Source organism: Hemiscyllium ocellatum, chromosome 10 (assembly GCF_020745735.1).
Source record: "Hemiscyllium ocellatum isolate sHemOce1 chromosome 10, sHemOce1.pat.X.cur, whole genome shotgun sequence".
NCBI lineage: Eukaryota > Metazoa > Chordata > Chondrichthyes > Orectolobiformes > Hemiscylliidae > Hemiscyllium > Hemiscyllium ocellatum.
In genome coordinates this window covers 111071187-111215365 of record NC_083410.1, presented here as the reverse complement: position 1 = coordinate 111215365, position 144179 = coordinate 111071187, and the positions used below count along the sequence as shown (strand labels likewise).

The 144179-nt window shown below is 44.4% G+C and overlaps 1 non-coding gene across 1 annotated transcript; it reads left to right on the top strand.

The window, feature by feature from the left end:
- Positions 1–25995: 25995 nt before the first annotated feature.
- On the top strand, positions 25996–26118 carry LOC132819954 (U6atac minor spliceosomal RNA). Its single transcript, XR_009645168.1, has one exon. It is a non-coding gene; the product is annotated as a U6atac minor spliceosomal RNA (small nuclear RNA).
- Positions 26119–144179: the final 118061 nt, after the last annotated feature.

Here is a 144179-nt window from a genome sequence, read left to right as displayed (position 1 = left end):
TTTGAGCTATAGGGAGAGGCTGAACAGGCTGGGGCTGTTTTCCCTGGAGCGTCAGAGGCTGAGGGGTGACCTTATAGAGGTTTATAACATCATGAGGAACATGGATAGGATAAATAGACAAGGTATTTTCCCTGGGGTGGGGAAGTCTAGAACTAGAGGGCAGAGGTTGAGGGTGAGAGGGGAAAAATTTAAAAGAGACCTAATGGGTAACATTTTCATGCAGAGTGTGGTGCATGTATGGAATGAGCTGCCAGAGGAAGTGGTGGAGACTGGTTTAATTACAACATTTAAAAGGCTTCTGGATTGGTATTACGAATAGGAAGGGTTTAGAGTGACATGGACCAAGTGCTGGCAAATGGGACTAGATTCATTTGCAAAATCTGATCAGTGTGGACAAGTTGGACCATAGGGTCTGTTTACATGCTGTATATCTACAGTCAGGTCTATCAAATCATTGCAGAATAAAGCTGTCATCACTCCTTAAGGACATGTGCCCAAAGCTCAGTCATTACCAAAAGCCAGAATGTGGCATGAATATGTTCTGCACTGGTCTCACAATGTGCTAGGCAGCCAGATAGAGCCAAATCAGACATGGCTTTGGTTCTTGAGAGTACCAGGTTCAGAGCCATCTCACCACGTTTCACACAGGCCCTTGAGAGCTGGATTGAACTCAGACCAAGTGAAGGAACAGCAGCGTGTTGACTCACTGCATTTGCCAGTCTCATGAACCTTTCCAAATAGGCCTTGGACCTTGATTAAACAGGTAGCAAATCAAAAGTTTTCAACTTGGCTAATTTGATCTGTGCTCATCAAAACTGCATGAATGTTCACCAGTTTGCGTGCTTCCCAGCAAATGAGTCAGAACTTGTCAGGAATGAAATGTACCTGGAAGCAATGGAGGAAACTCTCTTACTCCCAGCTCCTACTTGATACATGGTTGGAACAATATCCTTTCATTTCCTTTTATTCATTCACAGGATGTGGGTGTCACTGGCTGGGCCCAGCCTTTATTACCCGTCTCTAGTTGCCCCTTGAGAAGGTGGGGGTGAGCTGTCTTCTTGAACCGCTGCAGTCCATGTGCTGTAGGAAGACTCACAATGCCTTAGGGAGGGAATTCCAGGATTTTGACCCAGTGGCAGGGAAGGAATGGTGATATATTTCCAAGTCAGGATGGTGAGTGGTTTGGAGGGAAACTTGCAGTAGGTGGCGTTCCCATGTATCTGCTGCCCTTGTCCTTCCAGATGGAAGTGGCTGTGGGTTTGGAAGGTGCTGTCTGAAGAGGCTTCAATCCATCTGGAAGATGGTTAACAGTGCTGCCCCTGTATGCCGCAACTTTAACTTAGTGCTAGCCAACACAGAGGATCAGAGTTTTCCCTGAATGTACTGATGAATATTTATCTACCATAGCATCCCTAAAGCTAATAACCTTAACATTATGGGAGCCTGTGGGAGCTTGTAGTACAGAAAGTAGCTATCATGTTTACGATAGCAGTGAATAGACAAAAGAAAATTGGCTTTGAAGTGTTTGGAGACATCCAGGTTCTGTAAGAATACAAGATCTCCTATTCCTTTAGCATAAATGGGAATGGGCTTATTAATATTTGACATTGCACTGTATTCCACAGATTGCTTGTATTTCTAAAGGTGCTCCCATCTTTTGTTTAAAGTTCCAAATTGTTTCCAACCTCACTGAAAGTAGTCACCGTAAGTCAGTGAAGATCTGGGACTAAGCTGGGAATTTCCACACGGCATATAACCAAGGCCACTAGTCTGAAACCTGAAGCTGGCAACAAAGACTTGACAAATTTTAAGTATGTCAGGAGCAGGAAAATCGATGGTACGGGCAAAATCCCTTCTTTCCTGATGAAGGGCTTTTGTCCGAAACATCGATTTTCCTGCTCCCTGGATGCTGCCTGACCTGCTGTGCTTTTCCAGCACCACTCTAATCTGGACTCTGATCTCCAGCATCTGCAGTACCCACTTTCGCCAAATTTTAAGTCTGAGTTTTTAAGTATCCATCCATTTATTCTGCCAGTGTAGTTACTTTTCTTGATGAATTTGGAAATGTTTTGGTTTAGCTTTGCTCTCTTTGTTTCTTTGAATTAGAGTTACTTTTCCCATTTCACACCAGTGCACTGGGCTAGCCCCACACTGACGGCAAGAGCAAACTTGAAAATATGCAAGATAATTATGATTTAACATATCTGGTTTTCTTAACTGGAACTTAGAGGTCCACAAGAGGGGTATGGATAGGGTAAATAGACAAAGTCTTCTCCATGGGGTTGGAGAGTCCAGAACTAGAGGGCATAGGTTTAGGGTGAGAGGGGAAAGATATAAAAGGGACCTAAGGGGCAACTTTTTCACACAGAGGGTGGTATGTGTATGGAATGAGCTGCCAGAGGAAGTGGTGGAGGCTGGTACAATTGTAACATTTAAGAGGCATTTGGAGGGGTATATGTACAGGAAGGGTTTGGAGGGATATGGGCTGGGTGCTGGCAGGTGGGACTAGATTGGGTTGGGAAATCTAGTCGGCATGGACAGGGTTGACCAAAGGGTCTATTTCCATGCTGTACATCTCTGTGATTCTCTGACTATGACATTGTACTGGAAATCATTCCTGTGACAAGAGTGCAAGATTATGGACAAGAGCTCAACTTCAAGCTCTTGTTTCATTACTTTTTAATCTATGTTGTATGCTTTGAGCTAATGTAGTTTTCAGAAAGTGACTAGGATTTGCTTTTCTCTCATGTAACTTTTATAGCAAAACGTTAACCAGCATGTAATCCTCAGCAGTGGGATTTAGATTTCACGAAGTAAGACTGACAACTCTCCAAGACCTATCTGGTAGACTCCAGGAGGCCCAGACAGTTGCAAAATGTCTCAGAAATGTTTCTTTTATTTTATTTTAGGCGAGTGAAAAGCAAGGGTAACACTTTCTATTGTTAATTCATTGCAGTTGGCAGTGACAAGTCCAGGAGATTACAATGCAGATTTAACAAGTGCCTGACGGCAGACAATAGATTCTGTGGGGGAGTAATGTTTTACATTGTGAGGAACAGTCAACATCAGGCCACAACTTTCAATTCTCCACCAAATGAAGTGACTAATGGGTACTGGGACATTAGGATGTAACATCATGGTAAATGCACACACGAGTCTCAGTAAAACTCAGCTTTTCCCTTGAAAATCTTTCAGACAGAGATCAAAATATGCCTTCAAGCATTGAGAACACTGATCCCATGTGCACATTGGGATCTGAACTGACCAGAATGAGGTAATGTTAAGGAAATTTATTTGCTCAAAATCGGAGAATATTTACTGTTCACCTCCAAAGTTCAACCGTCAGGAATACTGTGCCATAATTTGTGTACGGGGACAGCACCGGAGTATTATTATAGACTCATTCAGGGAATATTGGTTTCGCTGGCTGCCCATCCCTAGTTGCCCTTGAGTAGGTGGGGGTGAGCTGCCTTCTTGAACTGCTGCAGCCCATGTGCTGGAGGTAGATGCATGATGCATGAGGTAAAGATCAGCCATGGTCATATTGAATGGCACAGCATCCACAATGGGCTGAATGGCCTACTCCTGCTTCTATTTTTGATAGTCTATTAGAACAAAATGTACCAAGGCACATCACAGAAATATTCCAGGTCAAATATGACACCAAGCTACAGAAAGAGATATTAAGTCAGATAGAGTCAAAGAGTCGTAGAGATGTACAGCAGGGAAACAGACCCTTTGGTCCAACTCATCCATACCGACCAGATATTCTAAATAAACCTAATCTCATTTGTCATCACTTGGCCCATATCCCTCTAAACCCTTCCTATTCATATACCCATCCAGATGCCTTTTAAATGCTGTAATTGTACCAGCCTCCACCACTTCCTCTGGTAGGTCATTCCATACACACACCAGTCTCTGAGTGAAAAAGGTGCTCCTTTCATCTCTTTGATATCTATCCCCTCTCACTCTAAGCCTTTCCCCATTAGTTCTGGACTCCCGCAAACCCAGATAAATACCTGATCTATTTACCCTATCCATGCTCGTCATGATTTTATAAACATCTATAAGGTCAGCCCTCAGCCTCTGACGCTCCGGGGAAAACAGTCCCAGCCTATTTAGCCTCTCCCTATAGTTCAAATCCTACAACCCTGGCAACAACTTTGTAAATCTTTTCTGAACCCTTTCAAGTTTCACAACATCTTTCCAACTGGAGGGAGACCAGAATTACATGTAATATTCCAACAGTGACTGAACCAATGTCCTGCATAGCCGCAACATGACTTCCCAACTCCTGTACTCAATGCTCTTACCAATAAAGGAAGGTATACCAAACGACTTCTCCACTGACCTATCAACCTGCAATTCTATGAACCTGCACTCCAAGGTCTCTTCTCTCATCAACACTCCCCAGGACTTTATTATTAAATGTATAAGTCCTACTAAGATTTGCTTTTCCAAAATGAAGCGCCTCACATTTATCTAATTAAACTCCATCTGCCACTCCTTGGTCTCTTGGCCCATCTGATCAAGATCCTGTTGTAATCTGAGGGAACTTTCTTCGCTGTCCACTATACCTCCAATTTTGATGTCATCTGCAAACTTACTAACTATACCTCCTTTGTTCATATCTAAATCATTTGTATAAATGATGAAAAGTAGTGGACCCAGCACCAATCCTTGTGGCACTCCACTGGTCACAAGCCTCCAGTCTGAAAAACAACCCTCCACCACCACCCTCTGTCTTCTAGTTTTGAGCCAGTTCTATATCCAAATGGCTAGTTCTCCTTGTATTCCATGAGACCTAACCTTGCTAACCAGTGTCCCATGGGGAACCTTGTCAAAGGCCTTTCTGAAGTCCAAATAGAACACGTCCACTACTCTGCCCTCATCAATCCTCTTTGTTATTTCTTCAAAGAACTCAATCAAGTTTGTGAGAGATGATTTCCCATCCACAAAGCCTTGTTGACTATCCCAAATCAGACCTTGCCTTTCCAAATATACATACATCCTGTCCCTCTAGATTCCCTCCAACAACTTGCCAACCACTGACATCAGGCTCACTGGTCTATTGTTCCCTGACTTGTCCTTACCAAGTTTCTTAAACAGTGGCACCACGTTAGCCAATCTCCAGTCTTCCAGCACGTCACCTGTGACTATCGATGATATAAATATCGCAGCAAGGGGCCCAGCAATCACTTCCCTACTTTCCCACAAAGTTCTAGATACACCTCATCAGGTCCTGGGGATTTATCGACTTTTATGCGTTTCAAGATAACCAGCACCTCCTCTTCTGTAATATGGATATTTTTCAAGATGTCACCATCTATTTCCCTACAGTCTATATCTTCCATATCCTTTTCCACAGTAAATACTGATGCAAAATACTCATTTAGTATCTTCCCCATCTCCTGCAGCTCCACACAAAGGCCACCTTGCTGATCTTTGAGGAGCCCTATTCTCTCCCTAGTTACCCTTTTGTCCTTAAAGTATTTATAAAATCCCTTTGGATTCTCCTTAGGCCCTCTTCCAATTTAGAACTTTTACATCTGGTCTATCCTTTTCCATCACAATTTTAAAGCTAAAAGAATTATGGTCACTGGCCCCAAAGTGCTTCCCCACTGACACCTCAGTCACCTTCTCTGTCTTATTCCCAAGAGTAGGTCAAGATTTGTAAGACCAAAAGATTGGTTAAAAGTGTAGCTTTAAGAAGCAACTTAATTGGGCAAATCAAGAGATAGGGTATTGAAGGAAAAGTGTAAGGTCCGGCAATTGAATACCCAGTTGCCAATGATGGTTTAATAATACTCATAGACTATTAATTCAGACATTCTGATGATGTTCTGGAGACACCAGTTCAAGTCTCACCACAGCAGATGGTGGAATTTGAATTCAATTTAAAAAATCTGGAATTAAGAGTTTAATAGTGACTGTGAAACCATTATCAATTGTAGTAAAAATCCATCTGATTCACTAATGTCCTTTAGGGAAGGAATCTGCCATCCTTACCCGCTCTGACCTACATGTGACTCCAGACCCACAGCAATGTGGTGGACTCTGAACTGTCCTCTGGCTGACAAATGCTGGATGAGCCAGTGACACCCACATCCTATAAATGAATAAAAACAAAATATTAAAGAGATTAAAATTAAAGGAATAAAGATGGAATTGGAAGGTTGTGGTGTTGGAGGAGTTCACAGAGATAGCGAGAGGGAGCAATTAGGAATGGGCACTAAATGCTGGCGTGGCCAGAGATGCCCTCACCCCCATGAATGAATTAAATAAAAAAAAACCACAAGGATTGCAGGAGGCGATGTAGGTGAGAGACAGTAGGAGTGATAGTTGAACGAGACTTGATGTGATTTAAAATATGGCCAGCATCAATGAGGGAGTTTACTGGGGGAGGACTGTAGGAAGCCAGCCAAGTGTACAATATGGTATCAGGGCTGGACAAATCAGCATATAAAATACATCAAAACTAGATAATCAGGCTAAAATACATCAAAATTCGAATAATCAGGCCCCTAATGAGATGCCTTTGCTACATTCTGTCCAGCTTGCTCAGCAAATCAAAGACAATACAATCCCCTAATTCAAATGCAAAAGATAAAACTGGATAAAAATACAAATACAGGGCATCTGTAATTTCACACTTCCCAAAGACGTAAATGATATTTGTGTTTGCATAAATGAATAATACATCAAGACTGGTATGCCTTAATTAGACCATCTATAATGGGGCGCATATATTCTGCAGATTACTCAGATTTCATTCTCATTACTTCTCTGTCTCTCAGTCCTTCTGCCTTTGGAATCCGATCAGCACAATGCCCACTGTAAATGGGTAAAGGGATGCTCCTTTTTGATTCGATCCATCAGTCATCAGAACATAAAACTCACATACATGATATTGTCACTCAGGCTTGCCAAGTGAAACGTACGGGTGTGCTGGAAGCTACTCATATTTACACACAGGACCCTCTTCCATGTAGGCAAAAGAATTTGTCTATTTATTACACCTTTTTAATTGAGAAAAGCGTCATCAAGACCACCAATCCCTTCTGCATTCCCCATGGCAACCCACTGACCAATCAGGATCTATCTGCCCAGTCTAAGGTTTTCCAGCCCACTAAAATTGGCAGTTAATGGTTCCTGCTGCCTCTCCATGCCAATTATGGTCCAACCAATCAGCATCCACTTCTCATGCTGGATACATTGGTGTTCCCCTTCTCCTAGTTTAGTTTTCTTGAGTTCCAGTCCTGATGAGGACAAAGCAAGAAACTTTAACTTTGTGTCTCTTTGTAGCAAATTAAGTTACTGAGAAATTTTATTATAGAACATTAGCAACTCAGCCAATCATCTCAGTATTTAGGAGAGTCAATTGAAGCCTTTGTAACTGATACATATTCATCCAGCTGGATGCTGCAGGTATGGAACTTGGAAGGATAAATTAACTAGATTAAGATTATTTTACGAAAGAAGCATGAGGGATGAGAAATTATCAACTTTTGTTCAATGCAAGGAGGATTTGACATTGGAAAAGTTAATCCAATTCATGAAATAGGCAGAAATCAGAACCCAAAATTGGTCATATAGTAGTGGAGATATATAGCATTGAAATTGAACCTTTGGTCCAACTTGTCCATGCCGACCAGATATCCTATGTAAATCTAGTCCCATTTGCCAGCACTTGGCATATATCCCTCTAAATCCTTCCTATTCATATACCCATCCAGATGCCTTTTAAATGTTGTAATCATACCAGCTACCTCCACTTCCTCTGGCAGCTCATTCCATACACGCACCACCTTCTGTGTGAAAAGGTTGCCCCTGAGGTTTCTTTTAAATCTTCCCCCTTCATCCTAAACCTAAGCATTTTAGTTTTGGACTCCCCCACCCCAGGGAAAAGATCTTGACTATTCACCCTATCCATGCCCCTCATGATTTCATAAGCCTCTATAAGGTCACTCTTCAGCCTGTGAAGCTCCAGGGAAAACAGCCGTGGTCTATTCAGCCTCTCCCTATAGCTCAAACCCTCCAAACTTGGTAACATCCTTGTAAATCTTTTTTGAACCCTTTCTAGTTTCTCAACGTCCTTCCAATAGGAGGGAATCCAGAATTGACCGCAGTATTCCTAAAGTGGCTGGACCAACAGTCCGTTCTGTAAAGAGACAGCACTTTCACTTCAGAAAATACTGTAAGTTGACAGCACTTTCATCATTTCGAAAAAAATGGGAAAGTCTCGCAGAAGGAAGAAAAGTCCGTAAAGATGAGAATCATACATTCACAAATTAAAGATGAGACGCAAAAGATGAAGGCACCATTCCTACGTGAGGTCAAAGAGTTTCAAAACAGACACTGTGCCATCAATGTGAAAGTACAAAGGTTTGACCTAGAATTTAAACTCACTGCATGAACAGTGGCAAGCAACTTGCCATGGTTTGTGACATTTGGGTAAAAAGTGAGGTCTGCAGATGCTGGAGATCAGAGCTGAAAATGCGTTGCTGGTCAAAGCACAGCAGGTCAGGCAGCATCCAAGGAACAGGAAATTCGACGTTTCGGGTCTTCCTGATGAAGGGCTCTGGCCCGAAACGTCGAATTTCCTGTTCGTTTGTGACATTTGGACCAACTAACTAAAAATCCCAAGCTCCAGGAGACACAGAGCTTCAGATGTGTGGGCAGCTCACCCAGAAACTTCATTACAGAGGGTAAAATATCAGACAAACGCTATATATGCAAAGAATCAGAATACTTCTTTGCTGGGCAGAAACTGAGTTTTAATATTGATCTCTTGGAGAGCGTAGCTACAATATTCCAAAACAAATATGGGAGAAACAAGCAGCGAGAACTTCCAGCGCTGTTTGAAGGGTTATTCAGATTGAAACACAAGAATCCCATAACCCTGCAAGGTGATGCTCAACCCAGGCATCACCCTCTGACAGGAAAAGTAAAACTTCAATGAGAGAGCATAATAACATAGCAACACAGGAACAGGAGTAAGACATTCAGCCCCTCAGGTCTGTTTTGCCATTCAGTGTGATCATGATTGATCTGAGACCTCACCTCACACACCTCCCTTTAGCCCATGCCCCTTCATCCCTTTGATTAATAGAAGAGTAGAGAGAACTGACAGAATGGTCTCTGGGCTAGTAACGTTCCCAAGATGAAAGAAGAATAAGATTAAGTGCAGATTTCTTATTTAAACAAAAAAAACTTACAAAGAGAAACCCTTCTTATTTCGTCCTTGGATGACAGTTTGGCAGAAATTCCTGAAGAAGGGCTTATGCCTGAAACGTCGAATTTCCTGTTCCTTGGATGCTGCCTGACCTGCTGCGCTTTTCCAGCAACACATTTTCAGCTCTGAAATGACAACAAGCCAGTTCATCACATATCCGAATGCCAACAATGGGTCCTGGTAGATGTTCTTAAACCAAGAGCCAAGATTGCTGACTGCATTTACAACACAGTTTGGGAGTTGGGAGGTGTAATGCTTTGACCATCTACCATTTGGAATCTTCTCTGCACCACAGACTTCTCATAAAACAATGTCCAGGCTGTTGGATGTGAAACAGGGTCCATTTGTCATGTGGGTGATAACATATTACACAGGGCTCCATAAGGCTGTGGTCATACCACATTTGGAATATTGTGAGCAGTTTTGGGCCCTATTTCTCAGGAGAGATGTACTGGCCTTAGAACATGTTCACAGGAGGTTCACAAGAATGGTCCCAGGAATGAAAAGGAATGTACAAGGAACGTTTGAGAACTCTGGTTCTATACCCAATAGAGTTTGGGAGGATGAGGGGGGGATCTAATTGAAACTTACAGAATACTGAATGATCTGGACAGAGTGGATGTTGGGAAGATATTTCCATCGGGAGGAGAGACTAGGACCCGAGGACACAGCCTTAGAGTAAAGGGAAGACCTTTTAGAATGGAGGGAAGGAGAAACGTCTCAGCCAGAGTGGGGAATCTGTGGTATTCACTGCCACAGAAGGCTGTGGAGGCCAGGTCACTGAGTATATTTAAGACTGAGATAGATAGGTTCTTGAATGTCAAGGGGATCAAGGGTTGCAGGGAGAAAAAGGAAGAATGAGGTTGAGAAACTTATCAGCCATGATTGAATGGTGGTGCAGACTCAAGAGGCTGAATGGCCTAATTTCTGCTGCTATGCCTTATGGTGTAAATAAAAGAAGGAATATGATCAGAGAATGAATGAAAATGTTAACAGCTAACATAGGATATAGCACTTCATTTCAAGTCTTGAAGATGGAACATGATCAGTTCAGAAAAATTAGATTCTCAGTTACTTAAACAGAGGAATGGAGGACAATTTTCATCTCTATTCATTAGGGAACAACAGAACAGTATTATTATGAAATAGGAGCACTGCAGTTTCTGCTTTAGAGCTGATGGTGTCCAGGATTTTGACATTCCTGATGAAGGGCTTATGCCTGAAACATCGATTCTCCTGCTCCTCCGATTCTGCCTGACCTGCTGTGCTTTTCCAACGCCACACATTTGGACTCTGACACTCCAACATCTGTCGTCCTCACTTTCTCCTAATCAAGAGATAAACCTGAATGCAAAGTGAAAACAGAAATGAGGATTATTAATTAAAGCATGTTGGGGAAAACAACAGGATATGTAGAGTAGTAGGGTAAGGGGAATGGGTCTAGGTAGGTTACTGTTTGGAGGGTCGATGTAGACTGGGGCTTCAGCCAACCCAGACCCAGGTACAACACCATCATCCTGAGGTTAAAATCAAATTAAACTGACCCAGGATGTCCATCAGAGATCCAGATCCTGCTGATTATGAAATTCAAACTTGAGGAGTTGTGGAGGATGGTAGTAATAGCAATAGCGTTAATAATGATGTGAGGATTACAAATACTAAGCGAATTAAGTAAAAATAAAACATGGAAAGTCCAGGTAGAAAGAAACTGAGGAGGAGCACAATAATTTAGTGTGTGATAATGAGTGAATCTGATATCACTAAGAGATTGAGAGAAGATATTAGGCTCAATTGTGGATGTAAAGTGAAAGGTCTCTGACACTAATTTATAGACCTGGATTGACTAACCAGCAAAGTTAACGCTTTCCTTCATCATTGAATCCTTACTGTATGGAAACAGGCCATTTTGCTCAACAAATCCTTACCAAACCTCCAAAAAATATCCCAAACCCAGACCGGTCTACATTTTACCCCTGACTAATGCACCTAATCTACACATCCCTGAAGGGCGATTTAGCATGGCCAATTCACCTAACCTGCACAGCTTTGGACTGTGGGAGGAAACTGGAGCACAGGAGAACATATAAACTCCACTCAGACAGTCACCTGAGTCAGGAATTGAACCCAGGTCCCTAGTGATGTGAGGCAGCGATGCTAACCACTGAGCCAGCATACTGCCCTGTAAGTGCAGTATGCAAGAGCTTTGCTTTAAGGGTTAACAGCTTCAAGGACAATGTGTATGTATGATTTAGAGATGCCGGTGTTGGACTGGGCTGTACAAAGTTAAAAATCACAAGACACCAGGTTATAGTCCAACAGGTTTAATTGGAAGCACACTAGCTTTCGGAGCGTTGCTCCTTCACCAGGAGGTTGTGAAGGAGCAGTGCTCTGAAAGCTAGTGCTTCCAATTAAACCTGTTGGAATATAACCTGTTGTCGTATGATTTTTAACTTTAAATGTGTGCGTGTAGACACCCACAGCCCCAAGATCCTAAAGACCAGGATTAATTCTGCAGGTAGCAACATTACCTTAAAGCACAAGACAGTGCAGTGCCCTCAGTTTAATGTCTGATCCCAAAGGGAGTCCCTCTGACAGTGGAGTTGTCGACTCATCACTGGGAGTATTAGCAAATCATTTGAGTCTCTGAACCCACTGCCCTCTCATTTTGAGGCAAGAGTACAAGACGGTAAGCCAGGGTTGCTACACAGAGAGCACACTCTCTGGAATTCCATCCTGAAACCTCCCTCACCATGAAGAACCTTTACTAAAAGCAGAACCATTTAACTTATCATTTTAATCGCGCTTCCATGACCCAGCATCTGTTTCCTCAAGGAGCACTTGTGAATCATCTTGAGATTTTTTTTACATTAAATGCTTTATTTAATTGCAAGTTGTTTTTTTCAGCCTCTTGTGTTGATTAAATCTCTTAAAATCTGAGGTTATTTCGAGATGAAAGCATATTGCTTGTGACTAACACTAAAGACCTGGAAAAGAACCCAGCACCTTGAATTATAGAATCTCTCCAGTGCAGAAACAAGCCATTCAGCCCATCGAGTCCACACCCATCCTCCAAACAACATCTCACCCCATCCCTGTAACCCTGCATTCCCCATGGCTAACCTGCACATCCCTAGATAGTATAGATAATTTAACATGGCCAATCCACCCTAACCTGTACATCTCTGAACTGTGGGAGGAAACCGGAGCACCCGGAGGAAACCCACACAGACACAGGAGAATATGTAAACTCCACACAGACAGTCGCCCAAGAAATCAAACCCGTGTCCCTGGTGCTGTAAGGCAGCAGTGCTAACCACTGAGCCACCATGTCACACTGGCATTTAGATATAAGCTCAGTGTTTTGTAAATCCAGGGAACTGAATATCGGTACAGAAATGCACAATGCCACTTAAATGTTTCTTTTAAATAATCAGTGTCTGTCTGTTTCTCTCTTCTGCACTTCCCCTGGATCAGTATAAGGTCAGGCTCAGTCCCACCAAACAATCAGCACTAATTACCTTTGATACTCAACTTCCATTTATGAGATGGTACTGTATAGATTTTTTAAAAAACTATCTTTTCTATATTGCAGAAAAATATATTTGAGTTCGGGAAGTGAGCACAGTTTAAAAATTATTTGGGGAAATAAAGGAAATTAATTACATTTTAAAGGGACTCTTAGAAATGTTTGAAAATGTTTTTATGGCAGGATTCTCTATGCTGATGCAACACGGTGATATACTTAGCACTGCATCATATTCTTGCGATGCCTTGCATCAGCAGCATTAAAGCAAACTTTTCTGTTTGAAGATGGTCGTAGTGCCATAGAGGTATACAGCACGGAAACAGAACCTTCAGTCCAATGCCGACCAAGCTGTGATCTACTGTGTATCCTTCATAATTGCTCCTGACTCCCTACAGCCTGTGCACCATCAGCAAGGCACAAGTCAGGAGTGTGATGGAATAATCTTCGAGTAAAAAATGAGGTCTGCAGATGCTGGAGATCACAGCTGCAAATGTGTTGCTGGTCAAAGCACAGCAGGCCAGGCAGCATCTCAGGAATAGAGAATTCGACGTTTCGAGCATAAGCCCTTCCCACTTGCCTGGATGGATGCAGCTCCAACACTATCTGGGATGCTTGATTGGAACCTTATTGACATTCACCCTCTCCACCACCAACACGGTGACAGTGGTTTGCACCAGCTACAGGATGGTTTGTAACAACTGAAAGCTCCTCTGGCAGCACCTTCCAAACCTGTGGAAATTTGGTGATTGTGTGTAAGGCTATTTTTCGGTCTATAAAAAAACAGAAACACTCTTGTCCCAGTCAATACTAACCCCAAAATAAACTTCTCAATGAAAATGACATCCTGGTTCCTATCACCTTGCCAGTTCTGGGATCTTCCTGTGTACAGATTGTGCTTCAAAGTGTTCTGGTAGCTGCAGTAGGTTTTGTAATGTCCTGAGCTTGTGGCAGAGGTGCTATATAAATGCCAGTCCTTCTCGTTCCTGTGCCAGTCTGATGGACAACCCCACTCCAGTGCACCCTACCCGATTGGTAAGGGGACTTCCCACCCTTGCTTTGCCCCTCTATTATTATCCTTCTTCAAGTTGAGAAAATTGAAGGAAAGTTCCATGAAATTGGAAGATAGTGAATATGATTGTTTTGTTCAAAATTGGAAGGAGACAGAAAGCAGGAAAGGCCACTCAGTTTAATATCTGTTGATGGAAAGGTGTTACAAACTGTTATTAAAGATATTGTAGAAGATTTACTTGGAAAAGTTCAAAGGAATCGGGAAGAGTCATCGTGGTTTTGTGAAAGGGAAGATATGTTTAACCAATTTACTTGAGTTCTTTAAGGAAGTACCAGGTGCCGTGGACGAAGGAGAACTGGTGAACCTGCAGTACTTAGGTTTCTATATGTGTTTGGTAAGTTGTCACTTTAAAGGCTTGTGCAGGAAATAAAAGCTCATGATGTAGCGGGTAAGATATTGGTGTAAAGACCTGTCGATTCTGGCGATCTGAAACAGACAAAAGTAGCAATCGCTGCAGAAACTCAGCAGGTCTGGCAGCAAAAGTGGAGAGAGAACCAGAATTAACGTTTCGAGTCCAGTGATCTTTCTTCAGAATGCTTTAGTTGAAAGCACTTTAAAGCATATATTCACAAATAATATTAATGTATCATGAGTCTTCATCATGGCCTGGATGGGAGATTGCTTAGCTATCAGGAAACAGACAGTGGGAATAAATGGGCCTTTCTTTCGAATTGACGAGGTGTAACAAATAGTGAGCCACAGGATTCAAATGACTTGGATGAAGAGACTGAATGTATGTTTTGCTAAATTTGCTGACCACACAAAAATATGTAGGACAGTAAATTGTGAAGAGGACATAAGAGCCTAAAGATGAAGATAGACAACTAAAGGTAAGGGGCCAAAGATCTGACACATGGAGTAGAACATGGAAAATGTGAAATTGTCAACTTTAGCAGAAAGAATGAAAAAAGAAGCAAAATATATGAATAATGAGTGATTACAGAGCTCTGAGATGCAGGAGAATCTAAGAGTCCATGTGCATGAATCAAACAAGTAACTAGGAAAGCAAATAGGATATAACAAGGGGAAATAAAAACAAAAGATATGCTTCAATTATATAGGTATTGGTGTGATACTTTTTAAACATGTGCAGTATTGGTGGTGGCATGGTGGCTCAGTGGTCTCACAGCACCAGGGATCTGGATTCAATTCCAGTCTCAGGCATCTGTCTGTGTGGAATTTGCACATTCTCCCCGTGTCTGCGTGGGTTTCCTCCGGGTGCTCCAGTTTCCTCCCACAATGATGTGTAGGTTAGGTGAATTGGCCGTAGTGTTCAGGGATGTTTAGTTTAGGTGCATTGGTCTGGGGTAAATAGAGGGGAATGATTCTGTGTGGGTTACTCTTTGAAGGGTCAATGTGAACTTGTTGGACCGAAAGGCCTATTTCCAAACTGGAGGGATTTTATAACAAAAGTGGTCTTATTTAGTGAAGGATGTTAATACATCAGAATAAGTTCAGAGAAGGCTTACAAGACTAATACCTGGAATGGGCACATTGTCTAGTGAGGAAAGTTTGGACAGTAGGCATGTACCTGCTGGTTGTTTAAAAGAGTAAGAAATGATCTGATTGAAACATAAAGTCATGAGGGGACTTGCCTGGGTAGATGTGGAGAGGATGTTATCCCCTGTGGAAGAGTCTGGAACCTGGGGGTGACTGCTTAGAAATGAGAAGTTGTCCATTTGAGGCAGAGATGAGAAACTACTTCCTTTCCTCACAAATGGTCATCAGGCTTTGCAACTCTCTTCCTCAAATGGAGATGGAGAGAATCTTTGAATATTTTTAAGGCATATGTGGGAGATTCTTGTTAAGTTGGGGGGAGATGAAAGGTTATCAGGGTTAGATGAGAATGATCAGCAATCAAACAGGCCATGATCTTACTGAATTGCAGAATGTACTCACGAGGCTGTGTAGCTGACCCTGTTGTTCATAGATTTGCAAAACGCCAGTAGTCGCAAAGGCTCTTTAAGTCCAGCAGTGCACGAGATCCTCCTCAGTCACAGAATTGATAAATCAACTGGCAGTCACTCCGATGGCGAGGCAAGATCATACTTAAAGAGTCTCCTTGACAAGAAACAAAGGGTTAACGGAAGCTGAGTGAAGACATCTAACAGTGGAACATTAGGAGCCATGCACCCTTGTTTTAACTGGTAATTATAGAGAATTTCTCAGTTGGCTACTGATGCCAATTACGATGTTATTGCCTCTTTTTATACCTAGCACAGTAGGGATGCCTTTGGATAATGACTTACATGTCGAGTTAATCACTGTGCTGGCTCTCACGGTGCTCCAAGCAATTGAAACCTTGATTTTCTCGGATAAAAGACTGCAGCTCGAATCATCATTGATGAATATGAAGTGCAGCCCACATGTGGTTTCTCAGTAAATCAAACACCAGTGTTTGATAAATCCAATTACAGCATGTTGCAAATGTTGAGATAATATTTATAACAGATGAGGCCTTTACACATTGAGCATTGTAGTCTCATTTTGAAATGCACAGTCTGCAACAACTGTTTCTACAGGTGGAGACATCGCTTACGCACTCAGCTTTCCACAGTCAGGTCATCCTGACATCTGGTTGACAGGGAAGTGATGTGGGCAGTGTCTATAAAAACTTTAAAGCACAGCAGATGCCACACACGTGCGCACACACATACCTACACACCTACACACATACACACCCACACACACACACCTACACGCACCTACACACACACCTACACACCCATACACACACACACACACCCACACCCACACGCCCACACACACACCTACACACCCACATCCACACACCCACACCCACACACACAATCACACACACACCCACACCCACACAAACACCTACACACCCACACCCACACCCACACACACCCACACCCACACACACACCTACACCCATACAGACCCATACCCACACACACCTACACACATACACACCCCCACACACACCCCCACACACACCAACACACACACCAACACCCACACACACACGCACACACACCCCCACACACCCTCCACACACCCACATACATGCACACACGGCAACACACACAACAACACACATACACACCCACACACAACCACACACACACCCACATACACACACCCACCCACACCCACACACACACTCACACGTACACACAATCTCTCTCCCGTACACACATACACACACACGTGCACGTGCGCATGCACGCACACACGCATACACACAGGCGCGCGCACACACACACACACACACAAAATCTCTCTCTCACACACTCGCACACATTCACACACCCACACACACAATGTGTACACATGGACGATTTGCATAATGTGTTTGCAAATCTAAGTTAGGTCATTTTCATAAGTAAGAGAGTTAAGGACATTGCTCTGACACCCATTTCTGTATGTTCCCTCTGTTGTCTGCTGAGGAATCCATCCTTCAATCACCACACCAGCACTAGTGCCCTAACCCCCCACCATCCTATTCCACATCCACACACTGTCTCACTGCAACATCATCTGTCAATTTCCAAATGTCCACTGACAAAGCCCAGAAGTAGCACATCACCAACTTGGTCAGACTAACTGTTTCACATCCAGGACTAGATTGTCCACAGCACCTTCCCCTCTCCCCCACCCCTCACAATCTCCATTCCTCTTCCTAGCACATGTTTGAGGCTGAACACATCTGTTCACCAGTTTGGTAGCAATGAGCCTGATGAAGTGCTTATGCCCGAAACATGGATTCTCATGCTCCTCGGATGCTGCCTGACCTGCTGTGCTTTTCCAGCACTACTCTCTTGACTCTGGCAGCAATGAGCTTCTGACCATATATCCACAACATTGCAAGGACCCCCAATTTTCATCTCTGCAATGACGCCCAACTCCAGCCTTGACTGAATCCCTGGTCCATATCTTTCCCACCTCTTTTTGGACTATTCCAAGGCTGTCCTTGTGGGTCGCTCACATTCTACCTCCCGTGAGCTTCAGGTCAACCAAAACTCTGCTGCTCATGTGGTACCAAGTGTTATTTATCTTTCAACTCTCTGCTCACTGACCTACCTTGCCTCCTTCATTCATTTTAAAATTCCATCCTTGTTTCTAAACTCTCAATGGTCACACCTCTGCCTGAACTTGCTCCAGCTCCACCACCCTCCAGGTTAGCTGTGCTCTTGGAATTCTAGCTTCAAGTATCCTTGAGTTTAATCATTCTGCTATGGCACAGTGCTGAGAAATTAGATTACTTACAGTGTGGAAACAGGCCCTTCGGCCCAACAAGTCCACACCAACCCGCCGAAGGCAAACCACCCATTCCCCTACATTTACCCCTTTACCTAACACTACAGGCAATTTAGCATGGCCAATTCACCTGACCCGCACATCTTTGGACTGTGGGAGGAAATCGGAGCACCTGGTGGAAACCCACGCAGACACGGGGAGAACGTGCAAACTTTACACAGTCAGCCACCTGAGGCGGGAATTGAACCCAGGTCTCAGGTGCTGGGAGGCGGCAGTGCTAACCACTGTGCCACCGTGCCACCCTAATTCTCTGCCTACACCTCTCCCTGTCTCAGGTTCCTCCTTGAAAATATCCTTTAAATCCAAGACGTGGTCATCTGACTGAACACCTTCAGCTACTTTATCAATGACCTAAGGTCAGAAGCGGGATGGTCACCAATAACTACACAATGTTCAAGACCATTCGCGACTCCTTAGATACTGAAGCAGCCCACAACCAAGTACAACAAGATCAGGACAATATCCAGACTTGGGCTGACAAGCGGCAAGTAACATTCACACGACACAAATGTTAGGCTATGACCATTTCCAGTAAAAAGTGAGGTCTGCAGATGCCGGAGATCAGAGCTGAAAATGTGTTGCTGGTTAAAGCACAGCAGGTCAGGCAGCATCCAAGGAACAGGAAATTCGATGTCTCGGGCCAGAGCCTGATGAAGGGCTCTGGCCCGAAACGTCGAATTTCCTGTTCCTTGGATGCTGCCTAACCTGCTGTGCTATGACCATTTCCAACAAAATAGAACCTAGCAATCATCCCTTGACATTCAATGGTCTTACCATCACTGACTCCCCCATTATCAATATCCTGGGCATTAATATTCACCAGAAACTGAATTAGGCTGGCCATGTAAACAAAGTGGCTACAAAAGTAGGTCAGAGGCTAGGGATACTGCAATGAGTAACTCACCACCTGACTCCCCCCACTCCAAAGAGTCTGTCCACAAGGCACAAGTCAGGAGTGTGATGGAAGACTCCCCACTTGCCTGGATGTATGCAGCTCCAACAACACTGAAGAGGCTCAACACCATCAAGGACAAAGCATCCTGCTTGATTGGCATCACATCCACAAATATCCACCTCCTGTTCAATCGCAGTAATGTGTACCACCTACAAGAAATTCACTAAGCTTTCTTCAACAGTACCTTCCAAACCCATGACCACTTCTATCTAAAAGGATAAGGGCAGCAGCTACATGGGAACCCCACCCCCTGCAAGTTCCCCTCTGAGCCATTCACCCATCCTGCCTTGGAAATATACTGCCATTCCTTCATTGTCACTGGGTCAAAATTCTGGAATTTCCTCCTTAAGGGCATTGTGGGTCAACATGGACTGCAGTGGTTCAAGAAGGCAGCTCACCCCCACCTTCTCAAGGGGCAACTAGGGACGGTAATAAACACTGGGCTCAGACACTGACACTCACATTCCATGAATGAATCTTAAAAACACATTTCATTGGTGTCATATGTTGTTTAATAAGCCTCTTGTGAAACACATTGGGATGGTTTATTGTGGTGAAGACTCTTATAAGTACATGTTGCTGACTTTAAAATCCCTTCATAAGCATCTCATCCTATACAAATGCACTGAGAGGTAATGATGTGGAGGCAGGTGTGAAATTCCAACAGAGCACTGGCAAGTTGGTGGAGTGGGATAGGAGGCAGATGAGGATAGAGTGGTACAGAGATTGAAACCAAGAGTTGTGGGGTTTAGGGATTAGTCAGGTGACAGCATAGTTGTTGATAAAGCGATGGAAAGCGAGGCACTTAAAAAGACCAAAGTAGGAGGAGTGAAGATACTTCAGAAGACATTAAGATGGCGCGGACAATGGCGACCCTTCTCACGCTATTTGTAATACAAGTGACAATAAATAGATCAAATTGAATCGAATATGGCTGGATGATACCACAGAGCTCAGGAGCAGGGAAACTTGGAACTCCAGATTTTAAACGATCAGCACCAATCTGAACTAACCATCCTAACTGTACAGTAATCGGATGTACTTGCTTAGAAAGAATTACACTTTATCTCCCTATTTGCAGAACCTTTGATCAGGCTAACTTTGGCATTGTGGTGCTGAGCACTGGGTTGTTTATTAATGGGTTCCCCACTCTGTTCATGGTGTGAAAGCATTGCTCTGACCCCTGACATTTGCTGTGTCTTTACCTTTAATCAATTGAATTGGACAGACCTCCAGCTAAGGTGAACTTGAACTCAGGCCCTCAGGTGACACGGGAGCAGTGTCACCAGGCTCCTTTGAATATAACGGACAATAGATGCTGGCTGACTCAGCAATGCCCATGTCCCTTGAGTGAATTATAAAAACTGCTCAGAACAACAGTTCATTGTTGCGTGTTCCAAGTCTCCACATCAACTGTTGGAATTTGAAAAGTGTGAGTTCAGTCAGATTGCTTCAGTCAAGAAGGCAACACAAGATAAATAGTAAATTACCATAATGGAAAAAGAAAGGATTTGTATTTTGGCTATGATTGGGTTCAACGTAATAAAACAAACTTTATGAAATAATTTCAGTGATTGTGCACCTCTGGAAACAACTCATTTTCCTCAGGAAATTGGGACGAATGAATTATTATGATTTCCTCAAATTAGTGCCTAGAAATGATTAATTTTCGCCCAATCTTCAGAGCACCGTTTCAGCGTAGACACAAGCTTTCTCAATTTATTTCACTCAGAAGAGAATTGCAAGGGGAAAAAAAACGGATCAAATGTCTTCTCTAAAAGATTCCTCCCCAGAGGATGAAACATTCACAATTGTGGCCCTGTCATAAATTACTCTGTGAAGAAACAAATCAGTTTGCGTTACAGGCAATCGACAGGGATGACTGAGAGCCAATTCCAGGCCCAATGGAAGCCAAATCCGAAACCACTGAAACCATCATTCCTCCCTCCAGCACAAGAGTAAAGTGACACCTTGGCCTATCTTCAACTTTCCAACTCCTCATCATAGGAAGGAAAATCTGGTTTGAACTTCTCAGACTCTGACGCAGTGAAGCTGGTGTTTTGACTCTCCTCCACTAATCCCCCAAAACTCAGACCAATATTTCTTGGTTCTTAGCATGAACCGGTAATTGGGCCTAACAATTGCTTGCATGTACCAGTCATGTTGTTCTTTTTCCTTTCTGAAGCAGTTAGTGTGACTTTGATGTGATAGAAATTTGACAGCGGTCCTCAATGTGGGGGTTGTTAGTTTTACTCTTGTGACGTTTCCTGACCTTGTTAAATTTGGTGTATCTCCCAGTCACATTACACATGTCAACAACAATCTGAAACGTATTTATGAGAAAGCTTAAGATAAAAGTCTTGCAATTACAGACCGTCCAGCTCATGATTTGAAAAGAATGAAATGGGCAGCAGACACGAAAAATAAATCACTCAATTCCATTTGCAAGTGCTGATGGCTTCAGGGATGTTTGTGGTGCTAATATCCTGGCATTATTTTTGATGAGGAAGGGAGAATTTGATGCAATTTCTTGTGCAAACCCTTCATTTGTTCTGGTGACAATAAATAAATCCATTTGCATTCCTATGAGAATTTGTCATTCTGTGGTCAAACAAAGGCTTTTGGCTTAATAAAACTGAGAAAGTTTGATTTAGAAAATTAATTGAACCCAAAGCAAGGCACACTGATGTGGGTTTCATGTTTAATGTTTTAATTTACAATTATAATTTCACAAAATGGCCTGTCCCATACACATCCCCCAATGCCTTCAAGTTCTCCCTTTGTCTGTTTCTTTAGCTGTTCCTTTGCATGTTCCTATGGGGTGACTTGGCTGTTTTCTTAGAGAAAAGATTTCTGCTTTCAGGGACTGCAGCATGCTCTAGAGAAACCCACTGGCTGTCAGATTGTCAAGCTGTTGGCGTGGAGACCCGGAAAGGCTGTTCCCGGGGTCTCTCTTGCTTAGTGAGGGGTTGGCCGATCAAGCCGAGGGGCTGCAGTTGAGCAAGTGTGGAAGAAGAGGGCACTCCCCTGAGCCAGCCAGTTTGGGGGGAAGTGGCCAAGTCAATCAGCCACTGGGTTTCTTCTAAGAGTAGGTAGTAGTATATCTTTGGTAGTACATACTTGATGGGCTGAAGGACCTCTTCTGCACTGTCTTCCCTGAAGACAAGGATACAGGACCCGCAGAGGCTGGGAATGTTGAATGGTGGAACACAATTGACTTGACGCTGCCCTTGACCCAGCACAGCACTCCTCATGTCAATACAGTCGCACTCGTTCCTCTAACTGTGGCCAACACTCATACTCACTCTCAGCCTGTTGCCCTCTGACACCAATGCCTCATCTACAAACGGTCACCCATCAGTCTTTTGCTGTTGTTCTTTCAGAGAACAAGGGTTCACTGACTGGGCCAGTATTTACTGCCCATCTCCAGTTGTGAATGTGGTGGTGAGCTGCCTTCTTCAACCACTCTAAATCCCTTATTGAGGAATGATGTCTTCATATCAGAGACAGGTCAGAGGAGGGTCACTCGATTGACTCCAGAGATGGGGTGGGGGGAGGGGTTATGAGGAGACATTGAGCAGTTTAGGCCGATACTCGCTGAAGTTTAGAAGAATGAGAGGAAATCTAATTGAGGTCTAAGGGGATTGACAAGGTAGACATAGAGAGGATGTTCCCCCTTGTGAGGCAATCTCAAACAAGAGGTCATTGTTTTAGGATGAGGGGTAGCAGGTTTCAAACAGAGATGAGGAGAAATCACTTCCCTTAAAGGATTGTGAATCTGTGGAATTCACTTCCCCAGAGTGGGGTGGATGCCGGGACATTGAGTAAATGTAAGGAGGGGTTAGGCAGATTTTTCATTAGTAATGGGTTAAAGGTTTATGAAAGTGGAATTGAGGCCAAGATGAGAATAGCCTTCATTGTAAGAGATGGTGCAACAGGCACAAGGGGGCTGAATGGCCTTATCTGGTATACACACTGTGTACAAAAGCGTTTCACACCTCCCACCCTTACATCCTTACAGGAGACGCAAGTACATGTTGTAACAAGAAGAAGGAGGCTTGCAGGTAGGGGAGGTGATCGAGGGAGTGGGACTTTAGGGATAGCCACCCAGTCAGTCATGTCCACCTTCTCCTCTGAGAAAGCGATCTGGGCTATTTGGCTGGAGGTATCAGCAGTGACCAGCCAGCTCCTCCCGGTGACCACACATCTCTCCTTGTAGGTCCTCCATTGGAAGGCTCGCCTCCTTTCAGCTGGTTCCTGGTAACCATCCCCTCTCCCCTGTCATGAGACCCTAACCCTCATGCTGCTGTGGCTGTGGTATGTCACTATACTGAGACCCTGCCCTAACCTCACAGCAGAGGTCGAGACTGGAGTGCATGAAATGTTCAAATGTCTGTCAGAAGGGCAGCAGGAAAGGGCACCTGAAATGGTGATGTATTGGTTAGGTGCAGTACCTCCCATATAGCTGATTATGAACAGGAAGTTCCCTCAAAGCACTCCCTCACCTGATCATGTCTGCAGCTCTCCATTGGAATTGATCAGAACCTTCCCAGCTTGTCCATTTCTCTGGGACAGTTCCTCTCACTGTACCCTTTCCTTTTACAACATCCTGTGTTAAACCAGAGCATGTGACTGAAATTCCCCCCAACCCCCCGTAGAGAACAAGGTGATTCTATGTGCAAAATTCCTCCTAATTGCCCAGCTAATGAATTCAGTTGCCATTCCATTCCAGATGCAAGGTTACGTGGCTTTGCACCCAATCTGATTAGATTACTTACAGTGTGGAAACAGGCCCTTCGGCCCAACAAGTCCACATCGACCCGCTGAAGCGCAACCCACCCATCCCCCTACATTTACCCCTTACCTAACACTACGGCCAATTCACCTGACCCGCACATCTTTGGACTGTGGGAAGAAACCGGAGCACCCGGAGGAAACCCACGCAGACACGGGGAGAATGTGCAAACTCCACACAGTCAGTCGCCTGAGGCGGGAATTGAACCCGGGTCTCTGGCGCTGTGAGGCAGCAGTGCTAACCACTGTGCCACCGTGCCGCCCACCATCACCTTGACCTCCCCCATTCACCAGATGGTGGTGGGGCGCATTTTAAAATACAAGGCTATGAAGTATTCTTTGCATTTTTTTCTCTCTCCTCCTCCAACCCCATCTCCAGCAACTGGGAAAATTCACCCCTGGGTATCTGGAGTGGGCCTTACACCAAAAGCCTTTTGACATGAAAGCAATGTGTGCTCCATCAAGCCATCACAGTAAACAGTCTTGCCTGCCATGTAGATTAAGCCCATATAGCTGGACTGTTTTTTTTGTGTCAGTGAGGATGCCATTTCTTTTAGTGGGGATCCTCTAACTGATGGATTGTCAGTGAAGAGAAACTGCACATTGACAATCGAATGTTTCTCTCAAACAGGGGATGCATGCAGGTGACTAGGTTAGTGAAAGTTCCACATTCCACGGTGCTCTCAGTTATTGTCTACCGTTGCAATTATTTTTACCCACCTGGACTGAATACTTGCACATGGGTCCTGTTTCACTTGAAGGTTCTTACCTAATGATATTGGCTGAGACTTTGCCCTGGATAATATGCAGCATCATACTGTCAGTGCTTACTCCCTGGAACCATGGAATTTCGGGATTCTGCACAAGTGCAGACAAAGACAGAATTTGGAAGTTGCTGCAGGTGATTTGATGCTCCCCCACATGGGGCATGCTGCTGGAATCTCTGCAGGTTCCAATCTGTTGGAAGCACTGAACTGATGGGACCTTGCCCCTTGGTGCTGTTAGTTGATGGTGTATGTGCAGTCGATTCCCTCAAACTCAGCACCGCCCTCCTAACCTGCAATCTTCTTCCTGACCTCTCCGCCCCCACCCCACTCCAGCCTATCACCCTCACCTTGACCTCCTTCCACCTATCACATCTCCATCGCCCCTCCCCCAAATCCCTCCTCCCTACCTTTTATCTTGGCCTGCCTGGCAAACTCTCCTCATTCCTGATGAAGGGCTTATGCCCGAAACGTTGATTCTCCTGCTCCTTGGATGCTGCCTGACCTGCTGTGCTTTAACCAGCAACACATTTTCAGCTCTGATCTCCAGCATCTGCAGACCTCACTTTTTACTCGGTGTATGTGCAGGGCCAGCTCACTGCATTGTTTATTCTGTTTTCATGATGTTTGCTGCTATTATCCTCTTCAAGTTTAGATTAGATTAGATTTACAGTGTGGAAACAGGCCCTTACGGCCCAACAAGTCCACACCGACCCGCCGAAGCGCAACCCACCCATACCCCTACACATACCCCTTACCTAACACTACGGGCAATTTAGCATGGCCGATTCACCTGACCGGCACATCTTTGGACGGTGGGAGGAAACCGGAGCACCCGGAGGAAACCCACGCAGACACGGGGAGAACGTGCAAACTCCACACAGTCAGTCGCCTGAGGCGGGATTTGAACCCAGGTCCCTGGCGCTGTGAGGCAGCAGTGCTAACCACTGTGCCACCGTGCCGCCCAAAGTGTAGGAGAAGCTACAGAGTTTGCTTGGTCTAGGGTGACAGAGGAAAACCACTGCCTGGTCTAACTAGAAGAGTTTACAAGGTATGGTTTGTTGTGTGTCAGTAACTGGTTACCTATTATATTGATACAAATAAACATTGTTACAGAGATTTGGAGGAGAACCGAATGTTCGGTCTCACTCCTTCAAGACCCTTAGCCATTCTGTCCATATGTTTATATGACATCATCGTATTAATGGCACTCCTCAAAATTAACCCTTTCAGATCATCTCAGACCCATTGACAACAACTTCAGTGTCAAAGCCCCTGAAAACATGTATTTGAATAAGGTACAATATAGATAATATGGATAACAGTTTACTAATGCCATAAGTGCCCTGTCTTGCACTAAAATGAGTTTTATTTGCACCAAATATATCAGCACTCCCCTTGGTAAGGTTGGAAAGGGTCCTAGTGACCTTACAACACACCAGTGGTTAAGGTATTGCTATTTACTTAGTGCCATCACATCATGTTTGGGGTGCTCTTGTGGGACTGTGTTAGTGTCCCTACCTCTAGACCAGGAGGCCTGAGTTCAAGTGTTACCTGCTCCAGAGGTATTTAGTAGCATCTCTAAACAGGTTGATTAGAAAAAAGATTATATTGCAAAATATCTCATGATAATAAACATCTGCATATTTTTAACCATTGTTTCAGGCAATTTATCTTCAGCCTCGTTGTTTGTGTATCCCTTAACCATTTAGCTTGCTCTCGGTAACATTTAATGTGAGATGATCAGTGTATTTCATTTTGTAATTTGCTGTGAAAATTCTTCAGTGTGTTTGGCTGACTAGCCTGCTAGATGATAACACTTCTGCTTAATGACTATAGATTCTCTTGACTTGCCATCAGATTCAAATTGCAGTTAGGAAAGGGGAAATCTGTGCCCCAGAGATCAACTGATCTTTGTGGGAAGTTTTCTTTGCATCTACAGGGAGCGTCATCGCTTCACCCCCAATCACAAACTTCACCCATTGGTTCCACCGCAGATAATATACGGTAGTATCAAACCACACAATCAAAACTCAGAATCCTTGATAAGTACTAGTAAATGACAAAGCAGCTCACTTGATTGACACCACATCCTCAAATGTTCACTCCCTCCGTCTTTGATGCTCAATAGCAGCAGTGTGTACTATCTACAAGGTACCCTGCATAAATTTGCCTGGGGGGGTCCTCAGACAGCACCTTCCAAACCCACAACCACTTCCATCTAGAAGGACAAAGGCAGCAGCTACATGGGAACACCACCCCCTGCAAATTCCTCTCTAAATCCCTCACCATCCTGATTTGGAAATATACCATCGTGCCTTCAGGCAAAAGTTTGGAACTCCCTTGCTAACAATATTGTGGGTCTACTTACTTCCTATGGACTGAAACGGTTCAAGAAGGCAGCTCAGCACCACCTCAGAGGCAGCTGGGATGGGTGATAAATGTTGGCACCACATCCACAAACGTTCATCCCCCTCCACTATCAATATTCAGTAGCAGCAGTGAGTGACATCCCGTGAGTGAATAAAAATAAAATAAATCAAAGATTCTCACAGCTGATATAGGATTGACAGCACTTTTTTTTTAGAAAACGCTTTAATTAAGTTTTCCAGCCAAACTTTTCTCAATTATTATTCTCGCTGATTAGTTCTGGAAATGTATTTATTTATTGCAACTTGCATCAGCTGCTCACTATTGCAGTGACACACAGCAAACTGTAACATCAACAGCCAAGATTTAATGCCCATATGTAACTACAGTTTTGATAAATCAACATCAATCATAATAAAGGAATACAGATGCATATTAAGTGCAGCCATCTAAAAAAAACTGCTCTCTCTTTCATGTGCACAGGGCATGAAGCTAGCTGCTTATAAGTTACAACTATCAGTGACTGTCTCACAAGCATCATGAAAATGTAGGACAGAAAGCAGTAAATATGATTGTAATAATGTTATGTCTCAACCCTATTCCTGTGATTAGCAAGTCTCACACTGTGTATAAGAATCCAAATCATGTGTATAAGGTAGTTATTGTAACATTCAATATTATTGGGACTGAGTTACCTTGCCGAGTATGAATGTTCCACAGATTTAAACACTGCTCTGGTCCTGTCCCATCTAAATCGGGCTGGATACTCTCTCCAGAATTTTGCCTCCAGCCCTCTCCACAACGTGCCTTGCTGCCAGTTGAAATTTGGAGTTTTGTTCCCTCTGAATAATTCGGTCTGTTTGTCTTCACTTCTCATTCAGTATCAGCTATCTCATGTCTCTGAGTCTACCCTCCCAGCCCTTTGGTCCAATCAGCCATGCAGCATCCACGCTGGCACCTGAAGTTCCTGCCTTCTACCAAGGCAGAGGGAAAGCAAAGACACCACACTGAAGTGTTAAATTTATCCAAATGTTTCATCAGTGTAGTGATATTCTATGTGATAAATGGGTATTAACATTCAATCCTGCCAAGTTGCTGATAGACAATTTTCCATATTACTTTTTATTACTTATCATTAAAAGAAATCATTCAAGTTACTTAACAACTTAAATTGCACATTGCAGTAAGATGATAGCTGAACAAATTCAGTACACTCTCACCCAAACAGAAATGAGCTCCTTGGTCTGTTCGATGGGTTTCCTTACTCTGACAATTTACCAGGAACGATACAGACAAAACAGAACACAACCTGGCACATATTACAGAAAGTGTGTCCCATACTCCAGGGGATGTGCTCGGTTTTCAGAACAGTGTGCATCCAGATAGCAAAACCGCAGTCTCAGGAGCTGAGGGGGGGTCTCAAAGCCACAGTCTCAGTGCCTGAGGGGGGGTCTCAAAGCCGCAGTCTCAGGGGCTGAGAGGGATCTCAAAAGAATCTGCAGCAAAGACTGAAGTGTGTTTGAAAAATAAAGATTTGTATTTATATTGCACCTGGACAGCCACAGGTGATCTCAGAGTACTTTGTATTTAAATAGAGTTCCTGTAGTATTGTAAGAAACATGACAGCCAATTTGTACATAGCAAGCTCCAATAAGTAAGGATATGAAAATCGAATAATCCAATTGTCTGATGTTGATCGAGATATAAATGTTGACCTAGACACTGGGGATAACCTTTCTACTCTTCTTCAAAACAGTGTCATGGGATTCTTTATGTCTGCCTAAGATTGTGTGATTTTGTGTTCATGCATAATCTCACCAAACTCAGACCTGGATTGGTAAATGAATGTAGTTTCTGTTCATTGGAAGACATTGTGTGGGACTGCTTATCCCCCTGATTTAGTACAGAGGCTTCGTGGGTGCTGTTACAGAGAAGTAGCAGCTACCCATCCTGAATGCAGCAAACTGGACTGGCAAAGGCTGCCTGTCACATGTCTGACATCCTTTCATTGGTCAGAGGCATGTTCCCTCTGAAAGGGCCATCAGACTAAGGCTGTATGTTCAGCTGATCATCTCATCTGAAAGACTGCACTGTGAGAATGAAGCATCTCTTCAACACTGTCCCTCAGTGAAATAATAAATGATCAGAGTCCTACCAGAGTGTAGGGCTGCTCTCTCATGAGAGAGAGGTGACTGGTGGTGGTTTAACCTGAGGGTCAGCGCAGTTCATGCAAGGGGAGATGTTGAGAAGGAGAGTCCTTCATGGAAACCTGAGCCAGTGCAGCAATGGAACCTACGTTGCTGATATCACTCTGTACTGCAAACCAGCACAAAAGGTGTGGTGCTGCAAAACCACAGCAGGTCAGACAACATTTGGGTAGCAGGAGAATCAATGGTTCAGGCACAAGCCCTTCGTCAGGAATGTGGAGTGGGAGCGGGGGGGGGGGATTGGTGGAGGGGGCAAGGAGACAAATAAGAGGGTGAGGGTAGGGGTGGAGCTGGGAGTGATGTAGCTGGGAATGCTAAAGGTAGATGCAGGTGGGGAATGATAGTGATAGTTGGGAGGAGAGGGTGGACCAGATAGGTGAGAAGGAAGATGGACAGATAAGACAGATCAAGAGGGCAGTGCCAAGTTGGAGGGTTTGATCTAGGATGAGGTGGCGGGGGGGGAGATGAGAAAATTGGTGAAATTGACATTGATGCAGTGTGGTTGAAGGCTCCCAAGGTAGACGGTGAGGTATTTGTCCTCCACTTGTCAGATGGCTTGGATTTGGTAGTGGACGAGGCCCAGGACCTGCAAGCCAGCTGTCCACGCAATTGAGTCGGAAGTCACATGACACCAGGTTATATGGTCACTTCACCTGACAAAGGAGCAGTGCTCCAAAAGCTTGAGATCTCAAATAAACCTTTCGAACTATAACCTGATGTCATGTGACTTCTGACTTTGCCCATCCCAGTTCAATACCGGCAACTCCACATCAGGCATTTGAGGTAATTGATCACTCTCTACACCCCTTGTACTTTAAAAGAATTCATTCACAGGATGAGTGTGTCACTGGCTGGACCAGCATTTATTTCCCACCTGTCATTGCCCAGAGGGCAGCTAAGTGTCTTAGACTCAGAGAGTCATAGAGATGTACAGCACGCAAACAGACCCTTCGGTCCAACCCGTCCATGCCGGCCAGTTATCCCAACCCAAGCTAATCTCACCTGTCAGTACCTGGCCTATATCCCTCCAAAACCTTCCTATTCATATACCCATCCAAATGCCTCTTAAATGTTGCAATTGTACCAGCCTCCACCACTTCCTCTGGCAACTCATTCCATACACGTACCATCCTCTGAGTGAAATAGTTGCCTCTTATGGGTCTTTTATATCTTTCCCCTCTCACCATAACACTATGCCCTCTAGTTCTGGACTCCCCAACCCCAAGGAAATAAATTTGTCTATTTATTCTATCCATGCCACTCATGATTTTATAAACCTCTATAAGGTCACCCCTCAACCTCCGACGCTCCAGGGAAAACAGCCCCAGCCTGTTCAGCCTTTGCCTGTAGCTCAGATCCTCCAACCCTGGCAACATCCTTGTAAATCTTTTCTGAACCCTTTCAAGTTTCACATCTTTCCAATAGGAAGGAGACCAGAATTGCACGCAATATTCCAACAGTGGCCTAACCAATGTTATGTACAGCCACAAGATGACCTCCCAACTCCTGCACTCAGTACTCTGACCAACAAACAACCACTTTGCTGTGGGTCTGGAGTCACATGTAGGCCAGACCAGGTAAGGATGGCAGATTTCCTTCCCTGATGGACATTAGTGAACCTGACAATTGACAATGATTTCATAGTCACTGTTAGACTCTTAATTCCAGATTGTTATTAGTTTAAGTTCCAGCATCTACCTTGGTTCCCCAGAACAATACCTGAGTCTCCAGCGTTCCCAGAGTGGGGAGCCATAACCTTGTGTGTCAGATACAAGAGAACTTGTCTTTTGTGTTACTTTGGTGGAACGGTGACAGCTGTGGTGTAAATGTTCCTGTGGGTCACCTGCCAATTTTGCCCCAGAACAATTCCCTGCATCTGTGTCCTAAGGCTGTCAGCTGTTCATGGATAGAATCTGTATTTACTCTGTGTGTAAACCTGGCTAAATATAAGGGCATCTTTCACTGTGACAGACTCCTCATTTCTTATATTTTATGCCACATATTTTCAAGCTTTCCTTCTCCGCCCTCAACCTGATGTATTACGCTGTGGACATTAATTCTAAAATAACACTGCACTCAAATTGCCTTTACAAAAGAACAACAGTTAAAATGAAGCATTCCCCTGTGACTGATGGATGATGAGTAGAATTGAAATATTCTGCATGAGATAATTTAAGGTGAAAGCAGATCTCTGTGTCAACTTCAGGTTTATACAACCTCCACATTTTATCTTTTGTGTACATTGACATGTCAAAACAATCCATTGTGTCAGCAATAAAACAGCATCAATAATGTGATCAAGGTAAGGACAGGCATGGCACTTATTCACACTCGCAACATTCTCACTAGAATCCCATTCTGAAAAAAACTTTGCCGATTTGTTTAACTGCACGAGTTGTCAGCTTCCATCGAGTATCAGGACGTGTTATAATATCAGATTTCAATTTGATTTTCCTCTTCATTTTCTGATAAATTGTCTAGTTTCCATTCAATGTGGGACCATCCGCAAGGTTAATCACACCTCATAACACATTGGAGCACATCTGGCTTGAGGCTATTTCTGAAATTATTTGGATCATAGAGTTCGGAACGCCCTTGATGTTATTGATGGGAAGATGATGACCTAATGGTATTAGTGCCCAGTTAGTGAGATCCAGGTAATGCTTTGGGAGGCTGGGTTTGAATCCTGCCATGGCGAATGGAGGAATTTGAATTTAGTGAAGAATCTGGAATTAAGGATCTGATGAATCCGTTGTTGCTTGTCATCAAAGCCCATCTGGTTCACTAATGTTCTTTAGGGAAGGAAATCTGCCATCCTTACACGGTCTGGCCTATACGTGACTCCAGGCCCACAGTAATATGGTTGACCTTTGACTGCCCTCTGGGAAACAAGGAGTGGACAATAGTTCTTGGCCTGGTCAGCAATCCTCACATCCTGTGAATGAATACTTTTTAAAAATGGTTTGGGGCACTTCTGAAAGACACTGACACATTTTGAAAGAGTTCATCAAAAAGCTCAAAGAACAACATGAGCCAAAGAACAACCTTGAGTTAACCAGATTAACACCTTCCTTAAAACATGAGTACTGAGTTAACAATGTGAATCGAGTTTCGAAGGAGGAATATAAAGATGTAGGAATGTATTGGTATGACAGAAGGCTCATACTAACCAAGATGTGTAGACAACCCAAGATAGTGTGAGGTGGAATAGTGGACTATTATTTTAGAATATTTCTTCAGTTTACGATGGAGGAGCTAAGAGAACTACACAGCAACTTTCACATCCCGTTATTAAATGGCATCAACAAAATCCATGGCAATGAATTGGATGTAAAGGACCAAATTGTTGGCATGAATTGCTTTCCTGGCATCCTAAGCTTCCTTGTACTCTCTTGCACGTTGTGTAACAGTGAGCCACAGGCTCTTGTGAGAGTAATGCAGAGCTGTACAAGTTTAAGTAATTGTCCTTAATCAGGAATGACTCCCAGACTGGGATATATATTGTACATAGCATTGCATTTTATATATGTGTATAAGTATTATGTATATGTATCAGAGCTAAGCACTAAAGTTATGCATGAGTGCTGGGAATATTTTCACAGCTGCCCCTTATAAGTATGTACCATGGCATAGTGGTAGTGTCTAAATCTCTGAGTCAGGAGGCCTGGATTCAAGTCTCATCTGCGCCAGAGGCATGTCACAACAAATCTGAGCAGGTTGGTTAGAAATATCTGCAAGACCTGACCTGGAGCCATCTGAACTAGGGACCTCTGCTTTTGCAAGCAGCCTGCAGAATTAATCAAGATAGAATTCTTCTTTCCCCAAGCTCCAAGTGCAAAAACAACAATGAATGCATCAACATATCAGACCACTAGGACAAATAACTTCAAAATATAAAGTTGAGGTAAGGATGGAACTCAGCAGGTGAACAGCTCAACAGCTGTCAGTGAGAAAACCTCACTTGATTTATGATCTATATTGTGTATAGAATTGACCATTGGGCTTTTGACAGATACTCAGGTTATCAGTTCATAGAATTAAGAATTTAAAATTATAATAGACTGCACATTTTAACATGTACAATTGAAATTTATTCCCTCCTCTCCTTTAGTGAAATTATGGAAAGAAGGTAAAATCACCATAGTCCTAACAGATATAGAGCTGCTGTCTGATTAGGAAGAGACAGAGAGAGAGAGAGAGAGAAAACATAGAACATAGAACGGTAAGGACAAGCCAGGGAACTATAGACCGGTGAGCCTGACCTCGATAGTGGGCAAGTTGTTGGAGGGAATCCTGAGGGACAGGATATACATGTATTTGGAAAGGCAAGGACTGATTAGGGATAGTCAACATGACTTTGTGCGTGGGAAACCATGTCTCACAAACTTGATTGAGTTTTTGAAGAAGTAACAAAGAAGATTGATGAGGGCAGAGCAGTAGATGTGATCTATATGAACTTCAGTAAGGCGTTCGACAAGGTTCCCCATGGGAGACTGATTAGCAAGATTAGATCTCATGGAATACAAAGAGAACTAGCCATTTGGATACAGAACTGGCCCAAAGGTAGAAGACAGAGGGTGGTGGTGGTGGAGGGTTGTTTTTCAGACTGGAAGCCTGTGACCAGTGGAGTGCCACAAGGATCGGTGCTGGGTCCACTACTTTTTGTCATTTCCATAAATGATTTGGATGTGAGCATAAGAGGTACAGTTAGTAAGTTTGCAGATGACACCAAAATTGGAGGTGTAGTCGACAGCGAAGAGGGTTACCTTAGATTACAACAGGATCTGGATCAGATGGGCGAATGGGCTGAGAAGTGGCAGATGGAGTTTAATTCAGATAAATGCGAGGAGCTGCATTTTGGGAAAGGAAATCTTAGCAAGACTTACACACTTAATGGTAAGGTCCTAGTGAGTGTTGCTGAACAAAGAGACCTTGGAGTGCAGGTTCATAGCTCCTTGAAAGTGGAATCGCATGTAGATAGGATAGTGAAGAAGGTGTTTGGTATGCTTTCCTTTATTGGTCAGAATATTGAGTACAGGCGTTGGGAGGTGACGTTGCGGCTGTACAGGACATTGGTTAGGACACTGTTGGAATATTGCGTGCAATTCTGTTCTCTTTCCTATCGGAAAGATGTTGTGAAACTTGAAAGGATTCAAAAAAGATTTACAAGGATGTTGCCAGGTTTGGAGGATTTGAGCTACAGGTAGAGGCTGAACAGGCTGGGGCTGTTTTCCCTGGAGTGTCGGAGGCTGAGGGGTGACCTTATAGAGGTTTACAAAATCATGAGGGGCTTGGATAGGGTAAATAGGTAAAGTCTTTTCCCTGGGATCGGGGAGTCCAGAACTAGAGGGCATAGGTTTAGGGTGAGAGGGAAAGATATAAAAGAGACCTGAGGGGCAACGTTTTCATGCAGAGGGTGGTACGTGTATGGAATGAGCTGCCAGAGGATGTGGTGGAGGCTGGTACAATTACAACATTTAAGAGGCATTTGGATGGATATATGAATAGGAAGGGTTTGGAGGGAAATGGGCTGGGTGCTGGCAGGTGAGACTAGATTGAGTTGGGATAACTGGTCGGCATGGATGGGTCTGTTTCCATGCTGTACATCTTTATAACTTTAAGACTCTATTACTGTGCAGTACAGGCCCTTCAGCCCTTGATGTTGCGCCAACCTGTGAAACCAATCTGAAGCCCATCTAACCTACACTATTCCATTATCATCCATATTTTATCCAATGACCATTTAAATGCCCTTAAAGTTGGTGAGTCTACTGTTATTGCTGGCAGGGTGTTCCATGCCCCTACTACTGAGTAAAGAAACTACCTCTGACACCTGTCCTATATCTATCACCCCTCAATTTAAAGCTATATCCCCTACTGCTAGCCATCTCCATCCAAGGAAAAAGGCTCTCACTGTCTACCCTATCTAATCCTCTGATCATCTTGTATGCCTCTGTTAAGTCACCTCTCAACCTGCTTCTCTCTAACGAAAAAAGGCTCAAGTCTCTCAGCCTTTCCTCATAAGACCTTCACTCCATACTGGGCAACATCCTGGTAAATCTCCTCTGCACCCTTTCCAATGTTTCCACATCCTTCCGATAATATGGTGACCAGAACTGTATGCGGCTACACACCAGAGTTTTGTACAGCTGCAGCATGACCTCATGGCTCCAAAACTCAAACCTCAAACAAGTTAACACACCGTACGCCTTCTTAACAACCCTATCAACCTGGTTGGCAACTGTCAGGGATCTATGTACATGGGCACCAACATCTCTCTGGTCATCCAAAATTAAGAATCTTTCCCTTAACCCAATACTCCGCATTCCTGTTACTCCTTCCAAAGTGAATCACCTCACACTTTTTTGCATCAAACGCCATTTGCCTCCTCTCAGCCCAGCTCTGCAACTTATCTATGTCTCTCTGTGACCAACAACGTCCTTCTGCACTGTCCACAACTCCACTGACCTTAGTGCCATCTACAGATTTAATAACCCATCTTTCTACACCCTCATCCAGGTCATTTATAGAAATGACAAACAGCAGTGGCTCCAAAACAGATCCTTGCAGTACACCACTAGTAACTGAACTCCAGGATTAGATTCCCTGCAGTGTGGAAACAGGCCCTTCGGTCCAACAAGTCCACACCGACCTGCTGAAGAGTAACCCACCCAGATCCAATTTCCCTCTGACTAATGCACCTAATACTATGGGCAATTTAGCATGGCCAATGCACCTGACCTGCACATCTTTGTGATTGTGGGAGGAAACCAGAGCAAACGGAGGAAACCCACACAGACACGGGGAGAATCTGCAAACTCCACACAGACAGTCGCCTGAGGCAGGAATCAAACCTGGGACCCTGGTACTGTGAGGCAGCAGTGTTAACTACTGAGCCACCATGCCGCCCAGAAATGGATGAACATTTCCCATCGACCACCACCCTTTGTCTTCTTACAAATAGCTTATTTCTGAACCAAACGCTAAGTCACCCTCGATCCCATGCCTCTGTATTTTGTGCACTAGCCTTCCGTGGGGAACCTTATCAAACGCCTTACTGAAATCCATATACACCACATCAACCACTTTACCCTCATCCACCTGTTTAGTCACCATCTCAAAGAACTCAATAAGCTTTGTGAGGCATTACCTACCCTTCACAAAACCGTGTTGATCATCAAATTATTCCTTTCTAGATGATTATAAATCCTATCTCCTATAATCATTTCCAACACTTTACCCACATCCGAGTAAGGCTCATTGGTCTATAATTACCAGGGTTGGCTTTACTCCCCTTCTTGAACAAGGGAACAACATTTGCTATCCTTCAGTCTTCTGGCACTATTCCTGTGGACAATGGTGACATTAAGATCAAAACCAAAGACTCTGCAATCTCCTCCGTGGCTTCCCACAGAATAAATCCCCTCCGGCCCAGGGGACTTATCTATTTTAACACTTCACAGAATTGCTAACACCTCCTCCTTATGAACCTCAATCCTGTCTAGTTTAATAACCTGTATCTCCGTATTCTCCTTGACAACATTGTCTTTGTCCTGATAGAAAGAGAGTTGATTGGTGGTGCTTTAACCTGATGATCACTACACCCTTAGTGAGAGGAGAGGTTGAGAAGCAGAGTCCTTCATGTTAACGTCAGCTTGTGTAGATGTTGAACCTACCACTAACCAGCCATCCAGCTAACTGAGCTAACCAATCCCTAAAATATGCAGCAGCTCTGGTCACAAGTATGGGAGTGATGGTGTGACAATGGAACCCATTGTATTGGTAAACCAGGTCACTGGCGTACTATATTTGCAGGATTTCCTTCCTGAGGGGGAATTATTCTGAATGGTGTTGTCGATATATGAGTCCCATTCCCAAATGCTTCATATACTGCCACCTTCCTAAGATAAAAAAAAACATGCTAATGTTAGGACCAGGCCCTGGGATAAGTCTTCCAATTTGTTAGGTTCCAGACAGTCTGCCCCAAACAGGTAAGTTAAACTGGTTCCCCTTCTTTATTCACCCAAATCCATGGTTAGTCATGACAAGGTTAATTTAAAAAGAATTCCTTGTCTTGTAAATACCTTTCTCCCAGACTCCAATGAATGTATGTTTCTCAAGGAGCCAATTCAACCAGACTTTCTTGAGTTTCAAATAAAGTCAGTTTATTAACCACTAAACTCAAGGAATTAATAATGAAACACACATACACACAGATTAGGAATAAGAAGCGAGTTCGAAAGAATAAAAGTTAAAAGAAGACATGCATACGGATCAGTCTTTGAATTATTCACGAAAAGAAGATGGTTGAGTGCTGAGGTTGTCACAGTAGAAGTTACTGGTAGCATTTGCATTGAGATTCTTGGTTTTGCAGACTGATTGAAATTGCTTTCTCCTGATTCTATTTTTTTTAACTGTTTTGCAGCACTTGGAGTGTGAGAGGGGCTCCCTTTTGTTATCCCGCTATACAGGATGACTAGGGAACAGCTTTTTCCGACTGTGACCTTCACAATGTACTGTTGCTCAGTTACAGCCCACGACACACCCAAGTGTTCAGTCTCACTAGTCCACTCCAGTAGAGTTGAAGCTGGCTCATTAACCTATGTCCTTGCACATTCTTCAAAGATTAAAAATCACAAAATGGTTCTGCAGTTTGGGACATAAGCTGCATGGGGTATCATTTTGAGAAAAGAGCTGTTAAAATTTTGCAGCTAGGGATGGCATGGTTGCTCAGTGGCTAGCCTTGCTGCTTCACAGCACCGGGGACCTGGGTTTGATTACCGCCTCAGGTCACTGTCTGTGTGGAGCTTGCACATTCTCCCCGTGTCTGTGTGGGTTTCCACCCGCAGTCCAGAGATGTGCAGGTCAGGGCAGGGCAGGCGAATTGCCCACAGTGCTAGCTGCATTAGTCAGGGGTAACTGTCAGGAAATGGGTCTGGGTGGGTTACTGTTCAGAAGGCCAGTGTGGACTTGTTCGGCCAAATGGCCTATTTCTGTGCTGTAGGGAATCTAATCTGATCACAGTTTAGTCTTCTTTGATGCCTTTAGAGTTACTTCCAATTGGAATGTTTTTCACACAAGTTATCTTGTCTCAGTAGCATTCGTCTCTTGAAAGCACAATTTGGAATGAAGAACTGAAGATTTTTGTGGTATTTTGGGGTTCAATCCAACATCATAACATTAAACAAACAATCCTGTTCTATATCTATTGCATTCATATATTACCTTAAAAGTCAAATTAAGATAGCCAGACAAGCTCATGACCTGACTCATTTGCTGGAAGTATCCTTTATTCACTCATGAGACGTGGGAATCGTTGGCTGGCCAGTATCTATTGCCCATCTCTAGTTGCCTTTGAACTGATTGGCTTGCTAGGCCATTTCAGAGACCAGTGAGAGTCAACCATATTATGTTTGTCTGGAGTCACATGTAGGCCAGACCAAATGAGGATGGCAGATTTCCATCCCTCGAGGACATTAGTGAACCAGATAGGTTTTTCCTGACAATCAACGATGATTTCACGATGTTCAGTAGATTCTTAATTGCAGTTTTTATTGAATTCCAATTCCAAGATCTGCCATGGCAGGATTCAAACCCATGTCCCTTCAACATAGCTGAGTTCCTGATTGATAGTCTAGCAATTACATCATGAAGCCATTGCCTCCCTCTATTATGTAGCTATACGATTAACCACTAAACTCAAGAAATTAATAATGCTACACACAGATTAGGAATAAGAGCTGAGGCTTTGTAAACTAAAGGAAAAGGCTCAAGGCTCTTTTGCACTTGCCATGAGTTTGAGGAGTCTATGGTTCCCCGTTGCTTTCTCCATGGCAATGCCTCAGCCAATCAAACTTGACTTGCCAACTAGTCAGCACCCTTTCATCCTGTAGTATAAATTCTTGCAAAAGTTTGAAATTTGGCATTCTTGCATCTGAGCTGATGAGTGCGGGATAAAAACTTCAACAACATATCTCTCTTAACAATAACACACAAGTGCAGTAAAATATGATAAGGTGTTTACAGCATGTTATCAAACAAATGTTTACACTGAGCTGGAACACAGCAACTGACAAACAACTTGATCAAAGTGGTAGGTTTTATGAAGTATCTTAAAGAAGGAGTGAAGGGTTTAGGTAGGGAATTTCAGAACATAAAAAGAAGATACTTGTTGTTGTTGGAGATCAGTCATCTCAGCTCCAGGGCATCTCCGCAGGAGTTCCTCAGGGTAGTGTCCTCGCCCAACCATCTTCAGCTGCTTCATCAATGACCTTCCCTCCATCAGAAGGTCAGAAGTGAGGATGTTCACTGATGACTGCACAATGCTCAACACCATCCACAAATCCTCAGATACTGAAACAGTCCATGTTCTAATACCTATCACCATCAGCCCCCACCCGCAACTACCTTTCACCCTCCAAGTGACCTTCTCCCCAGCTCCACTCCCCCTCCTATTTATCTCTCAGCCACTTCCCACCCCGCCACATTCCTGATGAAGAGCATATGCCTGAAACATCGATTCTGGTGCTCCTTGGATGCTGCCTGACCTGCTGTGCTTTTCCAGCAACACACTTTTCGACCATGTTCTAATGCAGTAAGACCTGGACAAGTCCAGGCTTGTGCTGGCAAATGGCTATTAACATTCATAACTCATAAACGCCAGGCAAGTATCGTTTATGCCACACAAGTTCATTCACAAATGCACACTATCTCCATGAAGGAAGATTATTTGTCTTTGATCATTGTTGAATAAGACCACACAATATAGGAGCAGAATTTGGCCAGTCAGCCCATCGGGTTCACTCTGCCATTCTATCATGACTGATGTGTTTCTCAATTGCATTCTCTTGCCATCTTCCCATAACTCCTCATCTATACTACAATCCCTCAAACTGACCCCTCCACACTGACCCTGCCCCCTCACACTGGCCCCTGACCCCCCCATACTGACCCCCCTTACACTGACCCTGCCCCCTCACACTGACCCCTGACCTCTCATACTGAACCCCCCTCACACTGACCCCGAACCCTCACACTGACCCCCCTCACACTGACTCCCCTCTCACACTGATCCCTGAACCCTCACACTGATCCCCCCACTGACTTCCCCTCACACTGACCCGTGAACCCTCACACTGACCTCCCAACACTGACTTCCCCCTCACACTGACCCCCCTCACATTGACCCCCCCACACTGACTTTCCCCTCACACTGACCCCCCTCACTGACACTGCGCTGACACTGACCTCCTCACACTGATCCCTCTTCCACTGAGCCCTCTCACACTGACCCCTGACCTCTCACACTGACTCCCCTCACACTGACCCCCTCACACTGACCCCTGACCCCTCACACTGACACCCCCCTCACACTGACCTCCCCTCACACTGACCTTCCCCTCACACTGACCCCCCTCACACTGACAGCCCCACACTGGCCCTCCTACACTGACCCTCCCACACTGACCCCTGACCCCTCACACTGACACCCCCCTCACACTGACCCCCTCACACTGACCCCCTCACACTGACCCCTGACCCCTCACACTGACCTCCCCTCGCACTGACCTCCCCCTCACACTGACCCCCCTTCACACTGACAGCCCCACACTGACCCTCCTACATTGACCCTCCCACACTGACCCCACCCCACTCTGACACCCCCCATACTGACCCTCCCACACTGACCCCAGTTGCACTGACCCCCTGAACCCCCTCACACTAACCCCCGCCACATGGACCCACATTTCAAACTGACCCCTCCCCCCACCAACAACCTCCACAAATACTCAATATATCCTGTACCTCTCCCCAAACCTAGTTCAAACACAACCTGACCCCTCTCCAGGCCCATGATGATGTGGTTGAATTTGCACTGCCCTCTGGATAGTTAAATGCCAGCCTAGCCTAAAATGGGCAGATCCAATGGATAATCATTTTAAAAATGGTGAAGGGATGGAAGCCCCTGTCTAATTAGGTTCCAAAGCTCTCAGACAAACAAAATTCCTGTGTTTCTCAGAAGGAAAATCCCTTTCCTTAGATTAGAGATTTCTGGAATGGTGAATGGTAGCTAGTCTAAACTACTGTTTCATTAAAATAATCTCCTTGGGCATAATTATGATAGACCCATGGCATGTAGAACTTCAACTTGGATATTTTGGCCGACAGGTAGAGAACTCTTGGCACGCACTGACGCAGCAGCTGAATCCCCAAAACACTGATGTTCAGCAAGAAATGTTGATAGCTGCTGTTTGGATCCGTTTCAAAACCTTTCACATTCGCCCTGCTGGCGACGTCTCTCTGCTCTGTGCAACAAAATTGGACGGTAATTCCTGAGAAATGTGTTTATGATTTTGCTGTACCTATCTTGGACTGTTCCCATTGGGGTCATTTTCCTTTCGTTCGCCTCGATGCTGATTTTTGCAGAGCTGAAAAATGCAAATCAGGCCCAGGTTTAAACTGCTGTGTGCTGTGAAGGTGAAAATACTTAACAAATGTTCCCCCAAAATAATTTCTCTCTATTTTCCAGCTGTATCCATCCATTTAATATGGAAATACCCTTGGTATCTGCTCTTTAATGTCTCAGTCACCATTATTTAAGATGGGATACCAGACCAAAACAATTATTGGAATGTCTAATGGCAGTTCTAAGGTTGCAGTGAAGTAAAATATCTGCAATGTAAATACCCGTCTCGGTTTTGATTGACCAGACCAGTCTTGTTTGCCTATATGTTTCCCTAGATTTTCAGTCACTTTCACGAACGCACCCCATCATCCTCAAAATCGATCTGAACGTTTATCTGTGTCTGTAACTGGAACACAAAACAAAAGAAAAAAGAGCAGTAGAAGACCACTCAGCCCTATGAGCTATCTCACTAGCCCTTTGAGATAGTCGGTTGAATCTCAGATGGTGACGAAACAGACTACAGACACGAGGTGGGAGACCTGGAAAAATGGTGCACTGAGAACAACCTAGCTCTCAATGCCGGCAAAACCAAGGAACTCATTACTGACTTTTGGCGGGATGTTAGTCATGCCCCCCCCTACACAGTAACAGCACAGAGGTGGAACGAGTGGAGAGTGTCAAGCTCCTGGGAGTGGTCATCCTCAACAAGCTTTCTTGGACTCTTCATGTGGACACACTGGTTACAAAAGCCCAACAATGTCTCTTCTTCCTCAGACAGCTGAGGAAATTTGGCATGACGGCGAATACCCTTGCCAACTTTTATAGGTGCACCATCGAGAACATTCTGTCTGGATATGTCACTACCTGGTATGGCAACTGTACCATTCAAGATCGGAGACGGTTACAGAGAGTGGGGAACTCGGCCCAGACAATCACAAAGGCCAACCTCCCATCTACAGAATCCATCTACCAGGCCCACTGTCAAGGAAAGGCCACCAGCATTCTCAAAGATCCATCCCACCCTGGCAATGCTTTTCTACAACCTCTACCATCGGGGAGAAGGTACAGAAGCCTGAATATACACACCAGCCGGTTTCACAACAGTTTCAACCCTACTGTTGTTAGAATATTGAATGGACTCACAAGCTCCAAACATTTGCCTGTAATCTCGAGATTTTGTTTTTGCTGCTGTTTACCTATTATTTACTTATCTATGTTACTTAACTCTGTGATCTGCCTGTATTGCTCACAACACAAAGCTTTTCACTGTGTCTCGGTACACGGGACAATAAATTCAATTCAATTCAACACTCCCCATCATCCCCAAAACTGATCCGGATTTTTATCAGTGTCTGTCACTGGAACACAAAACAAAAGAAAAAGGAGCAAGAGAAGACCATTCAGCCCTTTGAGCTACCTCCTACATTCAGTGAAATCATGACTGGTCATCGAGAATCATAGGCTCATAGAGATGTACAGCACTGAAAAAGACCCTCCATTTTGCCAGAGTGGTGAGGAGATAAGGAGGAGTGAAGCTAGGGCTGCTGGGAGGGTAAGGGCTTAATTTATATTTGGGCAGTGGCTAAACCCGAGATATTACACGTGTAGTATCTCCCTCCCATACCCCTCCTCTAACTGGAAGAATAAGACTTTTATTTCTTATCTTTCTTTTTCATTTATTTAAGTGCATTGTTTGGTTTCAGTTAGTTGATATAAAGCTAAGCTGACAATGGCAGGGGACCTCAGACCTGTGGCATGCGCCTCTTGCTTGATGTGGGATCTTAGGAACGTGTCTGACGTTCCTGACTGTTACACTCGCAGGAAGTGTGTCCAGCTGCAGTTGTTGTTTAACCGCATGATGGCTCTGGAGCTGTGGATGGACTCACTGTGGGGTAACACCGCAGGTTAAGATTCCTGAGCGAGACAGTGAGCGGGTGACCAAAAGATAGAAAAAGATAAGGCAGGCAGTGCAGGTGTCCCCTGCGGTCATCTCCCTCCAAAACAAGTATACTGTTTTGGATTCTGTTGGGGGAGATGGCTCACCAGGGAAGAACAGCAGTTGTCAAGATCATGGCACAGTGGTGAGCACTGCTGTACAGAAGGGCGGGAAAAAGACTCGTGGGGCCATAGTCATAGAGGATTCTATTGTGAGGCGAGTAGATAGGCGGTTCTGGGGCCGAAAACAGGACTCCCGGATGGTATGTTGTCTCCCAGGTTCTCGGGTCAGGGATGTCACCGATTGGCTGCAGAGCATTCTAAAAGGGGAGGGTGAACAGCCAGTTGTGTTGGTGCACATTGGCACCAACGATATAAGTAGAAAGTGAGATGAGGTCCTGAACGAAGATTTCAGGGAGCTAGGAGAGAAGTTAAAGGGGAGGACCTCAAAGGTAGTGATCTCGGGATTACTACCAGTGCACCGTGCTAGCCAGCTTGGAAATGAAAAATAGGCAGGATGAACACGTGGCTTGAGAGATGGTGTCGGAGGGAGGGGTTCAGATTTGTTGGACATTGGGACCGGTTCTGGGGAAGGTGGGACTATTACAAAAGGGACGGTCTACATCTGAACTAGACCGGAACCAATGTCCTTGGGGGAGTTTTTGCTCCTGCTGTTGGGGAAGTTTTAAACTAATGTGGCAGGGGACTGGGAACCAGAAGAAAAAACAAGTAGGCAGCGAGGTGGAAACTGGAGGCTGTAAGAATTATGAAGATAGCATTAATAATGGGAAGAATAAGCAGAGAGCAGGTGAGCGCGAAAAAACTGGTGGCCTGAAATGCATCTACTTTAATGCAAGAAGTATAGTGTGTAAGGCAGATGAACTTAGGGCTTGGATTGATGCCTGGGAGAATGACATTATTGCCATCACAGAGACTTGGTTGAAGGAAGGGAATGATGATTGATAACTAAATGTTCCAGGATATACACGCTTCAGACAAGACAGGAAGGGAAGTAAAAGGAGGGGGTGGAGTTGCATTGCTGGTCTGGGACGATATCATGGCTGTGCTAAAGGAAGACACTATGGCGGTATTGGGTAGTGAGGCATTATGGGTGGAGCTGAGAAATAAGAAGGGTGCAGTTACATTGTTGGGGCTGTATTACAGACCTCCCAACTATGAGCGTGAGGTAGAAGAACACATAGGTAAACAGATTATGAATAGATGTAGAGGCAGTAGGGTAGTGGTGATGGGAAATTTTAATTTTCCCAACATTGACTGGGATACACTTAGTATCAGAGGTCTGGATGGGGTAGAATTTGTATGAAGCATCCAGGAGAGTTTTCTAGAGCAGTGTGTCAATTGTCCAACGAGGGAAGGGGCCATATTGGACCTGGCACTGGGGAACGAGCCAGGACAAGCGGTGGGGGATTTCTTTGAGAACAGTGACCACAATTCTGTAAGTTTTATAATACTTGTAGATAAAGAAGAGAGTGACCCTCAGGGATGAGTACTAAACTGGGCCAAGGCCAATTACATCAAAATTAGGCAGGAGCTGGGAAATGTGGATTGGACACAGCTATTTGAAGGAAAGTCCACATTTGAGATGTGGGAGTCTTTCAAAGATAGGTTAACGGGAGTGCAGGATAGGCATGTCCTGTTGAAGGCAAGGGATAGGAAGGGCAAGATTCGGGAACAGTGGATGACAGGAGAAATTGTACGACTAGCCAAGAGGAAAAGGGAAGCGTACATAAGGTCTAGGCAGCTAAGAACAGAACGGGACCTGGAGGAATATTGGAAGAGTAGGACAAGTCTTAAACAAGGAATCAAGTGGGCTAAAAGGGGTCATGAAATAGCTTTAGCGAGCAGAATTAAGGTGAATCCCAAAGCCTTTTATTCTTATATAAGAAGCAAGCGGGTAACTAGAGAAAGGATTGGTCCATTAAGAAATAATGAAGGAAGGCTGTGTGCCAAATCTGAGATTCTGAATGATTACTTTGCATCAGTGTTCACTGAGGAGAGGAACATGATGAGATTAGAGATTGAAGTTTGATTAGTCTGAATCATGTTGGTATAAGTAGGGAAGATGTGTTGGATAGGCTAGAGGTTATTAAGGTGGACAAATCCCCAGGACTGGATGGGATCTATCCCAAGTTGCTGAGGGAGGCGAGACAGGAAATAGCTGGGGCCCTGACGGATATCTTTGTAGCATCCTTAAACACAGGTGAGGTGCCAGAGGACAGGAGGGTAGCTTACATTGTCCCCCTATACAAGAAGGGTATCGGGATATTCCGGGTAACTACAGACTAGTGAGCCTGACGTCAGTGGTGGGGAAGTTGCTGGAGAGGGTACTAAGAGATAGGATCTATTTATATTTAGAAAAGAATGAGCTTATCAGTGATAGGCAACATGGTTTTTTGCAGGGGAGATCATGCCTTACCAACTTAATAGAGTTCTTCGAGGAAGTGACCAAGTTGTTAGATGAAGGAAGGGCTGTTGATGTCATATATATGGACTTTACTAAGGTGTTTGATAAGGTTCCCCATTGTAGACTAATGGAGAAAGTGAAGTCACATGGTGTGCAGGGTGTTCTAGCTAGGTGGATAAAGAACTGGTTGGGCAACAGGAGACAGAGAGTAGTAGTTGAAGAGTGTTTCTCGAAATGGAGAAGGGTGACTAGTGATGTTCCACAGGGTAGGGCCATTGTTGTTTGTGATATACATAAATGGTCTAGAAGAGGGTGCTGTTGGTATGATCAGCACGTTTGCAGATGACACAAAGATTGGTGGAGTAGCAGAAAGCATAAGGGGCTGTCAGAGAATACAGGAGGATATAGACAGACTGGAGAGTTGAGTGATAAAGTGACAGATGGCTTTCAATCCAGACAAATGTGAGGTGATGTATTTAGGCAAGACTAATTCTAGAGCGAATTATACAGTGAATGGAAGAGCCTTGGGAAAAGCTGATGAGCAGAGAGACCTGGGAGTGCAGGTCCATTGTACCCTGAAGGTTGCTGCACAGGTGGATAGAGTGGTCAAGAAGGCATATAGTATGCTTGCCTTCATTGGATGGGGTATTGGGTATCAGAGCTGGCAGGTCATGTTAAAAATGTACACGACATTGGTTCAGCCGCATTTAGAAAATTGTGTACAGTTCTGGTCGCCACATTATCAAAAGGATGTGGACGCTTTGGAGAGGGTGCGGAGATGGTTTACGAGGATGTTGCCTGGTATGGAAGGTGCTAGCTATGAAGAGAGGTTGAGTAGGTTAGATTTATTTTCACTAGAAAAAAGGAGATTGAGGGGGGACCTGATTGAGGTTTACAAAACCATGAAGGGTATAGACAGGGTAGATAGAGACAAGCTTTTTCCCAGGGTGAAGGATTCAATAATGAGAGGTCATGCTTTCAAGGTGAGAGGTGGAAAGTTTAAGGGAGATACACACGGCAAATACTTCACACAGAGGGTGGTGGGCGTTTGGAACGTGTTGCCTGCAGAGGTGGTGGAGGCAGGCACGGTAGATTAATTTAAGATGCGTCTAGATAGATGCATGAGTAGGTGGGGAGCAGAGGGATACAGATGCTTAGGAATTGACCGACAGGTTTAAACAGTACATTTGGATAGGCTCAGGCTTAAAGGGCCGAAGAGCCTGTTCGTGGGCTGGAAATTTTCTTTGAATTCTTTGAACTTTGAACCCTTTGCTCCAACTTGTCCATGTCGGCCAGATATCCTAACCTAATCTAGTTTCATTTACCAGCATGTGACCCATATCCCTCTAAACCCTTCCTATTCCTATACCCAGCTTGATGCCTTTTAAATATTGTAATTGTACCAGCCTCCATCGATTCTTCTGGCAGTTCATTCCATACACACACCACCCTCTGCGTGTAAATATTGCCCCTTAGGTCCCTTTTAAATCTTTCCCCTCTCACCTTAAATCTTTGCCATCTAGTTTTAGACTGCCCCACCTCAGAAAAAAGACTTTGGTTATTCACTCTATCCATGCCCCCTCATGATTTATAAACCTCTATAAGGTCACCCTCACCTTCCGATGCTCCAGGGAAAACAGCCCACGCCCATTCAGCCTCTCACTAGAGTGCAAACTCTCTAAACCCTGGCACCATCCTTGTAACTCTTTTCTGAGTCCTTTCAAGTTTCACAACACACTTCTTAATGCAGGGAGACCAGAATTGAATGCAGTATTCTAAAAGTGGTCTAACCAATGTCCTGTACAGTTGCAACATGGCATCCCAACTCCGAGACTCAATGTGCTGCCCAGCAATGTCAAGAACTTCAATACTATTTTCATACACTATTCCATATCACGCAATGCTTTTTAACACATAAACATCTATCAGCTTCTGTCTTGAACAGTCTCAATGATGGAGCCTCTATAGCCCTTTGAGACAGAGAATTCCAAAGATTCAGTGAAGACATTCCTTCTCATCCAAATAACTTCATATTTTTGAATGTGATCGCCTCTCATTTTAATGAGCTCCAGAGAATATAGGCACAGGTTACTTGACCTTCCCTCTCAGAACATTACCCCGATCACATGAATTAGTTTGATGAATGTTTGTTGCATTCTTTCTTGGATGAGTACCATTCCCTGTCGATAAAGGGACCAAACATTCACACTATACTCCCAATGTGCTCTCAACCAGACTCTGCAGTTAGCAGTTAATGCCCTCAGCTTATAATACAGGCCAACATACCTTTTGCCTTCTTAATTGCTTCCTGTGCCTACATATTAACTCTCAGAGATTCATGAACAAGGACACCTAATTCCCTAGAGATTCCCAACCTCTTACTATTTAAGAAATACTCTGTATTTCTGATTTTCCAACCAAAGTGGATAACCTTGCATTTCTCCACATTGTCTTCCATCAACAAAATTTTTGTCCATTCACTTATACTCTCGAAATCACCCTGAAGCGTCTTTGCACCCAGCTCACAACTCACACTTTCACCTAGTTTTGCATCACCAACAAACTTGGAAATGTTACATTGAAGTCATTAGTATGGGTTGTGAACAGTTGTATCCCAGACACTGATCCTTGTGGTACCCCACCAGTCACAGCCTGCCAACCTGAAAGTAACCCATTTATTCTAATTTGCTGTTTATAAACCAGTTCTCAATCCAGGCCACTGCACTGTCCCAATCCCTGATTCTGTTTCCTTACCTCCTGTGTGGACTTTATCAAAAGATTTCTGAAAATCTAAATATACAACATCCAACATTCCCCCTTATTTATTCTACTTGTTGCATCCACAAAAAAAGCAACAGGTGAGTTAGATGTTGCTGTTTCACAAATCCATAGTATTCAATGCTACTTTCTATATTTCGTATTATCATATACTTTATCATGGACTTGAGCCTTTTACAGAAGACTGATGCTAGGCAAACAAGTCTATAGATCATGTTCTCCCCCTTTCTGTTTTCTTAAATAATATCTGCCACCTTCCAGTGTCTGTCCACTGTCATTTTTTATTCACACATGGAATGTGGGTGTCACTGGCTGGGCAACATTTATTGCCTGTCCCTAGTTGCCCCTTGAGAAGCTGGGAGTGAGTTGCCTTCTTGAACCGCTGTTGTAGGGAGACCCACAATTCCCTTGTAGAGGTAATTCCAGGATTTCAATCCAGTGACACTGAATATATTTCCAGGCGATATGTTTCCAGGTCAGGATGGTGAGTGGCTTGGAGGAGAACATGCAGAGGGTGACATTCCCATGTATCTTGTCCTTCTAGATCGACATGGTCATGGATTTGGAAGATCCAGTCTAAGGAATCTTGGTGAATTTGAAAGCTGTCCATTAAAGGATTATCCCTGTGCCAACCTCTTTCTACACTCCAAGTCCTGGGGATTTACTTATTGTAAGTTCTATCAAATTGTCTTGTACATTTTTAAAATGAATATCATTTTCTTAACATTCCTTGTTTACATTAATCTTCAGATTCTCCATTATTTCTGGGAGGAGTTTTAATGTTGTCCTCTGTGAAGTCATGTACAAAGTATTTGTTTAATTCCTTTACCATTTCCTCATGACACATTATGAATTCCTGATCTTTGCTCATAATGGATCCACATTTTTTTTTCTTCTTCTTTTCCTTTTCTCATACCAGTTTTTACAGACTATTTTTCTCTTTAGTTTACTCTTATATCCTATTTCTTCATCTTTTTCCTTTATCTTCCCTTTCAGAATTCTAAAATCCTATCAATCTTTGGGCTTACCTTTTCTTTAGTCTCTTTACTCGTCACTTCCTTTGATTTAATACAATCCTTGATTTCTTTCATTGTCCACAGTTGGAGCACTTTAATGAGTTTTTGTGTATTGAAGGATTATACTTTGGTATATACTACATAGTAGCTCTTTAAATGTTCATTGTTGCCCATCTATCATTGTGGTCTTTCGAAGTAGTCCCTCAATCCACCTTAGCCAATTTTCCCCTAACACTTTCATAGTTTCCTGTGTTTGGATTTAAGACCTCAGGCAGAATTGTATTAGAGGGGGCAGACAATTTTCTTCCACTGGATGGAAAGTGGATTGGAGTCTAATTTGTTCTTCGGAAGCTGACCCCACAGTTATAATCCAATGTAGACAGCTTAAGCTGGCAGACAGTGGGACTTTTGTCTGGGCTCTTGCTGTGCCAGAGCTCAGTAGTGCGTGTTGCTAGTATTGCAGGAGGTTGTTTCTCCGTGTTCTGTTGAGTTGGTCTGTTTTTATTTCAGAATCTATTTCATTCTACCTTAAAGATATTTAATGACCAATTTTTCCAGTGAGACAGAGGGTTCCAAAGACACACAGATAGCTGAGACAAGAGAACTGTCCTCGTCTATGTCATAAAAAGGTGACCCCAATTTTAAAACAATGATTCTTCATTCTGAACGGACCTACAAGAGGAGTCACCATTTCCATGTCCACCTGGTCAAGTTATTTCAGGATTTTATACACTTCAATCAAGTCACACCTCACTCTCTAAACCTCCATGGAAACAAAGCCCAGTCTCTCCAACCTCTCCCCATAAAACAATCCACCCATTTCAGGGATCAATCAGAGAGTTTCCTCTCCAGCCCTGAATAGTGACTTCAGAACCTTGCCAGTTAAGTATTGACTACCTTATTTCCATACATTTGGATCTCATTAAGGCCCTAACTTGTCTTATTTATACATCCTTTCCAATTCTCTTCTTCTTCCTTAAGAATCTAAGTCAGAGCAGGTACCTGGCAGCTGAGCTCAACAAATGCTTGTCCCAGCCTCCAATATAGTTTAACCCTTCCTCAGCAGCATGGACAACCACTGAGTCCCAGTCTCAGCTGTTCTGCTTGGAGAGGCTGATGCTGTGTGGCAGAATTGTAAGTTCTAGAAAATAGCATCTTTGTTGTCTTCTGCTCAGTCATCTTCCTACAAACTGAGAAAGCTACAGACCCAACACAGTAAAGAAACAACCAAAAACTGGCCTCAACAAAATTTTTTGAGGAAATCACAAAGCCAAAGATAAGGCTTATTTGTATCTGGAGAAGATCCCCTTTTTTTAAAAAAAAATCACAATTTTATCTTGATGTAACTTTACCAGCTGTATTTCCACCCCTGGCTCAGTGATTGTTTGGATTTTTGTAGTGCTTTTCACTTACGAGGATTGTATTCCCTAACTTTAGAAGTTTGTAATTTAATTTGATTCAGTTTTCAAGATTTAGTGAGGCAGAGATTTGTCTGAATGATACCTGGACTCCAGGGGTTAAATTCCAGGAACAGAGTACATGAGACTTGCGCTCACTGGAATTTCAAAACCAAAAGGTAATGGTGTGATGGAAGTTTTCAAGGGGAGTAGATCAGGTAGTTAGAGAGAAATTATTTCTGCTGGTCAGAGATTCTCCAACTAAGGGGATTTTTGAGCTAGATTTTTCAGGAGTGAAAGTAAGAAACATTTCTACACAGAACGAATGACAGAAGTGCATCACAGAGCGTGTGGGTGGCATGGTGGCACAGCGGTTAGCGCTGCTGCCTCACAGCGTGAGAGACTTGGGTTCAATTCCCGCCTCAGTCGACTGACTGTGTGGAGTTTGCACGTTCTCCCCGTGTCTGCATGGGTTTCCTCCCACAATCCAAAAATGTGTGGGTCAGGTGAATTGGCCATGCTAAATTGCCTGTAGTGTTAGATAAGGACAAATGTAGGGGTATGGGTGGGCTACAGGTCAGTGTGGACTTGTTAGGCCGAGGGAGAGTTTTGAAGATTGAGGTATGGGGATATGGAGTACAGGCTGATGTATGGAGTCAGGTCACAGATCAGCCATGATGTCATTGAATGATAGAACAGGCTTGAGGGGCTAAATGGACTCCACCTGTTCCTGTCCCAAGACTGGCCAAAATACCTCACAAATGCGTTTTTTTAAATTTGTTTTGTTCTCAGCAATAGGAGGTGAAATAATACAAGGTAAAAACAATGACTGCAGATGCTGGAAACCAGATTCTGGATTAGCGGTGCTGGAAGAGCACAGCAGTTCAGGCAGCATCCAAAGTGCAGCAAAATCGATGTTTCGGGCAAAAGCCCTTCATCAGGAATAAAGGCAGTGAGCCTGAAGCATGGAGAGATAAGCTAGAGGAGGGTGGGGATGGGGAGAAAGTAGCATAGAGTACAATGGGTGAGTGAGGGAGGGGATGAAGGTGATAGGTCAGGGAGGAGAGGGTGGAGTGGATAGGTGCAAAAGGAGATAGGCAGGTAGGGCAAGTCCGGACAAGTCATGGGGACAGTGCTGAGCTGGAAGTTTGGAACTAGGGTGAGGTGGGGAAAGGGAAATGAGGAAACTGTTGAAGTCCACATTGATGCCCTGGGGTTGAAGTGTTCCGAGGCGGAAGATGAGGTGTTCTTCCTCCAGGCGTCTGGTGGTGAGGGAGCGGCTGTGAAGGAGGCCCAGGACCTCCATGTCCTCAGCAGAGTGGGAGGGGGAGTTGAAATGTTGGGCCACAAATACTATCACCCGCTCACCACTTCAAACAAACAGTTAGAAAAGAAATTCTGGGAACTTTCCCCTTCCTGATGTGATGTTAGCAACAATGAGAAAGGTGGGAACATACAGGGAGAGAATGAGAATGAGAAAATCAGATTCTCAACATCGAAAAACATTTTCCTCTCCAGCCCTGAATAGTGACTTCAGAACCCTGCTATTTGAGTATTGACTACCTTACTTCCATACATTTGGATCTCATTAAGGCCCTAACTTATTTTATTTATACATCCTTTCCAATTCTTTTCTTCTTACTTAAGAATCTAAGTTAGAGCAGGTACTGGCAGCTGAGCTCAACAAATGCTTGTCCCAGGCAACATACAACATTCCCGAATATTTGTGGCCACAAGCCTCCTCAACTCCTTGAACACACAGGTTAGCATCAGACACCACTAGCCTCGCCATGTCATTGTGTCTGCTCCAGGACCACCTCAGGCACCACTTCAGTCCTTCAACACTTTACTTCAGAGCTCAGGGATGCCTAAGGCTTGCATATTCCTGGTAGATCACTTTGCTGGATCTGAGTTTGCTCTCTGAGCTGGGAGATCCGGTCTCAGATGTTTCGTCACCATATTAGGTAACATCATCAGTGAACCTCCGTTGAAGCGCTGATGTTATGACCCACTCTCTATTTATGTGTTTAGATTTTTCTGGGTGTTTGGTGATGTCATTTCTGGTTCACCATCACCAAACACCTAAAGAAACCTAAATACATAAGTAGAAAGTGGGACTAACACCAGCATTTCATTAGAGGCTCACTGATGATGTTACCTAGCATGGTGATGAAACATCTGAAACTGAACCTTCCAGCTCAGTGAGCAAACTTATATCCAGAACCTGAACTACAAATCTTTTCAGAAATCGCTAAGATCATGTTGCGTTCAGAGACACATGCATTTGAATAGGATGCATCTTCTGGCTTGGAGCTTGCTCTCTTAGTGCCCACTCCCTTTACTCCTCACTTGATGGCTACCAGTCTGTGGTCTGCATTGTTTTATTTAGGTGAAGAGGGAATTTAAGCAGCTTGTTACTGTGAGAGCACCGCACTGTCAAAGTGGGATGGACATATTGCTGTCATATTACGTAAACATCAACCCTCAGGCATATGTCAACAGTTTACACACCAAACCTGCTGGGTCTGCCTCAACCAAATGGTCATGTGTGAAAATCAAAGGAGGACTGCCTTTATTGGGATGAAGCAGGTACTCCCCTCACAGTCAGTCAAGGGGTTGTCCTATCCCAGTGCAGGGAATTGATCCCAATCAACTTAGAGAGAATTCCAGGTATTCACTAGCCTCGGGGCAGAAATTCCTACGCATCGCTGTATTAAATGAGTGCCCTCTTATTATGTACACACGTCCCCTAGTTTGTGACTCCCCCAGTTGTGGGAATATCTTCTCAACATCTACCCTGTTAAGCTCCTCAGAATTTGTATGTTTCAATAAAATCATTCCTCACTCTTTTAAACTCTGAATGAATAAAGGCCCGACCTGGTTAACTGTTCTCGATAAGTCAACCCTTCATCCCAGCAGAGTGATTCCCTTTGGAACTGTCTTCGATGCTGTAAATCCTTAAATGGACTGAATAACCTCCTTCTGTGGTATATGTTTCCATACATGTTTGATGAATTAGGCTAAATAAAATATGTTTAAAAAAATAACTACTCTATTAATGGTGAAGTAATTGTGACTGACAGAGAGAATGTTTATAAGAGAGGGTCTGCGTGTGTGTGTGTGTGTGTGTGTGTGTGTGTGTGTGTCTGTGGGTGTGTGTAGTGCAGTGGGATCACCTCTAGTGTGACATGAACCCCAAGGTCCCAGTTGAGGTCATCCCCATGGGTACTGAACTTGGCTATCAGCCGCTGCTTGGCCACTTTGCGTTGTTGCCTGTCCCAAAGGCAAATTCGGTACCCATGGGGATGGCCTCAAAGGAGACCTTTGGTTCATGTCACACTACAGGATCCCACTGCACCATACACACACACACACACACACACACACACACACACACACACACACCTTGTTTCCTGATGAAGGGCTTTTGCCCGGAACGTCGAATTTCCTGTTCCTTGGATGCTGCCTGACCTGCTGCGCTTTAACCAGCAACACATTTTCAGCTCTGATCTCCAGCATCTGCAGACCTCACTTTTTACTTAACAAACAATCCAGATCTTCTTGTGTATAATTTCAGTTGCATCACACTGTAAACTTTTGCTATAAATTCTGTGTCTTACAATCTTATACTCCACAACCACCTGATGAAGGAGCAGCGCCCCGAAAGCTTGTGCTTCCAAATAAACCTGTTGGCCTGTAACGTAGGATGTGATTTTTAACTTTGTCCACCCCAGTCCTACACCAGCACCTCCAATTTTTTTTTAAAGATTGTCATCCTAAGGGGAGACTCGTGTTTTGGTTTGTAGAGCAATTCTTGTTTAGCACTTGTCCCTTTGTTGTAGTTTTATCTCATTAATGGCAGGTGTGAGTCTGAGCTGATGTGGAGGAGCTGGTGTTGGACTGGGGTGGACAAAGTTAAAAATCACACAACACCATGAAAGCTAGTGCTTTCAAATAAACCTATTGGGCTATAACTTGATGTTGTGTGATTTTAAAGTCTGAATTGAGTAATGGAATGCTTGAACTATTTGGACTTGAGCTAAAAAAAATATTTTGAGGCATGAAATAAGGTGTTGAAAAGTCAGTATCTATCTAGAGTTTAAGAGAACCTAGAAGGTGGAAGAAAATAGTTGTCCAACCACGTAAAAAAATACCAATAACAAGAGGAGGAATGGCCTGAGAATTCAGGGAGATAGCAACTAAATATTTCAAGATGAAATTGACTTGTAGTCTATAGAAAGATTGGGTATTTTACTTTCAATCAGTTCACTGATCTAGGATAGGTAATTGGTACTCTCTTGTTAAAAATAAATTTAAAATAACTTGTACTTTCTGTTCTGTGGTGTTTGTTTATAGATTTAATACCATGCTCGCTTAAATTAAATCCAACTGACGCTATGCAGTTGTATTTAGAATAGATGGAAAGATTTTTTGTGAAACCAAAACAGAATTAGATACAATTCATAGCACTGAGAAAAGGCCATTCGGCCCAGGATACCCATGTTGGAATGTATGGTCTGCCCAAGCCTTTCTCGCCCCCTCTTCATCTCACCCTATTAACATGTCTTTCACTTCTTTCTCTCACTCCTGTTTTTATTTCATTTCCCTCCCTGCCTGTTTAGTTTCAACGTTTGTGGTAATGAGCATTTTTATTCACATTCCATATGAATGACTGTCTTACATTTGTGGCTTCCTTGCTCTTGTCTTTTATTTTAAATAGCCTTACTTGCTTTACTTTATGGGTGACCTGCTGTAATACCATTGGAGACAGTTGGGGATGGCTACACCAGGTTAATTCCAGAGGTGTAAGAGGAGAGATTGAGCAGTCTAGGCCTTTAGTGTCTGTAGTTTAGAAAAATGAGAGATGATGTGATTGACATATATACAATGCTAAAGGGGATTGGTAATGTGAACACAGAGAGGATGCTTCCTCATGTGGGGCAATTTGGAACGAGAGGTCATTGTTGTAGGATAAGGGAGTGATAGATTTAAAATGGAGCTGGGGAGATATTATTTCTCTAAAGGATCATGAATCTGTTGAATTCATTACCCCAGAGTGTGGTGGATGCTGGGACACTGAGTAAATTTAAGGAGGAGGTAGATTTTTGACAAGTACTAGGTTAAAGGGAGCAGGAAGGGAGGTGGAGTTGGAACCAAGATGAGACCAGCCATGATTGTATTAAATGGCAGGGCAGGCTCAAGGGGCTGAATGGCCTCTTCCTGCTCCTAGCTTTTATGCTCTTACGTTATGCCAATTTATACCCAAATCATGGAGGGTGTGGGGGCAGGATTGTGTGTGCTACACGGTCTGGCATGGGCACCTACATACTGCATGGGGACCCACACATCTCATTGTGACTTACAGAACATAATGAGACTCCCCCACCCAGGAATATTAGGGGCAGAGGATAGTCAAACTGACATCTGAATAGCACTGCCCCTGTCCCTGTGCTAGTGCCAAATTCCTGCCTGGGGGTAGAAACAAAACAATGACATAAACAGTGGCGATATTTGAAGTTAATTACAAGACACCAAGATGCCATTGTACCTGGATAACAGAGGGGCTTGCTTCACAAGAAGATAAAGAGATGCATTTATAGAGACATAGAGTCATAACCCAATCTAGTCCCACCTGCCAGTACCCAGCCCATATCCCTCCAAACCCTTCTTATTCATATACCCATCCAGATGCCTCTTTAATGTTGCAATTGTACCAGCCTCCACCACATCCTCTGGCATGTATATACCACCCTCTGTGTGAAAACGTTACCCCTTAGGTCCCTGTTAAATCTTTCCCCTCTCACCCTAAACCTATGCCCTTTAGTTCTGGACTCCCCCATCCCAGGGAAGAGACCTTGTCTATTTATCCTATTCATGCCCCTCATGATTTTATAAGCCTCTATAAAGTCATCCCTCAGTCTCAGGGAAAACAGCCCCACCTTATTCAGCCTCTCCCTGTAGCTCAAATACTCCATTCCTAACAATTTATGTAGCACTTTTCACAATCAGTAAACACCTCAAAGTTTTTTAAAGCCAAAGAAGAATTTTTAAAAACGTTGCAATGAAGGAAGCACCATTGCTGATGCACAGACAACCAGCAATTTTACAGAAACCAGATCATCTGTGTTCATAATATTGATTGAGGGGTTATCCAGGGCATCAGAGAGAACTCTCCTGCTCTTCCTAGAGAGTGTACCAGGGAAAATCAAGTACATCCACCCAGGTACACATGAAGGCATTTGGTTGAACCTCCCTTTTGAAAGACAGCACCACCAACAGTGCAGCCCTCCTTCAGTACCTCCCTCTGATATCAGCCTTGTTTCACCCTAATGCTAATCCTGACTCTGAAACTGATCCTGACCCTGACCCTGGCCCTGACCTTAACCCTAACTCTAGCCCTAACCCTGACCTTAAACCTAACTGTAGACTTGGACTTGGGCTTGGACCATTTCTTAAAAATTTAAACTCATAGAATATGGGTGTTGTTGGCTAGACCAGCATTGATGACCCATCCTTAACTGCCATTAAGATTTAGCCCCATTACTGTGGGTCAGGAGTCACATGCAGGCCAGACTGGGTAAGGATGGCAGTCGTTGGGCAGCACGGTGGCTCAGTGGTTAGCCCTGATGCCTCACAGTGCCAGGGACCTGGGTTCAATTCCAGCCTCAGGCAACTGTCTGTGTGGAGTTTGCACATTCTCCCCGTGTCTGCATGGGTTTCCTCTGGGTGCTCTGGTTTCCTCCCACAGTCCAAAGATGTGCAGGTTAGGTGAATTGGCCATGCTAAATTGCCCATATTGTTCAGGGATGTGTAGGTTAGGTACATTACTCATGGGAAATGTAGAGTAGTAGGGTAGGGGAATGTGTAATAGGATCTGGGTGGGATACTCTTCTGAGTGTTGGTGTGGACTTGTTGGGCCAAAGGGCCTGTTTCCACTCTGTAAGATTTCCATCCAAAATGAATCAGATGGGTTTTAAACAGCAATTGACAACAGTTACATGCTCACCATTTCCCAGCTCTTTATTTTACTGAATTTAAATTTCCCCATCTGCCACGGTGGGATTTGAACTCATTGTCCTGAGGTTTAACAGAGTGCTGGACCACACCACTACCTCCCCAAACCTGGGACAGTGTGATCCTTGGTTAAGTGTGTCACTGCTTACACACTTGGCAATGGCAGTATTACAATGCTGCCCACCAACATTCATATACTTCAGTAACTGGGCAGCACCTGACCCTCCACTCTCTGTGGACCAGAAAGACTGTTGGAATGCAGTGACGCTAACCTCTCACAGTGCACCTCGTAAAGGTACTGAGCAGGCTTTCACACAATGCTTTCTCATTTTTAGGAAGTCATTTGTATGTGTGTGCTTGCTCTGAGATTAACTAAAGATACCCATAACACCGTAAGGTAAAGCCCATTGTGTCTACTCCACCATTCTATGATTGATGATGTGTCAACCCCATTCTCCTGCCTTCTCCCTTCAATCCCTTGCCAATCAAGAAACTACCAATCTTTGTCTTAAATACACTCAGCACATGAAAATAAAGGTTATTCTATTCTATTCTTATCTGTGACTTGGCCTCCTCAGCGCTCTGCGTCAATGAGTTCCACAGATTCCCCCACCCTCTGGCTGAAGAAATTCCTCCTCATCTCAGTTCTAAAGGGTTGTCCCTTCACTCTGAGGCTGTGCCCTCGGGTCCTAGTCTCTCCTACTCATGGAAACATCTTCTCCACATCCACTCTATCCAGGCCCCTCAGTAGGCCCCTCAGTATGCTGTAAGTTTCAATCAGATTCCCCCTCATCCTTCAAAACTCCATCAAGTACAGACCGAGAGTCCTCAACCGTTCCTCCTTTGACAGGCCGTTGTCACGTACAACAGAAGTAGTTTCAGGTAATACACTGTACAACAAAAAAAGAAAATCTGGATGTTGCAAATCAGAAACAACAACAGAAATTGCTGGGAAAACTCAGCACGTCTGGCAGCATCTGTGGAGAGAAATCAGAGTAAACGTTTTAGGTTGAGTGACCCTTTGGAACATTAGGGTGATCACTGTTGCTGGGTTGCTAAAGGTCTTCTGCTTGTAATGATTAATAATATCTCTCCTGCTGGCCCAGGTCAGCCAGAAGAGGGTATTAAAATCTCCTTTTCCACCTATCCACTCCACCCTCTCCTCCCTGACCTATCACCTTCATCTCCTCCCCCACTCACCCATTGTACTCTGTGCTACTCTCTCCCCACCCCCACCCTCCTCTAGCTTATCTCTCCATGCTTCCAGCTCACTGCCTTTGTTCCTGATGAAGAGCTTTTGCCCGAAACATCGATTTCACTGCTGGTTGGATGCTGCCTGAACTGCTGTGCTCTTCCAGCACCACTGATCCAGAAGAGGGTATTGACAATCCTTGGAAGCTGATTTTAGTGGATCAGGGGACAATGTCAAAGTTGCCAGTTTAATTTGCAGGCCCCCATAAAAAAGCCAACAGCCACATAAAAGGACAGGGGACAGTTCTATGGAAGGGTCACCAGAACTGAAACATTAACTCTGATTTCCCTGCACCGATGCTGCCAGACCTGCTGAGCTTTTCCAGCAATTTCTGTTTTTTTTTAGATTAGATTACTAACAGTGTGGAAACAGGCCCTTCGGCCCAACAAGTCCACACCGACCTGCAACCCACCCATACCCCTAACCTAACACTACGGGCAATTTAGCATGGCCAATTCACCTGACCCGCACATCTTTGGACTGTGGGAGGAAACCGGAGCACCCGGAGGAAACCCATGCAGACACGGGGAGAACGTGCAAACTCCACACAGTCAGTCGCCTGAGTCGGGAATTGAACCTGGGTCTCAGGCGCTGTGAGGCAGCAGGGCTACCCACTGTGCCACCATGCCGCCCACAGTTTCGATTGACAGCATCTGTGGTTCTTTTAGTTTTTATTTGGACAGGTTTAAACATGGTTTAAACTTCCATAAATCAACTATTGCTTCCAACTTGATAACATCCATAACCCACTGCTAAAGTTGGTAAATATTTGTTACATAGGGAGATAGCTCTGCTGGGTAATTTATTGGGGGTTGATGAGGTAGATGCACAGTGGACGTTTCCCCTTGTGGGGTTACCTAGAACAAGAGGTCATAGTTTCAGGATGAGGTGTAGCAGGTTTAAAACAGAGATAAGGACAAAGTACTTTTCTCTAAGAATCATGAACCTGTGGAATTTACTACTCCCAGAGTACAGTGGCTGCTGGGTGATGAATAAATTTAAGAGGAGGTAAAGAGATCTTTGACTCCTAATGGGTTGAAGGGTTACAGAGAGTGGACAGGGGGAAGTGGAGTTGAGGCCAAAATGAGATCAGCCATCATTGTATCAAATGGTGGAGCAGGCTCGAGAGGCTGGATTACCTACTCCTGCTCCTTGTTCTTACGTGCTTCTGTGGAAGTTTCAGAAATGAACTGGAGATTATTGCAGGGAACGATACTGGAACATCATTTTTACTTGAGTGCTCCTATTCAGGTCCAATGCTATTGGAGTAATGTGTTATTGGGGTAATTCACTATAATGCTAATCCACTATTAGGGTAATATATAGTCACTCTGCATGGAGTCATAGAGTCATACAGCACTGAAACAGACCCTTTGGTCCAACTAGTCCACACTGACAATGTTCCCAAACCAAACTAGTGCCACCTGCCTGCCCCTGGTCCATATCCCTCCAAACCTTTCCTATTCATGTACTTATTTAATTGTCTCTTAAACGTTACAACTGTACCAAAATCCACCACTTCCTCTGGCAGTTCATTCCACACATAAACCACTCTCTTTGTAAAACAGTTGTCCTTTTCAAAATTTTCTCCTCTCACCTTAAACTTATGCCCTCTAGTTATGAACTCCCCCATCCTAGGGAAAAGACACTTGCTATTCATCTTATCTATGCCCCTCATGGTTTTATAAACCTCTATCTGGTCACCCCTCAACCTCGTAGGCTCCAGTGAAAAATGTCCCAGCATATCCAGCCTCTCCTTATAACTCAAACCTTCCCTTCTGGCAATACTTTTTTCTGAACCCTCTCCAGTTTTATAATACCCTTCCTCTAAGAGGACAGCCAGAACTGGACAAAGTACTCCAGGCCTCACCAATGTCTTGTACAACCTCAATATGACTTCCCAACTACTATACTCAAATGTCTGAGCAAGTGTGCTAAATGCCTTCTTAACCACCCTGCCTACATATGACAAACATTGCAAAGAATTATGTACCTGAACCTCTGTTCTACAACACCATCCAGGGCTCTACTATTTGTTGTATAAATCCCATCCTTGTTTGTCAGTGGTAGGGAACTTATTGGAAAAGATTCTCAGGGACAAGATCTACACTTGTTTAGAAGCGAGTGGACTGATTGGCGATAGATAGCATGGTTTTGTACAGGGGGGGTTGTGCCTCACTAACTTGATAGAGTTTTTTGAGAAGGTGCTGAAGGTGATTGTTGAGGGAAAAGTGGTTGATATTGTCTACATGGACTTCAGTAAAGCATTTGACAGGGTCCTTTATGGCAGATTGGTACAAAAGGTGAAGTCACATGGCATCGGGGTGAGCTGGCAAGATGGATACAGGATTGGCTGAGTCATAGGAGACAGAGGGTAGCAGTGGGAGAATGCTTTTTCAGAATGGAAGGCTATGTCTAGTGGTGTTCCACAGGGACCAGTGCTGGGACCTCTGCTGTTCGTGATCTACATAAATGATATGGAGGAAAATGTAGCTGGTCTAATTAGTAAGTTTGCAGTCTATACAAAAATTGGTGGAGTTGCGGATAGTGAGGAGGACTGTCAGAGGATACAGCAGGATATAGATCAGTTAGACGCATGGGCAGAAAAATGGCAGATGGAATTTAATCTGGACAAATGTGAGATGATGCATTTTGGAAGGTCAGGTACAGGTGGAAATTATATAGTGAATGGCAGAACTCTTAAAAGTATTGATATGCAGAGGGATCTGGGAGTGCAGGTCCACAGATCGCTGAAGGTGACAGCGGAGGTAGATAAGGTAGTAAAAAGGCCTATGGCATGTTTACCTTCATTGAAAAGGGCATTGAGTATAAGGATGGACAAGTTATGCTGCAGCTTAGTAAAATTATAGTTAGGTCACACTTGCTGGTTACCACACTACCATGTAGGTGCTTTGGAGAGGGTACAGAAAAGGTTTACCAGGATGGTGCCTGGTGTGGGGGATTTTAACGATGAAGAAAGGATGGACACACCGGGTTTGTTTTCACTGGAACGCAGAAGGCTGAGGGGCAACCTGATAGAAGTTTATAAGATTGTGAATGACATGGACAGAGTGAGAAGTATGAGGCTTTTTCCCAAGGTGGAGGGATCAATTACTAGGGGACACAGGTTCAAGGTGAGGTGGGGAGGGAGGAGTTTTAAAAAGATGTACAAGATGTGTTTTTCAGACAGAGGGTGGTGAGTGTCTGGAACATGCTGCCAGAGGAGGGGGTGGAAGCAGATACAACAGCAGCATTCAAGAAGCACCTGTACAATACATGAATAGGAAGGGAATAGAGGGATATGGATCCTGTAAGTGAAGGCAGTTTTAGTGTGGAAGGACAAAATGTGTTGGCGCAGGCTTGGAGGGCCAAAGGGCCTGTTCTGGTGAAATATTGTTCTTTGTTCTTTGTTTTACCAAAATACAATACCTCACATTTATCCAAATTAAATTCCATCTGTTACCCATCGGCCCTTTGACCCAATTGATTAAGACCTCTTTATAATTTTAGATAAGCTTCTTGTAGTCACATATTATTGGATACAAATGCATTGGAAGCAATTTAGGGAAGGTTTACTGGGCTAATACGTGAAGGGAGGCTTGTATGTTATTGAATACAACTGGAATAAATCACTACTTGGGTAATGCATTATTGGAGTAATGCACTCATTGGGTAATGTGTTATTGGGGTAATGCACTCATTGGGTAATGTGTTATTGGGGTAATGCACTACTGGAGTAATGCACCCCTGGAGTATTTCACTAGGGGGTATAGTGCTATTGGGGGAATGCACTACTAGAGTAAATTGCTCATTGAGTAATGCACTTTGGGGTAAATTGCTACATTGCTTGTAACTGAGTGATAGGGGTCCCTCTGGATTCAGAGGTGGGCATTGACAGATTCAGATTCCTCCTAGACCATGCAGATGGTTATTCTAGTTCTGAGTTAGGAGTTACCTAACTTGGAAAGGCAAAGAAAGAATAAAAGCCTTCAGGAAGCATGAATTACTTTAGGTTGATTTCTCGAAAATGAGATGTCCTTTAAAGGATGCAATAATATGTAGTGGTGGAGTGGGATTTTCGGTCAGTGTAAAAATTAATGGAAAAACTTCCCATAATTTAGAATTTCACATTGAAACAATGTTGACTCAATGTTAACTTCTGGTTTGTTTGTTACATTAAATGTCACAAAACATAAAGCTGTATCATTGATTCTTTTCAATTGGTCACTAGATGTTTGAAGTTATCAGTGTATAGATAAGCTGTCTGTGTTCAGTCAGTCAAAACTCCCTACAGTGTGGAAACAGGCCTTAAGGACCAACAAGTCCACACCAACCCTCTGAAGAGTCACCCATTTCCTTCTGAACAATGCATCTAACACTATGGGTAATTTAGAAGGCCAATTCACCTGGGCCACACATCTCGGGACTGTGGGAGGAAACTGAATCACACCCATGCAGACACAGGGAGAATGTGCAAACTCCACACAGACAGTCACCCAAGGCTGGAATTGAACCTGGGACCCTAGTACTGTGCGGTAGCAGTGTGCTAACCACCATGTCACCCATCTCTAGCAATCTTGCAGCAATCAATCTGGCTGTACTCACACAAATGCTATTTCAGGTACTTAACCAACTAATAATTTCAATTTACAGCTGATTTAGAAGGTTGTTAATGCTGTTCTGTTCTCAGAGGCTGGCCTGACTTGTTGGAATGACTTCCCCGCAATTTAGACCACAGATTGAAAACAGCAAATTGTGTATTAACCAGCAGGGGTACACTCTACCAGAAATTTTTAATCATTCAAAGTTAGCCTACAATTAGGACAGGAATAGCAATTTCCAGGCTAATAAAGCTGACTCTAAGACCCACACAAGAAGGTAGTTTAGGCAGCATTACATCTGTGTGCAGTTTAGGTCCTGGAGGAGTTGTGTCAAAGTGATCTTGTTGTGTTGCCCGCCCATTATTAGATTTAAATCTGCTATTGCTGCTCCCTTTAAAAAGGAAATAAAAGACTTTGTGTTTATATGAGGGCACATGTTCACTCATAAAGCCCTAGGACAGAACAGGCAATGGTGAATCTATAGAACACCATTTCAATGATGATTAGTGGTTTTCCATTGGACTTACTTTTTACTTTGTTCATAGGATGTGGACATCACTGGCTGAGCTGGCATTTATTACCCTTCCTAACTGCCCTTGGGAAGGTGACATTGAGCTGCCAATTTAAAAGAAGCAAGGCTGTTGCGAGGAAAATGTTCTCACACAGTAAAGTATGGTCTAGAATGCACTGCCTGGAAATGTGATGGAGGTATGTTCAGTTGAGGCAATCACGAGGGCCCTTGGATAGAAATGGTGTGCAGGGACCTAAGAAAGAGTTGGGACGTTTGCACCAGGTGGTAGAACAAGTGAAGGCATGATGGGCCAAACGGTCTCCTTCGGCACCATAACACTTGTGATTCTTGGTCAATATGAAAACTGATGTGAAGACTTCCCACCATTTACAGTTCATCTTCCACGATGAAATAATGTTGAGTCAATGTTAACTTTGTGTGTGTTCTGTTACAGTAAGTGTCACAAAACATGGAACACATCATGGGATCTTTTCATTCAGTCTCTCGAAGTTTAAATTTCAACTTGTGAAGTTATCAATCTGTATGGGTGTTGTGATAAGCTGTCTGTTTTCAGTCAGTAAAAAATGAGGTCTGCAGATGCTGGAGATCACAGCTGCAAATGTGTTGCTGGTCAAAGCACAGCAGGTTAGGCAGCATCTCAGGAATAGAGAATTCGACGTTTCGAGCATAAGCCCTTCATCAGGAATAAGAGAGAGAGAGCCAAGCCGGCTAAGATAAAAGGTAGGGAGGAGGGACTAGGGGGAGGGGCGATGGAGGTGGGATAGGTGGAAGGAGGTCAAGGTGAGGGTGATAGGCCGGAGTGGGGTGGGGGCGGAGAGGTCAGGAAGAGGATTGCAGGTTAGGAGGGCGGTGCTGAGTTGCGGGAACCGACTGAGACACGGTGGGGGGAGGGGAAATGAGGAAGCTGGAGAAATCTGAATTCATACCTTGTGGTTGGAGGGTTCCCAGGCGGAAGATGAGGCGCTCCTCCTCCAGCCGTCGTGTAGTTGTGTTCTGCCGGTGGAGGAGTCCAAGGACCTGCATGTCCTCGGTGGAGTGGGAGGGGGAGTTAAAGTGTTGAGCCACGGGGTGATTGGGTTGGTTGGTTCGGGCGGCCCAGAGGTGTTCTCTGAAGCGTTCCGCAAGTAAGCGGCCTGTCTCACCAATATAGAGGAGGCCACATCGGGTGCAGCGGATGCAATAGATGATGTGTGTGGAGGTACAGGTGAACTTGTGGCGGATATGGAAGGATCCCTTGGGGCCTTGGAGGGAAGTGAGTGTGGAGGTGTGGGCGCAAGTTTTACATTTCCTGCGGTTGCAGGGGAAGGTGCCGGGGGTGGAGGTTGGGTTGGTGGGGGGTGTGGATCTGACAAGGGAGTCACGAAGGGAGTGGTCCTTGCGGAACGCTGATAGGGGAGGGGAGGGAAATATATCCTTGGTGGTGGGGTCCGTTTGGAGGTGGCGGAAATGGCGGCGGATAATACGTTGTATGCGCAGGTTGGTGGGGTGGTAGGTGAGAACCAGTGGGGTTCTGTCTTGGTGGCGGTTGGAGGAGCGGGGCTCAAGGGCGGAGGAGCGGGAAGTGGAGGAGATGCGGTGGAGGGCATCGTCGATCACGTCTGGGGGGAATCTGCGGTCCTTGAAGAAGGAGGCCATCTGGGTTGTGCGGTGTTGGAATTGATCCTCCTGGGAGCAGATGCGGCGGAGACGAAGGAATTGGGAATATGGGATGGCGTTTTTACAGGGGGCAGGGTGGGAGGAGGTGTAGTCCAGGTAGCTGTGGGAGTCAGTCGGTTTATAATAGATGTCTGTGTTGAGTCGGTCGCCCGAGATAGAAATGGAAAGGTCTAGGAAGGGGAGGGAGGAGTCTGAGACAGTCCAGGTGAATTTCAGGTCGGGATGGAAGGTGTTAGTAAAGTTGATGAACTGTTCAACCTCCTCGTGGGAGCACGAGGCAGCGCCGATACAGTCATCGATGTAGCGGAGGAAAAGGTGGGGGGTGGTGCCAGTGTAGTTGCGGAAGATGGACTGTTCCACATATCCTACGAAGAGGCAGGCATAGCTGGGGCCCATGCGGGTGCCCATGGCAACTCCTTTAGTTTGGAGGAAGTGGGAGGATTGAAAAGAGAAGTTATTCAGGGTGAGGACCAGTTCAGTCAGTCGAAGGAGGGTGTCAGTGGAAGGGTACTGGTTAGTGCGGCGGGAAAGGAAGAAGCGGAGGGCTTTGAGTCCTTCGTGATGGGGGATGGAGGTGTACAGGGACTGGATGTCCATAGTGAAAATAAGGCGTTGGGGACCGGGGAAGCGAAAATCCTGGAGGAGGTGGAGGGCGTGGGTGGTGTCCCGAACGTAGGTGGGGAGTTCTTGGACTAAAGGGGACAGGACCGTGTTGAGGTATTGGGAGATGAGTTCGGTGGGGCAGGAGCAGGCTGAGACAATGGGTCGGCCGGGGCAGGCAGGTTTGTGGATTTTGGGCAGGAGGTAGAAACGGGCGGTGCGGGGTTGTGGGACTATGAGGTTGGAGGCGGTGGATGGGAGATCCCCTGAGGTGATGAGGTCCTGGATGGTCTGGGAGATGATGGTTTGGTGGTGGGAGGTGGGGTCGTGGTCAAGGGGGCGATAAGAGGAGGCGTCCGCGAGCTGGCGTTTGGCTTCAGCGGTGTACAGGTCAGTGCGCCAAACTACCACCGCGCCTCCCTTGTCTGCGGGTTTGATGGTGAGGTTGGGATTGGAGCGGAGGGAGTGGAGGGCTGCACGTTCTGAGGGTGAGAGGTTGGAGTGGGTGAGAGGGGTGGACAGGTTGAGTCGGTTGAATTGGGATTGGAGCGGAGGGAGTGGAGGGTTGGGATTGGAGCGGAGGGAGTGGAGGGTTGGGATTGGAGCGGAGGGAGTGGAGGGTTGGGATTGGAGCGGAGGGAGTGGAGGGTTGGGATTGGAGCGGAGGGAGTGGAGGGTTGGGATTGGAGCGGAGGGAGTGGAGGGTTGGGATTGGAGCGGAGGGAGTGGAGGGTTGGGATTGGAGCGGAGGGAGTGGAGGGTTGGGAAACCTGTCCACCCCTCTCACCCACTCCAACCTCTCACCCTCAGAACGTGCAGCCCTCCACTCCCTCCGCTCCAATCCCAACCTCACCATCAAACCCGCAGACAAGGGAGGCGCGGTGGTAGTTTGGCGCACTGACCTGTACACCGCTGAAGCCAAACGCCAGCTCGCGGACGCCTCCTCTTATCGCCCCCTTGACCACGACCCCACCTCCCACCACCAAACCATCATCTCCCAGACCATCCAGGACCTCATCACCTCAGGGGATCTCCCATCCACCGCCTCCAACCTCATAGTCCCACAACCCCGCACCGCCCGTTTCTACCTCCTGCCCAAAATCCACAAACCTGCCTGCCCCGGCCGACCCATTGTCTCAGCCTGCTCCTGCCCCACCGAACTCATCTCCCAATACCTCGACACGGTCCTGTCCCCTTTAGTCCAAGAACTCCCCACCTACGTTCGGGACACCACCCACGCCCTCCACCTCCTCCAGGATTTTCGCTTCCCCGGTCCCCAACGCCTTATTTTCACTATGGACATCCAGTCCCTGTACACCTCCATCCCCCATCACGAAGGACTCAAAGCCCTCCGCTTCTTCCTTTCCCGCCGCACTAACCAGTACCCTTCCACTGACACCCTCCTTCGACTGACTGAACTGGTCCTCACCCTGAATAACTTCTCTTTTCAATCCTCCCACTTCCTCCAAACTAAAGGAGTTGCCATGGGCACCCGCATGGGCCCCAGCTATGCCTGCCTCTTCGTAGGATATGTGGAACAGTCCATCTTCCGCAACTACACTGGCACCACCCCCCACCTTTTCCTCCGCTACATCGATGACTGTATCGGCGCTGCCTCGTGCTCCCACGAGGAGGTTGAACAGTTCATCAACTTTACTAACACCTTCCATCCCGACCTGAAATTCACCTGGACTGTCTCAGACTCCTCCCTCCCCTTCCTAGACCTTTCCATTTCTATCTCGGGCGACCGACTCAACACAGACATCTATTATAAACCGACTGACTCCCACAGCTACCTGGACTACACCTCCTCCCACCCTGCCCCCTGTAAAAACGCCATCCCATATTCCCAATTCCTTCGTCTCCGCCGCATCTGCTCCCAGGAGGACCAATTCCAACACCGCACAACCCAGATGGCCTCCTTCTTCAAGGACCGCAGATTCCCCCCAGACGTGATCGACGATGCCCTCCACCGCATCTCCTCCACTTCCCGCTCCTCCGCCCTTGAGCCCCGCTCCTCCAACCGCCACCAAGACAGAACCCCACTGGTTCTCACCTACCACCCCACCAACCTGCGCATACAACGTATTATCCGCCGCCATTTCCGCCACCTCCAAACGGACCCCACCACCAAGGATATATTTCCCTCCCCTCCCCTATCAGCGTTCCGCAAGGACCACTCCCTTCGTGACTCCCTTGTCAGATCCACACCCCCCACCAACCCAACCTCCACCCCCGGCACCTTCCCCTGCAACCGCAGGAAATGTAAAACTTGCGCCCACACCTCCACACTCACTTCCCTCCAAGGCCCCAAGGGATCCTTCCATATCCGCCACAAGTTCACCTGTACCTCCACACACATCATCTATTGCATCCGCTGCACCCGATGTGGCCTCCTCTATATTGGTGAGACAGGCCGCTTACTTGCGGAACGCTTCAGAGAACACCTCTGGGCCGCCCGAACCAACCAACCCAATCACCCCGTGGCTCAACACTTTAACTCCCCCTCCCACTCCACCGAGGACATGCAGGTCCTTGGACTCCTCCACCGGCAGAACACAACTACACGACGGCTGGAGGAGGAGCGCCTCATCTTCCGCCTGGGAACCCTCCAACCACAAGGTATGAATTCAGATTTCTCCAGCTTCCTCATTTCCCCTCCCCCCACCTTGTCTCAGTCGGTTCCCTCAACTCAGCACCGCCCTCCTAACCTGCAATCCTCTTCCTGACCTCTCCGCCCCCACCCCACTCCGGCCTATCACCCTCACCTTGACCTCCTTCCACCTATCCCACCTCCATCGCCCCTCCCCCTAGTCCCTCCTCCCTACCTTTTATCTTAGCCGGCTTGGCTCTCTCTCTCTTATTCCTGATGAAGGGCTTATGCTCGAAACGTCGAATTCTCTATTCCTGAGATGCTGCCTAACCTGCTGTGCTTTGACCAGCAACACATTTGCGTCTGTTTTCAGTCAGTCAAGCCTCAGATCTCCAATCAGCCGGCTGTACCAAATGCTGTTTCAGGTACTAAACCAACTACTAATTTACATTTACAGCTGATTTAGAAGGTTATTCATGTTGTTCTGTTTTCAGAGGCTGGCCTGATTTGTAGGAATGACGTCCCCACAATTTAGTCCATTTGGTGTCGGGGTACACACAATGTTAAGAAGGCAGTACCAGGTTGTTGACATAGTGGTATCAAAGAAATGGTGATATGTTTCCATGTCAGCACTTGGGGAACTTGCAGGGGTTGGTGTTCCCATGTATCTGCTACCTTTGTCCTTCGAGAAGGAAGTGGTCATGGGTTTGGAAGATGCTATCTAAGGACCTTTGGTGAATTTCTGCAGAGCCTCTTGTAGATAGTAGTAGCAGTGTGTACTGAGCATTGGTGGTGGAGGGAGTGGATGTTTATGGATGTGGTGCCAGTAACGTGGGCAGCTTTGGCCTGGATGGCATCCTGTTTCTTGAGGTTTGTTGGAGCTGCACCCATCCAGGCAACTGAGGAGCATTGAGTTTTTGTTCAGTCTGAAAGGTTTTATGGATGATTTCAAACAACACTTTAGTGCTCACATTTCTAATTTTGATGAAATTATTGTTCTTCTGTTTGGTGAGCTTGTCCTTGCATACATTCTGTAATGTTAAAAGGCTTAAAAATGGTAGTATGGTGGTTGTATGACTGAGTTTGTAACCTGGAGGGTTTGAGTATGCATCTGGTAGTTGAGGAATTTTTACTCTGTTAATTATGTAAATCTGGAATGAGAAAAATTTTTTGTTTATTAGGAATGACAATTGATTAAGTTGTAAAAACCCACCTCATTCATTAATATCCCCTTTTTTTAATCAAGGAAGGAAATTTGCTGTCCTTGCCAGGTCTGACCTACATGTGTCTCCAGATCCACAACTCTTAACTATCACCAAAAATGGCCTTAGTGAGCCACTCAATTCAAGGGCTGATGGTACATTTTGCCAGCAAACACATTTGCCTCTGGACATCCCTGTATCTTAAAGCCGATGATGTACTTTTGAAATGCAGTTACTGTAGTATAATGGAAAATGAATACATTAGTGATGGGGCAAACCTGCGATCCATTTCTACATGTTGTCAGGACTTGAAGAAGCGAACAATGAAGCATGGTGATAAAGAGCTATTGATGAGATTCTGTCTATTAGAATAGAGAATTTCCAGGACTCCTTGGGAGTGAGAGAGACTTACTCTTCAATAAGGAGAAAGTGAGGACTGCAGATCAGAGCTGAAAAATGTGTTGCTGCAGGTCAGGCAGCATCCAAGGAGCAGGAGAATTGACGTCTCGGGCATAAGCCCTTCTTCAGGGCTCCACACACATTATTTACTGCATCTGCTGCACCCGATGTGGCCTCCTCTATATTGGGGAGGCAGGCCGCCTACTTGCAGAACGTTTCAGAGAACGCCTCTGGGACACCCGGACCAACCAATCCAACCGCCCCGTGGCTGAACACTTTAACTCCCCCTCCCACTCCACCAAGGACATGCAGGTCCTTGGCCTCCTCCATCTCCAGACCATGGCAACACGACGCCTGGAGGAAGAGTGCCTCATCTTCTGCCTAGGAACCCTCCAACCACAAGGGATGAACTCAGATTTCTCCAGCTTCCTCATTTCCCCTCCCCCCACCTTGTCTCAGTCCCAACCCTCAGACTCAGCACCACCTTCTTGACCTGCAATCTTCTTCCCGACCTCTCCGCCTCCACCCCCCTCTCCGGCCTATCACCCTCACCTTAACCTCCTTCCACCTATCGCATTCCCAACGCCCCCCCCCCCCCTCCCCAAGTCCCTCCTCCCTACCTTTTATCTTAGCCTGCTTGGCACACCCTCCTCATTCCTGAAGAAGGGCTCATGCCCGAAATGTCAATTCTCCTGCTCCTTAGATGCTGCCTGACCTGCTGCGCTTTTCCAGCAAGACATTCTTACTCTTCAATAACGTAAGGTTGGGGATGCAGCAGACCCTGAGTAGGAACAGCGCAACTTCAAAAGAGCAATGCCATGGGCTACTTACTTAAAGCTAGATACATCAGCATTGGAGGTGATCCATAGAAGGTTCACTTTACAAGGTATGCAAGGAACAGTCTCCTGAGGTTGATTTGTTTGTCCTACAATCGTTGGAATATAGACTCTTTTTGACTTTTGTTTCCCCCTATACTGTGACAGTGACTTTCAAAAGAGCTTCCTTGGTTGACCAATACTTTAATACAACTTGAAGTCACAAAAAGTGCTATGTGAATGCAGGCCTGTTGTTCTTCACTTGCATGGGATTATTTTGTTTTTGGGTCTTTTGCCTACCTTGGTGATAAGACTTTAGAAACCACTTTAAAAATCTGCTGATCATCAATTTTTATTGCTTGCCCTGTCTTTTCCACCCAAATCCTTGTGCCAGTCTGTACCTAGGCGCGAAAATGGTGGTTGAAAAGTGTGGTGCTGGATAAGCACAGTGGGTCAGGCAGCATCCCAGGAGCAGGAGGGTTGACACTTCAGGTATAGGAATGGGCAGGCTCACCATATTTAGCCTGTCAGAGAGGGAGGTATATGGATAGATTACAGAGTGCAATCCCAATTAAAATCCACCCTTCAAAGCTGGGTGACTTTACTTTAAGGTGTGCAATTAACACTGGGTGAAACTTAGAGGCAAGTGAATGACTTTCAGAAAGAAGATTCACGAGGATGATCCTGGTGCAGAGGGATTGTATTAGGAAGAAAAATTAAACAGGTTGGGACTCTACTCACTGGAGTTTAGTAGAATGAGAAGTGATCTCATTGAAACATATAGGACTCTGAAATGGCTTGACAGGGTCAATGCTGAGAGGGTGTTTCCCCTCATGAGAGAGTCTAGGACCAGGGGACACAGTTTCAAAATAAAGGGTTGGGCAATGTAAGACCAAGATGAGGAGGAGTTTATTTTCTGAGGCTCGAGTCTTGGAACTCCTGGGTTAGAGTGGTGCTGGAAAAGCACAGCAGGTCAGGCAGCAACTGAGGTGCAGGAAAATTGACGTTTCGGGCAAAAGCCCTTCATCAGGAATAGAGCCTTTTGCCCGAAACATCAATTCTCCTGTTCCTTTGATGCTGCCTGACCTGCTGTGCTTTTCCAGCACCACTCCAATCTAGACTCTGGTTTCCAGCATCTGCAGTCCTTGTTTTTGCCTCTTGGAACTCCTACCCACAGATAGCCATGGGGGCAGAGATCTTGTGCATATTTAAGGCTGAGATAGATTCTTGACCAGTCAGGCAATCAAGAAAACAGACAGGAATGTGGACGCGAGGTATGGTTGGGGCTGAATAGCCCTGTCTTGATCCTATTTCTCCCCCCAAATACAGATGATTTAGGTGTACTGGTAATGGTCAGAAGGTGCTATAGGCATGTTGCATGTGTCATCTGTCGCACTGTCTGAATTTATTTTAATGAAAGAAATATATTGCCAGACAAACATTTTTCTTCAGTGCTCCCAGCACAGAGTTTTATGTTGAAACAGCTAAAAGATATTAAGTTCACTCCAAAGAGTTTTATATGGATTCGGTGTTACAGAAAGACCCTATCTCCTTGACCTACACAGGTGAAAGGTCATCGATCAGGCATGACCAAGGTTGAAAAATGACGATGAGAGAGAGAGAGAGAGAGAGAGAGAAAAGGAGATAAATAAAGGGGCAGTGTTTAGGTAATGCCTAGCTGGAAATGTTTTTCGAGGTTTGTAAATGGTTGGGTTTGTTATCACAAGAGTCGCTGTGGTTCTTGTTGGATTAACATTAAATCCAGGTTCAGAAAACAAAGATACTTTTCTCGTCACCGCTGTCTCCAGAAAGCTTTCTGGGATGGACTGGGGGATCAGAATGTAGGAGTTTAAAGGCTTTTAGAGAAGTTTTCACCACTGACACAGGCTTTCATTCCTCCTGTATGGCTTCACTATTTGCTAAGTATTATTTAAAATTCAAAATTGTCTCTGCTTTCTGAATGAATTATGCATCATGATGGTGTAGACATTTCTGTGTACCATTATGCGAATAGTTCCATTAAGCATAATTTTTTTTTGAGAAAATACATTAAGTAATAGAAAAGAGAGTGGTTGAATTATTTACATCTATTGTTACTCTTACATTATCTTTTCAGTCCAAATGAATCGAATTTCAAGTCTAATTGCAGAAGACTGCATTGTCTTTGACTGTTTAAGTGGTCAGCTTTTTAATTCCTGCAAAAAAAATTATTCAATCACTTTCTGTTTAAATTCCCAGTATCACACAACATATCTTCTCCACATTCGAAACAACGGCATGCGTTTTTTATTAATGAATTTACTTCATGGGATGAAAGCTTCCTTGTGACTTATCAACGTCTTTTATTCTTTTGTGGGACTAGGGCATTGCTGATAGAGCAATGGATATTATTACATTGAAGAGGGTCCAGGAGATGTTTACAAGGATGTTACTGGGATGGATGGTTTGATTTGTAAAGAAAGGCTGAATAGGCTGGGACTTTTTTCACTTGAGTGTAGGAGATTGAGAGGTGACCTGGTAGAAGTTTATAAAATAATCAGGTATAGGTAGGATTAACAGTAGTTGTCCTTTCCCTAGGATGGGGGATTTCAAGACTAAGGGACGAAGTTAAAAATCACACTACACCAGATGGTAGTCCAGCAGGCTTATTTGGAAGCACTAGCTTTCAGAGCGTTACTCCTTCATCAGGTGGTTTTGGAGCAGGATGTTAAGACACAGAATTTTATCATGAAGGATTAGTGTCCAGCAATTGAAATGATATATTGAACGAACCTAGATTGTTGCCAAGTCTTTCATCTTTTAGAATAGGTTGCAGATTTCGGTTCATTAATATGTAAACCCAGAACTTCTTTTAAGTCACATTCTCAAGATAACTTAACATTTTTTAAAAGTTGATATCTGAGCTCAGACAATGCATTAAAGGTGTGAGATTAGAGTCTGTCTGTATCCCAATGTTGAGTCAGACTGGCCCTAAGTAAGAATTCATAAAATATTACATTGATTGACTGCCTGCAGATCGTGCATTTTTGAGCAAAATAGAACGTAGCTGCAAATGCAAATTCACCCCATAGACTTATGTGCGTGCACGTGCATGAGTGAGTGAGTGTGCGCACACTTGGTAAAGTGTCATGATTTGGAGATGCCGATGTTGGACTGAGGTGTACAAAGTTAAAAATCACACAACAACAGGTTATAGTCCAACAGGTTTAATGGGAGGCACACTAGCCAATCACCTGATGAAGGAGCAGCACTCGGAAAGCTAGTGTGCTTCCAATTAAACCTGTTGGACTATAACCTGGTGTTGTGTAATTTTTAACTTGCTAAAGTGTGTACGTGATGGAGTATAAGCCTGTAAGAAAGTGTGTGTGAGTGTGGGGGGGTCTATATGTTTGAACGAGAGAGGGCTTGTGTGAGTGTGTGTATGTGTGTGTACAGTTCTGTGGGGTCACCTGTAGTGTGACATGAACCCAACGTCCCAGTTGAGGCCATCCCCATGGCAATCAGCCTCTGCTCAGCCACTTTGTGTTGTTGCCTGTCCCGTAGTCAGCCTTGGAGGATGGTCACCTGAAGGTCTGAGGCTGAATGTTCTTTACCGCTGAAGTATTCCCCGACTGAGAGGGAACATCCCTGTCTGGAGATTGTTGTGCAGTGTCCACGCCTCTGTTGGCAAGATCAAGCAGATGCTACAACAATGTACCATGCCTCAGGGCATCCTTGCCTGCAGCTTATGAGACAGACCAGATTGGCCGTGTCACACGAGTACCTGCGAAATAGAATATATCTGCAAATATGGTGTGTGGTGTCCCCACCTGTAATGGTGGTATCTATGTCGATACTCTGACATGTCTTGCAGTGGTTGCCAAGACAGGGTTGGATGGTGTTGTGGTTGATGTTGTCCTGAAGGCTGGGCAGTTTGCTATGAACAATGGTCTGTTTAAGGTTTGGTGGTTGTTTAAAGGTGAGAAGTGGAGGCTTTAAGGAAGGTCTTGGCGAGATGCTCATCCTCATTAATAATGTGTTGCATGCTGCAAAGAACATGGTGAGTTTTTCAGCTCCCAGGAAATATTGGACAATGAAGGGGGCACCACCCACCATGTTCTTGGCAGCTACTCATGTGACTCGGCCAACATTGTCTATGTCACACTAGAGGTGACCCCACTGCACTATACACTCTCTCACTCGCACAAGCACACACTCTTACATACCCTCACACTCATGCAGACCGTCTCTCTCTCTCACACACACACACACTCTCACCCGCTTGCACTCCATCACACTCACACACAGACTTCACCAAGCTTGCTTGCACGCGCACACACACACTCACTCTCTGTCTGTCTGTCTCTCTGTCCCTCTCTGTCTTGTACACACACACACCCCTAAGTCTATAAGGTGAATTTGTATTTGCAGAATTATATTTGCAGATATATTCTATTTTGTTCAAAAAATACACAATATGCAGGTAGTCTATCCATGTAATATTTTGTAAATTCCACTTTGGAAATAGAACCAATCTGACTCAAGACTGGGATACAAACAGACTCTGATCACACACCTTTAGTGCACTGTCGGAGCTGCAGTGTCACCTTTTTTTTTATAAAGCCTTAAGTTAACTCGAGAATGTGACTTAAAAGAAGTTGAGATTTACATATTAATGAACTGAACCCTGCAACCCGTTCTAAAAAATGAAAGATTTAGCAACAATCTAGATTTGTTCAATATATCATTTCGGTTGCTTGACATTGTAACCTTTTGCTCTAAATTCTGTGTCTTCTGATGCTCCTCCACAATCACCTGATGAAGGGGCATCGCTCCGAAAGCTAGTGCTTCCAAATAAACTGTTGGATTATCCCCTGGTGTTGTGTGATTTTTTTTTAAAACTTTGTCCACCTGAGTCCAACACTGGCTCTGCCACATCAAGATGAGGGGATGCATTTTCATGTTGACGAGAGATTGTTTTTAAAAATAGGTAATGATCAGAGTTTGTAGTGGGTACATGGATTTCATCAGTTGACACCCTGCCAGATTAATTACACAGGCTAAACAACCTGATCACTATAAAACCCAGATTCACATTCTGTTAATCTCAATTAATGATTGTCCCACAGGAGGAAAGATTGTTGGGCAAATATTTTACACAGAGGGTAGTTTACATGTGGAATGAACTTCCCGAAAAAGTGGTGGATGTGGCTACAGTCACAATGTTTAAAAGACATTTAGATGGATACATGAATAGGAAAGGGTTGGAGGGCTATGGGTCAGGAGCAGGCTGGTGGGACTAGTTTTGTTTGGGATTATAGTCAGCATGGATTGGTTAGGCTGAAGGGTCTGTTTCTGTACTGTGTGACTATAACTCTATTTGTGTCCCATCTTTAATTGCCCTCAATTGAGGGGCCTTTTTATTCACTCATGGGGTGTGGGCGTTATGGGCTGGGCCAGCATCCTTTCTATTGCCCGTCCCTAGTTGCCCCTTGAGAAGGTGATGGTGAACTACCTTGAACCACTACAGTCCATGTGTTTTAGGTAGTCCCACAGATTGGTTCTATTTACAAAGTGAAATTTACAAAATATTACATGGATAGACTACCTGCAACTGGGGAGGGAATTCCGGGATTTTGACCCAGTGACACTGAAGGAACGGCGATATATTTCCAAGTCAGGATGAGAAGTGACTTGGAGGGAAAATCGCAGGGTGTGGTGTTTCCACCTTGTCATTCTGGATGGAAGTGGTCGTGGGTTTGGAAGGTGCTGTCAAACAATCTTTGAATTTCTGCAGTGCACTTTGTAGATGGTACACACTGCTACTACTGAGTGTCAGTGGTGGAGGGAAAGAGCTGGCTGGACCATGGCAGAAGGCAGCTGAGAAACAGCAATGTCAGTTTAGGTCTAGCATCACATGTAGGCCGGATCAGGTTAGGACAGCAGATTTCCTTCCCTAAAGGAGATTAGTGAACCATATGGGTTTTACAACAAAAGATGGTAGCATCATGGTCATTGTTAGAGACTTGCTTCATTAAACGTTCAATTTTGTACAATGATGGGGTTTGAAACCCTGTGTCCAGAATATTAGCCTGTGCTCCCAGGATTATTATTAACCCAGTGATGCAGCCATAATTGCTTTGGCAATGCACACGCTCAACCTCAGTGACACTCTATGAACACAATGAATATTAAATTCCATCAGGTAAATCCCATGTTCTTTCCGCCTGTGGGACAATCATTAATTGAAATTAACAGAATGCAAATCTGTGTTTTATAGTGATCAGATTGTTTAACCCACCAGATAAGTCCCTATATGGTGATGATGAACACTTTCCTGTGTAATTAATCTGGCAGTGTGTCAACTTGCTGGAATCCATTTATCCATTACAAACTCTGATAATTGTTTATCCTTTTTATACTTGACTCATTCCTTGAATGACAGGTTACCCTATGAGGAAAGGTCGTTAAGGCTGGGTCAGAAGTTTTTCGAAGAATGAGAGATGACCTTATTGAAATGATGGGCTGAATGGCCTACTTCTGTTCCCAGAAGACAGAAGGTCCTGAGGGGATCGGACAGGGTGGATGGTGAGGGGGGTGTGGGGGGGAGGGGGGAGGGGGGAAGAGGCAAAGCAGTGGGGATTGTAGAACTAGAGTAAATGGTTTAAAATAAGAGATGTCACTTTTAAGATGGAGATAAGGAGAATTGTTTTTCCCCTCGGAGCTTCATTAGAGTACAGAAACTTCCTCCTCAAATTAGTGGGGACTGCATCATTAAATGTGTTTAAGGTTGAGTTGGATAGATTTTTGAAATACACCATGGGGTTAACAGCTATTGTTGGAGCGGGTGCGGGAGGGGGAATGGTCATGGTGGCAGGCAGGAAAATGGGTTTGAAAGCACAATCAGATCGACCATATTCTAACTGAAGAGCAGAAGGGGTTGAAAGGGCCAAATGATCAACTCAGTCCTCTGTTCCTGAGTCTCTGTCCCCACATAATATTGTAAATAGGAATGTCATGCTGTGTATTGCTTTGTGTGTTATCCTCCATGTATTGTTCCAATTGGAGGTATCACCTGTTTTCACGTTCAGCTAGCTCCATTTGGTTTACTCTTGGTTTCTTTGAAGTTGGATCCAGGAGATTGATATTTGTAATCTGAAACTTTATATTTGTAATGGTTAATCCTGTTTTTAAAATGTCTAATGATGGACAACAAACCAAACACCATTCATACCATCTGTGTAAGACTGGAAAACATCTGATGCAAAATTAAAGGTAAGAGCTACTCTGGCTGATGCTGGAATTTTCATTGTGATGGGGAAGAATGGTCCAGATCACAATGTTTGTTGTTTTGATTTATTATTGTCAGTACCTATTTTCACTAGGTTCAGGGGCTCAGTGGCTAGCACTGCTGCCTCACAGCATCAGAGTGCCAGGTTCAATTCCAGCCTCGGGTGAATGTCTGTATGGAGTTTGCACATTCTCCCCGTGTCTGGGTGCTCCGGTTTCCTCCCACAGTCCGAAGATGTGCAGGTCAGGTGAATTGGCCATGCTAAATTGCCCATAGTGTTAGGTGCATTAGTCAGAGGGAAATGGGTCTGGGTGGGTTACTTTTTGGAGGGTTGGTGTGGACTGGTTGGGCCAAAGGGCCTGTTTCTACACTGTAGGGAATCTAATCTAAAAACCTTTTTGGTTTGCATCTAGTACAGGTAGATCATTCTATACAAAGTACATTTAGGGTGAGTAAATGGGATGAGGAATACAAAGTTACAGCTGCAAATAAGGTGCATAAAAATCATTAGTTTGGAAAGTTGACATGTCCATTTAGCAGTCTAATAATAGCAGGGGAGAATCTTTGGTACGTGTGTTTAAACTTTGCTATCTTTTGCCTGATGGAAGAGATTATAACTGAGGTGGGAGGGGTCTCTATTGATGGAATAATATCGATAGAATTGTTGTGGTTCTGTTCGCCGAGCTGGGAATTTGTGTTGCAGATGTTTCGTCCCCTGTCTAGGTGACATCCTCAGTGCTTGGGAGCCTCCTGTGAAGCACTTCTGTGGTGTTTCCTCCGGCATTTATAGTGATTTGTATCTGCCGCTTCCGGTTGTCAGTTCCAGCTGTCCGCTGCAGTGGCCGATATATTGGGTCCAGGTCAATGTGCTTATTGATTGAATCTGTGGATGAATGCCATGCCTCTAGGAATTCCCTGGCCGTTGTCTGTTTGGCTTGTCCTATAATAGTAGTGTTGTGCCAGTCGAACTCATGTTGCTTGTCATCCGAGTGTATGGCTACTAAGGATAGCTGGTCATGTCGTTTCATGACTAAGTGGTGTTCATGGATGCGGATCGTTAGCTGTCTTCCTGTTTGTCCTATCCAGCGTTTTGTGCAGTACTTGCATGGGATTTTGTACACTACATTGGTTTTGCTCATGATCTATGAAAGCAACCACCCCAACACACACAAAAGAAGTTGCATCAAGACACTGTTCAAAATGGCCACAACACACTGCAGTACACCAGAACCGCAAAAAGAGGAAGAAGAACACCTCTACAATGTATTCGCCAAAAACGGATACCCCCGCAATTTCATCAACAGATGCCTAAGGGAAAGACAATGGAACGACACATGCCGCAACCCAAAGGACTAGCCACACTACCATACATCAGGAGCATTTCCAAACTGACAGCCAGACTACTGCGACCACTAGGACTCATAACAGCACACAAACCAACAGCCACCCTCGGACAACAACTCACCAGAACTAAGGACCCGATACCCAGCATGAGCAAAACCAATGTAGTGTACAAAATCCCATGCAAGGACTGCACAAAACACTACATAGGACAAACAGGAAGACAGCTAACGATCCGTATCCATGAACACCAACTAGCCACGAAACGACACGACCAGCTATCCTTAGTAGCCCACACACTCGGATGACAAGCAACATGAGTTTGACTGGGACAACACTACTATTATATGAAAGGCCAAACAGAGAACAGCCTGGGAATTCCTAGAGGCATGGCAGTCATTCACAGATTCAATCAATAAGCACATTGACCTGGACCCAATATACCGACCACTGCAGCGGACAGCTGGAACTGACAACCGGAAGCGGCAGATTCAAACCACTACAAATGCCGGAGGAAAGATCACAGAAGCGCTTCACAGGAGGCTCCCAAGCACTGAGGATGTCACCTAGACAGGGGACGAAACGTCTGCAACACAAATTCCCAGCTCGGGGAACAGAACCACAACGAGCACCCGAGCTACAAATCTTCTCACAAACTTTGAATAGATGGAATTAACAGATGGAAGGTTGGTTTGCGTGATAGGCTGGGCTGCATTCACAACTGTCTGGGGGCATTAGTAGCTATTGTTTAGTTCTAGTGTAGACTTCTTCTGTTGGTTGACAGCATACGCATTTTAATGGGACCCTCCAAATATTGAGTTATTTGCAGTCAGTGGAAGGAAAGATTCGTCTTGCAGATGAGATTACTTGAGTGGCCTCACCTGCTGTCCATCAGCAATGAGTTTCTGCTTGACCACCTTGGCAGCTCTGAGTGAATTTCAAACAACAACTCTCACTAGACAGGCTGCATATCATTTCAGAGAGCAAACGGAATTCTGCTATATTCTGGAGACGGACATCCAGTTGGAGTTGAACCCCTCCTGATTCCTGGCCACACCATGCTGTTCAGCATTTGCTGTTGCTTGTCTATCCTCCTCCTCCTGTCACCTGGGACGTGAAGCCAGTCTCTGATCTGGTGTGTGGATTCCTTCGCCCCGAGAGATCACTGCATCCCTGGATCAACCTGTCCAATGGGAATAACTGTCCACCAGTTTTGGGCAATATGTCCAACCTGGGACTGAGTACTGCTGCTTTGAAACAGCTTAACCTGCAAAATTGCCAGACCCTCGATGAGGTTGAGGCAAGCGTTTTTAAATAAGCAATTATTTTCAATAGTTAGTCTGCAGTGACAAATGTAGCGGGATGAAAGAAAATCTGGCACATATTTTTGTGATTGTGCAAATTGCACTCATGCGGCATTTCATTGAAACCTTATTTTTGTTACTAATTTCAGTCTGCGTGCATGAACACCCCAAGTGCTAATCCAAACTTATTTCACAATGACTCACCAGGAGATTGCCTTCAGCATTTCTGGTCATGTTGCTATATATTTCTCTGTCACTGGGACGATGTAGAACTGCTCACAGTACATTGCACTTTGCCTCCATTTGTACTGAAAATCCCATGTGTACTTATTGAACGTTGGCTTTCACTTAACCTCCAGCTCCTGAATAAACAGATGCTTGCAAAGAGAAAGCTTAGTCACACAGTGCTTGGGATTAGTGGCTTATGTTGAAGTTATACTGTCAGCTAGTAACCCAGATCCTGCGGGAAGCTTTCCAGGTAGATCTGGGAAGAACATTAGCAGCATTTTTTACAATGCTGCAGTTTTTCAAACATTGAGATGTCTCAGGGTTGTAATCTTTATCAATTGTTTTTATGGGATGTAGGCATTATTGCCCTTGAGCTGAGTGGCTTGGAGTCAGCCACTTCACTGTGTCATAGACGTCTACAGCATAGAAAAAGGCCCTTTGGCCCAGCACATCTGTACTGGTCAAAAACAATCAAGTAACTATTCTAACCTTACTTTCCAGCACTTGGCCCATAATCTTGTCTGCCTTGGTATCACAAATATACATTTAATGTCTTTATTCACTCACTGGATGGGGGCATCTCTGGTCAGGCCAGCATTTATTGTCCATCCCTAATTGCACAGAGGGCATTTAAGAATCTACTCCAGGCCGGATCAGGTAAGCATGGCATTTTCCTTCCCTAAGGTGAACCAGGTGAGTTTTTCCTGACGATCATCATTAGACTCTTTATTTCAGAGCTATTTTTTAAAATTTAATTCAAATTCCACCACCTGCTGTGGTAGGATTTGAACCCAGGTCCCTGGTACATTATCTGGGTCTCTGGATTAAGAGTGCAGCGCTAACACCACTACGTCATCACCCCTCCATTAAAAGCTGCAATGTTACAAGGGTTTCTGTCCCTACATCCTCACAGGCAGTGAGGTCAGATTCCCACCACTTTCTGAGTGAACAAACATTTCTTATCCTCTCCTGCAACCCTCCCCCGGTCATTGATTACTCCATCAAGAGGAGGCATTCCTTCGTGTCTACCCTGTCTACATCCCCTGTAATTTTAGAAGAGGAAGGGTTTAGAGGGATATGGATCAAGTGCTGGCAAGTGGAACTTGTTTAATTTAGGATATCTGGTCGGCACGGACAAGTTGGACTGAAGATTCTGTTTCCATGCTGTGACTATGACTCTATCAGTCAGGCTCCCTCCTTGGTCTCCTCTGCTCCACAGAAAACCCCTGCCTGACAACTCTCTCCTTGACTGGGTTGGAGAGTTACAATGTCCCGGTAAATCTCCTCTGCACCCTCCCCAGTGCACTGACATCCCTCCCAGAATGTGGAATTCTGAACTGCGCACAATACTCCAACTATCGCCAGTCAACAATTTACAAAGATCCAGCATACCTCCCTACTCTTAAACTCAGCTAATAAAAGCAAGTAAACCATTTGCTGCCTTAACCACTTTATCCACCTGTCCCACGACCTGAAGGGACCGTGGACATGCACACCAAGGTTTCTCTGATCCTGGGTGCTTCCTAGGCTCCCACTGTTCATCATGCATTCCCTTGCCTTATTTCTCTTGGTAAAGTCCATCACCTCACATTTAATCAAATTGAATTCCATTTTCCACAGATCAGCCCATCTCACCACTCTGTCTATATCCTCCTGTAATCAAAAGTGATCCTCAATATTTACCAACCCATCCATTTTTGTTTCATCCATAAACTTACCAATCAACTCACCGCATTCAAGTCTAAATCATTTATATAAACCACTAACAGTAAGGAACACAACATTGAATCTCGCAGAACCGCACTCACTGTCCTAGCTTGGAACTATATCGCCATTCCTTCAGTGTCGCTAGAACAAAGTCCTGGAATCCCTCCCTAAGGGCATTGTGGGTCTACCCACAGCACATGGACTGCAGCGGGTCATGAAGGCAGCTCACCCCCACCTTCTCAATAAATGCTGGCCCATCCAATGACGCCCACATCCGAAGGGTGAATAATTTTTTTTAAAAGGTCTTCTCGTATTTCACCTGTGGCCAGTGAGGAATGGAAAATTATTGCCAACACCCCTGCTATTTCCTCCAGTGCCCTACTTAACAGCTTGAGATATGTTCCATCTGACCTTGAAGATTTATCTACTTTTCAAGCTGGCAATATAACTTAGAACCTCATCTCTGTTTATGCTAATTTTTAAAAGTTTGTCACATTCCTTCTCGTTTATTTCTATACCAACACCATCCCTCTCATTATTCAACACTGACAAACAGTATTCATTTAGATATGCCCTGGAGATCAGGTTACTCATGGACTGAGCTGTCCATATCTGCTATTCACCAGGGATGACCATGGAATCAAGAGAGATTTAAGAGACAGCAATAATTCAGAAGAAATTAGACTGTAAACATAATTTTTCAGGACCAGAGATGCTGTTTGATAGTAATTAAGATTTATTGCATTGACTAAAAATTCACTTGTGCCTGAATGTAGCAACCCTAATGTTTTCTGGTATGTCCAATAGATAACTCCTGGGTAGGGATAGTGTGGTCTGGACTTCAGTCATGAATCTGAGCACTATGCTGGTATAATACAACTTGTGGTGAAACAGGTAACCTGTAGATACTCCTTTATAGCTTCCAGATGCTGCTACCCAATATTCTCCTTAATTATGGTCATGCTGAATAGCTATGATGTTTTGGATAATGGAAATGAGAGACTGCTGTATGAAGAACAGAATGTAATGATAGTGTAGCATTCAGAGAAGAGCAAAATACTGTTTGGGGGATATGGGTCAAATGCTGGCAAATGGGACTAGATTAATTTAGGATCTGGTCAACATGGACAAGTTGGACTGAAGGACCTGTTTCCATGTTGTGACTCCATGTAAATCTATGATTCTAATTAACTAGGTCAGTCTTTTGAGAACCATGATTTTAAATCAATATGTGCCTCCCTGGAGTGTTAATGGAAGTTTGTTGATTTTGTCTGGTTTTATGACAGGAGATGGAAAACATTGAATGACAATAGCTTGATTTTGCGTTTAAAATAATCGTTGATTTTATTTGAAAACAACACTTTGGAAAGCCTTTGGGCAGTTTGATGGAGACTTAGTGAAAGTCAGATGCAAGTATAATTTCTCCTCAAGAAAAGGAAATTATTCAGAATGGAAAAAAAAGCAAATAACTGCAGATGCTGGAAATCAAACAAAAACATAAATTACTGGAAACACTCAAGTCTGGCAGCATCTGTGGAGAGAAAGCGCAGTGAGTATTTTGGACCCAGTGACCCTTCAAAAGGGAGTGAGTTGCCTCAGTAAAATAATGTAGTTTGTGAAACTTCCAGACCAAAAGTGTTTGGTTAGAATTCTACTTTAGTTATTCAAAGTTGAGAAAATCTAAGATTGCAGTTGTGTGAGGATTAAATAAAAATACTTCATAGCTAACGGGAGAGGAATTGAGAAAGAAACTGCTGAATCAAACGTATAGATTAGACAGCAAAGGAACCTTACTCTGTGTTTTAATTAACTGTGAAATGATGGTGCTAAGCAATAGATGAAATTATATTTGTCTTTGTTTTGGAATTTTAAAATCTGTTACCTTTTGATAGCTTGGTTTATTTTATGCTTCATTTATTTTGATTAATAAACTTCTATTTTATTGTTAAAGCTAAATCTACATCTTTGTCCTTGTTTTAGAGAAATACCACTCCTGTAAATTATAAGCAAAATATAAACTATCAAGAGAAATTTCATTTAGAGAACGGGCTTGTCCAGCTGAGATCATGTTGCTTTGTAAAGAGAGATGTGCCTCATTGGTATAATCTCTATATCATTATTGCAGGCAATAAAATCTTGCCAGTTTTTCATTGTGATCACTTACCTGACAGTTACTAAAATTTTAATGCAACTGAATGGGTATTTGAAAAGGAATGGTTTAGAGGGATATGGGCTAGAGGCAGTCAAACGGGATTAGATTCAGTTAGGATATCTGATCAGCATGGAAGAGTTGGAACGAAGAGTCTGTTTTCATGCTTTACTCAACACTGATTCTGAGTTTGTTTTGGAATATCTTCAAATGGTTTAAACTGGTCAATAATTCCCAACATTTGTTGCTTTTGCGTTATAACCAGCAAGTGGATGAGGTAATTAAAAATGATGAATGTGGGCAAATTGCAAACTGAGAGAAAAATGATCAACCATCTGTTCAAGAGTTAGCCGAATGGAGATGTTCTTGCCAGCGGTGATAGCCTCTGCAGCAAAGCTGGTCTCTGCCTCAATCAGCAGCACCCCTCACCATGGCCCCAACCCTCACCCATTCTTGCCTGATGCCCCTGAATTCACTCACCTGACTTCAAGGATGTGCATCCACAAACTCCCTCTCATTCGGCGGGTGCAGTCCCAGCCATGACCACCACTAACAGTGGCACTACTGAGGCTATGAGTCATCTGCATGGGGGGTGGACCACAATCCTTGATGATAATAGAGTCATAGAGTCACAATATTCCAACAATGGCCTAACCAATGTCCTGTACAGCCGCAACATGACTTCCCAACTCCTGTGCTCAATACTCTGACCAATAAAGGAAAGCATTGGTCACTTTGGCCATGGTCCTGGGATGCACTGTGCGTTTGCCACTCCCATACTCACCAAGTACCACCTTCTGGCCATGGTGCTTGGGAATCCTACAGCTCACATGGAGTCAGAGCTTTTGCAACACTGAAAGAGGTCCTTCAGCCCATCCTATCTAAGCTGGTCATCAAAGATCCATCTATTCTAATCCCATTTTCCAGTTCTTGGCCTGTAGCTTTGAATGCTCTGGCTTTTCAAGAGAACCTCGAAATGCTACAAAAGTGTCTTGAGAGTTCCTGCCTCTGCTATCATTTTTAGGCAGAGTTTCAGATATCCACAGCCCCCTGAGTGAAACAATTTCCTCAACTCCCTGCTCAGGCTTCTTTCCTTCCCTAAAACTGTGTTCCTTTTTGTTATTGACCCATCTGCTATGGGAAGAGTTTCTCCCTATCAATCCTGTCTCTGCCTCTTGAAACTTTGTCCACCTCAATCAGGGCCCCCCTCTGCACCCTCTCTCGAGGAGTCACATAATGTGGTGATTATCTGCATACAATACTCCAGTTGTGGCTTATTTAACATTGCTGTTGCTCTATCATAACCTCCTCGCTCCTGTTTTCAGTGCCTCAACTATTAAAGACAATTATTCTAGATGTGCCTGAACCACTTTACCTACCTGTCCTGCTAGCTTCAAGGATCTATGGATGTGCACACTGTGGAATCCAACAATATAAATCGCATTGTCTCGAACAAGATTAAAAGGATGTTTTAACCTAGAAACTGTACAGAAACCATTTTCTGGAAAGTTACCTGAATTGAAAGGTTTGAGTTATAAGGAGAGATTGGATAAGCTGGGACTTTTTTTTCCCCCAGAGCGTAGGAGATTGAGGGGTGACATTAACAAGGTTTATAAAATCGTGAGAGGCATAGATAAAACTGATAGTTTTTCTCCATGATAGGGGAGTCTAAAATTAGAGGGCACAGGTTTGAGGGGAGAGACACAAAGGCGTATGGAGGAGCAAGCTTTTCACACAGAGGGTGGTGAGTAAGTGGAACAAGCAGGCCAAGGTAGTGGTGGAAGTGAGTACAATTTCGTCATTTAAGAAACATTTACACAGGTACATGGATGGGATAGGTATGGAGTCATAGAGTCACAGAGATGTACAGCACGGAGATAGACCCTTCAGTCCAACCTGTCCATACCGAACAGATATCCCAACCCAAACTAGTTCCACCTGCCAGCACCCGGCCCATATCCCTCCAAACCCTTCCTATTCATAGACCCATCCAAATGCCTTTTAAATGTTGCAATTGTACCAGCCTCCACCACATCCTCTGGCAGCTCATTCCATACACGTACTACCCTCTGTGTGCAAAAGTTGCCTCTTGGGTCCCTTTTATATCTTTCCCCTCTCAGCCTAAACCTACGCCCTCTAGTTCTGGACTCCTCCACCTGGGGAAAAGACCTTGTATATTTACCCTATTCATGCCCCTCATGATTTTATAAACCTCTATAAGGTCACCCCTCAGACTCTGACACTCCAGTGAAAACAGCCCTAGCCTATTCAGCCTCTCTTTATAGCTCAAATCCTCCAACCCTGGAAACATCCTTGTAAATCTTTTCTGAACCCTTTCAATTTTCACAACATCCTCCCGATAGGAGGGAGACCAGAATTGCATGTAATATTCCAAAGGAGGGATACGGGCCAAATGCAGGCAAATGGGACTAGTTTAAATTGTGAGAACTGAACAACATGGGCATGTTGGGCTGAAGGGTCTATTTTCATGCCGCATGACTGTAAGACTTTGTACAAAGACCAACAGGTTGTCTTAACTGTTTAACACCGAATGCAAAACCTGCAGGATAGTTATACAAAACTCATACTGTTGGTAGTCCCTGCAGATTAAAGCTGTTGAGATGGACTGAGCGCAGAGACTTGTTAGTTGCTGCTGTAACCATAGAGAATTCCATTAATTGTAATATCATATAATTATGCTTTTTCTCAAAACGGTTAATCATAATTCATCTGATATTGATTAGGAGAGGCCTTGGTAAGGTTGACAGATAGTGACAAGCTCCTGTACGTGTTACATAACTCAGTGTATACATATTCATGTGCACACACAAACCTAAGTATGTATTTATGCATTATATATATATATATATATATATATATATATTCTGAGAGATCAAGCAGCCAAAATTCCATTAGCAGGCTGAGGTGAAGACATTCCCAACAGGAGAGCCGAAATTCGGGATAGAGTCCAGCACATCCAAAAATTGCTGGCAACAAGCTCCCCAGCTTCCTGGAATATTTTTCCAGAAGACAATGAAACAGTTCCTTGCTGCGAGTACACACGAGGAACAAAGGCCTCCTCTCTGGCCCACTGTCCTTTATCAATCATCCTGACGCTGACAGATATAATACAAATATTTGATTAACTGGTTTTCTACGTTCTTGCTAGAGTGAATTGTGATCCCTACCTCTTGTCCAACTGGCCTCAGTTCAAGTCTCTCCTGTCCTGGATGTATGTCTAAATAATTTAATTAAGTTTCTACTTATGTTTTGTGAAGAAAAGAAAATCTGAGAAAATTGCAATAAATATTTGAAATCTTTAGAATGTCTTTTAGGGTGCTTTTTGAAGGATGAATCTCAAGGGAAGTAATTGCTGGTCTAATAGTAAATGCAAATTGCTTTGTTCCACATTAAATTAATATCTAGCTATGAAGTTTTAAGCTCATATTGGTAGCTTGATCAGAACTCACTTGCTGTGAACTAATAAATTTCGTCAAAACTGTGCATCGGTCAGGTGTTCAATCAGCTGAAGATAACAATAGCTAATTTGGAAATCTCTGCACTACAGCCAATATAATGAGATGTCAACAAATTCAGGCGAAACACAAACACGAGGAAAGCACTTAGCACCAGGAATATTTTTTACACCATTGATTAGACCAGTGTGCTAGTCAGCTGCCCTGAGTCAAAATTTGGTGGTGGATCAGGATTTCTATGATACAATGAAAATATTCCGGATAAAATTTTGAATTGGCTATTGGTATACTTTAATTTGTATCTTTCTGCTTTGCAGAGAAACAGGAGGTTTGGACCATGAGGAGACGGTGAACAAACTGGGTCTCCCCTTTCGGACAAACATGATCACAAAGCGATTAATTGATTGAGTGACTGTCTTTCAAACAATGAAGAGGCTTTGACTCTCAATGCTTTTAGGGAGAGGTGGACACCGTGGGGGATGGAATGCTTTAATTCCCCCTCAAATTCTATTTTGATTTGATCCCAACTCTTCCCCACACACCACACCCCCACCTTCATTTTTTTCCATGTAGGCATTGACCCAACGGGGCTCTGCTTGTCACTGGTTCTTTGGTCAAATCAGTGTTTCTCCTGGTGGTGGAATATTAATGAAGTCATTTAGATACCTGTTGTTTTCTGTGTCCTGCAGCTACACACACTTACACGTGGGTGCTGGTTGTATGGCAGTAGTGTAGGGATATGGAAAAAAAAGTCACCGGGCAAAACAAAAATTTTTTAAAATGAGGAGGCTTTGACAGAACAGATCTGCAGAGACCGAATGTTTCCACTCATGGGAAAGAGCAAAACTTGAGACTGTTTAACCTGAGCATTTCACTCAAGGAATCAAATAAAGAAGCCTCTTCACCCAGAGAGTGTGGGACTCTGTGCTACATGGAGTGGTTGACATGAATAATAGAGATACTTGGAAGGGGCAGCTGCATAAAAGCTCGAGGGGGAGAGGACGAGAAGGATAGGTCGATAGAATGAACAGTAGGAGGACTGGAACATGGGACAAGTGATGCTGTGCATTAGAACCTTTTTGGAGTTCTTGTGGTGTAGTGGTAGTGCCCCTATCTCTGAGCTGGGAGGACCAGATTCACATTCTCCTCTATTTGCTGCTGAAGCATGTAATAACATCAATGAATGGGTTGATTAGAAAATATCTACAAAGGTGTGAAGTGGGGGTGCCGGCGTTGGACTGGAGTGGACAAGGTCAGAAGTCACATGGCACCAGGCTATAGTCCAACAGCTTTATTTGAAAGCTGTGTGACCTCTGCTCTAGAAAGAGACCATTCAGCCCATTATGGCTGGATAGACTAGCCACCAGTTCTAATCTCATTTTCCAAAGCTACTGTTTTTCGGGTTATAGCAGGTTAGGTGCAGCTCCAGGTAAGTGCATGTTGCCTTCTATACTCTATGTAAGGTCATCCTGCAATATAACACCCAGATGAATTCCTCTTTTGCCTTGGGGCTTCATACTTTCCTGGTAATTTTGTTTTGCATGTATTAAGTAGTGAGTTTATTGCTCAACCCTTTTGAGGAAGCTGGCCTTTGGATTTGGTGTATTAGTTCACAGCAAGTAAATTCTTGATCAAATCGCCCGATGTCATCTTGAAGTCAGGGTGAAACTAACCTGTTTTGTGTTTGCTGGATGGATCCTCCTTCAAACCGCTACTTTCAGACAGCAGGTTTCTTACTAATGGACAAACCAGACAGGGACTGCTGCCGAGGAAGTGAGGATCAGACTAGTAACAAGCAGAGACACACACACACACACCAACGATGACACAGTACGTTCAGGACTGTCAACATCATGGAAAAGTTTGGAATGATATTTAAGATTACTGGGAGTGGTAGGGGATATAAAGAACTCAAATGTATGAAGCTGCATTTGTTTTTTTTAGACTGATGTATTGCAATCCACATTTATAACACTGAGAGAGGCACTGCTACCCCCATTCAATTAAATGAAAAATTAAATTAAAAATCACACAACACCAGGTGATAGCAACAGGTTTAATTGGAAGCACTAGCTTTTGGAGCGCTGCTCCTTCATCACCTTCAACAATGATGTCCAATTTTGGGCTAACCCACCATTGGGAATACCCTTCCTGTATTTACCCTGTTTAGTCCTATACAAATTTCACAGGTTTCTATGAGATCTCCCTCTCATTCTCCTGACCTCTAGTGAATATAATCCAAACCGATTCAACGTCTTCTCATAAGTCAGCCCTCCCATCTCAGGACTCAGTCTGGTAAACCTTCGCGACACTCCCTCCTCAGCAAGAACATCCTTCCTCAGATAAGGGGACCAAAAACTGCTCACAAATCTCTGAGTGTGTCCTCAACAATTCCCTGTATACTTGTAGCAAGACATCCTTGTCCCCATACTTGAATCCTCTTGTTATGAAGACTAACATATGATTCACCTTCTTTATCGCCTGCTGTACCCGCACACTTACTTTAGCGACTGGTGCATGAAGACACCCAGGTCTCATTGAATATTCCCCTCTGTCAGTTTATAGGCATTGAAATAATAATCTGACTTCTTATTTTTACTCCCAAAATGGATAACAGTTATCCATATCAAATTGCATCTGCCATGCGTTTTCCCACACATGCAGCCTGTCCACTGCAACACCTCTGCATCGTCCTCACAGCTCACCCTCCCATCCAGCTTTGTGTCAATTGCTGAAATACAGGAGCTCAATTTGGAAAGATGCCCGGCAACTAGTCTTACAAGAGAAGAAAAAGCAATTATAAACGTCTTGCAAAACAATGTCAAAGATTCTTTTAAATATTGGAATTGTTAGTGTCTTTCAGGTGTTATTTATTTCTGTCCATTTGTCAATTCTGGTCATTAAAATGCATGCACAATGTTGATCTCAGTTACAGCATTGTGTGTAGTTCCAGGCTCCACACTATGGAATGATACGAACACATTAGAGTGTAAGGTAGAGAGGTTCCATCATTGAGAAGCTTCAGTTTGACGATAGATCAAGAGGTTGGGACTCTTCTCCATGAAGAGGAGAGGGTTAAGAGGAAATTTAATAAAAGATTTCAAAATCGGGGTGGGGGGCTTCTGGGCACAGTAGATAAGGAGTAACTGTTTCCATTTGTAAGATAAAGAAGAGGGCATAGATTTAAAGTGAATTGCAAAAATCTCAAATGTGACACACAACTTAACTTTTTAACAATACATAGTTACGATCTGGAATATACTGCCTTGAAATGGTGGTGAAGGCAGGTTCAATTGGTGCATTCCTCAACGGGCACTGCTTTTAATTAAATAATCGTCCATCATCATCGGGGTAAAGACAGTAGAGATTGGCACTAAGTTACAATGCTCATTCTAAGAGCCAGTGTAGACATGATGGCTGAATGGCCTCAATCTGCAATGTAAGAAATCTGTGATAGCATGAATTTAGAGAGTGGGGTCACAGCGAAGGGAACACCAAGCACCAACAGAATCTTGGTGCCAAATTCTGAAAAGGATATTATCTTCCAAATGTTGTTGCCCCTCCCGCACACCTCCTGCCCACGCTCCAGGAATTGTGCCATTCCACATTGTGTCAGATTTCCTGAATTCGAACTGTTTGAAGGAAAAGAAAATCACAGCCTATCTGTTTGATATCTTAGCGTGAGCGTGTACTTTCATCATACAACAGACGAATTCAAATAAGGCAGCACAATACATGTGGTGGAAAAAAACGTTTAAAATTAATGGCTCCACAGATCAAGAGGAAGCATTAATTTAGCAGCTAATTGACTTGTAACTAGTGATTCCTGATTAGCCCATTCCTGTAATTGTTGCAGTAATGGCAGACATTGAAATCTCATTGTATCTGATCTCTATCTCTCTACAGAGGTGGGTTGAGTATTGCCAGTGTTTATGAAACATTCCCAGCTACACATTAAGAGTGAACTCAGCAGGAGGTCCACTTTGCTAAAGACTTTCATTGCCTTGCAACGCTGCAGTTATACTGAGAACCCTACTGCCCTTATTTATGATTGCCTGGGAATCTTTCTTTCTTTTTTTGCAAAAGTGAATTGCTCAGTAAAAGAATAGACAGAATTCAAAGCAAATAAGTAAAAGATAAGTGTTAAAGTGTTGTGGTTCTACTCTCTCATTAGAGATGACCAGCGGTGGTTTAACCTGAGGGTCGCCATGTCTCAACTGGGGGTGGGGAGGAGGTGGGGGGTGGGGAGAGGTTGAGAAGACGTGTCCTTTATGGTCCACTCAGCCAGAATGGGGTTTAAACCCTTCTTGTTGCTATCACAAACCAGCTGTGCAGTTACTGAACCCCTCTAATGGAAAATAAGGGACAGGAAAACTGCAAGAATAATAGCAATGTGACTTTGTTGAATCATCTGTTGGGAACCCTGTGGAAAGGCTGAACAATCTGACTCTCTTTTTCTTAGGAAAAGGAAGGCCAAGAGGTAATTACTTTATTCACACCTCTGGGGCAGGTGGCACTTGAACCCAGATGTTCTGGCTCAGGGACACTATCTCTGCACCCACACGACCCTTTATAGCAGAGTGGGTAACCTGATTAGAAGTCTTTGAAATTAAGAGTCAAGTTGACACATCAGATGTAGTGAAATGTGGGGGTAAGCAGAGCTAATTTTAAACATAGGACAGACATTAATAAATCAGAGAAATGTTTCTAGCCAGAGGGATGATAATGTAGAACTCTATCCAACAGGCAGTGGGAGAGCTGAGCAGTATAGTTAATGACATGCTGGCCTTCAGAGTCAGAAGGCTTGCGTATAGCAGTAGAGATGTCAAACAGGGTCTTGGTGAAGCCATACTTTGAGTATTGTGTGCAGTTTTGGTCTCCTAGCCTGAGGAAAGACATTCTTGCTCTCGAGGGAGTCCAGAGAAGGTTCACCAGACTGATCCCCGGGATGGCAGGACTGACATATGAGGAAAGACTGGATCGACTCAGCTTGTACTGGCTGGAATTTAGAAGAAGGGAGGGGCTCTCATAGAAGCATTTAAAATCCTGATGGAACTGGACAGGCCAGATGCAGAAAGAATGTTCCCCGTGTTGAAGAAGTCCAAAACTAGGGGTCACAGTCTAAGAATAAGCGGTACGCCATTCAGGACAGAGATGGGGAAGAATTTCTTCCCTCAGAGAGTTGGGAACCTGTGGAACTCTCTCCCACAGGAAGCTGTTGGGGCCAGTTCACACGATATATTCAAGAGGGAGCTGGACGTCGCCTTTGTGGCTAAAGGAATCAAGGAATATGGAGAGAAAGCGGGAATGGGGACACTGGGATTGCATGATCAGCCACAATCATATTGAATGGTGGTGCAGGCTGGAAAGGTCCTGTTGTCTGCACCTATTGTCTATGTTTATCAATATTCCTATGTATAAGCCCTTCTAGAATTTTTAGCATCTTTCTTGTTCATGTTAGGTGTTATAAAAGAAAGCTGCATATTAATGAGGTCAGATGTGCAGTTAGTGAAATCACTAAAAAGCAATAATTTTCATTAATGTGGAGTTTCTCGCTGCCCGGTGAGAATCGCATCTCTGTAATACAGTGAGGTTGAGGTAGGCCTCACTGAGGTCTCGTGTGAGTCTGGCTCATTTCCCACCATGGTCCACCTCGTTCAGGCCCAGATAAAGTCCTGCCCCAAAGTCGCTGTCAGTTTCATATCACTAAACAACAGTGCAAGTAAACATGCACCTCTGAGGTTTTATTGGGGAGAATATGGCTGATGTTAAATCTCAATAGGGCCAACTAACTGGGTTTCGGTCTGCCTGATGTTGTTTAATCTGAGAGTTTACACACCGAAAGTCAGCACTGAGGGTGAGATGGGTCACGCTCAAACCATACATTTGAGAACAGATAATCCAAGTTGCCTGATCACCTCAACTTTAGATAGATAAAGCCAGATCCATGCTATCCCTCTTTTTAAAAACCTGCAATGCTAGGAGGGTGAGGAGATGAACCTTGAACCTTGATGCTGTATATTGAACTAATGTAACCACTATCTCTGTACTGTTTCTAATGAGAGCGTAGCCCTATGTTCCTCTGGGACTAAGGCCGCCTTACCTTTACTGTCTCATTCCTCCCACTCAGCAAAAAATAAAATAATGGGTTTCAGAGCAAGATCCATAAATAAAGAAGGTAAAATAGAAAGAACATGAAGCTGTTAAATAGTTTCCATGGGTGAGAATATTGATTAGGTCTCTAAATGTTTTTGATATACTGCATCTTTAATGGGAAGCAGCAAACACGCGTGAAATCTTTCCTTTGTTCAGAATTCATTTGAGGTAACAGGAAAGATTCTTAACTTAAAGCTGGTGTATAAAACTGCCATTTTTACACTGAAGCATTAATTTGAATCCTTTAGAATTATCGACTCTCGTATTTCTTTTGATCTCATATTTTATTGGAGGAATCTCAAATAGGATTCCCTCACCATAGACACAGTTCATCTTCTACGATGAATAATCCAGTGCCAGCAGATCTTCAAAGTGCCGTACCCCATGTTTACAATCACGGGGAAGGTCTCTGTTTAAATGGGGTAAGAGTTTATGGCACACCTCACACCACTTTCTCCTGAAGGTCTGTTTTTATTCCATTGCACAAATTTCACTCGGGGAGCTTATTGCCTGTAACACATTCTTTTCGCAGTCAGATTTTGTTTGAGTTTTGCATCCTTTTGTCCTTCCATTACTAATTCTGTTTTCAATACTCTCTTGGCTGAAATGTTATAGATATCAGCTAAGTCTGAGTTTCGGTGGGTGTCAAAGAGGATTTCTCTCTGTGAACCCGAGCGAGTTTTCTCACGCTGTCCCCCCATGCTTACCTTGTGACCCATGCACCATGTCCCCATGACATCCCACTCACCACAGTGAGGAGTACTGCCCAGTGCTGGGACCTTCCATGATTCCTGACACCAGTGCATCTTTAAAACCCAGCCATGTATCCAGTCAAGTGCTTACTGTCCACAGTTGCCCTATGTGGTGCTGGTGGATTGCCCTTGACGTGTCTGACAGAGGATAATTGGCATCTTTTTGTTAACTCATTCATGGGATGAGGGCATTGCTGACTAGGCAGCATTTATTGCCCATCCCTAATTGCCCAGAGGGCAGTTAAGAATCAATTATATTCCTATGGATCTGGAGTCACATGTACGCCACACCAGGTAAGGATGGCAGTGTCCTTCCCTCCAGGGCATTAGTGGCAATATATTTGTGGTCATCATAAGATTCTTAATTCCAGATATTTTTATTGAATTCAAATTCCACCATCTGCTGTGATGGGATTTGAACCAGGGTCCCCAGAATGTAACCTGGGTCTCTGGATTAACAGTCCAACGATAATATCGCTAGGCCATCATCTCCCCTGCTTTGTCCCCAGAGACTTGGAGGTGTTTGGAGATGGGGAAGTGGTGCTCCAGCAGGGGTCAGTGCCCATGGAGTTTGTGCTGAGATTTTGCTGCCTGGTGAACAAGGTGGAGGAGGTTGTGAGCTGGAGTTGCAGGTTGAGATCTGACTTGCTCTGACATTCATGTTGGGAATTGTCACCACCTTTATTCCACCCAACATGTGGGAGAATGGGGAACTGCGTGTTGGTGGAGTGAAATTAACTCATAATGAATGCACATTGGCCTCTCGTTGTTCACCAGCAAGAATCCCACCATGCTATTCAACATCTGAATGGAAGGTGGACGTGTTTGCTCCCAAGGTGATGAATCTCCCTATTTGCAGACATCCCATGATTTTCCTACCTTTCTTACCAAGCCCATGTCATTCATTAGCTTGGAAGAATCAACCGTCTCTTAGTGTTGTCACTGAACCAGCCATTGACAGAGCTACAGAGTCATAGAGATGTACAGCACAGAAACAGACCCTTCATCCAACTCATCCAGGCCGTCCAGATCCTGCCTCAGTCTGACTGAGATCTGGATACCTTTCGAGATGATGGATGGAAATGGATTACAACAAAAAAGCATCACCTGTCCATTTTGAGCTATTGTTAAAGATCACTAATTTATTTTCTTAATGTGGGAAATCTGCCTCTGAAGTATATTATGTCAAACTTGGAAGGAAAATAAAAAGTAGAGGTTGCAGATGGTGAATTACTGTAATATTTAGACCAGTTATTATCTGATTTGTACTGTAACAAAAGTACCATATTCTTTAGAATATTAAAGCAGGGAGATGATGTTAGAAATGTATCAATCTCTGCTTAAACCTCAGCATCTCTGGGCTCCACATTTTATTTCGGAATAACAGGCTTTGCAGGTGTCTCAAGGAGGTTTCCTGGGATGTTCCCAGGGCTGGGGGGGTGGGGGTGGGAGGCAGGGCGGGGAGGGTTCTACAGTTTTGGGGGAAGTTGGAAAGGTTCAGACTGTTTTTATTGGAACAGAGCTTTTCAAAATACTGATAGGGTTTGATGATGGATACAGAAACCCTCTGGCCTTTGGTGAGTGGCTCAATAACCAGAGATAGAGACTCACCAGGAGGAAGATCTCGAGGAGGGGTTGAGAGGAAATATCTTCACTCCAAGAGCTGTGAGGGGGGTTTGGAACTCTGGGCCTGAAGCTAAGTCCTTGAATAATTTGTAAGGGTGTTGGATAGTTTCTTGAAGTTGAGGAACTTACAGTGTCACAGTCCAAAAACAGGGATATGGGCTTTCTCTCAAAAGGCCAGCACTCGATACGATGGGCTGGGTGGCCTGTTCTGTGGTTGGACATGCCTAAGATTATTTTGATTCTATTCTACAAGTTACAGTGTCCAAGAAATGATTACTAAGACCCACTGTCATTCCAAGGATGTTGTTGTTTGTAGTCTTAAGTGTTCTCCCTTTTTAAATATCAATCTGTAACTTGATGCTTGAAGCATTTGATGTCTTTATAATTGCTTACATGGGAAGTCATTGGAAAATAAACTGAAAGCGAATGTTTGTTAATGGGGGGACTCTTGCAAAACATGACATCTTTCAAATTTCCTACTCCAGTATTCAGCAGAGATACCTCTGTATTGAAAACAATTACAAAGAAATTTATCACTCTCTAGTGACGAATGACTACACACAGCTGGTAAAATAGGAATTGTTGGCAGATACACATGGATGTTTGCACATGCTATTTATATTAGAAAGGATGTGTATTGTTCATTGAATGTCAGCAAGCTTAAATTACAAAGAGCAACACAATTGTCAGGAATGAGGTGATGTTGCTTAATCATTAAAGTGTATAGTTTCTCAACAGTAATGCAAAAAATCAATCATAACAAATATTACAGGTTCAGTTAATCTATTGAACAAGAAGTCAAGTTCCAGTCGAGAATTATACAGCTGTGTTGCAATCAGCAGGTTTGGCCAAATGTACAGACTCACCAAAGGCTACTTAACAAACCATTCCTTTGTTGAATAAAACAAAGAATTGTGGATGCTGGAAGTCTCGAACAATAGAAATTGCTGGAGAAACTCAGCAGGTCCTGCAGCATCTGTGGAAACAGAGTGAATGCTTTTATATTAAATGAAATGCAGCACATAAAACACAGTGAACATTTCTTTGTTACGTTTGGCGAACATGCAATTCCAGTCCAGCTCTTTCCTATCCATTAATTATACTCCCGCGGAAAGTACCGTGGTTCACCAAAGGCAAATCATAAGTTTCTTTCCAAGAAAAAAACTTCTGGATAGCATGTTGATCGCCTTCAACCCGATGTTCTGAACTTGATATCCTGCAGGCTGTGTCTGTATGTCCCCATCTACCCACAATCCCTTCCAACCCATAATTATTGAAAAGATAGAAGCTGAATTCACCATCTTTTCTAACCTGAACGTTTTCACATGTACTTTCATTAAAGAAGGTTTAAAGCTCACAAAATTAGTGATCAATTGGTTAACGCATTTGAACAGGGCAGTGCTGACAGAAAACAGTAGTTTCAACCAGTCAGAACAAGTTCCTGCTGGGACTGGGATTGAAACAGGAGGTGGTTTCGCTGAGCGCGTGGTTTATCTGAAGCAGATATGAACAGATGTAACATTGCAGTATTTACATTTTATATTCATTTCTGTAGCCGTCTGAAGACTATACTTTTTTAGTTTTCCATATTTTTGATTGTGGATTAAAGAGAGAAAAGAATCATTCATGGTTGAAAGATTGCTGCACCTTTTAAAGGCGAGTTACTGAAACTCATTGGAGGTGTTGTTTACACAGTTGCTTTATTCATCCAGAAGAGGCTGGTTACTGCAGAGTAGACAAAGCATGTGAACAGAGAGAGATTCTGCCGGCAACAAGTTGCTGATTGGATTTGTTTGTGAAGTTGAGCCCCGCTATAGTTGACGAAGGCCATCTGCCTGCCAGCAGCAAGGTGATTGGCTCGAGGGTACAGGAACAAGCTGTGGGCGTGAATGACATTGTCAGAAGCCTTTGGCCCTCTGAAAGGAGAGGTAATATGTCTCTGCAACAGAAAATACCTGAAACCTGTACAAAGCCACTTTTCCTCTTCACGCAGTTGCTGTAACTTTTGCTTTCAGTCAATAAATTAGAGACTTTATAAGAAGTGAACCGGTTGCTCTGTACATTCTCAAGGAAGTTAAAAAATACCCAGGGAATAGAGATTAAAGAACAGCAAATTCTAACAAGCAGAAGGATCATCTCAAGGAACCCTGTGACCAGGAGCCATTGAACAGCCTTTCTAGCCTGTTCCTCCATCCAAAACACCAATTTCTTTTGAGTAAAAGTGCGTCGAGGGCATTTTTGAAGGAGCTTAGAGTATTCATTAGTAGACATGTCAGCAGTTATATCGACAGTCCATAGTTGTTTACACGTAACTAGAATCTATTTATTTGTAATAAGTAGTCATTTTTATTAAGTACACAAAATGGGACTGTGCTTTCTGTCAGGCTGGGTCTACACAGATGGAAAATAAGGGAACACTGTGTACTTTGATATAATCTTTAAATGTTGTAAAGACTCGGCAATAATAGGACTTGATTCCTATGCATAGTTCCAGTGAGATGTGGCAACAGTAAATTAATTCAAGGAGCTTATTTAGTCCTAGTTTTGGATCTGAAGCTGAGGAGATTCTTTAGGGAATATATTCCATAAGATAGAGGAACAGTATTAGATCCACAGTATTATCTTTAAGTGGGCGGCACGGTGGCACAGTGGTTAGCACTGCTGCCTCACAGCGCCTGTAGACCTGGGTTCAATTCCCGACTCAGGCGACTGACTGTGTGGAGTTTGCACATTCTCCCCGTGTCTGCGTGGGTTTCCTCCGGGTGCTCCGGTTTCCTCCCACAGTCCAAAGATGTGCGGGTCAGGTGAATTGGCCAAGCTAAATTGCCCGTAGTGTTAGGTAAGGGGTAAATGTAGGGGTATGGGTGGGTTGCGCTTTGGCGGGTCGGTGTGGACTTGTTGGGCCGAAGGGCCTGTTTCCACACTGTAAGTCTAATCTAATCATTCGGCCCATCGAGTCTGCTCCACCATTCCATCATGGTTGATATGTTTCTCAACCCCATTCTCCTGCCTTCTTCCTGTAACCCTCAATCCCCTCACTAATCAATAGCCTATCGATCTCTGTGTTAAATATAATCAATGTCTTGGCCTGCACAGCTCTTTATAATCAATGTCTTGGGTGGCACGGTGACACGCACTGCTGCCTCACAGCGCTAGAGACCCAGGTTCAATTCCCAACTCGGGCGACTGACTGTGTGGAGTTTGCACATTCTCCCCGTGTGCTCCGGTTTCCTCCCACAGTCCAAAGATTTGTGGGTCAGGTGAATTGGCCATGCTAAATTGCCTGTAGTGTTAGGTAAAGGGGTAAATGTAGGGGTATGGGTGGGTTGCGCTTCGGCGGGTCGGTGTGGACTTGTTGGGCCAAAGGGCCTGTTTCCACACTGTAAGCAATCTAATCTTATGGTAATGAGTCCCACAGATTCTCCACCCTCCGGCTGAAGAAATTCCTCCTCATCTCAATTCTAAAGGGTTGTCTCTTCACTTTGAGGCTGTGCCCTCAGGTTCTAGTCTGTCCTACCAGTGCAAACATATTCTCCGTGTCCACTCTATCCAGGCCTCTCTGTATTCTGTAAGTTTCAATGGGATCCCTCCCCCCTTATCCTTCTAAACTCCATCGAGTACAGGGCCAGAGTCCTCAATCGCTCCTCACATGACAAGCCCTTCATCCTCCGGGATCATTCTTGTAAACCTCCTCTGGATGCCCTTCAACACTAACATATCCTTCCTATTCATATACCCATCCAGATGCCTCTTAAATGTTGCAATTGTACCAGCCTCCACCACTTCCTCTGGCAGCTCATTCCAGACCCTCTGTGTGAAAAGGTTGCCCCTTAGGTCGTTTCCCCTCTCACCCTAAACCTAGGCCCTCTAGCTCTGCACACCCCGACCCCAGGGAAACAACTTTGTCTATTTACCCTATCCGTGTCCCTCATGATTTTGTGAAACCTCTATACCTAACCAATGTCCTGTACAGCCGCAACATGACTTCCCGACTCCTGTTCTCAATACTCTGACCAATAAAAGAAAGCATACCAAACACTTCTTCACTATCCTATCCATCTGCGACTCCACTTTCAAGGAACTATGAACCTACACTCCAAGGTCTCTTTGTTCAGCAACACTCCCTAAGACCTTACCATTAAGTGTATAAGTTCTGCTAAGATTTGCTTTCCCAAAATGCATCACCTCGCATTTATCAGAATTAAACTCCATCTGCCACTTCTCAGCCCATTGGCCCCTCTGTTCAAGATCCTGTTATAATCTGAGGTAACCCTCTTTGCTGTCTGCTACACCTCCAATTTTGGTGACACCTGCAAACTTACTAACTGTACCTCTTATGCTCATATCCAAATCATTTATGTAAATGACAAAAAGTAGAGGACCCAGCACCGATCGCTCCACTGGTCACAGGCCTCCAGTCTGAAAAACAACCCTCCACCATCACCCTCTGTCTTCTACCTTTGTACCAGTTCTGTATCCAAATGGCTAGTTCTGATGGTATTCTGTGAGATCTAACCTTGCTAATCAGTGTCCCATGGGGAACCTTGTCAAACGCCTTACTAAAGTCCAAATAGATCACATCTACCACTCTGCCCTCATCAATCCTCTTTGTTACTTCTTCAAAAAACTCAATCAGGTTTGTGAGACATGATTTCCCATGCACAAAGCCATATTGACTATTCCTGATCAGTCCTTGCCTTTCCAAATACATGTACATCCTGTCCCTCAGGATTCCCTCCAACTACTTGCCAACAATGAGGTCAGGCTCACTGGTCTATAGTTCCCTGGCTTGTCCTTACCACCCTTCTTAAACAGTGGCACCACATTAGCCAACCTCCAGTCTTCCGGCACCTCACCTGTGACTATCGATGATACAAATATCTCAGCAAGAGGCCCAGCAATCACTTCTCTAGCTTCCCACAGAGTTCTCGGGTACACCTGATCAGCTCCTGGGGATTTATCCATCTTTATGCATTTGAAGACATCCAGCACTTCCTGTAATCTGGATGTACAAAATGTAATCTGGACATTTGGCAAGATGTCACCATTTATTTCCCTACAATCGATATCCTCCATATCCTTTTCCACAGTAAATGCTGATGCAAAATACTTGTTTAGTATCTCTCCCATTTTCTGTGGCTCCACACAAAGGCTGCCTTTCTAATCTTTGAGGGGCATATTCTCTCCCTAGTTACCCTTTTGTCCTTAACGTATTTGTAAAAACTCTTTGGATTCTTCTTAATTCTACTTGCCAAAGCTTTCTCATGTCCCCTTTTTGCTCTCCTGATTTCCCTCCTACGTATACTCTTACTGCCTTTGTACTCTTCTAAGGATTCACTCGATCTATCCTGTCTATACCTGACATATGCTTCCTTCTTTTTCTTAACCAAACCCTCAATTTCTTTAGGAAAAAGTGAGGACTGCAGATGCTGGAGATCAGAGCTGGAAAATGTGTTGCTGGAATAGTGCAGCAGGTCAGGCAGCATCCAAGGAGCAGGAGAATCGACATTTCGGGCATAAGCCCTTCTTCAGGAATGCGGAGGGTGTGCCAAGCAGGCTAAGATAAAAGGTAGGGAGGAGGGACTTGGGGAAGGGGCGTTGGGAATGCGATAGGTCGAAGGAGATTAAGGTGAGGGTGATAGGCCGGAGAGGGAGTGGGGGCGGAGAGGCCGGGAAGAAGACTGCAGGTCAAGAAGGTGGTGCTGAGTCCAAAGCCTTTACCCAAAACGTTGATTTTCCTGCTCCTCGGATGCTACCTGACCTGCTGTGCTTTTCCAGCATCATTCTAATCTTGACCATTGACCATGAAGCTAGTCCTGACCGGCTCCTCACCAGACCACAGTGGCCCTTCAGACCTCACCCCTCTCTCCTCCAACAACCCCTGCCAATTAATGAAAGAAAAGCAGGAAGACATTCGGTGCATTGAATGTCCTCCACCATTCAATAAAATGATGGCTGGTCTGTTTGTGTTTCAAGTCAGAGGCTGGAGGAGCAACCTGATAGAAATCTACAAAACTAGGAGAGGCATGGGTAAGGTAGACGGTCTGAGGGTGGAAAGGTCAATCACAAGAGGGCATGGATTCAAGGTGAGAAGGGAGCAATCTTCCACACAGAGGGTGCTGGGTGACTGGAATGGACTGTCAGTGGCGATGGTGGAAACAGTGTAAGTGGTTCTGCATCTGGAAGGTGCTGTCTAAGGTGCCTGTGCTCAAATCTCAGGAGTGGAACTTGAAACTATGGGTCAATCCTGTATCACTATTAAAAGTAAAAGCTTCATTCCCCATGTCTAAGACATAGAACTGGATGTAGGTTTAAAGCTAAGTTCCTATTCTGTGGATCATCATGCTGAAAGTGTGTCGATTTACTTTTCAATGTCAAATTTACACAAGGTGCATACACCACCAAGACCCACGTGGCCTGTTGTTATGTTGTATACTGTAGGAAAACCTGAACAAAAATACAACTGTTTCAAGTTGTGATGGTTTCAGATCAGAGATGTGATATTTACTTTAAACGTAGCAGAGAACAAGTCTGAAATAAAGTCATTTCTTTACTTCTTCACATTGTTAAACTGCACATTTGGGTGGCTTGGTGGCTCATTGGTTAGCCACGCTCCCTCACAGATTGAGGGACCTGGATTTAATTCCAGCCTCAGGCAACTGTCTGTGTGGAGTTTGTACATTCTCCCCATGTCTGTACGGGTTTCCTCCAGGCGCTCTGGTTTCCTCCCACTGTCCAAAAATGTGCAAGTTAGGGTGGTTTGGCTGTGCGAAATTTTCCGTATTGTCCAGGAATGTGCAGGATTACAGTGATAGGGTAGGGGAATGGATCTGGTTGGTTAGTCTTTGGAGGGTCAGTGTGGACTCGATGGGCTGAATGACCTACTTCCACACTTGGGGATTCTATGAATATGAGGTATGGGTTCCAGCTTAAGGGTCTTCATCACCATGGCTTTTGGAAGCAGATTTTATTAATTTGCAAAAATTGTTTTGTATCCTAATGGCCTTTTTTTGAAGTGTGTTTATCTGTGTGTGTGTGTGCCTGTGTGTGTGTGTGCATGAGTGTGTGCATGTGTGTCTGTGTGTGTGTGTGCATGAGTGTGCGCGTGTGTGTGTGTGCATGAGTGTGCGCGTGTGTGTGCGCATGCACATGTGTGAGAGTAAGCCCTTACTTGAAGATCAAAGGTAGATTGAACCTGTTTGATTGTCGAGGCATTGCATTTTGCTCAAAAGGTAGTGCTTTCAGTGGTAAAAGTTATGGCTGTAATGAAGGCAATATAATTTGTGCCAGGATGAGTGTTGGGATTTAGCCAAAGTATGAGGCACAGCCTGAGTAGCTGAATAAGCTGGAGGGCCCCAACTGTTCATTAATGTAATTAGTTGTTTCAAGAGTACAGTATTTCCTTTTGCATCGAAGCCCATTTTCTTGGCCGCACGATTCCTGTTCTAGTTAGATCCAGGGACGCTGTTTATGAGCTGGCTTTCTACAATATTCCCATAGTTTCGCTTCAGACTGCAATGGGTCTTTTATTAAAATGGGCTAAACTCTATCGCGTTTCCATCTGTCGGCTGCATTTCAGGATATCAAAGAACTGATTCACCTGTTTCATTTGATGGCACTAAGTAGTCTTTCATGCTGCTCAATGCATATTAATGAGGTCATTTTAAAGTGTGTTTTAGCATCAGCGTACTGTAATTTTCGTAGTGAATCAGAGTTTAAAAATTCCCGAGTTCCCTTGCATCCTGAGGGAATGTGAGTAAGTACAAATATCCCGTTGAGGTAGTTTGACCTCTTGGGGGTGGAGGGGAGCACTTCTTTCAGATATGCAGGGAATCAGATGTAGCCAACTAGACAAAGAAGAAGAGGAAACAACATCTGCAGATAGCAAAGTAACAAAAGGGGAATACTTGCATTTGTATAGCACCTTCCACAGCCAGAGCCTGATGTCAGTGGTGGGCAAGTTGTTGGAGGGAATCCTGAGGGACAGATGTACATGTATTTGGAAAGGCAAGGACTGTTTAGGGATAGTCAACATGGCTTTGTGCATGAGAAATCATGTCTTACAAACTTAATTGAGTTTTTTGAAGAAGTAACAAAGATGATTGATGAGGTCAAAGTGATGGACATGATCTCTATGGACTTCAGTAAGGTATTCAACAAGTTTCCCCATGGGAGACTGATTAGCAAGGTCAGATCTCATGGAATACAGGGAGAACTAGCCATTTGGATACAGAACTGGCTCAAAGGGTGAAGACAAAGGGTGGTGGTGGAGGGTTGTTTTTCAGACTGGAGGCCTGTGACCAGTGAAGTGCCACAAGGATCAGTGCTGGGCCCTCTACTTTTCATCATTTAAATAAATGATTTGAGTGTGAGCGTAAGAGGTATAGTTAGTAAGTTTGCAGATGACACCAAAATTTGAGGTGTAGTGGACAGCGAAGAGGATTATCTCAGATTACAACAGGATCTTGACCAGATGGGCCAATGGGCTGAGAAGTGACAAATGGAGTTTAATTTAGATAAATGCGAGATGCTACATTTTAGGAAAGCAAATCTTAGAAGGACTTATACGTTTAATGATAAGGTCCTAGGGAGTGTTGCTGAATATAGAAACCTTGGAGTGCAGGTTCATAGCTCCTTGAAAGTAGAGTTGCAGATAGATAGGATAGAGAAGGGGTGCTGGCAGGTGGGACTAGATTGGGTTGGGATATCTGGTCGGCATGGACGAGTTGGACTGAAGGGTCTGTTTCCGTGCTGTACATCGCTATGACTCTATGACACTGAACTTCCCAAAGTGTTGCAAACCCAATGGAGTAATTTTTAAGGTGGGGTCACCATTATAATGTAGGAAATACAGAGCCAATCTGCAAACAGCAAGATCCCACAAACAACAATGGGATGCTGATTGACAGATAGTCGGGCGAACTCCCCTCCTCTTCGAGCTATAAGACCTGAGCTGAAAAATGAGGCACATTTTTGGTATTTCTTACACAACACTGCAGCCATGACGGATAAGACTGCCTAAGGCAGGCACTGCAATTTCAGCCTTGATTGTTACACTTACGTTCCCATGTGAGAATTGATGCCAGCAATGCGAATGTTTGTGTCTAAGCTTCACTTATAGTACACACTGAGAGAGAGACTGCAAAGAGATTCAGAAAGAGCCACAAGTGGCAGATAGTGTTGAATTGGTCACATGAATAGAAAACCAGAACGTTTTTTGAGGCATGAAACTTGTTGGTGTTCAGAGGGAGTGGGATGTGTTCCGATCAGGAACACAAAGGATTAGCATGCAGGTATAGCAAGTAATTAGGAAAGCAATGAGCATGATGGGCTTTATTACAAAGGACTGGGAATACAAGAATAGAAGTAACTTGCTAAAATTGTACAGGACCTTAGTAAGACAGCTTGTGGAGTACCATGAGCTGTTTTGGTCTCTGTATTTAAGGAAAGATTCACTTGCATTGGACACAGTAGACTGAAGTCTCACTAGATTGTTCTGAAGAGGGTCACCAGATTCGAAATGTTGGTTTTACTTTCTCTCCATAGATGCTGTCAAATCCAGTGGGATTTTCCAGCAGTCTCACTGGATTGTTCCTGGAATGAGACTGTGCTCCTCTGACAAGAGGCTGAGTACATCAGGTCAATATTCTTGGAGTTTTAGCAGAATAAGTGGCAATCTCATTCAAACATTCAGCATAATGAATGGGCTGGACAGGGTCAACACGAAGACATTTTCTCCCCTGGCTGGGGAATTTAGAACATGGGGGATACAATTTCAGGATGAGGGACTCATCATTTTGGAGTAAGGTGAAGGAAAGTTGGTTCACACAGAGGGATGTAGGAACAGGAGGAGGCCATTCAGCTCCTCAAGCCTGTTCTGCCATTCAATGAGAATATGGCTGATCCGTGTCCTAACTACCTGCCTTTGGCCCATATGCCTTAAGATAATCATTTGAGCAAAAAAAAGCTATCTTACATTTGAAACTAACAACTGAACCCAGCATCCACTGCCATTTGTGGAAGAGAGTTCCACATCTCTCCCACCCTTAGTGTGTAGAAGTTCTTCCTAACATCTCTCCTGAACAGTCTGGCCTTGAGGGTCATGAAGTCTTGGAATTCTCTACTCTAGAGGAGTATGGAGTTTCTAACATTGAACACACTTATGTTTAGGAAGTATGATTTTTGGTCTCCAAGGGAATTGAGAGATATGAGGAGCATGTGGGAAAGTACAGCTGAAAGCCAAGATCATCCATGATCATATTAAACAGTGGTGCAGTCTCAATGGGCCAAATGGTCTACACATGCTCATGGTTCCTACATTTTTATGAAATTATAAGTGTAGTGGTGTGGATATTCAGCTAACTACAGTACCTGGGTATTAAACTGGCACTGCAATCAAGCACCTGTTCTAGAAAGAATTTCACTTTGGATACAGTAAAGTCCACTGGTGTGACCACCTGGCCATGTCTTAGCACCACGTCACTGCATGTTGACAACTTGGAGCAGAAGGAACATGCTGTGTCCACGAGACACAGTCCGAACCAGGACGAAAGTCACCACAGAGTATGGATCGAGAGCTGTAATTACTGTCCCTGGCCTACAGGGGGAGGTGGTGATGCCATGATGTGGACACTGAACTCGCAATCCAGAACCCCAGATTAATGCTTTGGGGAAATGAGTTTCAATCCCAGCATAACAGATGATGAAATTAGAATTCATTATGAATCTGGCAAAAAGCAAGCTGAAAGTAACATTTGTGCCATAGAAATGCTCGGCTATCCCCATCTCCAGTAAGAGACAATCCAACCACCGCTCCTTCACACTTACCATGTTAACACACGAAATACCCTACTATCAACATCACGGAGGTTACCATTGACCAGGAACTCAAGTGAACTCAACAGAACTGCCATATAAACACAGTGGTTGCAAGAGCAGGTCAGGAGTACATGTGCAAGTGCTCACCTCCTGACTCCCCAAAGCCTGTCCACCATCTACAAGGCACAACTCAGAGACCCGAGTTCAATTCCAGCCTCAGGCGACTGTCTGTGTGGAGTTTGCACATTCTCCCCGTGTCTGCGTGCGTTCCCTCCGGGTGCTCCGATTTCCTCCCACAATCCAAAAATGTGCAGGTTAGGTGAATTGGCCATGCTAAATTACCCGTAGTGTTAGGCGAAGGGGTAAATGTGGGGTAATGGGTCTGGGTGGGTTGTGCTTTGGCGAGCTGGTGTGGACTTGTTGGGCCGAAGGGCTTGTTTCCTCAGCGTAAGTAATCTAATCTATCTAATCTAATCTAACCCTGCAACTTCCCCTCCAAGCCACTCACCAACCTGAGTTAGAAATATATTGCCATTCCTTCACTGTCACTGGGTCAAAATCCTGGAATTCCCTCCCTAAGGTAATTGTGGGTCTACCTAAAGCTCATGGACAGCAGTGGTTCAAGAAGGCAGATCACCCCCACCTTCCCAAGGGGCAACTAGGGACAGGCAATAATGCTGGGTCCAGGCAGAGAAGCCAAGTTCAGCAAATGAATGAAATGAAAAGGATAATGACTATGTAACCATGTCAACTGGTTCAGGGAAAGAAATCTGCTGTCCTTACCTGGTCTGGTCTATGTGTGACTCCAGACCCATAGTAAAGTGGTTGACTCTTAACTGCCCTCTGAAATGGCCAAGCAAGCCACTCCACTGAAAGGTAGTTGGGGATGGGATCATCAATTCTGACCCAGTCATGAACAAATGAAGAAGAACATCCAGATTATTGGCAGAGTAGAGCAAAGTTCAGCAACAAAACCAATAAGGGACCTGGGATAAACCAAATCAGATGTAGGTGATGGGCTGGCCATGATGTCAGAAGACCCTTCAGTGTCCGCTCCAATCACAAATTAGTGGGCACATGGTATGATTCAAATTGATGGTCAACTGGACAAGTAAAATCCAGAGGTAGAAATAGCCTGATAGACTATAAGTTTTACACTTTCATTGTGTTTACTGTAGTGATCAATCATTGACAAATTCATAGGAGGTCACTAATGTACTTTTAGCAAAACAACATTAAAGTTTATTTTACAAAAGAAACACCCAAACTATACCATACTATACACATGCTATATGAAATGATTTTGTTACTGACTGAGGTTATCGTGAAAGACTCTCCTTCTCAATCTCTCCCCTCACCCTGAACCATAGTAACTCTCAGGTAAGCACACACACCCTCCCAAGTCTCTCCCTCTGTCTGAGAGAGCAGCCCTTTATCACTGGAATCCTTGTAACTATGGAACAGCAGCTTTTCTTTTGTTCTCTTACCTTTTCTATCCCTAAAGCACAGAGCTGTTCACCATAGGATTTAATGACATGCAAATCATCATCACTCACAGAGTCAAACTAAAATTAAACTAAAACCAGGTCTTCCCCTTCTTAGCACATAAAGTAGAAATACCATTTCCGTGGAACTAGCCAGTGTTTTTGCACTGTAGAACCTGGGGTAGGATGATGGCTCAGTGGTTAGCACTGCTGCCTCACAGCACCAGGGTCCCAGCTTCGATTCCAGCCTATCTGTGTGGAGTTTGCACATTCTCCCCATGTCTGCGTGCGTTTCTTCCCACAATCCAAAGATGTGCAGGTCAAGTGAATTGGCCATGCTAAATTGCCCATAGTGTTAGGTGCATTAGTCAGAGGGAAATGGGTCTGGATGGGTTACTCTCTGGAGGGTTGATGTGGACTTGTTGGGCCTGTTTCCACACTGTAGGGAATCTAATCTAAACCTAAGCTCTCAAATGTTACAAAGGTATACTGAACCTTCAACCCTCAACAAATTGCAATTAGGTCGATCTTTCATATCTTAGAATCAAAGAAGGTGACAAACCAATCCCATTGTTCCTCTATGAGCTCTTTGGTATCTTTCCCTGTGTCCCTTTATTTTCTTTCCCTTTCAGCGTTGATCCAATTTTCCTTTGTTATTTAATGTTTAGTTTTTTTTAAAGGGAGTTGGTTAGTTCAGTTGGCTGGATGACTGATGAGTGCTGCCAGCAGCATAGGTTCAATTCCCTGCACCGGCTGAGATTACCATGAGGGATCGTCCCTCCGCTGAGATGTAGTGATCCTTAGGTTAAACCACGATCAGTCATCCCTCTCATGGGAGAGCACACAGAGGAAACATTCAGCTCCTTCCCGCACACCCCGACCCCACATTCATCCACCTACCTTTGGAGACCCCCTCTGTGCCAAACTCCAGCTTCAAACCTATCTCACTGACCAAGCCTTTGATCATTGATCCAATACCTGGTTATGTAGCTCTGTGTCGAATAGTGCGGTTAATCGCTCCTTGAAGGTTTTGCCTCAGTAAAGCTGGGAAATAAATGCAAATATTGTTGTAGTTGGTAAAATATTGATTTATTTTTTATATCATGCTGAGATCTTTCAAAGCAAGCCAAGAGACTGGTGGAAATGTTAATTGAGTGTGGCCTGTGAGCAGTTTTGGAGTTTGAACAACACAAACAAATGATACATGACATTGAATAAAAAATGCAGTGTGGGATTCGGCATGGCTACTCTTAGAAAATGCAACCATGGCTGATAAAGGGCCAAATGGCCTTCCTCTATATTTTTCCTGCAACACTGCCACTGCACAGCAGTAGTGTTTATTCTTCCCCCGCAGAGGTGTGTGTGTGTGTGTGTGTGTGTGTGTGTGTGTGTGTGTGTGTGTATATACGCACGCGTGCAGTGACTCAGTGACCCGTGTATAAAAAACTTTATTCATTATTTCCACCACCAGGAAACCAGTACGAAGTAAAGTCTGGTAAAGGCAATGCTCACATGAAGGAAGTGAAGTGGGGGGAGGGGGTTAGCAATTAAATCAAAATAGAGTTGGAGGGGGAACAGCCTCCTTCTATGTTGTAAATTTCGATGATTCTACAAATGAAGAGCTGCAGATGCTTAATGGATTCGGTGTAAGATAAGGTGGTTCGTGCAAATAACGAAGAGTCAAAGCAACATGTTCTTTCCAATATTGAACACAAAATAAGCATTGCTGCCGTAAGCTGCTCAGATATTTGTGCAGGTGTTAGTATTAGCTTCCAACATTAAAAAAAACTTTCTAAGGTAAATGGTGTTAGAAGCAGGAATAACTTTCCAGTTCAGTGATGGGATAAGGTTCACCTCCTACAAAGTACGTGGAGTTACACCCAGCTGCTTATTCAGATAGTCATGGTTTGGAGGTGCTGGTGGATGAAGTTAAAAATCACACATCACCAGGTTATAATCCAACAGGTTTATTTGGAAGTACTAGCTTTCAGAGCACTATTCCTTCATCGGGTAGCTAGTGGGACAGGATCACAGGGCACAGAATTTATGCCAAAAAATCAAAGTGTTAGAAATCATGTCTTATGAACTTCATTGAGTTTTTGGAAGAAGTAACAAAGAGGATTGATGAGGGCAGAGTGGTGGACATGATCTATATGAGCTTTAGTAAGGCGTTTGACAAGGTTCCCCATGGGACACTGATTAGCAAGGTTAGATCTCATGGAATACAGGGAGAACTAGCCATTTGGTCAGAACTAGTGCAAAAGTAGAAGACAGAGGGTGGTGGTGGAGCGTTGCATTTTAGACTGGAGGCCTGTGACCAGTGGAGTGTCACAAGGATCGATGCTGGGTCTAATGCTTTTCTTCAATTATATAAATGATTTGGATGTGAACAAAGGAGATACAGTTATTAAGTTTGCAAATGACATCAAAATTGGAGGTGTAGTGGACAGCAAAGAAGGTTACCTCAGATTACAACGGGATCTTGAACAGATGAGCCAATGGGCCAAGGAGAGGCAGGTGGAGTTTAATTTAGATAAATACGAGGTGCTGCATTTTGGAAAAGCAAATCAGAACAGGACTTATACATTGATGTTAGGGCCCTGGGGAGTGTTGATGAACAAAGAGACCTTGGAGTACGAGTTCATAGTTCCTTGAAAGTAGAGTCCCAGGTAGACAGAATAGTGAAGAAAGTATTTGGTATGCTTTCCTTTATTGGTCAGAGTATTGAGTACAGGAGTCGGGAGGTCATATTGCAGCTGTGCAGGACATTGGTTAGGCCACTTTTGGAAGATTGCATGCAATTTTGGTCTCCTTCCTATCGGAAGGATGTTGTGAAACTTAAAAGAGTTCAGAAAAGATTTATTGCCAGGATTGGAGGATTTGAGCTGAATGGAAAGGTTGAATAGGCTGAGGTTGTTTTCCCTAGAGTGTCGGATGCTGAGGGGTGACCTTATAGAGGTTTATAAAATCATGAAGGTAATGGATAGAGTAATTGGAAGAGATTTTTTTCCCTGGGGTGGGGGAGTCAAGAACTAGAGAGCATAGGTTTAGGGTGACAGGGGAAAGATTTAAAAGGGACCTAAGGGGCAACTTTTTCATGCAGATGGTGGTGCGTGTATGGAATGAGCTGCCAGTGGAAGTGGTGGAGGCTGATACAATTACAGCATTTAAAAGGCATCTGGATATGAATACGAAGGGTTTAGAGAGATATGGGCCAAGTGTTGGCAAATAGGATTAGATTGGGTTGGGATATCTGGTTGGCATGGATGAGTTGGATCAAAGGGTTGGATCATGCTGGACAGCTCTATGACTCTATGACGCAATGTATTGAACAAACCTAGATTTCTGTTAAATCTTTAATCACTTAGAATGGGTGTCCATCCTCCAAGGTGGACTTCAGGATACACAACAGCGCAGAGTGGCCGAGCAGGGGCTGATAGCCAAGTTCAGTACCCATGGGGATGGCCTCATCTGGGACCTTGGGTTCATGTTACACTGCACTACACACTCTCACCCACATACTCTTAAACACGATTATACTGACTCACTCACTTTACAGCAATCTGGGTATGTTCAATACATCGCATCAGTTGTATGACACTGTGATCTTTTACTATAAATTCTGTGTCCTAAGATCCTGCCCCACTAGTCATCTGATGAAGGAACAACGTTCCAAAAGCTAGTGCTTCCAAATAAACCTGTTAGACTATAACTTGATGTTGTGTGATTTTCAACTTTATTCAGATAGTGACAAACTTTCTGGATGACAGTGGAAGATTATTACTGAACCTTGGGGTCAGTAAGTATGGACTTTTTTATCAGGGGGTTCAATTTGTAGAGCTTTGAGCTCTTTAATCACCCAGAGCTTCAGTTGAAGATTTAAGAACAGGTTTGTTTGATTAAGTGGGTTTTAATATGGAAGAAAGTATCAGCTATGTGCTGTACATGAAAGACTACTACTGCTTGCCAAGCTTATGCATCACTGATCCACATCAGCAGCTTATCCGTATGTTTGATCGATGGTGTTTTGTCCACCCCAGTTCAGGTGCTAATGCCACATTCATGTTGCTGGAGAGAAGTGCTCATTTCCAAGTTCATCTCCAGGGAATTGAGCAGGGAAATCTGGGCAGACAGTACTGAGGGAGTGCCACCCTGATGGAAGTGTTGCCTCTTGGTTCAGGCATTAAACCAAAATCCCTTCTGTTTTCTGATATAGGAGTTAAAATCCCACTGTAACATTTCAAAGAAAGTTATCCTCAGTGTCCTCACCAACACTTATTCCTCAAATGCATCAACAAAAACAGATTAACTTAGAGTCCTACATCACGGAGACAGGTGTTTGGCCCAAACTGGTCCAGGCCGACCATCATTTTTAAAATTTTAATTTATTTCATTAATTGTCACATTTTTTTTATATAGAATACAGTGAAACGTGTTGTACAGTGTTGCCATTCTCCAGCTCCATCTTAAAACAGAGAAAAATAAACCAAAACTTAGAATATAATTGCAGAAAAATAAAGAAATAGTGTTCAACTTATTGTTAAATGCTCAATACTTGGCAGTTATTGCATTGCCGGTTTGAGATCTTGCTTTGTGCAAATTTAGGGCTGTCTTGTTTCTGACATGATGACAATGATTTACATTTTGAAAGCTACTTTATTAGTTTTGGGACATTCTGAGGTCATTACCTTGCTCCAGATGATCAGTGTGATGTGTAATAGTGAACTGAGGCATCCTGATCAGAAAGTTACCAGTTTTGAGACTTGGGTTTCTCCTTGTTCAGTTGAATGATTTCACGCTCAGTGCCAGGAATAATGTGATAACTTGTTTGTACATCTCGGGTTTAGGGGAGGGCAGTCAAACCAGAATTTTCACTCCTTGAATGTAAGACAGTGACTGATGCTGAAACATGTGGTGTGATCACTCGAGAGAACGGTAGCTTTTTCTCAAATAGCAGACGAATTTCGAAATTTGAGTTATTTGCTAAAGAATACTGCCACATGATTCCACTGTTTAAGACAGAAGAACTTTTACTGCACAAGAGTCCACTCTATCAATGCTTAAGTGATCTGTGATCGCCAATGCTATATCAGACAAGATTGCACCTGAACCCCTGGGAGCTGCATCATCGGAAATTCTTGTGTTTAGATTAGATTAGATTAGATTAGATTAGATTAGATTACAGTGTGGAAACAGGCCCTTCGACCCAACAAGTCCACACCGACCCGCCGAAGCACACCCACCAAGACCCATTCCCTTACATGTTCCTGCTGCATTCAATGGTTTAGGTCCCTCCCAGGGGTTATTACTGGGTGATCAGAGCTGCCTTCTGGTTGATGTCTCTGTTACACAACCCTCTGACTGAGGTGAAGCAGAAATACCATGTCACCCATTCCTCACCCCCTCCCACCCCCCGGGGTGGAGGAGCAGACGAAATAACCCTGAGGATGGGGTTCCACTGCTCAGACCAGTTTGAGGAGGGGCTGGGGGGTGATCCCTGCATTATGCTGCAGACGCGGTATGGTGTATAACCCCAGCATGCTGTGCTCTGTACAACAACAGCAGGCGGCTGGGCGATGTGATGGACTGGGAGGATCTGGGAGAGTGGGAGGAGATTATTGAGGAGAAGGAGGATGGGAACACTGAGCAGAGAGCCCTCACATTCTCCATGACAGAGCAGAGCTGGGTCAGTCACTCCAAACCTGATAGGACTAAACTGACAGCAGGTCCCAGTCGATATGAGCCTTTCCCTGACTGTAAACCACTTGCAAGCTGTTCTTTTGTATGGTGGGTTGGGACAGCTGCCGCCAAGGTGCGGTGGGAAAAGACCACCGTGTAACGTCTGCCTGCCTAAGCATAGGGGTCTGACGCAGTAAGGGGGCTCTGCTAACCCCCCCCCCCCCCCGCTAAATATATGGAGAGTAATCGTACAGACCTGTATATATGAATGATTACTCTGTCCCTGTATGCCAAGAAATGGAATGTTTACATATGTATGGCATGACTAATTGTACAGATCATCAAAATGTTTTCTGATTAAAGTATATTTTTGAAATAAAAATTTTTTAAAAGTTCTTTTGTATGCTGGGAGGAAAATGCAGCCTCTTTGGTTTGATTTCTGTTCACATTTACCTTTTGAAAATAGAAGCTAATGTTTTACATTTTACTTCAAGACTTCCCAGTCAGTGATAGCTCCCCCAGTGAACAATGATGAGATGCCATGGGCACCAGGGAGAGAGTAGCAGTGAGTTAGAGACGGTAGTAAGATGGGATGTCTATATGGAGCACTGAGGTGTGGGGCCTGGTGTTTAAACAGCGAGGGCAGTGGCCTGTCTGAGGAAGTACCAGCTGTACCAGCTCTGTGCTGTGTGAACCACTGGGTAATGGTCACTGTGCCGATACATTAACAGTGAAGGGTAACCTCAGGGAGCCACCACCCAACAGCTGAGGTTACAAGTTGACATTGCTACTGTTGAGACGGAAACCGAATGGTCTCGTCTCCACGTGTTCGTTGGAAGGAGAGATCAAACCGGCTAGAGTTTGGAGCAAAAACACCGTTTATTACAGAATCAAAACTGGTACACTATACAACGAATTCAAAAGCATGCAAATTCGTTGGAGAAGGCGTTCTGTCTCTCCCTTCGGATCTGGTGCAGTTATACTTCGCGCTTCCTCGAGTTCCCGGTCAGGTTCCCCTTGTTCGGCTCTTTCATTGGTCGGTTCACCTGTCTGTGAAGGGATTAGTGTCTCTATTGGCTGTCCCGAGATACCTGTCCCACTCCTGCTGTGCCGAACAATGGGTAGACATCCTGGGTTCGGCAGTTTCCGATCTTGTAAATTAAAAGTTTATTGTTGGAAGGGATTCCTCATTGCCATGCGTCTGGCTGTCTGGGCGTTCACAATAGTTCTCCATAGTTGAATATACAGATATTATCATTTAACATAGGACCCGAATGAGTTTGACGTCAGCGGAGGCATTAGCAAGTACTTTATCAATCAAGTGTGGTATCGGTGCGATTTACACTATCCGATAGTTACCGGTTTCCTTTATTAACAATGAGAGTGTAACAGGATGATCTGAAACTGACGGACATGTTCTAATCCCCCAGGAATGTGGCCCCAGGCAGACAGTCCTGCAGTGGCTGGGTTTACTTTACATGGCTGTGTTTTAGCTGGTATCTGACAGTGTCTGCTTTAATAATGGTGCTCCCCTCCCTAGCCCCAATGTAGGTACCCCGATAGCAGATTCTCCCCAACATTCCCTCCCTTGGCCTCGAAAGAGGCCACACCCCCTTATCCCGTAAGGAACGCAACCCCACGAGGCGACCGGTGTCCGGTGTTGTATCGACCAGACTCACTGGTTCTAGGGAGACAGTCATATGGGGATGAAGGGTGCCCTGAAAAACGCGCCGCTACACAATTAAGCAATAGATAGTCACAGCTGCATGCTAAGCTAAACTAATAGTTGAAGTAATTGAGGCAGTGTCTGCAGGAATAACGAAAAGCACAGGATTAGACAAGCATTGCAATAAGTCATTCAGAGCTGGCGAAATGTACGCGAGTGCGTTAGAATGAGTAAGCCATTTAGTAAACGCAAATCTGTAGTCCAAAGAGCCGGCAAATGTAAATAGGCGTTGTAAGTTTGGAAAGGGAGTAGGAACAGCCTGGTACCAGCAGCTAGGTACCCGCTAGAGATGTGAAACCCAGTGTGAAACTGTACTGTGCCCCGGTGGTCCCATAGGTCAGTATGCTCCAGAGAGCAGCAGTGCTGTTCAACCGTCCGACACGGATGCAAGCAGGCAGAAATCTCATCAAATGGGGACGAACGGAGGCCACCCGTTCCGATGTCAATGCGCGACTGTGCCTGTCTTAGGTTGTCCCTCGCCCGAGGGATCTTACCCGTCATTGGCTAACCAGTCGTGCTGCATTGAGTAATAGATGGCAACATCCATTTCACCACCCCAAGGACAGGCATGGGCAGCTCAGTAGCATGGTCAGTGGCCTCCGAGGGTGGCTGAGGGCAGTCAGGAATACTGGACAGTCCGCAAAGGCCGCCTGCGAGAACAGCAGTGTCTCAATTGCCAAGGCACACAGTACATTTCACCCACCCGCTGTTATGGAAGGATCAATTCACATATCCCCAATTTAAACGGGCAAAATAAATAAGTGGGGGCTCTTTGGACAACCAGGCTGCATTTATCGTACATGAAGATGAAAAGTTAGTCATGAGTACAACAGGATCAGACGAATTCGAAAGAAAGTCATTGAGGGAGCTGACACGCACCGGTGAGATAGGATTTACTACGCCCGAACCGCGAGCTTATGCAAAGGCGGTACTATAGCAATGAAGAAAAGAATTGGGAGATCCCCACTCGCCAGCCCTTATCGCAACCAGCCGTAAGCAAGAACCCCGGTATCATGGCTCACGAGCGGACGTCGCATTACAGCATGTATTGGATGTGTCCCTGTCCGTTTGTAGGAGGTCACACACAGGCTGTCGTGTTGTTGGAGTTGGTGGCAGCGGCGTCTCCCGGTGGAGCTCAACGGATGGGGGTCCGGTTGAAAAGTAATGATACCTCATCAGCTTTAAATCAGTGAGATGGGGCTGTGGGAATGCAGTAAAAAGGAGTCGCCGCATCACCAGAGTGATATATGGCGGGGTCAGTCAGGAACCATGTGACTACTATGGGAAATAAAGTGTTGTGTTGTAAGGGGTCTTTGGGGTGGCATGTCTGGGAGACCAGAATGGACGGGAGGCAGTCCCCAAAGTCTCCAGTCAGTACTCCTGAACATGAGGTCTGTGCTCATGTGGACTGTCAAATGCAAGCAGGAAGAGTGCACTCAACCATCTGTGTAAGAGGAATGGGGGCAGATATAAAAAGACAATGGTGAAAATAATGAAGGTAGTCTGAAACCCTTAACCTTTCTTATGAGGTGCGGACCTGTACGTGGCAGTATTCCACAAAAAGGAGTCACATCAAAATAGAGGGAGCTCTGTGTGAGGTAGAAGGAGTGGTTTCATGTAAGGGAAAGGGTACAACTTTACACAAAGGAAGTCAGAGGGATTCGTGATCTCAAATCAGAGAAAAAAGGCTCCCCAGCACGGGCTGCCACAAAAAGGCAGTCGAGGCAGGGGTAGCCAGATTATACTGTAGGTGTTTTAATGTTCGTCGAATTACGAAGAGGCAGAGGAAAAATGTAAAAACGTAATCATGACACTGGTCCAGTGTCGGTGAGGTAATTGCGGGGAGCAGTCACACAAACGGTGTCAAGTCGCAATATTCTGACAAAGTTAAAATCAAGCGTGCGCATAGTGTGGAAGACAATTAGTAGGATAATCCATGTCCATTTGAGCAGCAGCACTACACGGGGGAGATGAAAGTCGGGACAGTGATACAAATGCAAGATAGTACGAGTGGCAGTTCTGACTCGGTGGGAATGTGTGCTAGCAGCTGCAGGAGCACAGGCGCCTGTATGTTTTAAAACGCAATGTTTGAAGAGTAAAAACATTCGTCCAGGACTTGTGTCGAATAAATAGAGTAAGTCCCTCGAGAGGGAAGTGGGATTGGTAATAGTGAGAAGGGAACCACAGTAGACTGCATAGGGGAAGGCAAACGGTACGCTTTGATAATGAACGGCAAGGGGCAGAAGTAGTATCGATTTGTACCCCGGGGAACTGCCCGTGCTCGGGGTGCACAACCAGTGGGGCTGTCGTAGGATAATCGTTTGATGAGCCACCCATGGAGACCATTTAGGACAAGGGTCATTAATACGGAAATGATGAGGATTCCCATCAACCCTGTGGTAATAGGACAATAGAGCAGGTGAAATTCCAGTGTGTGGTTAGGGAGGACAAAGCGCAGGAGATGCCCCTAGCCTCACAGGGCGCGCAGAATAAGCGGCAAGGTAGCCGGGAACCCCCTTTAGCAAGCAGGGCGGGATTGCTGCCCTCAGACACTTGGGTAGGATATTGGAGCGATCCGCGACTGTGAGGCAGAAAGTATTGGTAACATCAGGAAAGGCGCCTATACAATGGAGAAAGACCAATGTAGATAAAAAGGGGGTTGAGCCACCAGCTAAAGGGCACAACCTTATCCTGGCGGCTATTTGCCCGCTCGAAGCGGAGTCCATGATAAACAAGGTGGATCTCTTAAAATAAGGCTGAATGAAGAGTTTAGAGAGCGGAATAAAGTACACGAAGAGTAAGGATATCAGTGAAATGGACCCATGTCGGGCCGTGTCAAGGTGGGGCTGCATGTTTCCAGCTCAGACTGCACCTCCCCATCAGGTCGTGTCTCATCGAGTGATTTTAGAGATATATTAGGTTGTGCTGACCTGGAGCAATGAGAGAAGTAGTGGGTGTAGTGGCGTATGTGTTTCCAGCCAGCTCGGTACAAGATATGATGATGATGATTATGGAGCGGGGCCGTTCTCACTGGGAGACTCATGAGCAAAGCAAAACTCTGGGCAATTGGGAGATTTGCGGTGGTACGAAGTTGGACCAATTCCCTGAGGGGGCTTGTTGCCCTGAATGAGGCGCCGAACGAGAGGTGCAAGGACGATCCTGGCCTAATGAAGAACCCGCTTGTGAGAGGGGCCGTGTGCTCTAGCCAAAGGAGTGTGCGCAGGTGCTGCGGGCATGTTGGAAAGGAGACAGAGAAAGAGAGAATCTCAAAAAGCTGGTCGGACAGATCAGGACAGAAATTGTCTGTGTAGCACTTTCCTCCGTTTGACACTTGAGGATTTGATCAGTTTGAGGGAAGTAACAGCCTTTAAAAGATACCCCGGGAAAAGGATCATAAAGGAACCTGGTGACCCTGCCGTTCTCAGTGCGTACCTGTGCGTCGCAAAAGATATGAACAGATGAATTGGCGAGGAGCACTCGCAGCTGAGGAGACTGAAGGATTTGGGCAGGGCATGAGGGTTGGGAAGTCCTGGTAGCAAACCTCAGGGAGCATGAGACTTTGGAAAGAAGATGGGGCGCAGAGCAAGGCAGTAGAAGCATAGTGAGTGAAATGCCCTAATGGAGAGATGAGGCCAGAAGATGAGTTACTGTGCCCTGGTAGAAAAACCTCAGGGAGCTTAAAACCTTAAAAAGAGATGGAGCGTAAGGATCCGCAGATCTTCTATTCAGCAAGACCCAGTTGAATTCCTGCAAGCTGAATGAAAGACAGAACTAAGACGACCTCAGATCCGGCGGTGAACATAAAGTGTGTGGGTTTGGGAGAAAACGATGAAGGGGCGTGACTATGGCGTGGGGAATGGGGAGCGGGGTTGTAGGATAGGGCAGTACAATCGGCAAGAGGAGTCTGTACGAGATTTCAATGGGAAGGTTTGGTACTGACTGGCAGTTACAGGTTGCATGTTCAAAGCATTGGAGAGTGTAGCCTCAGACAGGTAGACTGGCTGGCATCTTCAACCCGCATGGTTGCCAATACCCGCTTCAGGGACTGGAAATGGCCGTGTCTGTGGCAGCAGTAGCTCAACCCTCCCTAGCCGCAAAGTTGAGGAGGGGGACAAGTAGCCGGAGAAAATTGCTTTAAAATGAGCGCCCATAATGCTTTAGCGAATGAAAAAATCTGTGGACTTGGGAGAAAAGATAAAAATGGGTTCGTGAGAGGGGGCAGAAAAATGTGGAGGGCATAGACGGAAGAAGGAGTAGGTGGGCCCCCCCTCGTTCTTGGCACTTTGTGAAGACGAGGGGAAAAGGGATGGCCTAAACACCCATGTCGGCGGACAAAAAGATGAGTGAGCGGCCGCGAGGAAGAGAGATGGGCCAAGCACCCTGCTGGGTGCTGAGTAGCACGTCCTAGATGGAGGCCTGAGGCCTGTGACCAGCGGGGGAAAAAGAGAGAGACAAAATAAGTGGGCTGGGGGATATTCGGGCAGTGGGACGGCCAAACAGTGGACATACAAAACGTTGTAAATGAAAACGCACAATATGGCGATACGGCAATGCGCATGTTGTCGGTCAGGACGTTAGAGTTAGAAAGGTACAACCTGTCAGAGAAGATGTGGTTAGAGGCATGATTCATATCGACATCCCAGTAACTGAAGAGGACCTGTTCATCGAGTAATCCCATGAAGTAGGGCAATGACGCTTGAGAGACCCATCGGTGTAGTGGTGGCGCGGTAGTTGAGGTAATGGGGTGGCGGAACGTCCGCAGGCGAGCAGCTCCTTCTAGACTGTGCAATCCTGCCAAGAGTGAGCATTCGCGCCAAAAGCGAACGGGCACCGCCCCAACTGAGCGTTTGCGCCGAAAGTCAGCTGGCCCCGCCCAACCTGAGTCTTCGCGCCAAAAGCAAGAAAGCCCGCCAAGAACTAAGGTGACCCGCCCAGAGAAGGGTGACCCGCCAAAACTAGGGTGAGCACGGGACACCCCGGGATTTGCCGTCTTAGGATTCCACAACCGTAGTGTTATTAAAGTAAAAGCTCAACCATCCCTTCCTGCGCCCCCTCCCTACATTCAGGTATTCCTTTCCAAGTATAAGAGTAATTAAAAGTGATAGTGGGGGGAAAAGCAGCATTTAATCCTAAAAATCAAGACGAGACTATGGAGAAAAACCCCAGGCCGTTAAGTGATCAATCCCAAACCGCTAAGTGTAGGGAACAACACTCACGTACTCCGACAGCAGTAAAACTGCTTTCGGCTGCTGGGCGGCTTCCCACGGTCCCTCTCCGTCACTCAGGCTGTCGGTGCCGGTTCACTGTACACCGAGACCTGGGATGAAACATTTGCTGCGACACCTCCGTTCGCCACGTCTGTTAAAAATCACTGCACTCACTCACTCACTCCCTCTCTCACTGGGCCGGCCCCACACTGGTTTTCATCCACATACATGCCAATCCACGCATACTGTCGGTGTGTCCGTACTCTTGTCTCAGTCTGTCGCAGTCCCTTGTCCCCAGTTTTAGTGACATGTTTGGCAGGGGCGTCCGAAATGGCTGGGGCTGTGGTGGAGGTACAGGGGCCCCCTTGCCACTGCGGGTTGAATGTGATTAACAGTTTCGTCTTCCACCCCAGGGATTTATCGGCGGTCGGTGGTGCCCAATCAGTAGGGGGTTTCCCTAGGGCTATTGTTTGCCGCACTGAATATTGCGGCGAGAGTAGGAGACTGTTTAAAATTTTGGTCATTAGCGCCGTATCTGTGAAGGTCTCTTTTAGTCTCGTCAATATCAGGTCTTTTTGGGCGGGCGCTTGGTTAAACACTTGATCCAGTGCTGTCTTGTGCACTGTTACACTGTCCAGTAATAAATGGGCATGCCAAGTTACGTCTGTGCCAACCGTGAGGTGCCACCAGGGCACTCCGGGGCGTAATGGTCGAAATTGGGTCATTTTTGGTGGTCCAAAGTTCAAGTCCCCCATGACGGATCTCACCTGGTGGGTACCGCTTTAAAAACAGAGCGTTTTTCAAAAGCCTGACCTTCGCGTGGCAGATCTCTGCTCTTAACAACCGGTCTAAGGCAAACGCCTGTGCAGGTAAACCCTAACCAGGAGATGAGATCCGTCCTCTGTCCCCTTAGGATGCTAGCAGCAAGTTAAAGTGCTTATTAAAAAGAGAAAGGATCCAATCAGTCAAGTGCGGTCAGCGCTGTATTAATTAATTTCAAAAAGCGTCCAGGCTCCGTAAGCCACGCTGTACCTTAACTCAGACCCAGAGTTTTTTCCGCACTAGCGCGTCGGGCCCAACAAAATCCCCCATTCAGAAGAAAATTACTGCAGTACTGGACGTCTCGCGTGTCAGAGCCTTCGTTACCTCTGAAGACAGTCCATCAGGGCACCTTGTTACCTCCGAAAATTGTCCGTCAGAGCACCTTGTCACCTCTGAAAATTGGGCTGCCGGAATCACTTGTTACCTCCGGGAAAAACACACTTTAAAAAACTCACATACCGCGTCCAGGATCCGAAATCCACGCGTAAAACTCAATTCAATAAACCGCGTCCAGGATCCGAAATCCACGCGTAAAACTCAATTCAATAAACTGCGTCCAGGATCCGAAATCCACGCATTAACTTAACTCAAAAACCGCGTCCAGGATCCGAAATCCACGCGAAAACTCAAACTCAAAAACTGCGTCCAGGATCCGAAATCCACGCATTAGCTTAACTCAAAAACCGCGTCCAGGATCCGAAATCCACGCGAAAACTCAAACTCAAAAACCGCGTCCAGGATCCGAAATCCACGCGTAAAACTCAAACTCAAAAAGCTGCGTCCAGGATCCGAAATCCACGCATTAACTTAACTCAAAAACCGCGTCCAGGATCCGAAATCCACGCGTAAAACTCAAACTCAAAAAGCTGCGTCCAGGATCCGAAATCCACGCATTAACTTAACTCAAAAACCACGTCCAGGATCCGAAATCCACGCGTAAAACTCAAACTCAAAAAGCTGCGTCCAGGATCCGAAATCCACGCATTAACTTAACTCAAAAACCGCGTCCAGAATCCGAAATCCACGCGTAAAACTCAAACTCAAAAAGCTGCGTCCAGGATCCGAAATCCACGCATTAACTTAACTCAAAAACCACGTCCAGGATCCGAAATCCACGCGTAAAACTCAAACTCAAAAAGCTGCGTCCAGGATCCGAAATCCACGCATTAACTTAACTCAAAAACCGCGTCCAGAATCCGAAATCCACGTGTAAAACTCAAACTCAAAAAGCTGCGTCCAGGATCCGAAATCCACGCAGTAAGTCGACTCAAAAAGCGTGCATTAACTTAAGGCTAGCCATGGATCAATTAATCACTTCAGTACCGCGATAACAGGCAGGTATTAGTGAAGAAGTGAGAAAATAGCTTACCAGTATGGACTCTGCAACGTTGCTGCCAAACTGATTTAAAAGTACTGTTTGTGTTGGTGAGGATCAGGGAGCAGACAAAGACTGACTAACTGAAAAATTTTACCTACTGGAAGCCTTTGCTTTAACAGGCACTTCCTCACCTTTTAAAAGTTCGGCCGAAAGTTTGTCTGCCCTCCGGTCCGCCAACGTGGCCAACTTGCAGTCGTCTCTTTCCCTTCCCACGTTCAGGCTCACCATCTGTTGAGACGGAAACCGAATGGTCTCGTCTCTACGTGTTCGTTGGAAGGAGAGATCAAACCGGCTAGAGTTTGGAGCAAAAACATCGTTTATTACAGAATCAAAACTGGTACACTATACAACGAATTCAAAAGCATGCAAATTCGTTGGAGAAGGCGTTCTGTCTCTCCCTTCGGATCTGGTGCAGTTATACTTCGCGCTTCCTCGAGTTCCCGGTCAGGTTCCCCTTGTTCGGCTCTTTCATTGGTCGGTTCACCTGTCTGTGAAGGGATTAGTGTCTCTATTGGCTGTCCCGAGATACCTGTCCCACTCCTGCTGTGCCGAACAATGGGTAGACATCCTGGGTTCGGCAGTTTCCGATCTTGTAAATTAAAAGTTTATTGTTGGAAGGGATTCCTCATTGCCATGCGTCTGGCTGTCTGGGCGTTCACAATAGTTCTCCATAGTTGAATATACAGATATTATCATTTAACATAGGACCCGAATGAGTTTGACGTCAGCGGAGGCATTAGCAAGTACTTTATCAATCAAGTGTAGTATCGGTGCGATTTACACTATCCGATAGTTACCGGTTTCCTTTATTAACAATGAGAGTGTAACAGGATGATCTGAAACTGACGGACATGTTCTAATCCCCCAGGAATGTGGCCCCAGGCAGACAGTCCTGCAGTGGCTGGGTTTACTTTACATGGCTGTGTTTTAGCTGGTATCTGACAGTGTCTGCTTTAATAATGGTGCTCCCCTCCCTAGCCCCAATGTAGGTACCCCGATAGCAGATTCTCCCCAACACTACCTCCAGGGATGGCCATCTATTCCAGGAATACCGGCTGTAGGGAGAAATTCCAAACATGGAGTGTGGGAAAATCAGACCAGCACCAGGTGTGAGGGGCAGGGTAGGGAGTTAATGGGGGGGGGGGCGGGGTTTGGAAGGAGGAATAGTGTAAGAAAAATGCCTGGGCCTTGCAGAGAGAAACACTCTGTAAAACTCTGGAAACTTCACCAAAATATCATCAGATTCAATCCAATTAAATTGTTTGATAGGTTAGACATGGAAAAGATGTTCCCATTTGGAGATTTGTGGAAAACAGGGATCATGAAAACTGTGTCCTTTAATGAGTCTGAAATTTCCTGGAGCTGACAAGAAAACTGGAGGAAACCACAGAGAATGCTGGAGAAACTCAGCAGGTCTCACAGCATCTGTGGAGAGAGTTTGTGTCTCGAGTCTGGTATGACTGTTCTTTATAGTTTCTCCAGCATTCTGTGTTTGTTTCAGATTTTCAGCACCTGCAGGACTTTGCTTTTAAACCATTTTGACTTGTTAAATCACGAGTTGTGAGGTAGATCCGTGTTGGCTCCGACATACAGCCACCTTGGAGACAACCACATCTTCGGTGCCAGAGAAGTGTACTGTACGTCCGTGAAATAGTTTCCCATATGAAGCCCAGCCCTTTACTGTGGTCAGTGGCAGAACACAGAGAGATTCTGCCAGTTAAAACACTCGTTCATTTCCAAAATGATTGCACTGGAGTTTGATCATCTCATGTGTCAACACTTCTTTCTTCGTCTGACATTATTATTTTTGCTTTATTTGCTACATGGAATTGCAAATTATTGACTTCCATCAGGCCTTGAAATTATTCCATACTGTGATCATGTTTCTGCTCCACACAAGCCTTGCCCCTCCTTTACTTTCCTTCTCCCTGTATACTTACCTAACTTGTCCTAACATGCATCCAACTTTATTCCACTAAGTAACATTCCACACTCTCAACTCTCTGAACATCGAGGTATTCTTGAATTCTTTATTATATAGTTTTAACCCTTAGTTCAATCTCCCATGCAAGTGTAAAAGTGATCTCTACACCTACCCAATCAAACTATTTCATAACTATCAGGACGTTGGTATCAGTTTATACCTTAGCTTGTATTTTACTTTAAGAACAAGGAGACCAGCTTATGTCATCTTCCCTGATAGTTTAACCCTACAGTTCTGATATCATACACTCTTGCACATTTGGATCACAGAGAGAGGCCATTCATCCCATCATATCTGTATCAGTCAACAAAGATCTGGCTACATCCCAGTTTCCAACTCTTGGCCCATAGCCCTTGAGGCTATGACAACAAAAGTAGGTTTCTAAATACTGCTTAAACTCAACTACTTTTCAAGTAAGGAATTTCAGACTTCGAACACCCTGTGAATAAAAAATACATTCTCCAAAACTCTCCTCCTAGGCTTCTACCTTTTGCCTTTAAATTGATGCTCCTTGACTATTAATCCCACTACTAATGGAAAAACATGCCTTAATATTCACTCCATCTATGCCCTTCATAATCTTGTACATCTCTATCAGGTCCCTGAGGGAGCATCTCTCTTACATCTTCTCTAGTACATTCAGATCCTCTCCATAATATGGTGATCTGAACTACACACAGTATTCCAGTTGTGTCTAATCAGTGTTTTATACAGTTCCAGCATAATCTCCCGGTTCCTGTATCCCACAGCACAGCTAATCGAGCCAAGTTTGCCATCTGCCTTCTTCACCACCTGCCCTGCTACCTTCAGGGATCTGTGGATATAGATACCCAGCTCCCTCTGATCTTCAGGATTTCCCAGGCTCCTGCCATTCAGCGTGTAATTCCTTGCTTTGTTCGCCCTTCCCAAGGGCAATCCCTCTCACTTTTCCTGGTTGAGTTCCACTTGCCCCTCCCCTGCACAGCTGACCAGTCCATTGCTATTCTCCAGTCATTTACAGCTACCCTCCTCAATATTTAACCGCCCCCCCCCCCACCAATTATCGTGTCACCTGTGAATTTCTCAATCATATCCCTTACCTTTCTGTCCATATTGTTAATGTACACCAAGAGCCCTGAGGCCTGAGGAACCCCCACTGGAAACAGAATTCCCACTACAGAAACACCCCCCTACCACCACCCTCTGCTTCCTGCCTCTCGGCTAATTTCGGGTCCAATGTGCCACTTTGCCTTAGATTCCGTGGGCTCTTACTGTCTTCATCCGTCTGCCATGAGGGAGCTTATCAAAAGCCTTTCTTAAATCCTTGTTGACCACCCTCATCAACACTCCTGGGCAGCTCCTCAAAAACCTCAATCAGATTTGTCAGATATGACCTTCCCTTAGCAAAGCCTTCCTGACTATCCCTGATTAATCCACGTCTCTCCAAGTGCAGAAATATTCTGTCCATCAGAATTCTTCTCCAAAACCCAGAGCTGCGATGGCTCTAGCCAGAGTCACCTCCAGCAGCAGGTCATCCTGACCAGCAGAGAGTCAAGGATTTCCTCCACAGCACAGTGTGTGCACATCACGGACCTGCGCCTCCCAGACCTACATTAACGAAACAAAATATTAACCCTTGCTTTTATTTTACTCTTTAGATTAGATTAGATTCCCTACAGTGCGGAAACAGACCCTTCAGCCCAACAAGTCCACACCGACCCTCCGAACAGCAACCCACCCAGACCCATTCCTCTACATTTATCCCTGACTAATGCACCTAACACAATGGGCAATTTAGCATGGCCAATTCACCTGACCTGCACATCTGTGGACTGTGGGAGGAAACCCACGCAGACACGGGGAGAACGTGCAAACTCCACCTCTTACCCTGACTTGAGTATAGACTTGAAAACTCTTACCCTCGCTTATGTAAAAGTAAAATGCTGCAGATACTGGAATGCTGGAGCATGTTGGAGAAAACCCAGCAGGTCAGGCAGCATCTGTGGGGACAGAAACAGAGTTAATGTTTCGAGTCCAATATGAACCGTCTTCAGAAATTTAATCTTGTTTATGTCAGAGAACTAACTGAACAGACTCTTAACCCTGTCAAACAAAGTAACTTACTTTTGAAGTTCTAAAATATTAGTTACCTGCGCATAGTTTTTAAGCTGTACTTACAGTCTTAATTTAAATCAGAGACAAGAGAGAAATACCCATCGATTACTGACCTGATCCTCTCTGGCATCACACTTTGATTTTGTTGAAGCAGCTCTCTTGCAGGTCTCTGCTTCCGGGACCTCTTCACGCTCCTCCAGTGGTTAGCACTGCTGCCTCACAGCGCCAGAGACCCGGGTTCAAGTCCCGCCTCAGGCGACTGACTGTGTGGAGTTTGCACGTTCTCCCCGTGTCTGCGTGGGTTTCCTCCGGGTGCTCCGGTTTCCTCCCACAGTCCAAAGATGTGCAGGTCAGTTGGATTGGCCATGCTAAGTTGCCCGTTGTATTAGGTGCAGGGGTAAACATAGGGAAATGGGTCTGGATGGGTGCGCTTTGGCGGGTCGGTGTGGACTTATTGGGCCGAAGGGCCTGTTTCCACACTGTAAGTAATCTAATCTAATCTAAACAAACCTCACTGTCGCCACTCCTGAGTCGCACACAGCAACTCACCTGGTCTGTCTGCCTCTGAGATCTTTTCACTCTCACTGTGAAATCCCACACAGCTTCCCTGCTGGCCTGTCTGTTTCTGTAACCTCTCCACCACCCAACTCCTTCCAACCTCACTGTCACCATACCTGAGTCCCATACAGCTCTGTCTCCTTCTGTCTGAGGAAGGATGCTCCTGCTCTCGAGGGAGAGCAGCAAAGGTTCCCCAGGCTGATTCCGCGGATGGTGGGACTGAGGTATGAGGAGAGATTGACCAGCTTAGGATTGTTTTCGCTGAAGCTCAGATGAATAAGGAGGGTTCTCATAGAGACTTATAAAATTCTAACTGGACCTGACAGGGTAGATGCAGGGAGGATGAACCCAATGGTGGGTGCATCCAGAACCAGGAAGTCACAGTCTGAGGATTCAGGGTAGACCATTTAGGACAGAGATGAGGAGACATTTCTTCACCCAGAGAGTGGGGAGTCTGTGGGATTCATTACCACAGGAAGTAACTGATACCAAAACATTGAATGTACTCAAGAGGCGGCTAGGTGTAGCACCTTGGAGTGAATGGGATCAAAGGTTATGGGGAGAAAGAGGATTAGGTTATTGAGTTGGACGATCAGCCATGATTGTGATGAATGGTGGAGCAGGTTCGAAGGGCTGAATGGCCTCCTCCTGCTTCTATGTTCTATGTTTCTGTGTATGTTTCTATCCTTAGAAATCTTTTCTTTGGACACACTGTCCTGTGACTATCTCCTTCTCACAATACAGATGCGACTGCTATGCTCAATCCTCCTAGAGTCAGTGTTTTGTTGTTCAGAGGAACAGTATTGTCAGCACTGCACTCGAATTTCAAACATGTCATTATTTTAAACAGACAAGACCTCATGTAAAATGTCAATACAGGAGCCTAATGACATGAGTAGGCACAGTGGAAATGCCGCTGGCCGAGTAACCCCAGCTGATGTCCCACCATGGCAGCTGCTGGAATTTTAATTCCAAATAATTAAAATGTCGGCAATTGGAGCTCCTGTCAGTAATCCTGTGACTGTCAGAGCTACCATTGATTTGTCACAAAAGTCGATCCGAATCACTAATGCCCTTTAGGAAGAAGAAATTTGCCAGCTTTATTTACATGTGACTCCAGGCCCACAACACTGTGTGGCTGGCCCTTAGCCTGGCAAGTCACTCAGATAAAGGGTAAGGACATTTGTCTTTGGCAGTGATATTCACAGCCCAAGAAAGAACAACAATCTTATCCCACGGTAGTATGTCAGCCTATAGTATTTAGCGTTTTGCATTATTCCATAGTATCTGAACCATTGGGGCTTTTTGATTCAAATGTTGTAAAGATTGTAAAATGTTACAGATTGTAAAGTGAACACATAAATAATTAAGGCTTTGGACGGGTCAGGCAACATCAATAGAAACAGAGATTAACTGATCCAGATTGGGAGTTGAGATTGTGCGTGAAAGATTTAATGATTGAGTTTGAACCTCACTCAGGAGAGAGGTACAACTAGCAGATTAAAATTAAGATTCCATGTCCACTGTTCCTGATTCATTAATAATGATCATCATTTTAACTGGAAACGTTTTAGTTTTGGGAAAGGGTCATTCCCCAGACAAATGGGGCGGCACGGTGGCACAGTGGTTAGCACTGCTGCCTCACAGCGCCTGAGACCAGAGTTCAATTCCCGACTCAGGCGACTGAGTGTGTGGAGTTTGCACATTCTCCCCGTGTCTGCGTGGGTTACCACCGGGTGCTCCGGTTTCCTCCCACAGTCCAAAGATGTGCAGGCTAGGTGAATTGGCCATGCTAAATTGCCCGTAGTGTTAGGTAAAGGGGTAAATGTAGGGGTGTGGGTGGGTTGCGGGTCAGTGTGGACTTGTTGGGCCGAAGGGCCTGTTTCCACACTGTAAGTAATCTAATCTAACGAATGGTGACTAATTTGATGTTTCTGTCCAATAACATCATTTCAAAAGGCATGTTATTGCATTCAGGCTGAGATCACTTGGGGAGTTTGATGTTTCAGGTCCACCCTTCCTCCCCTCACAATTAATATTGATCTTTGAGAACAGGAGAGTGAGAGACTTCATTCATGTTCACTCCCTCCACCACCAATGCGCAGTTCCAGCAGTGTATACCATCAGCAAGGTGCAACAAGTCACTGCTGTTCTTTTGACAGTACTTTCCAATTAAATCTACAACCTCTAGCATTTTGGCTGTTATGGGCACAGTTGTAGTGTCCTACCTCCGAGCCAGGAGGTCTCGGATCAAATCCCACATGCTTGAGAGGTGTGTAATAACATCTCTGAACAGGTTGATTAAAATTATCTACAACCTCTCCTATCTAGAAGGACAAGGGCAGTAGATACACTACTACCTGCAAGTTCATCTCCCATGCTGCCATGGGGAATATATCACTGTTTCTTCACTGTCACTGAGTCAAAATCCTGGATTGCCCTCCCAAAAGACATCGTGAATGTCTCTAAGCCCCATGAATTGAGGTGCATCAACAACAGAGCTCACCACCACCTTCTCAAGGGCAATTAAGGAGAAGAACAAATACCGGGGATGCCCACCTGGAATTTTATGACAGCAGACTTCAGTTTTGGGGTTACTGATTGAGGCAGAGACTGTGTAAACATTCAAGACAAGAAGGGGTTTGGGAATGCAGGATGTAAATCTGATAATGACTAACATGGAGAGGAAACACAAACTTAGGCTAAATGGGTAGTTTCCATATTGTAACTTTTCTGTACCTTTCTGATATGCCAAATAAAACTGGTAGGTAAATCAGACTGATTTAAATGTTTCAATAAAAAAGTACATGTAATGACTGTATGTATTTGAAATATTCCTTCAGTTTTGCAGATAACTACATAATTTTGTCCAGTGGAAAATGAATATTTTGTGTGACTGGAAATGTACTTCAAACATTTTAGTTTCTATTTTGGCTCAGTTTCCGTTTCAATCAAGCAATGTGTTTTTTGAACACATGGAAGCTGGAATGTCTGATGAATGACTAGACTGTCTCAATGCTGTGAAAGTCTTTGCAGTCCTAGATATTAACCATCTCAAACCCCGAAACTGGACAAAACAAAAGCACACCGTGCAAAACGAATATTTGATGCATCTAATTAAGTGAATTCTGACTTATATTTTTCTAATCGAATACACAGTTCCATATTACAATGGAGTTTTGTTTTGAAGTGTTTGAATTCAAGAAATTTTTTCTTCTTAAAAATGATGTTCCTCAATAATAAAATGAGGGAAATTTGTGAAAATTTCTCTGATGCGGTGACAGTTTGGGTATTTATAGCAGATGAGCTCATCACAGAATCAATAATGGAAAATGTTCACGGCTTCCAATTCTAAATGCTTCACTTTCAAGAAACTCCTTCTTTGTACAGTTTCAACACTCACTCTCGATATCAATCTTAATTTTCAATCATCCCAAATGATTCCACCATTAGTGGTCATGTCTTCAGATACCAAAGTGCTCCTCGCTCCATCTTTTAAGATGCTTCTTAAAATCTATCACTTTGACCAAGCTTCTTGTCACCAACAGTGTGATTGGTCAGGTATGAGTTTTCTTTAACAAATTGACATTATGGAGGTTTATAAAACCATGAGAGGTATGGATAAGGTGAATAGTTAAAGTCTTTTTCCTAGGGTAGGGAAGTCCAAAACTGAAGGACATAGGTTTAAGGTGAGAGGGGAAAGATTGAAACGGGACCAAAGGAGCAACTTTTCACACAAAGGGTGGTGTGTGTATGGACTGAGCTGCCAGAGGAAGTGATGGAGACTGGTATAATTACATTTAAAAGGCATTTGGATGGGTATATGAATAGGAAGGGTTTAGAGGGATATGGGCCAGGTGCTGGCAAATGGGACTAGGTTAATTTAGGATAATGGTCGGCATGGACGAGTGGACCAGAGGGTCTGTTTCTGTGATGCCCATCTCTGTGACTCTAAATTACTCAGGTGAAACGTCTTCAGATGGTTAATGTGATGAAACCTTTGCCTATAGGTGGTACAGAATAATGGGAATTTTAATCTTCTTTTGGGCGGCACGGTGGCACAGTGGTTAGCACTGCTGTCTCACAGCACCTGAGACCCGGGTTCAATTCCTGACTCAGACGACTGACTGTGTGGAGTTTGCACGTTCTCCCCGTGTCTGCGTGGGTTTCCTCCGGGTGCTCCGGTTTCCTCCCACAGTCCAAAGATGTGCGGGTCAGGTGAATTGGCCATGCTAAATTGCCCGTAGTGTTAGGTAAGGGGTAAATGTAGGGGTATGGGTGGGTTGCGCTTCGGCGGGTCGGTGTGGACTTGTTGGGCCGAAGGGCCTGTTTCCACACTGTAAGTAATCTAATCTAAAAAAAAAGTGCTTGCAAAAGCAAAAGATTCAACATTGTGAGAGAAACTGATGGCCATTAAAGTAACAATAATATTTGCCTTGAGTATTTTGGAGGAAAAACAATCACTGGGAACCTCCCAGTGCTAATGGCAGCGCTGTACTTATTGATGCAACTCTGACATCCAGCACCTCATGCTCTCATGATTCAAAATACACTGTAATAACTCCACAAAGTCCTGTACCCTGTCACTAAGTCATCCTTTATTTACACCTACATAGTACATGACACCGACCCAGCTCCCTCAGAGCTGACCTCTAGAATGAATAGAACTCGAATACTCCTGTTTCTATCTGTCAGCCAGGGCCCCTTGATTGGACCAGATTAACAGCCCCAATCAGGGAACTCCTATTCTATGAGGTCCACCTGGCTCTATTCGCTGCATAGATAAGTAATGAACCACTGTGCTGAGAGCTGTCATCAATATTCCATCTCTCCATGTATAAATAAAGAGTTCACTGGGGCTCCTAAGAGTTGGATGCCACTTACTCTTCAATGGGATGATGTGGTGTAATGGTAATGTTGTTGGATTAGCAATCCAAAAACTCGGGTTAATATTGTGGGGAAATGTGTTCAAATTCCATCACGACAGATGGTGAAATTTGAATTCAATAAAAGTCTGGAATAGAGAGTTGGTCTAATGGCCTGATCATTGTCGATTGTTGTACAAAATAATTATTTATCCGGTTTACTCATAGATTTTAGGGAAGGAAATCTGACGTCATTACCTGGTCTGGCCTATACGTGACTCGAGAGCCATAGCTATGTGATTCACTCTTAACTGCTGCCTGGGCATTTAGGAATGGGCATTAAATGGTGGTCTAGCCAGTAATGCCTATATCTTGAGAATGAATAAATAAGCGTAACATGGCAAAGGACAGACATGCTGAAAATGTGTTGCTGGAAAAGTGCAGCAGGTCAGGCAGCATCCAAGGAACAGGAAATTTGACGTTTCGGGCATAAGCCCTTCTTCTTGAATAAGCCCTGAAGAAGGGCTTATGCCCGAAACGTCGAATTTCCTATTCCTTGGATGCTGCCTGACCTGCTGCGCTTTTCCAGCAACACATTTTCAGCTCTGATCTCCAGCATCTGCAGACCTCACTTACTCCTAAAGGACAGACATGCAGCAGGCTCAGAGTAGGAGAAATGTGCCACATATGGAGCAGGGTCAAGACTGTGGTACAGGAACCTCCCAGTGTCCAGGCCTTGTGCTAGGCAGAATCTCTGAGGTTTGGACATCGCAGGACTGGTTCCAGGAAAGCGGCACAGTCCTGTCGGTGGACACGGACCAGGAGATCCTCATTTCACTCTGACATTCACCCTTAGCTGACCCTTGTCAGGAGTGGATTGCTAGTGTGATCCACTCTCTGAGTAGGGGCTAACAGGTGGATCCCAAACCTACCTTGGCTGGAAAGGGAATCATAGCCATTGGCATCGGCTGTTGATGTCATCCTGATCACTACCATAAACTAATTGGTCACCACTATATAAAGAGTGCTATAGAACCGAAAATCATCGCTATTAAATGAAAGATATTTTAATCTTCCTAAGTGCTTGCAAAAGCAACAGATTCAACATTGTGAGAGAAACTGATGGCCATTAAAGTAACAATAATATTTGCCTTGAGTATTTTGGAGGAAAAACAATCAGTATCTGCTATGAAATGACCATTCCCAGAGGTTTTGTTTTCCAGGAATGGGGCCAATCCTCAAACTCTTTGAAAAAGCAACAAAGATGATGGAATATAGAACTGGTTTTTAGGCACTGTCCTCAATTGTCCTTATTGTTCTTTTTCTGGTGCCCTGTCTATTGTGAGCACTGAGAGGCCTGCAGGAGGATTTGAAACCATTATCTGGGTAGGGATAGCCGTCTTGGAAGGATTTGAACCTGGATACAGGCATGGAAGTGCATGTGGGTGGAAGATGATCAAAGCATTTACAAGGTTTGATAAAAATCATTTTCCTCTTTTGGGAGAGTCTGAAACAAAAGGACATAACCTTAAAATGGGAGCTGTGTGTTCAGTGGTGGTGTCAGGAAGCACTGTTTTACACAAAGGGACTGGATATTTTGAATCTCACCCCACAAAGTTGTTGAGACTGTTAGGTTGATGTCAATTGAAAATTGAAATTAATAGCTTTCTTTTTACAACATAACTCACGAATAAGATGGTAAGATGTAGGAACAGCAGTAGGCCATTTAGTGCATCGAGTCCAGAGTGCGGTGCTGGAAAAACACAGCAGATCAGGCAGCACCTGAAGAGCAGGAGAATTGACATTTCAGACATGAGCCCTTCGTCATACATTCTTGATTAAGGGCTTATGCCCAAAATGTCGACTCTCCTGCTCCTCGGATGCTGCCTGACCTGCTGCGATTCCCCACCACACTCTCAACTCTGACGTCCAGCGTCTGCAGTCCTCACTTCCTCCCATTCAGCCCATTGAGGCTGCTCTGCCACTCAATGAGATCATGGCTGATTTGATCATCCTCAACTCCACTTTCCTGCTTTTCCCTACAGCCCTCGATTCCCTGCCTGATTCCTGAAAAAGGGCTTATGCCCGAAACGTTGAATCTCCTGTTCCTTGGATGCTGCCTGACCTGCTGTGCTTTTCCAGCAACACATTTTCATCCCTGGTCTATCTCAGCCTTGAATATAGCTAATGACCCAGACTCAATAGCCCTCTGTGATAAAGAATTCCTCAAATTCACTGCCCTTTGAGATATGCCGTTCCTCCCCACCTCTGTTTTCAATGTGAGATTCCTTACTGTGAGATGATGCCCTTTGATCCCAATCTCTCCCACAAGGAGAAACAACCTTTCTGCATCTACCCTACCAAGTCCCTGAAGAATCTTGTATGTTTCAAGAAGGTAGTCTCTCATTCTTCTAAACTCCAATGAGTCCAGGTCAAACCTCTCCCCATGAGACAGTCTCTCCATACTCAGGTTCAACCTAGTGAACCTTCTCTGGACTGCCTCCAATGCCAATATGTCTTTCTTTAGATAAGGAGACCAAAACTGTACAGGGATCAAAAGGGTATTAATTAAGAAATTAATGATTTAAATTATGGAATCAAGATTTTAGATGAACATAATTTACAGATCAACCATGATCAAATTGAATGGTGGAACAGAAGATTGGGACCTGAATGGAATCCCTCTGAATCTTAATTATTTCTAACATTGGAATGTGTATTTAATGTGAAATTTGGCTTTAGTCAAATAGTGAAGAATCTCAAAAGATAGCAAAACTGTGAGAATTAGGCTGGTTAAATGTAGTCACTGGAAGAGTGATAGTTTCCTTAAAGTGCAAACTGCACATAATTTGGAGCTGTCTGGAAATGCAGGAAGCAATGCAGATTTCCATTGAAAATAGTTTGAAATCAGAAGTTTCTGGATGATTTCCCTTGAGACAATGATGTCATTTGCTTTAATATAATTGTAGGCTGCTGGAAAATAAGTCTCGTTCCACCCTCACCACTGCAGCTTAATAAAAGTCGGGGAACTCCTGGTACAGAAATACATCTGCTCACCCGAACAATGGTTGGTTTTTGACAAACAAAAGGCAGGCAACTGTTGGAACTATAAGTCTATAAGACCATAAGACATAGGAGTGGAAGTAAGGCCATTCGGCCCATCGAGTCCACTCCACCATTCAATCATGGCTGATGGGCATTTCAACTCCACTTACCCGCATTCTCCCCGTAGCCCTTAATTCCTTTTGACATCAAGAATTTATCAATCTCTGCCTTGAAGACATTTAGCATCCCGGCCTCCACTGCACTCTGCGGCAATGAATTCCACAGGCCCACAACTCTCTGGCTGAAGAAATGTCTCCGCATTTCTGTTCTGAATTTACCCCCTCTAATTCTCAGGCTGTGTCCACAGGTCCTAGTCTCCTCGCCTAAGGGGAAAAAAATTTCCTAGAGTCCACCTTTTCCAAACCATGTATTATTTCTATTCTATTAGATCTCCCCTTAATCTTCTAAACTCCAATTAATATAATCCCAGGATTCTCAGCCATTCCTTGTATGTTAGACCTACCATTCCAGGAATTATCCGTGTGAATCTCCGCTGGACACGTTCCAATGCCAGTATGTCCTTCCTGAGGTGTGGGGACCGAAACTGGACACAGTACTCCAAATGGGGCCTAACCAGAGCTTTATAAAGTCTCAGTAGCACAATGGTGCTTTTATATTCCAACCCTCTTGAGATAAATGACAACATTGCATTCGCTTTCTTAATCACGGACTCAACCTGTATGTTTACCTTTAGAGAATCCTCGACTAGCACTCCCAGATCCCTTTGTACTTTGGCTTTAAGAATTTTCTCACTGTTTAGAAAGTAGTCCATGCTTGTATTCTTTTTTTCCAAAGTACAAGACCTCGCATTTGCTCACATTGAATTCCATCAGCCATTTCCTGGACCACTCTCCCAAACTGTCTAGATCTTTCTGCAGCCTCCCCACTTCCTCAGTACTACCTGCCTGTCCACCTAACTTCGTATCATCGGCAAACTTCACTAGAATGCCCCCAGTCCCTTCGTCCAGATCATTAATATATAACGTGAACATCTGCGGCCCCAACACTGAACCCTGCTGGACACCGCTTGTCACCGGCTGCCATTCAGAAAAAGAACCTTTTGTCCCAACTCTCTGCCTTCTGTCAGACAGCCAATCCTCAATCCATACCAGTAGCTCACCTAGAACACCATGGGCCCTCACCTTGCTCAGCAGCCTCCCGTGTGGCACCTTATCAAAGGCTTTTTGGAAGTCTAGATAGACCACATCCACTGGGTTTCCCTGGTCTAACCTACTTGTCACCTCTTCAAAGAATTCCAGCAGGTTTGTCAGGCACGACCTCCCCTGACTAAATCCATGATGAGTTGTCCTAATCCAACTCTGCTCTTCCAAGAATTTAGAAACCTCATCCTTAATGATGGATTCTAGAATTTTACCAACAACCGAGGTTAAGCTAATTGGCCTATAATTTTCCATCTTTTGTCTAGATCCTTTTTTTGAACAAGGGGGTTACAACAGCAATCTTCCAATCATCTGGGACTTTCCCTGATTCCAGTGACTTTTGAAAGATCTCAACCAACGCCTCCGCTATTTCCTCAGTCACCTCCCTCAGAATTCTAGGATGTATCTCATCGGGGCCAGGAGATTTATCAATTTTAAGACCTTTTAGCTTTTCTAGCACTTTCTCTTTTGTAATGGCAACCATACTCAACCCAGCCCTCTGACTCCCTTTAATTGTTGGGATATTACTCATGTCTTCTACTGTGAAGACTGATGCAAAGTACTTGTTAAGTTCTCCTGCTATTTCCTTATCTCCCATCACTAGGGTTCCTGCATCAGTTTGAAGTGGCCCAATGTCTACTTTTGCCTGTCATTTGTTTCTTATGTATTGAAAGAAACTTTTACTATCATTTCTAATGTTACTGGCTGGCCTACCTTCATATTTGATCCTCTCCTTCCTTATTTCTCTCTTTGTTATCCTCTGTTTTTGTATCCTTCCCAATCTTCTGATTTCCCACTGCTCTTGGCCACTTTATAGGATCTCTCTTTTTCTTTAATACATTTCCTGACTTCCTTTGTCAGCCATGGCTGTCTCATCCCTCCCTGGATAATCTTCCTTTCTTGGGGATGAACCTCTGTACAGTGTCCTCAATTATACCCACAAACTAGAACCAAACCCAACTAGAACCCAAATAAAGTGGAAAGGTTCAACTTTGAAATGATGAAGTTCAAAGGTTCAGGAATAGCTGGGTGTCAACACATTGATCTGAATCTCAGGAAAACTTGATTGTGTGCAGTTTGAAGCACAGATAGTCTGGATTAGGGAAGGTTCCTGTCTGAACAGTGAAAAAATGTCCACATTGCTGTTTTATTCCACATGAAAAACCAAAATATAGGTGTACAATGTGGATCACCTACGCCGCTCATGACAAATTAAAAGGAATCTCCCTTTTTTGGGGGGAATTACACTGCAGTTTGCTGTTATTGACACAAAAAGTAAATGATCAGAAGGAACTGGTTTGTAGAAATTAAAGCTGGGTAACTCGACTGTAATTCATTAGCGGCCAAGGTGATCCAGGTGAAACATATACTTTTTGACATTTCATGTGGAGTAAAACAGCAATGTGGATATGTTTTCAGTGTTCAGACAGAAACCTTCCAGTCAAGTATTTCCAAAAGAACTTTTTGCTGTAATTGGAAGAGCTGAGCAAATCATTTTCCAGGGGATTACGACCCAGTGCACGGAACTCTGAGCAACAGCAGGATGACATGGAATTATATTGAAAGTAGAGAGCAGATAAGTTCCAATCAGTTGGTCCATTTATCTTTATAGTCCACAGGAGTCACATCCGGGCTTACTTTATCACATCTGGCCGACAAATACTCCTATCCATTTCTCCCTTATGTGTTTAAATGTATCCATTCTATTTGTCTCAATGATTTCCTGCAGTAGCAAGTTCTACCTTCTCACTAGTGTCTGGTTAACAAGATCGTCCTAAGTTTCCTATTGGATTTCTCAATGTGAGACCAGTTTGAAAGATGATTATTAAATAGTATGGGTGTTGTATTTATAGGTTTACCATTAAATGTTCCTTTTTGGGCAAGTCCAAGATGGGCAGTAACTGAAACCAACTTCAGAAAATGGGAGCTTATTGAATATGCTGTTTCATTCCTGTCAGCAGTATTCTACAACCTGATAGATTAAGATTTGTCTGTTTTGCCTCTCCTGACTCAGTTACCTGTTTTATTCAATTCTTATTGTGGTCGCTGAGCAATGCCCTCACCATGAAGTGGAGGTGGTGGCACAATGGTCGTGTCTATGGACTAGTGAACCAGAAACCCTGGGCAATTACTTTGGGAGCAAGGGTTCAAATCTGATGCCAGCAGCTTCCCGATCATAGAATCCCTACAGTGTGGAAGCAGGACATTTGGTCCATCAAGTCCATACCGACCCTCCAAAGAGCATCCCTCCCAGACCCACGCCCCCAGCCCATCCCTGTAACCCTGAATTTCCCATGGCTAATTCTCCTGGCTTGCACATCCCCAGACACTATAGGCAATTTCCCATGGTTGATCCATCCGAACCTGCGCATCTTTGGAGGAAACCAGAGCACCCGGAGCAGGCATGGAGAGAATGTGTTAACTCCATGCAGACAATCACCTGAGTGCTTAAGTGAAATTTAATTCATGAAACAAGCCAGACGATGCTGACAGTGACTACAAAGCTGTGATCGGAAAAACCCCAATCTGGTTTATTAATTCCCTTCTTGGGAAGGAAATCTGCCATCCTTACCTGGTCTGGCTCGATGTGAATGCAGACCCACAGTGATGTAGTTGATTTGTTACTGCCGTCTGAAATGGCTATGAAAGCCACACAGTTCAAGGAATATGCATCAAATATTGGCCTGGCTCTCAGTGCCCATGTCCTGTGAAAGAATAAAGTAAGAGGAATCGATTATAACTTCTTCTGGTGTCAGGATAATAGGCTTCCTCTGCTTTTTACTACCTATAGATGTAGATTTTTAGAACATGGAACATAGAATTGTCCAGCACAGAAACAGGCCCTTCGGTCCACAATGTTGTACTGAACATGACGCCAAATTAAACCTGTTCTTTATCCATATCCCTCCATCCCTTGCATATCCATGTGCTTATCTAAAAGAATCTTCTATGCCCCATCTTATGTGTCATCACTACCACCATTTCTAGCAGCGCATTCCACTTTTCTACTCCTCTCTCTGTATAAACATCCCCTTAGAACTTTCCCTTCTCACCTTAAATATGGCATGCTCCCTTGTATTAGATATTTCAACTCCAGGAAAAAGATTCTGTCTGTCAACCCTATCTATGCATCACATAACTTTATAGACTTCTATCAAGTCTCCCCTCAGCCTCCATTGCACAAGAGAAAACAACCCGAGTTTTTCAAGCCTGTCCTTATAGCTCATACCCTCTAATCCAGGCAGCATCCTGGTAAACCTCTTCTGCAGTTGGGTGTGTGTTGCTGGAAAAGCACAGTAGATCAGGCAGCATCCGAGGAGCAGGAGAATCGATGTTTCAAGCCGGACTCTTCATCAGCAAACCTTTTCTGCACCCTCTCCAAAGCCTCCGCTTCCTTCCTGTAATTGAATTGAACACAATACTCTAAGTGTGGTTTAACCAGCGTCTTATAAAGATGCAACATAACATCTGACTCTAGTACTTAATTCCCCAAACAATAAAGGAAAGCAAGCCATAAGCCTTCTTTACCACCCTTTCTATTGTATTGCCACTTTAAAGGAGTTAGGGACTTGAACCCCAAGTTCCCTCTCTACAGCACGGCGGCACAGTGGTTAGCACTGCTGCCTCACAGCACCAGAGACCTGGGTTCAATTCCCAACTCAGGCGACTGACTGTGTGGAGTTTGCACGTTCTCCCCGTGTCAGCGTGGGTTTCCTCCGGGTGCTCCGGTTTCCTCCCACAGTCACAAAGATGTGTGGGTCAGGTGAATTGGCCATGCTAAATTGCCCGTAGTGTTAGGAAAGGGGTAAATGTAGGGGTATGGGTGGGTTGCGGGTCGGTGTGGACTTGTTGGGCCGAAGGGCCTGTTTCCACACTGTAAGTAATCTAATCTAATCAATGCTGTTCAGGGTCCTACTATTAACTGTATACTTTTCCATAACATTTGATCTCCCAAAGTGCAACACCTCATACTTACCCAGATTAAACTTCATCTAGTATTTCTCCGCCCATGTCTGCAACTGAGACAACCTTCTACACGATCCACAACTCCACCGATCTTTGTATTGTCTGCAAACTTACTAACCCTCCCACCTACATTTTCATCCAAGTCATTTATATATATATATATCACAAACTGCAGAGGTCCCAGAATGGATCCCTGCAGAACATCACTAGTCACCAAACCTCCAGTCAGAAAAACAACTTTCCACCATTACCCTCTGCCCTCAGTGGAAATGTCGACTCTGAATCCACACGGCCAAGTCACTGTGGATCCCATGCATTTTAATCTTCTGGATGAGCCTACCGTGAGACACCTGTTGAAAGCCTTACTTACATCCATGGAGACAACATCCACTGTTCTACCCTCGTCGACCACCTTTGTCACATCAAAAAATTCAATCAAGTTAGTAAGACATGACCTGCCCCGCACAAAGCCACGTTGACTATCCCTAATTAGACCATGCTTTTCCAAATACATGTAAATCCTATCCCTAAGAACTCTCTCAATAGCTTCCCAACCATGAATGTGAGATTCTTTGGTCTATAGGTCCTGGACTCTCCCAGAGAACTGATGAGTTTTTGATTTTTTTGATTTGATTTGATTTATTATTGTCACATTTACTGAAATATGGCAAAAAGTATTGTTTTGCATACAAGCCAGACAAACCCTACCTTTCTTAAGTACATCAGGGTAATAGAGCTGATATCAAGTTGCTTTGTGTGTTCTGAATCTAAGTTTTGATTGTGAATTATAAATCCTGGGTATGGAGTCCCAGGCTACTGCCTGGTAAAATTCCCTTCACATTGAGACAACCGCTCCAATCAGGGCCAGAGGCTTAACCCTCGCATGAATGTTTTTATACACTCCAAAATGCTTTCATGTATTCCTGTTGCTATACTATGCTCTTGCCACAAGGAACCTTGTTGGTTTCTTCTAAGAGTCAAAGCAAACAGTGTCATTGGGTACTCCATAATCCAATGGGATGTCACTTTATTGGAAAAAGCAAAGAGACAGGTCATGAATTGGAGTGTCCCACGGTTGTAGTTTATTGGATTACCCTTGAATTAGAGAATTACTCACGGTAATTAATTCCACGGTTCCCTGTGGTGTTCACATAATGTAGCAGGATTCAGGCACCTTTGTTACAATCTTGTAAAGATTTTCCCATATCTAGAGCTGTAGTTTATGTCAACTTTTTGTCTACAGTGAAGGCTGAAAAGCTTTGAACATTTTGTTTTAGCCTGGCTTGGAATTTCCCTACAATCAGTGATAAAACCATAAAGACAGAGGAGCAGAAATTAGACCATTCAAACCATCCAGTCTCCTCTGCCATTCAATCATGGCTGATAAGTTTCTCAACCCCATTCTCCCATTTTCTCCCTGCAACCCTTGATACTCAAGAACCTATCTATCTCAGTCTTAAATATACTCAGTGGCCTCGCCTCCACAGCCTTCTGTG